The following is a 144179-nucleotide window of genomic DNA, read 5'->3' on the forward strand; positions in this document are numbered from 1 at the left end:
CCCGGCAACAAGCCTTGCCATCCCCTCACTTCATTCACGACCATACTCACGCCCTCGGCGGAGGCAGGGGCGAAGTAGGGTTAGGCCCTTTGTTTGCTTCCTTGTCACCGCAACTGCAACCAAGTTCCGGCCCAGGGAATAGTTCTTGGGCACAGGAAAGTGGGAGCATGGTGGCCCAGGAATAAAGAAGGCTTCATATGTCCCAATTCCACACAGAAATGCATAACAGGGATAAAGGACTTATCTGGATCTGCAGCCCCCAGCAACCTTGGCTTGCCGTGGTCGGGTGCTTGAATCTGCAGCCTCCCGGCAATGGCTTGCCGGTGTCGGGGATGTCGACCCGTCTCCCTGCCCTTAAATGGCTTAACAGAAACGCATGTGCAGCCTGTGAACCAAAGAAAATACTAGAAAGGACGGAAAGACACACACCGACCTCTATGCTAGGGGTTAGTTGCCGCCGGGCACTATCAACCCTACCAAAGAGAGACTTAACCTAGCATGCATGCTAAAACTTAGGGCGCCAGCGCTTCATTTATTTATGCTCAAGGTCTACGCCTGGCTTTGTACAGAGGGTAACATGCCTTGCCGGCAAGGCTTGTACAAAAAGGTGGCCTGCCGGGGGGCCCGGCAACTGCGCCTTACGGGTAAAACTTGCGAAGATCTTCGATGTTCCAGGAATTGCTTACTGGAATACCATCTTCGGTCTCCAGGCGGACTGCACCGGGCCTGGCGACTCGTATTACCCGATAAGGGCCTTCCCACTTCGGCGTCAACTTGTTGGAATTCTTGGCCGACTAAACGCACCGAAGAACAAGGTCGCCTTCCTCAAAGCTTCGGGCATGAACCTTGCGGCTATGGTAGTGGCACAAGGCTTGCTGGTAGCGCGCTGCTCGCAAAGCCGCCCGAAGACGATCTTCCTCAAGGAGCATTGCGTCATCTTGCCGCAATTGCTCTTGCTCAAGCTCATCATAAGCGAGCACTCGGGGGTGACCCGTATGTGAGTTCCGTGGGGAGAACTGCTTCTGCCCCGTAAACAAGGGAGAAAGGTGTCTGGCCGGTGGCTCGATTTGGTGTTGTTCTGATCGATCAAAGAACCGTCGGCAACTCATCAATCCAGTGCCTTCCACACTTGTGCAGCCTGTCAAAAGTCTTTGTACTCAGGCCTCGCAGTACTTTAGCATTTGCCCTCTCCGCCTGGCCGTTGCTCCGTGGGTGCGCCACCGAAGCGAAACATACCTTGCCACCAAGGTCCTGGATGTATTGCATGAAGGTGCGGCTTGTGAACTGTGTGCTGTTGTCGGTGATGACCCTATTCGGCACACCAAAACGGCAAACTAGCCCCTTGAAGAACTTGACGGCTGACTGTGCTGTCACCTTCCTCACTGCCTCCACTTCGGGGCACTTTGTGAACTTGTCGATTGCGACGTACAAGTACTCAAAGCCCCCGACGGCACGGGGGAAGGGGCCCAGTATGTCGAGCCCCCAGACTAAAAATGGCCAGGAGAGAGGGATTGTTTGAAGGGCTTGAGCTGGTTGATGAAGCTTCTTCAAATGGAACTGACATGCTTCACACTTGGTTACTAGCGTATCTGCATCCTGGAGGGCTATGGGCTAGAAGAAACCTTGCCAGAATTCCTTGCTGGCAAGGGCCCTTGACCCTATGTGGGAGCCACACATACCTCCATGTATCTCTGCCAACAGCCCTAGTCCGTCCTCTCGAGGAATGCACTTCAGCCTGACTCCGTTTGGCCTCCTTCTGCATAGGGTATCATCCACAAACTGGTACATGTTGGACCGATGGGCTACTTTCTCTGCTTCTTACTGCTCCTCGGGGAGTTCTCCTGTTTGGAGGAAACGGACGGTGGGCTGCACCCATGCTGGAGCCTGGGGCTCGATGGCAAGGACCAAAGGCACATCTTCGGCCGCAGGGGCAGCTGCCTCTACGGTCAGGGCCTGGAGCCCCATCGGAGGTAGTTGCCCCTCGGCAAGCTTGGGGTGAGCTCGATGGGAAGGTACTTGCCGGGGCTTGTCTTCCTTCGCTTGTTCTGCCCTGCTGATGGCTCTACGGATGGTTGTATTAACTGAAGTACAAAGGTACCTGGTTCCACAGGCAACTTGAGGGCAGCGCGTTTTGACAGGTCGTCGGCAATGCTGTTCTCTGCTTGGGGAACATGTTCTGCCTGTAGGCCGTCAAAACGTTCTTCCAACTGCCTCACATTCATGTAGGCCTCCGTCAATGGGCTCTGGTAATCCTTGTTGACTTGCTTGACGACGAGCTGCGAATCACCCCTGATGATGAGCTTCTTGATTCCGAGGTCTGCCACGATCCTGAGACCGGCGAGCAACCCCTCGTACTCTGCCGTATTTTTCGTTAATTTTTCCCGGGGAAGTGCATCTGGATTACGTACTTGAGGTGCTCTCCGGTGGGCGTGACGAGTAGCACGCCAGCACCAGCACCTTGGAGTGGGAAAACTCCATCAAAATACATAATCCACTCACTGTTCGTCTCCTTGCCGGGAAGGGCGGTCTCTTGAATCTCCTCGTCGAGCGTTGTGGTCCACTCTGCTATGAACTCTGCCAAAGCTCGGCTCTTGATCATTGAAGTACTTTCAAACCTGAGGCCAAAGCTCGACAGCTCCAATGCCCACTCCACAATCCTCCCTGTCGCATCTAGGTTGTGCAAAATCCGTTGCAAAGGGAGGCTGGTGACGACGGTGATCTCGTGCGCTTGGAAATAGTGGCGCAGCTTTCTCGAGGCCATGAGAAGGCCGAAAAGCAGCTTCTGCATTCCAGAATATCTTGACCTAGCCCCCCTACAAGAGGGAAGTGACAAAATACATTGGGTGCTGCACCATCTTCTTCTTCTGTCCCACTCTGCCTATCTGCCCAGGCTCTGCCACGCCGGGTTCGGGCCTTGCCGGGGGTTCTGGTTCGCCGACGTCAGGCCTTGCCGGGGAAGACCCCGGCCCGCCATCCCACGACTCTGCTGCAACTGCTGCTTCTCCCTCAGGTTCCCTCTGCGCCACCAACGCAGCACTGACCACTTGATTCGTTGCTGCTAAGTACAACAGCAACGGCTCTCGTGGTTTAGGCGCGACTAGTATTGGCGTGGAGGAGAGGTACCTCTTCAAATCTTGCAGTGCTGCCTCTGCCTCCGGAGTCCATTTTATAGGACCCACCTTTTTCAAAACTTTTAAAAAGGGGAGGGCGCGCTCAGCAGATTTGGAGATGAACCTACACAGGGCAGCAACGCAGCCGGCGAGCCTACGGACGTCTTTGACCCGTTTCGATGCCTCAATCTGGTCAATCGCTTTGATCTTGTCGGGATTTGCTTCGATTCCGCGTTGAGACACAAAGAACCCGAGAAGTTTTCCGGAGGGGACACCAAACACGCACTTCTCTGGGTTGAGCTTGAGGTTGATCTTGCGCAGGTTTGCGAATGATTATTCTAAATCTTGCACGAGCGTGGCCCTATCCTTGGTTTTGACCACTATGTCATCCATATAAGCTTCCATATTTCTATGTAGCTGGGGCTCAAAACCAATCTGGACTGCTCGGGCAAACGTCGAACCAGCGCTCTTCAACCCGAAAGGCATTCGTACAAAACAGTACGTACCACATGGGGTGATGAACGCGGTCTTATCTTCATCTTCCTTCATCAAGAAGATCTGGTGGTACCCTGAATAGGCATCGAGGAATGACAACAGGTCACACCTGGCAGTGGAGTCTACAATCTGGTCGATGCGTGGCAGAGGGAAAGGATCCTTTGGACATGCTTTATTGATGTCTGTTTAGTCAATATCTGCCGCCTCTTTCTTTACCATCTGTAATACTACAAGTATAGAACCCTGGTTCATCATTCTTTATTTGGTGCTTATGTAATTCTTAAACATATGTACATGTGAATCGAATAATGCATTGGTTGTTTGAACCTGATGCATATGAATAATGCTAAAGGCTACTTTCAAGTTTAAATTAGGTACAATTTTAAATAGTAGCAATTAAATTAGGGCGAAATTAGGGTGTGCAGGTCATTACGGTGCACACGGTTAATAAAGCACAGCGTATGCGATATACATTATAATCCGGTACGGTTCACGGAGAGGAAACGTGTGTAACAATGCACACAGTTTCCGTTTCCAAAGCGTGTGTGATGCAGACACTATCGCATATGGTGCGGGAAAACTAAATGTGTGTGATTGTCTACCTATCGTACACGGTTTATAATCAAGAACTGTTTGTGATGTGCCAGGCATCATAAAACTCCCGTGCCTAGAATCTTCCTGGAAAACTCCCGTGCCTGGAATCTGCCTGGATTTAGGTAAAAACACAAAACTCCGACTGCGATGGCAATGCGAGCACAAACGAGTAGCAATGATGAAGCGTTTGGGATATTCGAGATATCAGAAACAATTATAGAGGGACAACTATATGCATCAAGGCTCCCTATCCCCGACGGTTTTTGGGTCGTGTAGGAAGGACCCCCCTATCACCGTCACTCACTAGGTGACGGTTCCAAATGCCATCGCGGAAAGGGGTTAAAAACCGTTTGTATAGCACCAGCGCGTACTAGTGGTAGTTAAATGATGGTCTACTACTTCCATTGGTCTCCTTCGTAATTTGTGCCAATTTTTGACCATAATTTCAAGTAACACAATATTTATTCATGTCATAAAAATTAATGTCATCGAAAACTATGTTCAAATGTGATTCCAATGATATAATTTTTTGTGACATGCATGAACATTTTCTTAGTTAAATTTTTGGTCAAAAATTGGCACAAAATAAAAAGGGGGCCAATAAACCAGGACGCAGGCAGGATGATCAATTTTTGCCTGGGTTACTGTTGGTGGCCTTTGTATTTAAATATGGATGGAGTGGAGAAGTACTATCTTTATCTTAGCCTCGCAGGGCTATCCTAGCGCCTACGCTCGCCTCCCCGCCTTGCCCACCTGATCCCGCCATGGATAATCCCTTAGATCCTAGGATCCTGCGGGCTGCCCTCTCACTGGGGCCCGAAGCTCTGCCGCGTTTGAGCAAAACCCACATGTGTTTCAGAGGAGATCCATTGCTCTGGAATCAGAGATCGGTGGCGCCGGAGGACATGCCTGGGTTGCGTTTTAGGTGGTGGGCGGCAAGGGCAAATCGGATCGAGGAAGCATCGCATCGATTGGAGACATGTTCGAAGGAGCTGCACCTGGCGACGCACATGGTGGAGGGGCAAGTTGATCTCAGGGGAGAGATGCTAAGGATGTCAGCATCTGGTAGCGTTGCGTTGATTTCGAGCTGGGGCTAATGGCAGAGATTAGAGTCGACTGCGGAGGAAAGAACGCGCATGCCTACGGAATGGCATGAGCAGCCGGTGCAACTGTTCAAATGGGTGGTAGGAAAAGCCAAATCGTGGGACCAGCTGTGGCGGCGCCGCTAGGCATGCATCGTAGGCGAGGTGAGCTGCCCTCCTTCCTCACTAGCGATGCAGTGACCTACTCGGTTGCTGCAGTGAACATGCAGCGCCATGGCGGTTTGCAACCGTGACAATCACTCTGTCTATTCGTATTGTATTCCTGTGAAAATACTTATTCGTTTGGAAAAAGATGGTAATTGATTTATCACTAGTTTTTGAACGCTTGGTCGTGACAATCAGCCGAAGCCACAACCAGAAGTCTCCATCTTGTAATACTTACGGTCGGTCGCACCAACAGATGGTCGGGCGGACCCGCGTCTCACCGAAGGGACACACATCGTCTTGGTCTGACATGTACGGCCAGTTACATCACTGACTTGTGCGACCGCATTTGAGCAGTAGTACTTGAAATTTGTGTCCCAGGAAACTCATAGGGAGCCGTTTCGGGCCTCGAAACCAAAACCATCAATTAATCTTTAGCTTGTTCCCATCACATTCCAAAGTAGTACTACCATGCTATAATTAAGTGCAAAGCTGCTCCCACCTTGTATGTATCAAACCTGAACGTGTTCCCACTATGCAGGTTTTAGTACTAGTGCTAGTACGAGGTTATAAAAAGGGGAACTACCTAGCCGAAAATCACTCTACCTTCCTCCTCATAATCTTTGTTGTTCGTCCGTCCTTGCCATGGCTAGTGTGTAGAGCTCAGGTCGAGAGCTACTTGTAACAAGGGAGCGGCGACCAAGGCCGCGGGAAAAAAGAGAGGGCTCTCCGCCTCGCAGAGACCTCGAAAGTTCTCTCACGGGTAGGCGAGGGCTCCCAGGAGTGCCCTAGCAGTGGAGGCGAACATGCCGAGCTGGCGGTGCTGGAGTCATTATCCCTCGACGACATGCCTGATCATCTCAATAAGCAAAAGGAGTTCATTGACAGCTTGGTGGAGCTGCTGAAGTAGAGCCTCGACGACATGCCCGCTGAGCTTAATAAGAAGGAGGAGTTTGTTGGGGAACATAGTAATAATTCGAAAAATTTGCTACGTGTCACCAAGATCAATCTAGGAGATACTAGCAACGAGAGAGAGGTAGTGCATCTTCATACCCTTGAAGATCGCGAAACGGAAGCGTTACAAGAACGCGGTTGATGGAGTCGTACTCGCGGTGATTCAAATCGCGGAAGATCCGATCCAAGTGCCGAACGGATGACGCCTCCGCGTTCAACACACGTATAGCCCGAGGACGTCTCCTCCTTCTTGATCCAGCAATGGGAGAGGAGAAGTTGAGGGAGAGCTCCGGCAGCACGACGGCGTGGTGGTGGAGCTTGTGGTTCTCCGGCAGGGCTTCGCCAAGCTCTACGGAGGAGGAGGAGGAGTTGGGGGGAGGGCTGCGCAAGGGGCAGAGGTTGTCCGGCTGCCCTCTCTCCCTCACTATATATAGGGGGAAGGGGGGAGGAGGAGGCGCCCTAGGGTTTCCCTAGGGGAGGGGCGGCGGCCACAGGGGAAACCCTAGATGGGTTTGGGCGCCCTCACACCTAGGAAACATGGCCCCCAAGCCGGGAAGGGCGGCTGCCCTAGGGAAGGCGCCGCCACCTCTCTAGGTTACGTGAGATGGGGTGGGAGGGGTGCACAACCCCTTAGTGGGATGATGTGCCCCCTCCCCATGGCCCATAAGCCCCCCCAATGCTTGCCGGGGCCTCCGAAACTCCTTTCGGTCACGCTGGTCGTCACCTGTTACTCCCAGAACAACTCCGGACTCCAATACCCTTCGTCCAATATATCGACCTTCACCTCCGGACCATTCCGAAGTTCCTCGTCACATCCAGGATCTCATCTGGGACTCCAAACAAGCTTCAGTAACCACATACTATTCCCATTACAACTCTAGCGTCACCGAACCTTAAATGTATAGACCCTACGGGTTCGGGAACCATGCAGACATGACCGAGACACATATCCGGCCAATAACCAATAGCAGGATCTGGATACCCATATTGGCTCCCACATGTTCCACGATGATCTCATCGGATGAACCACGATGTCGGGGATTCAATCAATCCGGTATAAGATTCCCTTTGTCCATCGATATGTTACTTGCCAAGATTTGTCGTCGGTATCCCTATACCTTGTTCAATCTCGTTACCGACAAGTCTCTTTACTCGTTCCATAATACATGATCCCATGACTAACTCCTTAGTCACATTGAGCTCATTATGATGATGCATTACTGTGGGCCCAGAGATAACTCTCCGTCATACGGAGTGAAAAATCCCAGTCTCGATTCGTGCCAACCCAACAGACACTTTCGGAGATACCTGTAGCGCACCTTTATAGTCACCCAGTTACGTTGTGACGTTTGATGCACCCAAAGCTTTCCTACGGCATCCGGGAGTTGCAAAATCTCATGATCTAAGGAAAAGATACTTGACATTAGAAAAGCTCTAGCAAACGAACTACTCGATCTTGTGATGTGCTTAGGATTGGGTCTTGCCCATCACATCATTCTCCTAATGATGTGATCCCGTTATCAATGACATCCAATGTCCATGGTCAGGAAACCACAACCATCTATTGTTCAACGAGCTAGTCAACTAGAGGCTCACTAGGGACATGTTGTGGTCTATGTATTCACACATGTATGACGGTTTCCTGTTAATACAATTATAGCATGAACAATAGAATATTATCATGAACAAGGAAATATAATAATAACCATTTTATTATTGCCTCTAGGGCATATTTCCAACAGTCTTACACTTGCACTAGAGTCAATAATCTAGTTACATTGTGATGAATTGAACACCCATAGAGTTCTGGTGCTGATCATGTTTTGCTCATGAAAGAGGTTTACTCAACGGATCTGCGACATTCAGATCCGTATGTACTTTACAAATATCTATGTCTCCATCTTGAATATATTCACAAATGGAGTTGAAGCGGCGCTTGATGTGCTTGGTCTTCTTGTGAAACCTGGGCTCCTTGGCAATTGCAATAGCTCCAGTGTTGTCACAGAAGAGAGTCACCGGGCCCGACGCATTGGGAATCACTCCTAGGTCGGTGATAAACTCCTTCATCCAGACTCCTTCCTGCGCTGCTTCCGAAGCAGCTATGTACTCCGCTTCACATGTAGATCCCGCCATGACGCTTTGCTTGCAACTGCACCTGCTGATTGCCCCACCATTCAAAAATATAAACGTATCTGGTTTGTGACTTGGAGTCATCCAGATCTGTGTCAAAGCTAGCGTTGACGTAATCCTTTATGACGAGCTCTTCGGCACCTCCATAAATGAGAAACATATCCTTAGTCCTTTTAAGGTACTTCAGGATATTCTTGACCGCTATCCAGTGTTCCATACCGGGATCACTTTGGTACCTCCCTACCAAACTTATGGCAAGGTTCACATCAGGTCTGGTACACATCATGGCATACATAATAGAGCCTATGGCTGAGGCATAGGGGATGACACTCATCTTTTCTCTTTCTTCTGCCGAGGTCGGGCGTTGAGCTGCGCTCAATCTCACACCTTGCAATACAGGCAAGAACCCCTTCTTGGACTGATCCATATTGAACTTCTTCCATATCTTGTCAAGGTATGTGCTTTGTGAAAGACCAATGAGGCGTCTCGATCTATCTCTATAGATCTTGATGCCTAATATGTAAGCACCTTCTCTGAGGTCCTTCATTGAAAAACACTTATTCAAGTAGGCCTTTATGCTTTCCAAAAGTTCTATATCATTTCCCATCAATAGTATGTCATCCACATATAATATGAGAAATGCTACAGCTCCCACTCACTTTCTTGTAAATACATGCTTCTCCATAAGTCTGTATAAACCCAAACGCTTTGATCATTTCATCAAAGCGAATGTTCCAACTACGAGAGGCATGCACCAACCCATAGATGGAGCGCCGGAGCTTGCATACCTTGTCAGCATTCTTAGGATCGACAAAACCTTCCGGCTGCATCATATACAATTCTTCCTTAAGGAAACCGTTAAGGAATGCCGTTTTGACGTCCATTTGCCAGATCTCGTAATCATAGAATGAGGAAATTGCTAACATGATTCAGACAGATTTCAGCTTCGCTATGGGTGAGAAAGTCTCATCGTAGTCAACTCCTTGAACTTGTCGATTACCCTTAGCGACAAGCCGAGCCTTATAGACGGTCACATTACCATCCGCGTCAGTCTTCTTCTTAAAGACCCACTTATTCTCTATGGCATGCCGGCAAGTCCACCAAAGTCCATATTTTGTTCTCATACATGGATCCTATCTCGGATTTCATGGCTTCAAGCCATTTGTTCGAATCCGGGCCCGCCATCGCTTCTTCATAGTTCGAAGGTTCACCGTTGTCTAACAACATGATTTCCAGGATAGGGTTGCCGTACCACTTTGGTGCGGAACGTGTCCTCCTGGACCTACGAAGTTCAGTAGCAACTTGATCCGAAGTTTCATGATCATCATCATTAACGTCCTCTCTAGTCGGTGCAGGCACCACAGAAACATTTTCTTGTGCTGCGCTACTCTCCGGTTCAAGAGGGGGTACCTCATCAAGTTCTACTTTCCTCCCACTCACTTCTCTCGAGAGAAACTCTTTCTCCAGAAAGGATTCATTCTTGGCAACGAAGATCTTGCCTTCGGATATGAGGTAGAAGGTATACCCAATAGTTTCCTTAGGGTATCCTATGAAGACGCATTTTTCTGATTTGGGTTTGAGCTTTTCAGGTTGAAGTTTCTTGACATAAGCATCACATCCCCAAATTTTCAGAAACGACAGCTTGAGTTTCTTCCCAAACCATAATTCACACGGTGTCGTCTCAGCGGATTTAGATGGTGCCCTATTTAAAGTGAATGCGGCAGTCTCTAAAGCATAACCCCAAAATGATAGCGGTAGATCGGTAAGAGACATCATAGATCGCACCATATCCAATAGAGTGCGATTATGACGTTCGGACACACCAATATGCTGAGGTGTTCCAGGCGGCGTGAGTTGTGAAACAATTCCACATTTCCTTAAGTGCGTGCCAAACTTGTGAATCAAATATTCTCCTCCATGATATGATCGTAAGAACTTTATTTTCCTGTCAAGTTGATTCTCTACCTCGCTTTGAAATTCCTTGAACTTTTCAAAGGTCTCAGACTTGTGTTTCATTAGGTAGACATACCCATATCTACTGAAGTCATCAGTGAGGGTGAGAACATAATGATAGCCACCGCGAGCCTCAATGCTCATTGGGCATCATACCTCAGTATGTATTATTTCCAGCAAGTTGGTTGCTCGCTCCATTGTTCTGGAGAATGGAGTCTTGGTCATTTTGCCCATGAGGCATGGTTTGCACGTGTCAAATGATTCATAATCAAGAGACTCCAAAAGTCCATCTGCATGGAGTTTCTTCATGCGTTTGACTCCAATGTGACCAAGGCGGCAGTGCCACAGGTATGTGGGACTATCTTTATCAACGTTACATCTTTTGGCATCCACACTATGAATATGTGTAACATCATGTTCGAGATTCAATAAAAATAAACCATAGACCAGCGGGGCATGACCATAAAACATATCTCTCATATAAATAGAACAACCATTATTCATAGATCTAAATGAGTAGCCATCTCGCATTAAACAAGATCCAGATACAATGTTCATGCTCAAAGCTGGCACTAAATAACAATTATTGAGGTTTAAAACTAATCCCGAAGGTAGATGTAGAGGTAGTGTGCCGACGGCAATCACATCGACCTTGGAACCATTCCCGACGCGCATCGTCACCTCGTCCTTCGCCAGTCTCCGCTTATTCCGCAGCTCCTATTTTGAGTTACGAATGTGAGCAACCGCACCAGTATCAAATACCCAGGAGCTACTACGAGCGCTGGTAAGGTACACATCAATAACATGTATATCATATAGACCTTTGGCATTGCCGGCCTTCTTATCCGCTAAGTACTTGGGGCAGTTCCGCTTGCATTGACCATTTCCCTTGCAATAAAAGCACTCAGTCTCAGGCTTGGGTCCATTCTTTGGCTTCTTCCCGGCAACTGATTTACCGGGTGCGGCAACTCCCTTGCCGTCCTTCTTGAAGTTCTTCTTACCCTTGCCTTTCTTGAAACTAGTTGTCTTATTCACCATCAACACTTGATGTTCCTTTTTGGTCTCCACCTCCGCTGATTTCAGCAGCGAATAGAACTCAGGAATGGACTTCTCCATCCCTTGCATATTGTAGTTCAGCACAAAGCTCTTGTAGCTTGGTGGAAGCAACTGGAGGATTCTGTCAATGACCGAGTCATCTGTAAGATTAACTCCCAGCCGAGACAAGCGGTTGGGAAACCCAGACATTTTGAGTATATGCTCGCTGACATAACTATTTTCCTCCATCTTACAACTGTAGAACTTGTCAGAGACTTCATATCTCTTGACCCGGGCATGAGCTTGGAAAACCATTTTCAGCTCTTGGAACATCTCATATGCTCTGTGTTGCTCAAAATGCTTTTGGAGCCCCGATTCTAAGTTGTACGCATGCCGCACTGAACCAGGGAGTAATCATCACTACGTGACTGCCAGGCTTTCATAACGTCCTGAGTTGCTGGGAAAATGGGTGCGTCACCTAGCGGTACTTCAAAGACATATGCTTTCTTGGCAGTTATGAGGATGATCCTCAAGTTACAGACCTAGTCCGTATAGTTGCTTCCATCGTCTTTCAGCTTGGTTTTCTCTAGGAACTCGTTGAAGTTGAGGGCAACATTAGCGTGGGCCATTGGATATACATGATAGATTGTAAAGACAATTTTAGACTAAGTTCATGATAATTAAGTTCATCTAATCAAATTATTTAATGAACTCCCACTCAGATAGACATCCCTCTAGTCATCTAAGTGACACATGATCCGAATCGACTAGGTCGTGTCAGATCATCACGTGAGACGGACTAGTCTTCAACGGTGAACATCTCCATGTTGATCGCATCTACCATACGACTCATATTCGACCTTTTGGTCTCTCGTGTTCCAAGGCCATGTATGTACATGCTAGGCTCCTCAAGTCAACCTAAGTGTTTCGCATGTGTAAATCTGGCTTACACCCGTTGTATGCGAACGTTAGAATCTATCACACCCGATCATCACATGGTGCTTCGAAACAATGAACCTTCGCAATGGTGCACAGTTAGGGGGAACACATTTCTTGAAATTTTAGTGAGGGATCATCTTATTTATGCTACCGTCGTTCTAACCAAATAAGATGTAAACATAATAAACATCACATGCAAATCATAAAGTGACATGATATGGCCAATACCATCTTGCGCTTTTGATCTCCATCTTCGAGGCGAGGCATGATCACCATCGTCACCGGCAGGACACCATGATCTCCATCATCGTGTCTTCATGAAGTTGTCTCGCCAACTATTACTTCTACCACTATGGCTAACGGTTAGCAATAAAGTAAAATAATTACATGGCGCTTATATTGACTCGCAGGTCATACAATAAATTAAGACAACTCCTATGGCTCCTGCTAGTTGTCATACTCATTGACATGCAAGTTGTGATTCCTATTAAAAGAACATGATCAATCTCATACATCACATATATAATTCATCACATCCTTTTGGCCATATCACATCACATAGCACACCCTGCAAAAACAAGTTAGACGTCCTCTAATTGTTGTTGCATGTTTTACTTGGCTGCTATGGGTTTCTAGCAAGAACGTTTCTTACCTACACAAAAGCCACAATGGTGATATGCCAATTGCTATTTACCCTTCAGAAGGACCCTCTTCATCGAATCCGATCCGACTAAAGTGGGAGAGATAGACACCCGCTAGCCACCTTATGCAACAAGTGCATGTCAGTCGGTGGAACCTGTCTCACATAAGCGTACGTGTAAGGTCGGTCCGGGCCGCTTCACCCCACAATGCCGCCGAATCAAGATAAGACTAGTAACGGTAAGCAAATTGACCAAATCATCACCCACAAATACTTATATTCTACTCGTGCATAGAATGTACGCATAGACCTAGCTCTGATACCACTGTTGGGGAACGTAGTAATAATTCAAAAAAATTCCTACATGTCACCAAGATTAATCTAGGATATACTAGCAACGAGAAAGAGGGAGTGCATCTTCATACCCTTGAAGATCGCTAAGCGGAAGCGTTACAAGAACGCGGTTGGTGGAGTCGTACTCGCGGCGATTCAAATCACAGAAGATCCGATCCAAGCGCCGAATGGACGGCGCCCCCGCGTTCAACACACATACAACTCGGGGATGTCTCCTCCTTCTTGATACAGCAAGGGGAGAGCAAGTTGAGGGAGAGCACCGACAGCACGACGGTGTGGTGATGGAGCGTGTGGTTATCCGGCAGGGCTTCGCCAAGCACTACGGAGGAGGAGGAGTTGGGGGGAGGGCTGCGCCAGGGGCTGAGGTTGTCCGGCTGCCCTCTCACTCCCTCACTATATGTAGGGGGAAGGGGGGAGGAGGAGGCGCCTTAGGGTTTCCCTAGGGGAGGGGCGGCGGCCACAGGGGAAACCATAGATGGGTTTGGGCGCCCCCACCCCTAGGAAACTTGGCCCCCAAGCCAGGAGGGGCGGCTGCCCTAGGGGAGGCGCCCCCACCTCTCCAGGTTACGTGAGATGGGGTGCGAGGGGTGCACAACTCCTTAGTGGGCTGATGTGCCCCTCCCCTTGGCCCATAAGGCCCCCAACGCTTGCCGGGGCCTCCGAAACTCCTTTCGGTCACGCTGGTCATCACCCGTTACTCCTAGAACAATTCCGGACTCCAATACCCTTCGTCCAATATATCGATCTTCACCTCCGGACTATTCCGGAGTTCCTCGTCATGCCCGGGACCTCATCCGGACTCCGAACAACCTTCGGTAACCACATACTATTACCAACACAACTCTAGCGTCACCGAACCTTATGTGTGCAGACCCTACGGGTTCGGGAACCATGCAGACATGACCGAGGCACATCTATGGCCAATAACCAAGAGCGGGATCTAGATACCCATATTGGCTCCCACATGTTCCACGATAATCTCATCGGATGAACCATGATGTCGGGGATTCAATCAATCGCGTATACAATTCCATTTGTCCATCAGTACGTTACTTGCCCGAGATTCGATCGTCGGTATCCCTATACCTTGTTCAATCTCATTACGAGCAAGTCTCTTTACTCGTTCCGTAATACATGATCCCGTGACTAAATCCTTAGTCACATTGAGCTCATTATGATGATGCATTATCGAGTGGGCCCAAAGATACCTCTCTGTCATACGGAGTGACAAATCCCAGTCTCGATTAATGCCAACCCAACAGACACTTTCGAAGATACCTGTAGTGCACCTTTATAGTTTACCCAGTTACGTTCTGACGTTTGATACACCCAAAGCGTTCCTACGACATCCAGGAGTTGCACAATCCCATGGTCTAAGGAAAAGATACTTGACATTTGAAAAGCTCTAGCAAAGGAACTACTCGATCTTGTGCTGTGCTTAGGATTGGGTCTTGTCCATCACATCATTCTCCTAATGATGTGATCCCGTTATCAATGACATCCAATGTCCATGGTCAGGAAACCAGAACCATCTATTGATCAACGAGCTAGTCAACTAGAGGCTCACTAGGGACATGTTCTGGTCTATGTATTCACACATGAATTACGGTTTCCTGTTAATACAATTATAGCATGAACAATAGACAACTATCAAGAACAAGTAAATATAATAATAACCATTTTATTATTGCCTCTAGGGCATATTTCCAACAGACTTGACCGCCGGCTTGGTGATGCTGCTGAAGGAGAGCAGTGCCTCGGGTAAGAAGGCGACCGACGAAATCCTGCAACTTCAGGAGGACAAGGCAAAGCTCCGCCATGAGCTCAACCTGCTGAGGGAGGAGAACGCCGGCTGGAGGAAGCTGCATGAGAAGAGTAGTTCCTTGGTGAAGATGCTGCACGCCCTCATCATGGAACAGAAGGAGGAGTTGGGGAAGCTCCGCATCGAGCACCCAGCTGCTGTCAAGGTACGTAATGCAGCCATGGAACAGATGATGAAGGCTCGCGTCGAGAAATCCCGCGTCATGGACAGAATGAAGAAGATGGCAGAGGAGATGCGCGAGGAGATGGAGGTTGTGGATGCGATGAAGAAGCAGTTACGACTCCGCAGCCAGCAACCCTTCATGAAGTAGAGAGCAGCACGCCAGACATGTGTCTGTGTCTTCCTTGTTTTTTTGGGGGGGGGGATAATGTCGCGGGAATCCACAGCCACCTATGGGACCAGAGGGCCCCTTGCTGGTCTGGCAGGGGGGACATCGCGTTGCACAAAGAGCAGACGAGCGTGGGGCAGCACGACAGGGATCACACAAGCAATTTTACCGAGGTTTGGGCCGCCGTGAGGCGTAAAACCCTACTCCTCTTTGGTGGATTGATGGTGTAAGAATGATGGTGAGGCGTAGTACACTTCCCGGCAGGGGTTGCCTCGGGGCGACAGTGGCTATGCACGTATGGGTGTGTGCGTTTTCTAACTTTCCAACCCTTTCTACAGTCGCCATGGGCCTCCTTTTATAGATCAAGGGGTTACCACAATGGCAAAGTAGTCATTATGCATTGATAAAATAGCAAATAGTGCTATCATACCTAACTCTGCAGGCTGACAAGGTGCATTAAATGCACCACTTAACGTCACGTCACTAGTTGCCTGGCAAGCCTTGGCGGGCTGTCTCGCTAGCTCCACGCCTGCTCGCTTGACACGTCACAGGATGGGTGTCACCTATAGGCATTTCTTGTAGAAAGAGGCCGCCATGTGGCTAATGGCTGCCACTCGGTCACTTCGCGGCTTGACACCACACTGATAGACCACGTGGGTCGTGGCAAAGTGGTTGGGTGAGGTGGTGTTGCCTCCGTGAGCCCCGTCAGACCCAGCCGGGACGCCTTGGATGTCTTCTCCAGGGGTGACCCCGTCCTCGTCGAGCTCGCCTGCCCGGCAAGGGAGGCTTCTCTGCTGGTGGTGTTTTGTTCTTCTGGCTTGGTCTTGGTCTTCTTGATCCGCATGTTGGTCCTTCGATGATCTTGGTCTCTTGTACTCTAGCATGTCTTGGTGCTGTAATCTTGCTCCCGTTCTTGTGCACAGTCTGGGCAACAGACCCAGGGTTTGTTGCACCGACAGAAGCCCCCGGGCCTGCCCCGAACGCGCTGCTGAGTGTCGTCGGGGTAGGGCCTAATAAGTGCACAGTTGGGGGTGCTGAAGAGGCTGGTCTTTCGATGTCTTCTTTGCTTCTTCATTAATCGTGAGCTTGGGTCAGTTTCTGATTTCTCCGCGCGTCGTGTAAAGCCAATGGTGGTGGGACCGCCCTTGTAATGGCCCGTGAATGACTTTAACGCACGGGGTAGAAACTGCCAATTCACTCTTCCCACAACACCCTTATCCTTAGCCACGTATGCTGCATGCATCGTGTGGGGCAGGTAACGGAGGAGCGTGGCGTGGGACAGCATCAAGGGGGAGGGCCCGACCTTCTTGAATTGGTTGAGGAGGACAGTGGCCCCTTGTTGAGGGAGAGGCTCCCCTCCCTGGCCTGCCTATAAAAGGAGGGGCGAAGGGAGGTCGGAGCCACCCATCCTTGTACCCCCTCCTCTGTTTTCTGCTTCTTGCTGGTTATGTTGAAGAGAAGAGCCTAGGTCCAGCCCCCGGGCTCTTAGTTGAGGGTGGTGTTGCCAGATGTTGGTGCTGGTGCCCGGGGAGTGAGCCTGGTCCTTGCTGTGGTGAATCTCTTGGCGTCTTCAGGGCTTGCCCGGGATGCAGGGCTGGAGATCATTGTTAATCCCAGCACTGCCCCTCCCGGAGGGCTTAGGGATGATGTCGACGAGATGCACGCCTTCGCGCCCGCCGACGTGGGGAGTGGTGCGCTTCGAGCCCCTGGTCGTTTTGGTCGCTCTCCGTTCCCCCGGAGAAGGTGCCGGACTGGAGTCTTAGCGCTTCTCGGGAGCAACGGTGGTGAGGAGAAGATGAGGGAAGACGGAGAAGGTGGGTGGCAGGGGGCCAGGTGAGAGTACGATGGCGTGGATGCCTTCGCCTCCGACCAGCGACCTGCCGCTCGGCTTTCCATCATTCCCCTCCCTCCCTGGCATTATCATCACTAGCCTCCTAGGGTGATAGCCGGGGAGGGATGTTCCCTTGGTGCCTTTGCCTCCCCTCCAGCAGTCTTCCGGCTGAGCTTTGGTGCATGACTTCACCGGGGCTCAATCTGGGGCTTCTTGCTGGTCCTGGAGGTGGCGACCAGGGGAACGCCGCTCTGCCCCCGCACTCCTCCTTCGCAGCCTCGCCACTCCCGGTCTTGTCAGGCCGCGCCGAGTGGGTCGCGACGGGACCGGGACAGGCTCCTGCTTGGGTGCCCTTTTCTCGTCTTTTCCTCCTTCCACCGCTGTGCCTGATGGAGGGAAACGAAAAGAGGGGATTACAGGGCACTTATCTTTTTTGAATCTTAAATCTCTAGGTGAGGGAGTCCTGGACTAAGGGGTCCTCGGGCGTCTGGCCTGTTAGCCATGGGCCAGACTGATGGGCTGTGAAGATACGAAAACCGAAGACTACACCTGTGTTCGGATGGGACTCTCCTTGGCTTGGAAGGCAAGCTTGGCGACCGAATATGTAAATTCCTTTCTTTGTAACCGACCTTGTGTAACCCTAGTTCATCCCGGTGTCTATATAAACCGGAGGACTTAGTCCGGAGGGAGATATACTCATTACCATAGTCATACAGGCTAGGCTTTTAGGTTTGGCCATCTCGATCTCGTGGTAGATCAACTCTTGTAATACTCATATTCATCAAGATCAATCAAGCAGGAAGTAGGGTATTACCTCCATAGAGAGGGCCCGAACCTGGGTAAACATCGTGTCCCCCGTCTCCTGTTACCATCGACCTTAGACGCACAGTTCGGGACCCCTTACCCGAGATCCGCCGGTTTTGACACCAACATTGGTGCTTTCATTGAGAGTTCCACTGTGCTGTCGACGATAGGATCGACGACTCGCCTCGTCCTTAAAGACAATATCACCGCCGGAGGAGAACTGGCCCCAGGCCAAACCCTCCGGCTGGGCGGCTTTACCATGACCGCCCGTTCGGCCGTTAAGCCGACGATGACCTCTCGGGCCATCGAAAATCCCCTTTGTATCGACTCCAAACACTCCGAGCAGATGGATCCGGCGGAGTTTTCATCTTTAAACGAGCTCCTTGATCGCATCGCCGCCCTGGGAATCGCCACAGATTACGATCGGATCGGGCTTAAACCCGACCAAAGAGAAATCAAATCTCCACCGGTCACCCACCAGATAGCGGTAGTCGAGGAGCAAGACGGCGACTCTTCCCCTATACTGAAGATGGACTATGTCCGGATCGCCGACCCTGCAGAGCCGGATACCAACCAGCAAAAGGAGGTGACCGGCCTTCCGAACATAGAATCGGACGGCGGGCATAAGCAACCAGAAGATACTCTAGAGCCCGGACTGTTAAGTCTGGAAAACCTCCAGACTCCGGATCATTGATCGGGTCAGGGTCCGGATCCAACTCCACCCACCCACCCAGACATAAGCGCTCTCATTAGCATACAAAACAATAGTCTCAGGAAATGGTCCACCACTTCTGGGCCAGATTCCTCCTTGTCAAGGACAAGGTTAAAATTGCCGCGACGAGGACGCAATATCAGCGTTCTGCAACAATTGCACGAATGAAGGAATCCTCAACGCCATTAATCGCCGCCACATAGTACACTTCGCTGACTTCGCAACTATTGTACAGAAGTACAGCGCAATGGAAAGCACCTAGAAAGATGAGGCAGCTTGTTGGGAGCCATCGGTCCCAACTCAACCACTGGTGCAGGCGAAAAGGGCGCATCCCCATGACACGCCCAGTCCAATAGCCAAGAAATATAAACCCATTACGTGGCACGGAACCGTTCTGGAGGGATGGCTAGATGGCCCATGCAAAATACACACAACACCGGACACCATACCAACCCACAGCCTTAGAGCATGTTGGATACTACCGCAGGTAGCCAAGAGCGGCGAGGACATCCTTACCAAAAACACCCCAGAGCAACACCCTCCAGAAGACGACGACCCTAGAGTATTGACGGTCTTCGAGACATTTGCTTCAAACAATAAGCGCAAAAGGGCACTCCACAACCTCGCCAAAGTCTGTCAAATCGCCGCGATAAACCCTTGGAATGACACGGCTATAACCTTTAATGCTGGTGACGAACCAAAATACAGGACAGTCCGAGCACTAGCCGCATTAGTCCTCAGTCCCATCGTAGACGGCTTTCGACTCACCAAGGTCCTCATGGATGGTGACAGCGGACTAAACCTCATCTATGAGGATGCACTCCACAAGATGGAAATAGACAGAAGCCGCATCGAGCAAAGCAGCACAACCTTCCGAGGAATCATTCCCAGTCGGGAGGCGCGCTGTGCGGGAAAAATCAGACTTGATGTGGTATTCGGCACGCCGGAGAATTATCGGTCCGAAGAAATAACCTTCCAAGTGGCTCCTTTCAGCAGCGGATACCACGCCCTGTTGGGGCGAGATGCTTTTACACGCTTCCAAGCTGTACCTCATTACGGGTACATGAAGCTCAAAATGCCCGGACCAAATGGCATAATCACTCTTGTCAGTGATCCGGACATAGCACTCCGCGCCGAAAACAAAACAGCATCCCTGGCCCTCGAGGCATTATCTGAAGCCCTCGCGGCCGAAGAATTAACCCCACTGCGCTCCACGGTGGATAGGGACGATGTGATCTTAGACAAACGACCCAAATGCACCTCCTTCAAACCGGCAGAAGAAATAGTCAAATTCCAGGTCCACCCAACAGACCCCAAGAAGACAGCATCTATTGGAGCACAACTAGACCCAACGGTCGACGCAGAACTACGAGATTTCCTTCGCGAAAACTGGGATATATTTGCCTGGCACCCTTCTGATATGCCTGGAATTCCACGCAAGCTGGCCGAACATAGTCTCAATATATTAAAGGGATATAAACCAGTCAAACAAGCACTGCGGCACTTTTCCGAAACCAAACGCCAAGCTATGGGGGAGGAGTTAGCCAAACTAATTGAGGCCGGATTCATTAGAGAAATAAAACATCCGGACTGGCTGGCAAACTTGGTGATGGTACCAAAGAAGGACTGGCGCCTGTGCGTCGATTTCAAAGACCTCAATAAGGCTTGCCCTAAGGATCCCTCCCCCCTTCCCCGCATTGATCAAATCATTGATGCTACCGCAGGACACGACTCACTGTGTTTCCTTGATGCATGTTCCGGATGCCATCAAATCAAAATGAAGGAGTCCGATCATGCTGCAACAACATTCATTACCCCATATGGGCCATTTTGCTTCAACACCATGCCCTTCGGGCTCAAGAACGCCGGTGCCACATACCAAGGCATGATTCAAACATGCCTGGAGAAACAGATCGGCAAGACAGTTGAAGCTTATGCATCGTCGTCAAAACTAGGCACGTCGAAACACTAACAGACGATTTACGTCTCACATTTGACAACCTCCACGCGTATGCCATTAAGCTCAATCCGAAAAGTGCGTTTTCGGCGTCCCCACTGGAAAACTGCCGGGCTTCATCGGTTCCAATAGAGGAACTGAAGCAAATCCAGCCAAAATCCAAGCTCTGTCACAATTGGCTACGCCAACATACCTTAAACAAGTCCAAAAGCTCGCGGGTTGCGTGGCAGCTCTAAGTCGCTTCATCTCTAGATTGGGAGAAAAGGCACTGCCACTCTATCGCCTTCTGCGGCGAACCGATCACTTCGAGTGGACGGACGCGACAACAGCCGGACTGGAAGAAATAAAAACCCTTCTAGCGATCAACCCAATCCTGGCCGCACCACACGTTGGCGAACCCATGTTACTATATATATCAGCAACACATCAGGTGGTGAGCGCCGTGCTCATCGTTGAACGAGAACAGGACGGACACAAATTCCCGCTTCAGAAGCCAGTATACTACATATCCACTGTCCTTACACCATGCAAATCCCGATATCCCCATTATCAAAAGATAGCATACGCGGTGTTCATGGCATCCCGAAAGCTACGACACTACTTCCAGGAGTGTTGGACCACGGTGGCTTCCGAAGTACCACTCAACGACATAATAAACAATCACGATGCCACGGGCCGGATGGCCAAATGGGCCATTGAGCTCCTTCCATTTGATATTACATACAAACCACGTCGAGCTATTAAATCCCAAGTACTGGCTGACTTCGTCGCCGAATGGACAGAGGCCGAACTCCCTAAAGAGTACGACACATACTCCAATTGGTTATGTATTTCGATGGCTCCAAAATGCTGGCATGACTAGGAGCGGGCATCGTGTTAATGTCTCCTACTGGAGACGTCGTTCAGTACGTACTCCAAATACTATACACAATTCCAACAACGCAGCCGAATACGAGGCCTTGTTGCACGGTCTCCGGATGGCTGTCTCCATGGGCATACAATGCCTAGAGGTGCACGGGGACTCAAACCTTGCAATATCTCAAATAAATGGAGATTTCGATGCCAAGGACCCAAAGATGGCGGCTTATCGTAATGCCGTCCTAAAAATGTCCGCTCGGTTCGAGGGGCTCGAGTTCCATCATGTGGCTCGTGAAAGTAATAAAGCGGCGGACGTTCTTGCTCGTATCGGCGCCAAGCGCGACCCCGTCCCACCTAATATATTTCTGGAAAGGCTTTTTAAGCCATCCGTGGTATGGCAGGGGGAAAGCGGCAACACTAGTCTGGATCCGAGCACAACCCCAGATGCCGAACACACAGATATCATCGGCGGCTGAGCCACCGAAATAACACCGTCAGCCCATCTCATTATGGCAGTCATTGCCCCATGGACCGAACCTTTACTGGCCTAACTTAATAGGAAAGAACTTCCCGAGGATCAAAATGAGGCCCGCCGCATCGTCCGGCGTTCGAAGGCCTACAAGGTTCACGATGGAGAGCTCTATAAGAAAAGCGCTACTGGGGTCCTTCAAAGGTGTATCTCCGAGGAGGAGGGGCGGCAGCTCCTGGCTGAGATTCATGCCGGTCTTGGCGGGCACCACGCTGCAGCTCGGGCCCTTGTTAGAAAGGTCTTCTGTACAGGATTCTATTGGCCGACGGCCCGAGCAGATGCACGGGACCTTCTCCAACATTGCGTCGGATGCCAGCTCTTCGCCAACCAAAGCCACATGCCCCCACTGCCCTATAAACAATCCCCATCACTTGGCCTTTCGCGGTCTGGGGACTGGATATGGTTGGACCCCTTAAAGGAGGGAGCCATAAGAAAAAATATCTGCTGGTCATGGTGGATAAATTCACCAAGTGGACAGAAGCCAAACCAGTTAAAACGGCCGAGTCTGGGCTGGTGATAGAATTCATATCTAGCATCGTACACCGTTATGGTGTTCCGCACAGTATCATCATCGATAACGGCTCCAACTTCACAGCCGACGTAGTAAAAACCTGGTGTGCTAATCTAGGCATTAAGCTTGATTACGCCTCTGTCTGTCATCCACAGACAAATGGTCAAGTCGAAAGAGCCAATGGTCTTATTATGAGTGGCATTAAGCCTAGACTAGTGTGATCTTTGAAAGAATCAGACAAGCACTGGGTTGAGGAGCTCGACTCCGTACTCTGGGGGCTGTGGACCACGCCCAATCGAACTACCGGATACACACCTTTCTTCATGGTGTACGGCATAGAGGCAGTGCTACCCTGCGACATTATTCATGACTCACCTCGAGTGCGCATGTACGAAGAGAGAGATGCCGAGCTCGATCGATAGGACAGCCTAGATGCCCTGGAGGAGGAGCGTGATGTCGCAAAAGCCCGTTCCACATTTTATCAACAGCAGGCTCGAAGGTATCAGAGCAGAGAAGTGCGAGCCAAAACTTATAACATCGGCGAACTAGTTCTGCGCCTGCCAGAGAAGAAAAAGGACAAACTCAAGCCCAAGTGGGAGGGTCCCTTCATCATCGACGAAGTTCTCACCGAAGGGGCGTACCGTTTGCGCGATTCGACAGACAACCGACTAGAGCCGAACCCCTGGAACGCGGCCAGACTCCAAAGATTCTATGCCTAGCACCGAACCCTTTGTTCATTTCCTCCCCCCCTATTGTTTCAATCATTTTTTCTCTCTTTTCATTTTTTCTCTTCAGCCTTAAAAGCTTTCGTGCGGTTAGACCGTACACCCCCGACGCATACATCTTCAAGTATGTACGTCTATTATACCTGGGGGCTTCTTGGACAGAAGCTTGCTATTATTATTTTCTGAGCATCAAGCTCAGCACATATGTGTTTTCTCCCATATGTACCTTTTCTTCACCATTATATGTATCGATATGACTTAAGTTTTGGCCAAGCTGGGTTGCCTGGCTCCTGTGCTTGTGCCCTACGTTCCCGTTAGTTCGGCTAGGGCATAAAGGGAGCACCTCTGCGATTGTTACTGCCGGGTCATCCGGATGTGTACCTCAGACTGGGTGAAGCCGAAAGCTAGCGTTCTTAAGGGAATATTTGGTCAGTGAACTAAAGGTGTTCTCGAATTCGTTACATCGTGAACCCCCAGAAGCTATACATTGTGATTTCTTCATCACAGTCCGGACATGCACATCGATGCATGCACACCCAGGGAAAGGAACCCTTAACGGAATTATTATCCTTGGAAGATGTTTCTTACAATTTTAATGTAATATAACATAACTAGCCAGATATTGTCTGTTCAAGCAACTATGACCCCTACGCCTGGTTTCCACGCATACCCCGGTTTATTTTGCCGCTCAGGTATTCGGAAAACACTCCGCACCTTCGGGTCGAGAGGTCGAAGCGAAAAGGTCAGCCATGACAATCGTTTTACAATCCAGCTAGAAGGAAAGTACATAGTCACTTAGGACTTAAAAACTTCCTCCTCTATACCGTCCAACAGGCGGTCTAACTTACAATCCTGTTGGGAATATCTAGCAGCCACCTCTACTTGGTCATATACTAAACTAATGGGAATTTCTTCCCCATTTGACCCTAGCGGTCCGACCCGAGCCATGTGATTTGGATCCAGCTTGGTATACCGCATTTTTACCATGGCCCAGGCCTCTCGCGCACCCTCTTGGCAGGCCGATATCTTCCATAGTCGGATACGTCGCCGCGCTCCCTTGAACAGCTCTACAAGCTTCTCTATACTCCTTGGAGGGGAGGCGGATGGCCATAAGGCCTTGGCTACACTCCGCATTGCCTGTCGAGCTTGCTCGTGCAACTGCGACAGCCCTTGCAGAAGATCATTTGATGATCCGGACACCTCCTCTTTGGGACGGCCCGTCAACATACCTGCAATCATAGCTATATCAGCTAATTTTACCTCCAAACTGTTATAAGATAAATTCGGCCAAAATCCTCAACCATGAAGATAAAAAATTAAATAGAGATGAGCTATGTCCACTGACAGCTCTCTTTTTTTTTTCCTTTTTGGCAAAACGTTATGTCAAGTCTCATCATTATTAATTTGAATCGTTTTTCGGGCCTCCCGCCTCACGTATCGAGGCGTGGCCTCTATTGACACATCTTGTCAAGGCAGAGATTGTGTCCCCTTATTTGCGGGATCCTTATCAATACGGGTTTGAGTAACCCAACCGTGCTGTTTGCATGACCCCTTGGGAATAGGCAAGTTTTAAGGCTTATGAGGGGGCGCTTGATATTCACTGCCTTTATAAGAGGATAAGTTTCCGTCTTTTTACCCCCACGCCTTCTTCCTCAGCACTCCCATCATCAAGCTCCAGCACCTAAGTCTCAATCTTTCCCCTCGCTCCCAACCTCTTTGGCCATGGCCGGATCCGGCTCCCAAGGCAAATGGATGGCTTCCTCCGTTACGGAGGAGAACGTTAAGGAGGTCCGGGAGGCAGGGTACTTGACTGCGGAGATCGCACACAGGCTTCCCGCCCAAGAGCAGGTCACCCCCTCTCCAGGACCAGGCGAAAGAGTGGTATTTATTCCCCACTTCCTCCGCGGATTGGGTTTTCCCCTCCACCACTTCGTCCGTGGTCTTATGTTCTACTACGGGTTGGATTTCCATGATCTAGCCCCGAACTCTTTCCTTCACATCTCGGCGTTTATCGTCATGTGCGAAGCACTCCTCCGCATCCCTCCACACTTCGGCCTCTGTCTCAAGGTTTTCAATGTAAAGCCGAAGGTGGTCAACAAGCAACATGCGGAGTGCGGCGGCGCAATGATAAGCAAGCTCCCCAATACCACATGGCCAAAGGGAGCCTTCATGGAGACTATAAAGGCATGTCAACAAGAGTGGTTTTATATCACCGAAACTCGTGGCACCAAGTGGGCAGCCGCTCTCGAATTTAGATCCGGCCCATCTATGCGGCTCGCGTCGTGGATCAACAAGGTCCTAGACTGGGAGTCCACCGATGAGGTACTGGTGCTGCAACAACGTATCAAGAACATAATGGACAAGGGCACCAATCTCTCCAACGTGATCCAGGTGATGCACTGCCGTTGATGCCTCCCCTGCCAACGCCGGAAGACCCGCATGTGGGAATTCAATTTGGAGGGCCCTCTAACTCTACAACATTTCTTCGGCACAACGCACGAAGGGATCTGGAAGTTACTCTTCAAGGCCTGGGAAAAGAAGTGGCCTAGGAAGACCGAAGACATCAGGCTCGACACCGCGCATCCTGCTTCTCCGGTAAGCATTCTGCTTTCGAACATAGCAGATAAGGGGCATACTAAGTTTGAATTCCTTATTCAGGGCTGGACAGCCAAGGCAGAGCAGATAAGGTGTTCGGATCCTCTACCCAAAAACCCAGCCAACCCTGTATTAACGAGAATGCTGGTCCCGGCACCATACCAGGTACCGGTAAAGAAGGACAAGAAGAAGAAGAGAGAGGAGGGCACTTCGGATGCAGTGTCCGGAGAGGCTGAAGCCCAGTCCTCTCATGAGGGCGATGATGACGACGAGGACGAGGAGGAAGTAGAAGATCCTCCCCGCAAGGGCAAGAAAAGGGCGGCCTCCGAAGACCTGGAGGCCAAAGCATCCAAGAGGGACAAGATCATCCTGTCCGATGACTCGGAGCCAGACGCCGAGGCCATCCCGAAGCATCATCGCCGGACCAAGCCCAAAGCCGACTCGTAAGTAGCTCGAGATTTTTCACATATATCCAATTCTCTATGAACTGTGATGATAACTCTAGGTTCTATATTTTTTAGTCCGGCCCGCGTTCTCCCACAGCATCCTCGTCCTCGGGGGATCTGCCGCCGGAGATGATGGAGAGCGAGTCGCCACAAGCTTCCCTGCCGCCTAGGATGGATGACGCCGAGGTGTCATCCCGTAGGCCCTCCCCGGGCCTTGAAGTGACGCGGGGGGGGGGGGGGGGGGCAATTTAACGGTGCCAGAGGGCAATACCTCGGCTGTCGAAGGACTGGGGGGTACGGCTCCCCCGAAGACCGACAACGGGGGCCCTGGTCAATCCGTCCCCCAGCCGCATACTACTCCGGAGACCCACAAGGCTCCGGAGTCTGGTGAGCGGCCCCCTGCAGGAGAAGGGAGAATGGCGACCTCCGATAATCCGGAGGCGCCGAATACCATGGTGGATATACTTCAAAGTGCATCCGTCCTGGACGAGCATGGTATCTTGATGGGTGCGGTGGCTGAGAAGATTCAGTCCGCCAAGAGTGGGCTGAGCGAAGCCTTCTCCAGCCTGCTAGCAGGCTTCGAGGTACGCAATGTAATATTTTTGATCATTTCTATGAGAAATATGCCTGTATATAGATAGTAGCCCCTGAGACTCTGTTTGGTTTTTTGAAAGAAAAATGAGCAGAGGATCAATAATCAGTTGTCAGGTGGTAACATGCCAATTTATTTGGACTCAAAATAGGCCTCTCTATTAGCAGCGACTGCCGAGTCAGCGGAAATTTTCAAACTCAAACGGAAACCGGAGCGAGCCGGTGAGGATCTAGTCCTTGTTAACACGCGGCTTGACCAGGCGCAAGGTATACGATATATCTTGCTTTTGTGCCTGTTTATGTCCATGCTCTCTGGAAATTCAAGAGCTGTAATTTGCGTGTTTGTACAGATGGTGCCGCTGCGGTTGAGACCCTTAGTGTCGGCGTTCTGGGAACGGGGGTCCCCAGACTTGCCTGCCTGCGGGCCATAGCGTGGCTAGGCCAGCAGGCCGTACGGCCCACCTTCATCAGCAAGGCATCCAAGATCCTCGCGAGGGGCCATGCCTCGCGAGGCGGACGACGCAAGACCTCCTTAGGAGTGGCCTAGTCAGGCAGGCTCATGAGGAGCAGAGATATCAAGGCGGGGCAAACCTCACGAGGCTCTCGTGACGTGAGCCATGACGATCGTAACCAGGCGGGCGCTAGGCGGGCGCCAGCGCGCGCAGCGTCCTTGTTTCCTCTTTGGTGCTAAGGAAGCAGGCGCAGGCGAGGAGTACCGATGCATCAGGCAAAGGTTGCCTGTAACGCCCACGATGCGGTTATATCTCCCACGTGTCGAGGCACGACTTAGAGGCATAACCGCATTGTGGTTTTGTCGCAAGAAGGGTCATCTTCACACAATCCCATGTAGTGAACAAGAATGGGATAAAGAGTTGGCTTACAATCGCCACTTCACACAATACATAAGTAACTCATACATCAATCAGAATACACACATAGGTCCGACTACGGAATCAAAATAAAAGAAGACAACCCAACTGCTAGATCCCTGATCGTACCAACTGGGCACCACTACTGATCAATATGAAAAGAAACAACACAACGAACAAGATCTTCATCGAGCTCCCACTTGAGCTCAGTTGCGTCACCTGCACTGGTATCATCGGCACCTGCAACTGTTTGGAAGTATCTGTGAGTCACGAGGACTCAGCAATCTCACACCCGCGAGATCAAGACTATTTAAGCTTGAAGGAAAGGATTTGGTAATGAGGTGAAGCTGCAGCAAGCACTAAGCATATATGGTGGCTAACATACGCAAATGAGAGCGAGAAGAGAAGCAACGGAACGGTCGTGAACTAGCAATGATCAAGAAGTGATCCCGAACTCCTACTTACGTCAAACATAACCCAGAAACCGTGTTCACTTCCCGGACTCCGCCGAGAAGAGACCATCACGGCTACACACGCGGTTGATGCGTTTTAATTAAGGTCAAGTGTCAAGTTCTCTACAACCGGATATTAACAAATTCCCATCTGCCACAAAACCGCGGGCACGACTTTCGAAAGATAATACCCTGCAGGGGTGTCCCAACTTAGCCCATCATAAGCTCTCACGGTCAACGAAGGATAAACCTTCTCCCAGGAAGACCCGATCAGTCTCGGAATCCCGGTTTACAAGACATTTCGACAATGGTAAAACAAGACCAGCAAAGCCGCCCGAATGTGCCGACAAATCCCGATAGGAGCTGCACATATCTCGTTCTCAGGGCACACCGGATTGTCCAAGCTTCCGGTAGGCCAGCCCAGAGTTGCCCCTGCTGGCCACCGGCGACTGACGGTTGGACCAACACTCAGAGGAGCGCTGGCCCGGGGGTTTAAATAAAGATGACCCTTGAGTCTGCAGAACCCAAGGGAAAAAGGCTTAGGTAGTCAAATGGTAAAACCAAGGTTGGGCCTTGCTGGAGGAGTTTTATTCAAAGCGAACTGTCAAGGGGGTCCCATAAATCACCCAACCGCGTAAGGAACGCAAAAGCAAGGAACATAACACCGGTATGACGGAAACTAGGGCGGCAAGAGTGGAACAAAACACCAGGCATAAGGCCGAGCCTTCCACCCTTTACCAAATATATAGATGCATTAATAATATAAGAGATATTGTGATATCCCAACATAAACATAATCCAACATGGAGCAATCTTCATCTTCACCTGCAACTAACACGCTATAAGAGGGGCTGAGCAAAAGCGGTAACATAGCCAAACAATGGTTTGCTAGGAAGGGTGACAAAGGTTAGAGGTTCATGACAACTTGGGAGGCTTGAAAAGCAAGTGGTAGGTAGCGCGGCATAGCAATAGACCGAACAGCTAGCAAGCAAAGATAGAAGTGATTTCGAGGGTATGGTCATCTTGCCTGAGATCCCGCAAGGAAGAAGAACGAGTCCATGAAGAAGACAAGCGGACGTAGTCGAACGAATCCTCACAACTCCGGAAAGAAACCGAAGCTAACGAGAGAAGCAACCCGGAAAGAAACAAACAACATAGTAAACAACCACCACATACACATGGCATGATGCAAAAACAAACATGATGCATGTCCGGTTTAAATATGCATGGCATGGCAAAGTGCAACAAACAATACTACAAGTTAAGTGGAGCTCAATATGCAACGAGTTGCATATTGACGAAACACCACATTTAATTATTTAGTTCTTCCTCGTTTATGGACCCAACAATATTAAATGTTATTAACCATGGCAAGGGGTGAATCATAAGTAAACTAACTATTTAAGCAAGTTAAATGAGGCCGGAAACAAACAACAACAATTCCGGAAAATCCTCATGTCCATATATTGGGATTGGTGCTGTTCTGCCATAAACGCAATTTTAATATTTTTAAACAGCAAAATGAAGTGCACCATGTTAAACTAGGCATTTTTCTACCCCATTTACATATATAATTTATTAAAATCCGAGTTACGGTTATTTAGTTATGAAATAAATCATTTTAACATATTATTCGAGCAAATTTAATCAAACAACATTTTAAACAATTTTAACATGGGTGAAAATGGCATATTATTAAACTACACAAAATTCTAAGCATTTTACATGTTTAAATCATGTTAATCCGATGCACGGTTTATTAGTTATTAATGCATGAACGTGAGGGGGTTTTCTGTAAACTATAAACTCCTGGTTAATGCTAAAATCGCAGCGCAGGAAAGAGAGAAAAAATAACACGGGCCGCATCTTGCTGGTCCGATAGAGTACAGGAGGGGGTACTGGAGGGGCTTCTCACCCATGGGCTTGGCCCGATGAGGCAGAGGCGAACTGGGCCGGATCTGGAGAAAGCAAGGGGAGGCTGCTGGCCCAGGCGCGGAGGCCACGCGCGACTGCGGTCAACGGGGTGAGCGGGCGAGCTGTTCGCTTCTGAAGAACAGAAGCAGCAGCAGGCGGGACGAGGCGCTGGCTCAGGCGAGCGAAGCAGAGGCGCTAGACTTGACGGGCGGCGCAGATGGTCCCCGGCGAGGGCACCGGTGGCCGGGGACGGGGCCCAGGCGGCGGGATCCGGCCAGAATGGGCAAGGGCGGCGGAGGTGGCTCCTTGCTGGAGAGGAGGTCGGCGACGCGATGCAGAGGACGCAGGGGAGTCGGGGCGAGAGGAGCAGGGGCGGCCACCGACGAGCACGCAACGGCGGATCCGGCCATGGGGCGCCGGACTTGGCCGGAGAAGGGGCGGAGGCGCGCCGGGACAACAACGGCGGCGGGGACTTGGGCGCAGTCAACGTGAGGCACGGGGCAGCGGCACCTCGTCCTCTGCTCGTTGCTGCTCGATGCAGCCGGCGGCGACGGAGATGGAAGCAGGGGCAACAGAACTTGGCGACGGCGGAAGGAAGTCCGGCGGGGCGCGGGTCTCGAGGGCGTCGGATCCGGCCGGCGCCGAGGAGCTCCGGGCGGCTGGACTCGCCGGGGTCGGGGACGAGGCGCAGGAGAGCAGAGGGTGAAGGCGGACTTGGCGCGACGGCGGCGAGCAAGCAAGGCCTGGCGAGTGGCGGAGCTCGAGGCCGGAGGGCTCGGGCGCAGGAGGGAGTCGCGCTGGCGTGGGGAGGCTCGCGGTTGGGCTGTTGTTGCAGGCTTGAGGAGAAGCAGAGGAGGCCGCGGCGGAGGTTGATCGAGGGGGGGCTGCTGGTTGGGTTCGCTGCAGAGACGAGGAGGAGAAGGCAGGATCGATTGGGTGGATCGGGCAAGATCCCGAGGAAGGGGGGGGAGACCAGGTGGAGCTAGTGGCGGCGGATGGGATGGATGGAATGGATCCCTAGGAAAATAGGGTTGGACTAGATTATATATAGCCTGCGGATTAGGTTAGGGACTAAACCGGTCCGTCCGATCGAAGTCGAGCGGTCGAGAATAAAATAGGTTAGGGCGTCCAATTAAGAAAACGGAGATGTTTTGTAGATGTTAGGGGATGTTCCGGACCCAACGGTAACGAAAATCCGGTTCGGGTTCGGGACAAATTTCGGACGCGCGCGAGGGGGCGAAGCACTGTGCAAAGAGGGACTCCGGTTTAAGCAAGAGGGAAAACGAAGAACGAGGTTGGTCTCGAAAGGGTCAACGGAAGCAAGGGGGGCGCGGCAACTACGATCGGATGCATGTTTGAAAAACAATGACGGATGCAAGGTACTGATGCAATGAGGAATGCAACACACAAATAAAACACACGGCGCACACGAAAACATGGAAGGCGTCTGGAGCGTCGGTCTCGGGGCGTCACACCACTCCACCACTACAAGAGGATCTCGTCCCAAGATTTAGGATTGCACCGGAGAGAAACGGAAAAGGAAGAGGTAAAACAAATTGCTTCTTGACAAACGAGTGAAACCAAAGAACCTTGAGAGGTCGCAAGGCTTGAAGAAATGACACGACAGAGGTGAACAAAATTTAAAACACTCTGTTATCAAAGAGGAACAAGGAACATTGCGAGAGCCTTTGTAGGTTGAAGAATATGAAACGAGAGTTTAACGGATCCAAAGGAATATGAAAGCACACCGGTAGAAAAGAGAAACAAGGAACTCCATGTGAACCTTGGAGTTTGCAAAGCTATGAATGACGAGAACAATGGACGAGAAATACATGCAAGCACTCCGGTTGAAACGAGATGTACAAGGAACGATAATGATCAATTACGATAACGCTCCGGTTGGAAAATGGAAGGGGTACAATATGGACTTGGCAGAATGAAAGCACTTGGATGAGACTCCGGTTAGAAGAGGAATGATAGACACCAACACTCCGATTAAAATAAGATAAAGAAGGAATGAGAATGATATAATTTGGGCAGCACTCCGACTGTAAATGGAAGGAATTGAACATGATCTTGACAAGATGAGAGGATACTCGATGAATTACCAACACATTGCTTCCGGAACTAACAAAAGAATGGCACAAGGGGTAAGAAAGACTTCAGACAGCACTCCGGTTGAGAAGGGAGGCAAAACTTGACAGAATGGGAAGAACTTAAAAAGAAGGCACGACACTCTGGTTAAACGGATAAGAAAGGAAAAATTACATGATCTTGACAAAACAAGATGATTGGTCGAAGAGAGCAACATCACAATGCCTCCGGGGCGAACGAATAGGAAATGGATCGTCGGAATAAGAGAACGGAGGAGGAAATGATAACTTCCACCACAATTGAATTTGGGAAGCATCCTTCCAAGAAGGTTAGAACGGAGTTGTTGGAAAAAAACCAACAACTAAAAGAACAAGCTTGTTGAGGGCTTATGGAAAACTTCTCAAAATTATGAGGTGACAACCCGCCACTAACGGAAACAATTGCTTGCTTGAGATCAACAAAGAGATGAAATCTTCTCTTGCCGAGAGGATAGGAGAAAACTTGGATCATTGATAGACACCATAATAGCAACAATCCTTAGGGAAGGCTATAGGTGAAATATACCCAATACAGCTCCAACAAAAAGATTGATTGGATGAAAAGACCTCTTGAACGAATATAAAATGATGGATTTAAATATGTCACTCTTGAAAACTTTGTGAATCATGAATCCCGAAGGAAAATTATTGAGAATGAAATCACACCACCTCAAAAGATATTGATAGAGAGAATTGCACTTCGGAATGTAAGATGAAGAATGCTTGAACTTCTCAAAACAAACATGTGTTGAGCACCATGTTTATTTTAGAGTATAGCTTGGCGGATCTTACCTCCGTGAGAAATCTTGAAGAGCAATTGAAGAATTAAAAGAATTCTTGACGAACCACCATGTTGATCCTCCATGAAGAACTCCGGTAATGAAAGAATGACCAAACGAAAGGGAAAATTGAGAAGAACTCCGGGAGAAGCCTTGCAATGATTAGATGAAGCTTTGAAATGATATAATTGAAATAACTTGGAGCTCCGGAAAGAAAAGATGAACAACTTGGAACCGAGAATTTGATATCATGAACGAACTCGAAAAGAAAGGATTAAACACTTGGATGAAATAAGAATTACGTTATGCGTATCCTTCACCAATTTAAATTGATGACAAGCAACGGATCTTGCATACTACTTATTCTCGTAGAAAGGATTAACATAGATATTGCGCAAACTTGAGAAAAGTCTTGATGGGACCACCGGTGGGATTTGGAAACAACGAATGAATTAATATGATAACCAAGAAAGAGAACTCTTGAACGAACCACCGCGAGAATTGAAAACAATTGAAGTAAAGAGGACGAAACACCGGAAGAATTAAAGAACGCGCGAAAATACTCGAGGGAATTTGATCCACGAGAACGAAGAGATCACGAGCTGATTAGAGAATACTTTGAACGATGCACCGGAAGAATAAGGAGATGAACGAGGAGACATCAATTTAGAATAATTGGAGAACGAGGCTGAAAACTTAGAACGAAGAAATCTTCTGAAATGATGGCCTTTGGAAGATCAAGAAGCGAAAACAACTCATGAATGCTCCGGATGGGTGAAAAGAATTCTCACAATCGAAAACAATTATGAGAGGGTGGCATCAAGCTAGAACCATGAATCTTCAAGAGAACGGACCCAGATTTAGGAGAAATCCTTCTTCGGTCTTCAAATGTTGAGAATGATGATGAGAAACACCACCATGAATTGTTGAGATACTCCGGGATGAAAATTAGAAAGGTTGAATCAACGATGAAAAGAATTTGAAAGATCTTGGAGAAAGACAATTGACTGATGATAATTCATTTTTACGTCAAACTTTGCAACGAATTTGAGAATAACTCCAGAAAAATTAGAAGAGTCAGGTAAGATCCTGGGAAAAGACCTGTGGGTTAGGCCCACTCAAGAGAAACACCATTGAAATGATTACTTGAAAATGAGATTGCACCGGTTGAATTAAATGGCTTGAATAAGGTAGGACCTCGAAATAGCTTGAAAGGATTTCGAATAGAAACTTGAATCTTCTGGGATAACTTCAGCACTCCGGAACAATTGAATAGCAAGCGGGGAATGATTAAGAGTTGCACCGGCATGAGAAAACATTTGAAACGAGGAAAGGACATGATCGACAAAGCTTGAATTGAATCCACCGGAGAAGAAAAAGAATGAAGAATATAAACTTGAAGAACATCTTCATGAGAACCACCGGGTAAGAACATTGATTGAAAAGAATGAAGGGACTTCACGTGAATAAAATGGATACTTGGTTAAGAAATCTGAGTCCTTGAAGAAAGAGGGTGGGAGGGCGGAAAAACAAAGGCAACTTGGGGCAGATGGAATAAACACCGTTGAGAAACACTTATAATTGATCTTACGGATGGGGAGAATGATGGGATCATCTCGAAGAGAAATGCACCGGTTGGAAAGAATTGGAATGACAATCTCGATGATCGAAAGGATTAGTATTCACATAGAAATATGAGAACACCGTTTAGGGAAAGTCTGGAATCAACACTTGACTTCGAAGCAACTTGAATACCACAAATAAAAACAAAACAAAGGATTGGCTTGCGGAATAAGCCGGAACAAACATATGATAGAGATTTCGTCCGAAGTTTTCATGGTGGGGCCCACACGGGCTCAATCGTACAGCACCATCATGTACAAGGCTGTGCACATGACATACGAAGCGTCCCCGAGTCGGCATAGCCATGGACTCTTTAAGACACAACGAGACCACTGTAAAATCAACCGTGGAAAGGCGGACCACTAGACGTCGAACCCCAATCTCATATCATGCATCTGTCGGAAAGATATTCTAAGAGCTACTTGAATTCCCACTTATAAACTCCCGAAACTTTCTGGTTATGCAATCTGGTGTGGGGATACAGGGGACACAAAATATATCACCCAAACTAACAATACCTAGATCCAGCTGTATCCATCCGTCAAGACATAACCAAGAAACCTTCGGAAATCGTTTACCTCAACCTTTGAAAAACATCCGTTATACAAGTTATGGCAATACTCCCGAACTCCCGCCCCAGTACTGGGTGGCGTCGAGGTGATCTCACCAACAACTGCATAAAAGAGATTTCGATGTCGGCGAAACTCAGGTATTCCAGAACTGCAACGATAAAATTGTGACGACAACACCTCGGAGCTCAACTCCCCGGGACACTGCCACAACCCCTAAATGTCAGGAGGCACCAAGAACAATGTCCTCGTCACAAAACCATCGGAACGATTCCAAGATACCCGCGTGATCCTAAATTTTTTTTTAGTGAAATTTGAGGAGAGAAGAGCCAAAACTTCTACGTCGGGAGACCTCACCAGAGCGACGAAGGGACTGAGGAGTAAAAAGGATCCTACTCTCCGATATATATAATCCTAAGACTCAAAACATTTTTGTTCTAGACTCAACAACGCCAGCGATTCGATTAAGTAGGGGGCTCCTAAGTCGGGGATGGCTCTGATTACCAACTTGTAACGCCCACGATGCGGTTATATCTCCCACGTGTCGAGGCACGACTTAGAGGCATAACCGCATTGTGGTTTTGTCGCAAGAAGGGTCATCTTCACACAATCCCATGTAGTGAACAAGAATGGGATAAAGAGTTAGCTTACAATCGCCACTTCACACAATACATAAGTAACTCATACATCAATCAGAGTACACACATAGGTCCGACTACGGAACCAAAATAAAAGAAGACAACCCAACTGCTAGATCCCTGATCGTCCCAACTGGGCACCACTACTGATCAATATGAAAAGAAACAACACAACGAACAAGATCTTCATCGAGCTCCCACTTGAGCTCAGTTGCGTCACTTGCACTGGTATCATCGGCACCTGCAACTGTTTGGAAGTATCTGTGAGTCACGAGGACTCAGCAATGTCACACCCGCGAGATCAAGACTATTTAAGCTTGAAGGAAAGGATGGGGTAATGAGGTGAAGCTGCAGCAAGCACTAAGCATATATGGTGGCTAACATACGCAAATGAGAGCGAGAAGAGAAGCAACGGAACGGTCGTGAACTAGCAATGATCAAGAAGTGATCCCGAACTCCTACTTACGTCAAACATAACCCAGAAACCGTGTTCACTTCCCGGACTCCGCCGAGAAGAGACCATCACGGCTACACACGCGGTTGATGCGTTTTAATTAAGGTCAAGTGTCAAGTTCTCTACAACCGGATATTAACAAATTCCCATCTGCCACAAAACCGCGGGCACGGCTTTCGAAAGATAATACCCTGCAGGGGTGTCCCAACTTAGCCCATCATAAGCTCTCACAGTCAACGAAGGATAAACCTTCTCCCAGGAAGACCCGATCAGTCTCGGAATCCCGGTTTACAAGACATTTCGACAATGGTAAAACAAGACCAGCAAAGCCGCCCGAATGTGCCGACAAATCCCGATAGGAGCTGCACATATCTCGTTCTCAGGGCACACCGGATTGTCCAAGCTTCCGGTAGGCTAGCCCAGAGTTGCCCCTGGTGGCCACCGGCGACTGACGGTTGGACCAACACTCAGAGGAGCGCTGGCCCGGGGGTTTAAATAAAGATGACCCTTGAGTCTGCAGAACCCAAGGGAAAAAGGCTTAGGTAGTCAAATGGTAAAACCAAGGTTGTGCCTTGTTGGAGGAGTTTTATTCAAAGCGAACTGTCAAGGGGGTCCCATAAATCACCCAACCGCGTAAGGAACGCAAAAGCAAGGAACATAACACCGGTATGAAGGAAACTAGGGCGGCAAGAGTGGAACAAAACACCAGGCATAAGGCCGAGCCTTCCACCCTTTACCAAATATATAGATGCATTAATAATATAAGAGATATTGTGATATCCCAACATAAACATAATCCAACATGGAGCAATCTTCATCTTCACCTGCAACTAACACGCTATAAGAGGGGCTGAGCAAAAGCGGTAACATAGCCAAACAATGGTTTGCTAGGAAGGGTGACAAAGGTTAGAGGTTCATGACAACTTGGGAGGCTTGAAAAGCAAGTGGTAGGTAGCGCGGCATAGCAATAGACCGAACAGCTAGCAAGCAAAGATAGAAGTGATTTCGAGGGTATGGTCATCTTGCCTGAGATCCCGCAAGGAAGAAGAACGAGTCCATGAAGAAGACAAGCGGACGTAGTCGAACGAATCCTCACAACTCCGGAAAGAAACCGAAGCTAACGAGAGAAGCAACCCGGAAAGAAACAAACAACATAGTAAACAACCACCACATACACATGGCATGATGCAAAAACAAACATGATGCATGTCCGGTTTAAATATGCATGGCATGGCAAAGTGCAACAAACAATACTACAAGTTAAGTGGAGCTCAATATGCAACGAGTTGCATATTGATGAAACACTACATTTAATTATTTAGTTCTCCCTCGTTTATGGACCCAACAATATTAAATGTTATTAACCATGGCAAGGGGTGAAGCATAAGTAAACTAACTATTTAAGCAAGTTAAATGAGGCCGGAAACAAACAATAACAATTCCGGAAAATCCTCATGTCCATATATTGGGATTGGTGCTGTTCTGCCATAAACGCAATTTTAATATTTTTAAACAGCAAAATGAAGTGCACCATGTTAAACTAGGCATTTTTCTACCCCATTTACATATATAATTTATTAAAATCCGAGTTACGGTTATTTTGTTATGAAATAAATCATTTTAACATATTATTCGAGAAAATTTAATCAAACAACATTTTAAACAATTTTAACATGGGTGAAAATGGCATATTATTAAACTACACAAAATTCTAAGCATTTTACATGTTTAAATCATGTTAATCCGATGCACGGTTTATTAGTTATTAATGCATGAACGTGAGGGGGTTTTCTGTAAACTATAAACTCCTGGTTAATGCTAAAATCGCAGCGCAGGAAAGAGAAAAAAAATAACACGGGCCGCATCTTGCTGGTCCGATAGAGTACAGGAGGGGGTACTGGAGGGGCTTCTCACCCATGGGCTTGGCCCGGTGAGGCAGAGGCGAATGGGGCCGGATCTGGAGAAAGCAAGGGGAGGCTGCTGGCCCAGGCGCGGAGGCCACGCGCGACTGCGGTCAACGGGGTGAGCGGGCGAGCTGTTCGCTTCTGAAGAACAGAAGCAGCAGCAGGCGGGACGAGGCGCTGGCTCAGGCGAGCGAAGCAGAGGCGCTAGACTTGACGGGCGGCGCAGATGGTCCCCGGCGAGGGCACCGGTGGCCGGGGACGGGGCCCAGGCGGCGGGATCCGGCCAGAACGGGCAAGGGCGGCGGAGGTGGCTCCTTGCTGGAGAGGAGGTCGGCGACGCGATGCAGAGGACGCAGGGGAGTCGGGGCGAGAGGAGCAGGGGCGGCCACCGAGGAGCACGCAACGGCGGATCCGGCCATGGGGCGCCGGACTTGGCCGGAGAAGGGGCGGAGGTGCGCCGGGACAACAACGGCGGCGGGGACTTGGGCGCAGTCAACGTGAGGCACGGGGCAGCGGCACCTCGTCCTCTGCTCGTTGCTGCTCGATGCAGCCGGCGTCGACGGAGATGGAAGCAGGGGCAGCAGAACTTGGCGACGGCGGAAGGAAGTCCGGCGGGGCGCGGGTCTCCAGGGCGTCGGATCCGGCCGGCGCCGAGGAGCTCCGGGCGGCTGGACTCGCCGGGGTCGGGGACGAGTTGCAGGAGAGCAGAGGGTGAAGGCGGACTTGGCGCGACGGCGGCGAGCAAGCAAGGCCTGGCGAGTGGCGGAGCTCGAGGCCGGAGGGCTCGGGCGCAGGAGGGAGTCGCGCTGGCGTGGGGAGGCTCGCGGTTGGGCTGTTGTTGCAGGCTCGAGGAGAAGCAGAGGAGGCCGCGGCGGAGGTCGATCGAGGGGGGCTGCTGGTTGGGTTCGCTGCAGAGACGAGGAGGAGAAGGCAGGATCGATTGGGTGGATCGGGCAAGATCCCGAGGAAGGGGGGAGACCAGGTGGAGCTAGTGGCGGCGGATGGGATGGATGGAATGGGTCCCTAGGAAAATAGGGTTGGACTAGATTATATATAGCCTGCGGATTAGGTTAGGGACTAAACCGGTCCGTCCGATCGAAGTCGAGCGGTCGAGAATAAAATAGGTTAGAGCGTCCAATTAAGAAAACGGAGATGTTTTGTAGATGTTAGGGGATGTTCCGGACCCAACGGTAACGAAAATCCGGTTCGGGTTCGGGACAAATTTCGGACGCGCGCGAGGGGGCGAAGCACTGTGCAAAGAGGGACTCCGGTTTAAGCAAGAGGGAAAACGAAGAACGAGGTTGGTCTCGGAAGGGTCAACGGAAGCAAGGGGGGCGCGGCAACTACGATCGGATGCATGTTTGAAAAACAATGACGGATGCAAGGCGGTGATGCAATGATGAATGCAACACACAATAAAACACACGGCGCACACGAAAACATGGAAGGCGTCTGGAGCGTCGGTCTCGGGGCGTCACATTGCCATATCGGTGCAACGAGACCAAGACCAGGAGGACGGCAAGACAGAGGTCATCATGGAGCCCAAGACGGCGTTACCACTAGAGCCTTTGCAGGCGAAGACCGCTTTTGTCAGGACAGCTTGTACTAGCTGTCCCCCTTCAAATTTGCCCGCCGTTGTTGGCTCCCTTCCCGCTCAATATTTGGGAAGAGGACCAGGGCCTATATAAGTAGAGCTAGCCACCACAGTAGGGGTATCTCATCTTAGCTTGATCCAATCTGATCGAGAGCCTACCCTAGCCAGAAGAACACCTCAACCTCAGGAGGCTGTTCTTCCCTTTGTACTGTTCATCATCAGCCTAAGAGGCAATCCACCACCACCACACAGGAGTAGGGTATTACACCACAACGGTGGCCCGAACCTGTATAAATCCCGTGTCTTTCTGTGTTGTGAGTTCGTCGAGTTCGTCCGCGAGATCTTAGCTTGCTAGGGCGTAGATCAGTAGGAGGGAAAGACTTCGCGCGCACCCCAGTGTTCGAACCTTAAGGGTTTGCCGGAACCCCACATCTGACATTTGGCGCGCCAGGTAGGGGTGCGCCGTAGCTTCCCTCTCGTCGATCAGATGATCCGTCGCTCCGTTATCTCCATGGCGGACACTCGCCGTGCTCGAGCTGAGCGCCGGGCTGCCCTCACCGCCCGTGTCGCTCAGACGGCTCCCGTCGGCGGGCCACCTCGTCGCTCTCCGTCTCCTGCCGCCAACGCTGCCACCGGCCCAGCGGGGAACGAGCAGCAGGCGTGCTCGCTGCATCCTTCGGTACGGCAGGACGGCCGCACCGCCACTCCATCGCTGACCCCGGCCGGTTCTTCGTCTCACGCACGCCGCGCTCCCATGGAGGCGCGGGCCGCACTCCTCGCCGCAAACGAACTCCTGCGCTACCGCCCAGTCAATGACCTCTACGAGGAGTGGCTCGACCGCGCCGCCGGGGCTCCCTGGCGCTGTCCCTCTCTCTACCTCACCCTCAGCCGGCCACGGGCGACGAGGCTCATGGCGCGCCTCCACCACCTCTGCCCCAAGACAGTGCCTTGGCACCAAGGTGCGTGGCCCCGCGGCGCGATCCGCCATGCCCAGCGCCCGCGCGCGAAGAGAGGAGCTTCCAAGATATCCCTCGGCCGCGATAAGCTGCACCCGCGCTTCCCGCGCTGCCTCGTCAAGACCGCGCACCGCCCGCAGCGGCGCCGCACGGACCTCATCAAGACCAAGCTCCACCTGTGAAGCAGGCCCCAGCAACCATGGCTGGCTGCCGCGCCTTCACCCCCGAGCTGCGTAGCGTCGCCTGGCTAGGCAAGCTCAAGCCGGATCTACCTCCTCGCTACGACGACACCGCCGACCCCACAGAGTTCCTGCAGCTCTACGAGCTGAGCATCAAAGCAGCCAACGGCGATGAGAAAGTCATGGCGAACTGGTTTCCCATGGCTCTCAAGGATGGTGCCCGCTCCTGGCTCCTGAACCTGCAGCACGGCTCGATCTCCTCCTGAGACGAGATGCGCGACCGCTTCGTCGCCAACTTCCAGGGCACTCGCGACCGCCCGCCGGCCGCGGGCGACCTGCGCCGCATCAAGCAACAACCAGGAGAGACCCTCCAGAAGTACATCCAGCGCTTCAACAACACTTGCCTCAAGACCCCCAAGGTCATGGACAAGGCCATCATCTCCGCGTTCTCCGACGGCGCCCGTGACGTCAAGATGAAGGAAGAGCTCGCTATCCACGAGGAGCTCTGCACATCTCAGGAGCTGTTCAACCTGGTGACCAAGTGCGCAAGAGCTGAGGAGGGACGCCTCTCCCTCCTCGAGCTGCCAACTGCGGGAGTGGAGGAGAAGAAAGCCAAGGCCAAGGACGTGAAGCGCAAGGAAGCGGCAGTGCTCCTAGCGGAGCCCGACACCAAGCGGGGCAGAGATCAGCCCGAGTCATCCGAGAACATCCGACTGTTCCGCGCCTTCCACAACCTGAGCACCCACAACACCAGTGACTGTCAAGAGCTCAGAGCCATACGAGAAGGACGCTTCGGTCGACGCCCCAAGCGCAACGACCGGGGCTACGGCCGTGGAGGAGGAAGCAGAGGCGGACGCTGGGACGACCGTGGCCCGCGCCAGGAGTGGCGCGACATGCCTCGTGAGGACCGCTGGCAGGACCATCCTCGCGAGGGGGCCTAGAGGGACTAGCCTCGTGAGGATCGCCCCCAAAGCAACGCCGGTCTTCCCCTGCTTCCGCCACCAAGAAGGAACGACGACCACCATCAGGATGAGGGGGCTGGGGGCTTCCAGGAGCCGCGCGCAATCGCCTGCATCTTGGGCGGCGCCCAAGTCCCCGCCTCTCAGCACATCTTCAAATAGTTCGCTCGCGAAGTGAACGCGGTGCTCCCCAAGCTCGAGGCCACGCGCCCACTCAAGTGGTCCCAATGCGCCATCACTTTCAACTCAAAAGATCAACTCAAGTGCGCGGCCACCGCTGGCGCCCTCCCGATGCTGTTCTCCCCAGTCATCAGCAACGTGCAGGTTACCAAAACCCTCATCGACGGCGGCGCAGGGCTCAACGTCTTGTCTGTTGACACGTTCGACAACCTCCAAGTGCCATATGATCAGCTCCAGCCTACCAAGCCTTTCTCAGGAGTGACCGACCGTTCCACCACACTGATAGGGTAGGTCCGCCTGCCTGTCACCTTCGGAGAGCGCAAGAACTACCGCATCGAGCTCATCGACTTCGACGTCGCGCACATTCGCCTGCCGTACAATGCCATCCTTGGGTATCCAGCCCTGGCCAAGTTCATGGCAGTCACCCATCACGGCTACAATGTCCTCAAGATGCCGGGAAGCGGCGGAATCATCACGGTCCCATGTGAATAAAGAGATGCGGTGTGCTCCCTTGAGCACGCTTTCCAAGCTGCAGCAATCAACGACCCCGATAGCAGAAGTGAGGGCCCTCCGGAGGCCATCCTCAAGAAGAAGCAGTCGTGCCGTGCAGGACCTCAGGAGGATGGCTCCGCATCTGGAGCCTCGTCAGGGCCAGCGCCCGCTCCAGGGGCGCCTCCCTCCATCGCATAGGAAGGCGCGCCCGGTGCCCTCCTCGGGTAGGGCTCGGGGGCTCTCTTCTGGAGGGCCACAGACCTTGCCAACCTCACGAGGGAGGCGCTTGGGCACCACTTGGAGGCGTGTTTCGCGGCACGTTTCCCTCAGGAGAACACAGGGCAAGAAGTGCGCACCACTCAGGAGTTCATCGCCAAGACCACTCAGGAACTGCAAGACGCAAGAGCCAGCGCGGGACTCACGAGGCGCAGCTCCCCATCCAGGCGAGGATGTTGGGCTACGTGTCTGCATCGACGTCCCAGGGCTCAACAGGACCGCATCTCAGTAGCGCTTCTGGCCTTCGCGTGTGGGCTGCTGTGAGGGCCCGCCACACAGCTACATTCGCATGCCCTTCGGCCCGCTGAGCGTGGCGTCAGCCTATCAGCGCAACATGCGGCGTGTCCCGGCGGCTCAGGAAGCTGGGCACCACGCCGTCCTGGAAGAGATGGAGATGGTCTTCAGGGAACCTCCCGAGCCCCCAGAGCCTCCCGAGGCTCAGGGCCCTGGTGGTTTGTGAGGAGCCACTCCTTCAACGCACGCCTTCAGCTGCACCGACTCTACTTCGTCTACAGAACCAGGTGACACCTTCCATGCTCGTTTAGCTGGTAGCGCCCCTTGGGCTACATTATTCCCAGGCCGCGTGGGTCCGTCCCTGCGGCATGTATCCCTTTTGCTCATGTCTTTAGCTTACCTTGCTGGGGGCGACCCTCGGGCTGCATTATCCCCAAGCCGCTCGGGCCGGACCTAGTGGCATGTATCTTCCTGCATTTACCCAAGCTGATCTGCTTTCCATGCTTAACCTGCCTACGGCTATCGCCTGCTCGATCGCCGCCTGCCACGGGTCCGTTCATCCTGTACAATTCGCTTGCGCGTTAAAAGGGGGGCTCCTGAGCATCACAACTCAGGAGCTCTTACTGGCTCTCCGGCCCTCACCCCCTGGCCTTGACCACGGCATCGTGACCTGGCATACCAGCGGCGGCTGAGCTCGCTCAAAGGCCGGGACCTGAGGACGTAGAGTGCTTGCACCTAACCGCCTTGCAGGAACATACAGTCACCAAAACTCAAGACCAGGCGCAACCCGCCTTGAGGTAGGGCCTCGTGAGTCCCGCGCTGGCTCACGAGTGCCCAGATACACCTCACAGCCCTGCCGTGCAAGCCACATGTCAGGGCGGGGCTGTACACACCCCGGGGGCTCCTCCCGGAGGGGCCCCCCATCCCACGCACAAGTGGAAGCACCATGCTCCACGCTGGCCGTCAACACTACCGAGGAGCGGCTATGCCCGTGCACAAGCGGAAGCACTATGCTCCGCGCTGGTGATAAACAACTAAGGGCGTCCCCACGGTCGTACCAACTTCAGGGAGCCCAGAGCTCAGCGGCCAGCCTCACCGCAATGCCTCCCCTCGGGAGAGCTGCGCGAGGGGGCTGGGCACGGGGGCTGCGCTCGGGTCACACCCAAGCGCACGCCACCCAACCAGGTCTCCTGGACCTGGGCGTCGCGCACCCCTCCCGAGGCCTCGGCGAGGGCAGGTATGGAAATTGTTTGCACGTCAAGGGGGACTCCTGAGCATCGCGGCTCAGGAGCCTAACTGGTCACATAGCCCCTCACTCCTTTGTCCGTCCTGGTCTCCGGTCGGCCCAATGGCGGTTGAGGAATGTGCGGGGCCGGGCTCTGTCGACGTAGAACATTAATCTATCCTCGCGAACTCTCCCTATAAGCTGTTTGCGTGTCAAGGGGGACTCCTGAGCATCGCGACTCTGGAGCCTAACTATTCACGTAGCCCCTCACTCCTTGGTCCGTCCTAGTCTCCGGTCGGCCCAATGGCGGTTGAGGTATGCGCGGGGCCGGGCTCTGCCGACGCAGAACGCAAAGCAAATAGGAAGGAAATCGCAAAATCTCGAAGCAAATATTACAAACACATTGTCCTCACGATATCAAATGAAAAGTCTAAACACCTCCACGAGGCCTAATGCATGTTGCAGGAACGAAACGGGAGAATAGCCGCAGGTCACCCCCGGGCGCCGCCATCACCTGCGGAAGGTGCTACTTCATGAGCAACGTTGTCTTCACCTTCACCACCAGCTGCAGGATCGGCGACATCGCCGGATAGAGGAGCGGAGACAAAGCCACGGAACTTCTTCAGCAAGGCCTCCACTTGAGCTTGTATGGCTGCGGCGGCGGCCTCGCATTGATCTTCAGCCACAAGCTCCAGCAGCTCGTCAAGGCAAGCGTTGGGGTCGCGAAGGTGCAAGTGGCTGAAAACGCGGGTCAATGCAGCTGAAGATAGGACGTGAGCCTCTGCCTCCGCCATAGGACCCATGCCGTCAACGACTTCCTCGAGCGCCTTCACCAAGAGAGGAAGCAACTGGGCGGGGCCGTCCTCATCGGTGGCCAGCGACTTCTCTAGGCCGTGCTCGTAGAGCGTCTTCAGCGCCTTGCAAGATCTCTTCTCGAGATCGGCAAAGGCCACGCGGTCTTCGGCCAGGACTCGCGCCTTCGCATCAAGATCGGCTTCCCTCGCCCCCATCTTCCGCTCCAACTCTTCCAACCGGTTGCGCTCGGCGGCCTGCGCCTTCCCCAACTCCGCCAGCTCAGCATCATGGTTCTTGACGGCGTCCTCCCGGGCCTTCATCTCCTCCTCCTTCGCTTGGCGGCAGCGTGCTTCTTCGGCGTGCTTGCCGCGCAGGCTCTGCAACTCCTCCTCCAGCACTTGGCAGCGGCCACGGGCGGCCTTGGCGTCCTTCAGCGCCACCTCACAATCGGCTGCGGCGTTGGCGGCACTCTGCTTCTCCTTCTCGGAAGCCACAGCGGCCTGGCCCAGCGCCGCGCGAACCGCCAGGTCGGAGTGAAGCCAGCCAGAGGCCAGCTCCAGGCGCTCTGCCACCAGGCCTGGGTCCGCGCCCAAGAGATCTGCCTGCAACTGGGTCATCTCCGAAAGAGCGCGATCCAGGATAGCAGCAGGAGCGGAAGAACCAGGGAGCGGAGGTGCAGCAGTAGGAGGAGGCGACGTCGTCACCAGGGCCTGGGAGATCGCGGGTTCTGGAGCAGCTGGGACATCATCAGCCACACCAGGCGTCGGCACTTTCGGAGCCAGCGGGGCCTTGGGGGCTGATTCCACGCGGCGATGTTCCTCTTGGCCCCGCGAGGACGACCGGGCTGGGGAGATGCGGGCGCTGCTGCCTCCTTTCTCTGCAGAGGGAGGCATGGCCGCCGCATCCTCCTTCCTTTTCTTCGCCGAAGATGTCGGCCTGATCAACCAAGGGCGAGCATCAGGAAATGACGAGTACAAACAGGGACAAGGCGAAGCTTGAGACACTTACTGATCCACCACAACATACTTCCGCTTGGGGAGCTTGAAGCCTGACAGCATCGGGACCTGGGGAGCAGGCGTTCGGGTTCCAGCGGCGCCAGGCGGTGCGGAGGTAGAGCCGGAGCCAGCCCCAGGAGGTGTCAGGACGGAGGCGGCATCGCGAGCCACCAACGATGAGCTACCCCTCATCGGTATGAGGTGCTGCTCCCTCTCCCCTTGGCGGGCATCGGCCTCGGCATCGTAAGGAAGGGCGCGGAGGATCTCGGCCTTGCTTAGAGGGGAAGTCTCCCCCACCTCTTCCAGAGTCTTCTCCAAGTCCACCTCCTCTTCCCTCTCCCCGCGTGACTCGTCAGAGGACACCTCCACCGGTTTCTGTGCCACAGGGACTCCCGGGAGCGTCGGCGGCACCAGCCCACACACGTCAAAGGTCGGCCTGGAGGCAACGAATTCCTCCCGGTCCCTGCGTAGGAACAGGGGGCGAAGGCGCTTGGTGGGTACTCCTGGTTGTCCCCAACTATGAGGCGCAGAACAGCGGCCAATTCATCCTCAGGCAGGCCCCGGCCTCAGGCGGGTCTTGTTTCTCTCTTCTTCAAGCTCCCACAGGGGGCGTGCGCGCGCGCCTGGAGCGGGGCAACTCGCAGCGTCAAGAACTCCCTCAGGAGCATGACCCCCGTCACCTTGGCCGCCCTCGCGTTGCCCGGCTTCAAGTCGGTCATCATCTGCCCCAACACTAGCGATGCCCGCTCATCGGCAAGCTCCGCCTTGGGCCGCCCCCCATTGGAAGAGGGCGCCGCCGTTGGCAACACCAGACACAGATCGGCACACTTGGCGTCCATCATGACCCACTTGGATCGAATGCTGTTGGCCCCTTTCCCGGTGCTCGAGATCGAGTTGGCCTTGCCGCATGCGACGAAATTAGCGCATCTGGAGACGTGCACCTCGCTGACACGGAGGAAGAAGAAATGGCGCATGAGCGCCACAGATGGCATCACGCCCAGGTACGCCTCACAGTAGTAGGCGAAGATGGATAGGAGGAGGACAGAGTTGGGATGGAGATGCAACGCCTGCAGCCCGTAGTGGTCGAGGACTTCATAAAAGAAATCGGAGAAGGGAGGAACCATCCCGACGGCAACACTTCTCAAGAAGAAGGGGAAGAAGGTGCTTTCCTCAGGCTCCGGCACGTCGGAGGCAAGCCGGAGCTCGGTTTCCCCCCACTCATTGCTCTCACCCGCCGTCAGCAGGCGCACGGAGGTGAGGCTCTTCTCCGTGATGGTGGGCGCCTCAAGGGCCGACTCATACCAAGCCGGTGCTACGGAAGTCTTGACCTTGCGCGGCGCCATGGATCGCGGATGCAGGATGAGATTGCAGCGGATCTGGAGGTAGCGGTGGCGAGGAGCAAGAAAGGGGATCTGGAGCGAGGCGAGGAAGAAGCAATGAAGGCCAATACTGCCTACGCCAGCCTTTTGTCAGGTCGAGCAGTTGCCGAGGCAGCATGGGAAGCGGAGGCGCCCACGTCAAATCAACCGCCACGCATCAACCGAGGCCGTAGGCTTTTGGGGCCCGTGGCGCTCCGAACTTGACCCTTGGCTTCGCCGCGAAGCCAAGCCCGAGCGCACCTTGGGCCCGGGGGCTAGTGTCGGCGTTCTGGGAACGGGGGTCCCCAGACTTGCCTGCCTGCGGCCCACAGCGTGGCTTGGCCAGCAGGCTGTACGGCCCATCTTCATCAGCAAGGCATCCAAGACCCTCGCGAGGGGCCAAGCCTCGCGAGGCGGACGACGCAAGACCTCCTCAGGAGTGGCCTAGTCAGGCAGGCTCACGAGGAGCGGAGATATCAAGGCGGGGCAAACCTCACGAGTCTCTCGTGACGTGAGCCATGACGATCGACACCAGGCGGGCGCCAGCGCACACAGCGTCCTTGTTTCCTCTTTGGTGCTAAGGAAGTAGGCGCAGGCGAGGAGTACCGAGGCATCAGGCAAAGGTTGCCATATCGGTGCAACGAACCCAAGACCAGGAGGACGGCAAGACGGAGGTCATCGTGGAGCCCAAGACGGCGTCACCACCAGAGCCTTTGCAGGCGAAGACCACTTTTGTCAGGATAGCTTGTACTAGCTGCCCCCCTTCAAATTTTCGCGCCATTGTTGGCTCCCTTGCCTCTCAATATTTGGGAAGAGGACCAGGGCCAATATAAGTACAACTAGCCACCACAGTAGGGGTATCTCATCTTAGCTTGATCCAATCTGATCGAGAGCCTACCGTAGCCACAAGAACACCTCAACCTCAGGAGGCTGTTCTTCCCTTTGTACTGTTCATCATCAGCCCAAGAGGCAATCCACCACCACCACACTGGAGTAGGGGATTACACCACAACGGTGGCCCGAACCAGTATAAATCCCGTGTCTTTCTGTGTTGTGAGTTCTTCGAGTTCGTCCGCGAGATTTGAGCGAGCTAGGGCTTAGATCGGTAGGAGGGAAAGACTTCACGCGCACCCCAGTGTTCGAACCTTAAGGGTTTGATGGAACCCCACATCCGACACTCAGTGGTGAGCTTGCCCCGGCCAAGGAGGAAGCGACGGTAAGCAAGGCGGCCGCTGATAAAGCGGTTGCGGACTTAACGGCCGAACAGGCCGCTTGGCGTCGTATTGAGGAACAGGTGACCAAGGTGGAGCAGAAGCTCAAGGACGCCACCCGCAAGTGTGAGTCCTTAGAAGAGGAAAATAAGGCAAAGGGGACCGAACTCGCCAAGGTCCTTCAAGATGCCAAGGAGGCACGGTACGAATCCCGCACAGCGTGCGAGGTAATCCGTCAAGCCGGACAAATAGCGGCTGGCAAGCCATTTCTTTTACAGGCTAAATTTGGGGATCAGAAGTATGCCTTGCTTAATCGACTGTGGAGTTCTCCAGACGCATATGTAGATCTTCCGAAGACTGCTGCGGGTGCCGCCCAGTTCTTCCGGGCTCAGGAGGGGTGCGCAACGGAGAAGCTCTTCTGGTCGCAGTTTGCGGGGCAGGAGCGTTCCGCACTGCTAAATGACCAGATGGCACAGTGGGCGGAGCTGCATAAGATGTCCAGCATGATCATGGAGAACATCATAGTCCGGTTGTGGCCGACTGAGGCCATTCTGACCAGCTACTTCGGCCTTGTGCAGCGTCTCATCGATGCGCTGCCCCGAATCGACGCCATCAAGAGGTGGTCCTACATAGTAGGAGTGTGAATGGCCTTTTTTTAAAGCTTGGGACAGTGAGGGAAACCCCCCACTGACTTTTGTATTACATCTCAAGACACAAGATTACATGGGAAATAAATTACATAGGGATAGGAGGAGTTAGAGTATCCCTATACATCAAAGGTATAAGGTTGTAAAGCTAGATCAGATTAACTATCTGATCAACAAATGGCACTAAGGCCTCTTTGATCCTGTGTCTCATCATGCCAAAGTCCCATTTGAATCTCTGGCTCCACCCATCGACGGTCGGCGCCACACTTCTAAACAGCTTATTGTTATGTTCCTTCCATATGCTCCAGGAGGCTACGATAAAGACATCCATGAACATTGGCCCGACCCACGTATTTTTTAGCTGCATGCAAAAATTGCACCCGGTTGCCATGCATTGGCCACGCGATCCCCAGCTTCCCCCAACATGTTTTACCGAATTCACAGTGAAAGAACAGATGTTCCACCGTTTCCTCGGGTGGATGGTGACACAACAGGCATGCATAGTTATCATCCCTCAGCTTCATGTGTTTCCTCTTGAGCAGCCCCCGAGTGTTCAGCCTATCCGCAAGAAGCAGCCACGCAAAAACCTTCCATTTGTTGGTGCACTTTGCTTTCCAGATCCATTTAAACACATCATCCGCTTCCATGCCCCGAAAACAGTGCAGATAGAACTTACTGGAGGAGAGCTCCTCCAATCCCCAGACCGTGTGCCAGGCATCATTCACCTCCGTGAGCTCCAGCGAAGCCAAGGAGGTTTGTAGATCATCGAGCTCATCTCTAGCCTGAACCAAAAGCGGCAAGTAGAAGTTTTGTCCGAGCATAGGCGACGTCAGGAGCACTCTGACAGATATGTCTTCGTGTTTAGCGAAGGAGAAAAGACGGGGGTGACTATCAGCCAGTATATCACCACGCCAGGCATCTTTCCAAAACAAGTTTGAGCTCCCATCTCCCACCTCAACCGAAGTGACTGCTCTGTAGGTAGGCGCCAGGTTCATGACATCCTTCCACCAGAACGACCCACACGGACCCGAGGCATGCGGGACCAAGCCGTCATAGTATGTGTTCCAAACAAGATCAACCCACGGAATGTCCATGCGGTTATAAAATTTGTGCGGTTGTTTAAGCAGCAGGCCCTGGTTTTGGATCTTCAGGTCAAGCACCCCGAGTCCTCCCTTGTGCTTGGGCCTGCAAACTAAATCCCAAGCTGCCATGGAGACTGCTTTCAAGCCATCATTCGTGTTCTTTGCCCAGAGACAATATCGCCGCAATTTATCAAGATGATCTAGTATTTTCGGCGGGAGTCTGATGGAACACATCGCATAGATCGCAAGGGAGGTAATCACCGAGTTCACCAGAGTAAGCTTCGAACCAAGGTCAAGCAGAGAGGCTGCCGTAGAGAGTTTGCGCTCAACAGACGACACCAGTGGCATGAGGTCTGCGACCGTCGGCCTGGCCATTCCCATGGGCAACCCTACATATGTAAACGGCATGGACCCAATGGAGCATCCAAAAACCTGCGCCATATGCGAAGTGGTGTCCGCAGCTGTGTTGTCTGTAATAAGAGTTGATTTCTGGAAGTTAATGCGCAGCCCCACTGACGACGCATAGTCTTGCAGGATGGACTTGATGGTTTCAGCTTGGATCTCATCAGCGGGCATCACAAGGATTGTGTCGTCGGCGTACTGGATCATAGGGTAATCACCCTCTCGTGCGGGCATGGGCAGCTGGAGATCCCCCGCTCTGTAAGCGTCATTGATGGCAGCTTGCAACAGATTGGCTGCGAGCACAAAAATAAGAGGAGACAGTGGGTCTCCTTGTCGCACGCCACGCAAGCAGAAGAATTGTCTGCCTGGGGTACCATTGAGTAGAACCGAGGACTTGGCCGTCGAAAACAAGCATTTGATCCACCCAAGCCACCGATCATCAAATCCCATGCACTTCATAATCTCCATCATCGGGGCATGTTCGATCGTGTCAAAGGCTTTAGCGAAATCCAGCTTCAAGATCGCGATCTCACGCCCCGAGGCTTGACACTGATGAATGAATTCGTACACCCAAGCAACACAGTCTTGAATCGATCGGCCTTTCAGAAACCCATATTGATTTCGATGGATAATCTTGAGGATGACTCGTTCTAAACGGTTAGCGAGGAGCTTGGTCAGGATCTTGAGGCAACAGTTCAACAGAGTAATTGGTCGATAGTCATTAGTTGTTTCCGGCGATTGGATATTAGGGATAAGAGTGATAAATCCCATGTTCAGGCTCTCAAGGTCCAGAGTACCTGCATGAAACTCAAAGCAAAGCCGATAGAAATCATCCTTAATGATATGCCAGCATGACTTGATGAAACGACCACTGAAACCATCCGGGCCTGGAGCACGGTCGGCCGGCATCTCTTTGATCACCTTGTCAATTTCCTCGTGGGTGAAAGGAGCAGACAGAGCTTGAAGCCCTTCTACCTTTTTGATGATCCGAGCCAAGTCAAATTTCATGTCGGTCTGGTTGGAACACCCTAGTCGTTCCTTAAACGCCTGAAAGAGCACAGCCTCCTTGCCCACATGATCATGTATGACCGAGTTGTCGGGTAATCTGAGAGATGCGATACTGTTTCTACGGTACCGTTCAGTGGCCACTCTGTGAAAGAATTTCGTGTTGCCGTCTCCAAATTTGAAGTATCTGACCGTGCAACGCTTCTTCCAATAAGCTTTCTTGCAGTCCAACAAATAAAGAAGATGTTGTTTCAGGATCAATCTGAAGTTGGTCTCAGGAGCAGACAATCTTCTCCTCTCCTCTAGGCCGTCAATCTCCAAGAGGGTCTTGCTGCAATTGTCGATGAGCATCGAAAGCTTGGAGATTTTCCTGCTCCACTGCTTGAGATCATAGCACAGAGTTTTAAGCTTCTTGCATAGCACCGCGGCTGCGTTTGGGGCATAGCAGCGTTTGGCCCACGATCGTTGAACCACATCAAAAAACCCAGGTTGTTTGATCCAGTAATCTTCAAAGCGAAAGATTTTGGACTTGGGTATTTTGGATTGTATGCTGACATAACAAGGGGCGTGATCGGACGTGGGTTTACCCAGAGGCATAACAACAGTGTTGGGATACTTCGCGGCCCAATTAATGGAAGTAAAATGCCAATCGAGTTGCTCAAGCAACGGATCCGATTGCATGTTACTCCAGGTGAACGAACGCCCCTTGATCGGTAACTCAACCAGGGACTGCCTTCTGATGATCTCATTAAAGAGTAACATATCGTTAACGTCTCCCCCTCCCCTATTATGGTTGTCCGGCGCACGAATAAAATTAAAATCATCGAGAATGAGCCAATCTTCACTGTTAGGGATATCAAGGTCAAACAACCAAGTGGTAAAGATCGTCCGATTAGGATCGACACATGGTCCATAAATATTAACTAACATCCACGAATCGTTAGACTGCGCCGAAGTGAGCCCGACGCCGAGCGCAAAGGATTCAGGGAAAATTGGAACACCAGTGAAAACCGAGCTCATCCACACAGTAATAAGACCACCGGAATTCCCAACAGAGGGCACAAATTCGAACATATCAATTTTGTTGGACATAACTGCTTAACAAACGAAGCATCAAAAGAGTCGCGCTTAGTCTCTTGTAAACAAACCACTGAACACCCACTAATATCGGTAGCATTACGAATCGCCAACTGCTTCTTTTCAGAGTTGATCCCGCGCACGTTCCAGCAGAGAACGTTCCACTGCTTATTCTGCGACATCCCAGCTAGTGCAGCTGCTGGTCGGCCGCCCCTTGATCGCCCTCTAGGAGCTTCTGGGAACTTAGATCCTTAGGTGGAATCCCACAAAGAGTAGTGCCAACAAACTGAAGCTGATGGATAGGAGTCGGGGGAGGCACCTGGTCATCTGTCGCGGAAGGGACGTTGATCAGCAGGTTGGTGCATGGAGCCGTCGCCTTGGAAGAACAGACAACAGAGGGTGCGCCCCGCTGCTTGACCCTGGACTGTCCCTTCTTCATGTCAGTGACCTGGGGGATTCTGAAGCGGTCGTATTTCGTGGAACGAGAACTGCGGCGCAGAAATGCAGTGTCAATAGGGGCCTTTTCCGCCGCGACCATCTTCCGAAGATACTGATTGGTTGGCTTGGCAGCAGATAACACAGGCACTAAAGTATCAGGAGTTTCAACAGATGCTACAGACACCGAACCGTCACTAGCAGTTGCAGGAGAGAGCTGTGTCACGTACCTTTCGCAGATATCCAACGGGATGATGACTGGCATGTCGAAACAGACCGTCATGCGGCAGCCAAGGCCACTGCTCACAACACATCTCCCTCTGTTGACCGCCTGAGTTACAGCAATACAGAAAGTGAGAGGGTTTACTGGAAGGCACCCATGGCACAGTGTTGAAGCAGAGTAATCTTCCGGCCCCTCAATGCAACGAGTGAATCTGCCCAGAGAAATCACCCAGAGAAATTGCAGAAAAGAAAGATCTTCCTCAGCTCTCACCCTCATCGTGTGAGAGGTGCCCATAGCATGAACGAAGTGGGCTCCAGGAACTTGCCTGCCATTGATCAGAGCATCTGCAGCTTCCTCAATCTCAGAATAGACAGACCATTCATCCTGTGGATCATCAGAGATGTTACTTTCCTGCTCCACTCCATCCATTAGTGAGGGGCCACTGTATTGAAACAAGGTTCTAAAGCTAAATCCTCTGTATGGCGGGGGTACCACAGGCCAAACTCCCCAGCCATCATTTTGCATTTGCTATTGAAGAGGAGCTTGCTGTTCCCACGCTGCATCGATCTGCTGTTGCATCATCTGCTGGTGATCAAGCAGCCATTGCTGCGCTGCTGTCAGATAGGGCAATTCATATGGATGGGGGGATGCATTCATTGGAGGAGCCTCATCCTCATTGCCAACCAGCTCAGGGAGAACATTTCTACCATTGAGGACATACACCGGAACTGACCAGGATCTGCCCATGCCCGGCAAGGTGCCGATACGCTTGACAACCAGACTGTGCGGCACTTGTGCAATGTTACTAATAAGAACTCTGACTAGAATCCGCTCTTTATTCTGCCCCGGCCTGTGCCAAAGATCTAATTTGCCAAAGCAAGAAACAGCCTTGTTGATGTAATGATCCGTCTGATAGTCCATTGGGAAAGCTAGAAACAGAACCCAGGCAACATACTGAAAGGGGCACTGACGCATATTTTCTCCTTCATCATGTGGCACAAAAGAAAAGGTCATCTCATCATCCAGAGGATCTAACTGGTGCGGGCTTTCCTGAATAAACTGATCCCTGAGCGCTACATCCGCAAAAGCAACCATGCCAACCCTAATGGGATACACAAAAGCATCAGGCACCTCTAGGTGAAAATCCTCAGTCATGGTGTGGACTACTTCATTCAGCACCATCTGCTTCTGATGATCAGGAACCGGAGGGGTAGCAGTGACCAAGGCGTACCTTTCATGGCTGAGTGGCGGATCATCAACAAGAATCATATTGCGCGCTAGGCGGTTGTCCGGCCCACGCTCGATCTGGGCTCCCATCGACACGAACTGGAAGGGACGGGCCAGGAAGTTGGCCATGGCGGTGGAGAGCTCGACCGCGCTCGCTGCTGCAGTCGTCGGAGGTGACGAGCAGGGAAGAAGATTTCCTTGCTCCTCGTTGGTCGACTGGGGTGGCAGAATAGGGAAGTGGCGAGGGGCCGGAAGCGGAGTCGTCAAGCCAATGTCATTCGGGGGAAGGGCCCCAGATTCTGGTTTCTTTTTCGGTCGCCAAATCTGTTTAACTTTTGGGAGGTGTGGATTCCGCTTACGTGTCCTGCACCTAGGATTTGTGGTGGGGATATGCTGCCGCTCCATCTTCTTCTTGCGCCAAAATAAACGGAGGCAATATTGATCTGAGCAGTAATGTGGGTCATGGCCCAGGAACGAGCACCGTGTGCAGCATATGAGTCCTGGGCAAGTTGCTCGACGGTGGGCCGGGTTGTTGCATATGGTGCAGGCCATGGTCGGCTGGTCAGGGGGTAGTCTCAGGCAGAAACGCGGCCGCTCAAAATTATGGCAAGAGTCACAAAACTTGGCATTCCATTGAACCACCTTATGGTTCGGAGACCAGCACCTAGAGCAACGCACCAGAAGATTGTGGATGACCTCCGAAGATGGCAAGTCAGATAATTCGCAGATTTGCTGGATGTGTGTCTCCTCATAATGAGCCTGCCGCAGATCCAAGATACGCTCCAAAACAGCACAAGGAATGTCCCTCCAATTACTCTCTCTGCGGTCCTTTCCAATAAAACTTTTGGAAAGGAAATTATTGCCCACCGCGGAGAAAGGATTTTCCAAACTACCAAACTGCACCGTTGCATTGGCCGGAAGTTCATCGGAACAAGGATCATGGCAATCATCCGAAATTTGGCCAGCAGCATCATCAAAAGAACTCATCAAGTTTGTAGAAATCTGTTTAGAGAAACCAAATTTCGCCAATTCACTGCTAGAAGAAAAATCCTTAGAAGCACTTTTCTCAAGGAAACCCAGGTTGGAGCAAATGGCTTTAGGATCACGAGACCATAACTCATTGATTTCATGTGACGTGCTCCATCTATCAGACCCATCATATGGAGCATTCCATGGCTGTTTAAATAACCCAAAATGGCAGACAAAGTCTAGCCAAATTCTATCCCTTAGGGCATAGATAAAATGTCCCACTTTGTTCGAGGCCACTGAGAAACGAAAATTCTTGGCACCAATATGGGTCACATTGAAACCAGAAGCAAGACCCCCAATACAACATTGCAAAGCCAATCCAACCGAAGCACAAGAGAGGGGGAAGGAAGCTGAGGAAAAGGTGACCACCAAGAAGAATTCCTTGGAGGTAGAGGATGGAGAGAAGTGCACTATGGATCTGAAGCGCCTACGAACCTGGTCCTCGACCTTGAGGCCGGGGTTAAAATCCCAATGGAGTAGACCATCCATGATACCAGCACATAGATCATGATCGCCGTGGGAGAGGTAGATCGCCGACGATGTTGGTGGTGGTGGTGGTGGAGAGGGGGGTGGGAGGAGCCATGGCCAATCCTCCCACTCCACGTCTCGAGATGCGGTTTCCTTTGGCACCAGACGCACGACGTTGGTGATGCAGGGGGTGAAAAGGCTGAAAGGCAATGCAATCTACGGGAAGGTGTGAATGGCCTTCGCCCGTGTCAAGATGCACTGGGCGAAGATGAAGGCCGAAAAGGTGGCAGTTGAAGGTCCGCCCGAAAGCAAGGACCATCGCACATTGGAACGCTATTTTGAGGACGTACTAAAAGGTGCCTGCCTTGTAGAAGGCCAATGCTCGAAGGACGTAGTGTTCAAGTGAGCGAGTCCGAACTATTCGGGAGTGTGTATTATGAATTTAGACTTTTTGTAATATATTCGTGTCTGTTTGAAGAGTTTTATCCTCATGTGCGGCCGTTTTTATATCTGAGAGTTCCCAGTCATCGGCTTCAACCCCCATGCAGATACTGCTGGGGTGTTCAGAATTGCACATGACTACACTTAATCCAACGTCTTGGTCCGTGAAGGAGGTGTTAGTGCGGTGAACCAGGGAATCAGACTATGCGGTTTTATTGCTCTCACTTAGCCACAGGAGTTTGACGACGGGTCTACAAAGTAGCCCCTGGTATGTGCGCGGCTGTCCCAATGTGGATGCGTTGCATATGTGACCGGAAAACAGTCCTTCGTGTAATACGGAAAAAATCGCTAAAGATTTTGATAAGTCGCCGAGTGGCTGACCAGCTCTCGCCACATCATGATAGTCAGTTTTCGGCTTTCTCTACCGAGGTGCTTAACCGGACGAACCAGAAACACAGTCGCAGTAGTTCTCCCTTTACTACCCTAGCCGATTAGATGGAACGTAAGGTAGCAAACACAGGAGCCGGACAACCCAACTATTGACCCAAGACATGATTCGGAGCCGATGCATATAGTGCCGAGCTCAGGACGTCGAGTTGTGCTATATAGTTGTTCGAACTTTTGTTTGGGAACACATATGTTGCCCTATAGAGCCCCCGGCAATTTTCTGCCGAGGTGTGTGCGTGAGACAACTGAATAGACGGAATAGAGTGTATAAGTAAAGATGATACCGCATAAGAATTTGGTTCACTGGAATCTGATTGATACGTCAAAACGTAATCTTACAGAAGGTACCATAATCACCAAGGCTATTTTACATGCCGGGGGTCCAGGGCTAAGGGGAAAAGCTCTATACAGGTTCTTGAGTGAATTTGTGGTCTGCAAAATCCTTTGCACCTTCCTGCCGCACGTCTACGCCACTTTCGCCCAAGTAAGAAAGATTCCTTGAGAGGAATGGTCTTCGGCTGTTTAGACAGAACCGGGCTCGGAGAGAGTCCTTGTGAGTCCGTAAGATGAGTAGGTTTTGATTCACCTGTGGTAAAAAAAATATAATTTAAAGAAAGGGGAAGGCCGTATAAGGTGGAACCGTGCTATAGGCCTGTCCGTGTATTGCCTATGCTGATGCCCAAGGTATTTTGAGTGCGTAATTGTGCATGCGCAGTATGGATTTCGCTGATGTACGTGGCGACCGATGGAGGCGAAACTACTAATCCAGCCCTGGAATTGCCGCGTTGCCGGCATGGAGGACTGAACGACCTTGCGCAATCAAGTCCGATGGCTTAGTTGCCGATGAGGTGTGCGGCTTGACAGGGAAGCTTTGTACTTCGGCCGCAATGGCCACGGTATGCTCCTCAGTACGGAGGGAGCGCTCCATGTTTCCATTGATTGTAATGACGCCCCGTGGACCGGGCATCTTGAGCTTTAAATAGGCGTAGTGCGGGACCGCATTAAAGCGGACGAAAGTGGTTCGTCCGAGCAGTGCGTGATAGCCGCTGCGGAAGGGGATGATATCGAATATCAAGTCTTCGCTTTGGAAGTTGTCCGACGAACCAAAGACGACTTCCAGCATGATTGAGCCCGTGCAGCGGGCCTCTACACTAGGTATTACTCCTTTGAAGGTAGTTTTAGTGGGCTTGATTCTTGATGGATCGACGCCCATTTTGCGGACAGTGTCTTGGTAAAGTAGATTGAGACTACTGCCGCCGTCCATGAGGACTCGCATGAGGTGGAATCCATCGATGATTGGATCGAGGACCAGAGCCGCCGAACCTCTGTGACGGATACTGGTTGGGTGGTCCTTTCGATCGAAGGTGATCGGACAAGCCGACCATGGGTTGAATTTTGGGGCGACCGGCTCTATGGCGTAGACGTCCTATAGTGCGCGCTTGCGCTCCCTCTTAGGGATATGTGTGCCATATATCATATTCACTGTTTTAACCTCGGGGGGAAATTGCTTCTGTCCCCCTGTGTTCGGTTGACGAGGCTCTCGATCATCGTCGTCGCTTGGCGACCCTTTTCCCTTTTGTTCTGCATTAAGTTTGCTGGCCTGTTTAAAGACCCAACAATTTCTGTTGGTATGATTGGCGGGTTTATCGAGTGTGCCGTGAATCTGGCAAGGCCGATCAAGTATTCTGTCTAAACTGGATGGGCCATCTCTCCTTGCCTTGAATGGCTTCTTCCGTTGCCGGGTTTGGAGCCGCTGAATCTGGCGTTGACCGCCTTGTCATGGGTTCCTTCATTATTGTTTTGACGCTTGTGCTTGTTGCGTCGTGGCTTAACGTTGTCGTCCCTGGCTTCGGAGGTTCCAGGGTCGCTGGTGCTATTGCTTCTGCGAGCAAGCCAGCTATCCTCTCCCGTGCAGAAGCGGGTCATGAGTGCGGTAAGGGCTGCCATGGACTTCGGCTTTTCTTGGCCGAGGTGTTGTGCGAGCCACTCGTCTCGGACGCTATGCTTGAAGGCCGCAAGGGCTTCGACGTCCGGACAATCCACAATCTGATTCTTTTTGATTAAGAACCTGGTCCAGAGCTGCCGGGCCGATTCTCCGGGTTGCTGGATGATGCGACTAAGATCATCGGCATCTGGGGGCCGAACATAGGTACCTTCGAAGTTGTCTCTAAATGCTTCCTCCAAGTCTTCCCAACTACCGATAGAATTTTCCGGTAGGCTGTTCAGCCAGTGCCATGCTGGCCCCTTGAGTTTTAGGGGGAGGTATTTGATGGCATGTAGATCATCACCGCGTGCCATGTGAATGTGGTGGAGAAAATCTTCAATCCATACTACGGGATCTGTTGTGCCATCGTACGATTCGATGTTCACGGGTTTAAACACCTCTGGGAACTGGTGCTCCATTACCTCATCGGTAAAGCATATGGGGTGTGCGGTGCCTCTATATCGGGCCATGTGACGACGCAGTTCGGATGAAGTCTGTATGCGGTTTTCGGCCCGGGCGTGGTTGTGCTTGTCGCGCCAGGATTGATAACAGACCTCTAGCGCCGGAGCACGCCCCCGCGATCCATAGATTGATCTGGTCTGACCTGCTCTATTTTCCAGGTCTTGTCGTAGGTCATATGTGTATCCCCGAGCTGTTGTTTCCCTACTTCTACGGCGAGGTGGTGCGGGCTGGTGTTCGGCATGAGTTGTCGTTCTGTCACGGGCACGTGGTGGTCGTTCGGGCCCGTCAGCCGTGTTACGCGCGGTGGTATGGGCCCAGCGCCTCGTCATCGAATTGGGGTGTCCTAACTTAGCCCATTATAAACTCTCACGGTCAACGAAGGATATTCCTTCTGCCGGGAAGACCCGATCAGTCTCGGAATCCCGGTTTACAAGACATTTCAACAATGGTAAAACAAGACCAGCACAGCCGCCCGATGTGTCGACAATCCCGATAGGAGTCGCACGTACTTCATTCTCAGGACACACCGGATGAACACTACGTACAACTAAAACCAGTCCTCAAGTTTCCCCGAGGTGGCGCTGCAAGTGGCTCTAGCTTGGACCAACACTCCGAGGAGCACTGGCCCGGGGGGGTAAAATAAGATGACCCTTTGAAGCGCGACTCCCAAGGGAAAAAGGCTAGGTGAGGCAAATGTAAAACCAAGGTTGGGCCTTGCTGGAGGAGTTCTATTCAACGCGAACTGTCAAGGGGGTCCCATAAATCACCCAACCGCGCAAGGAACGCAAAATGAAGGAACATAACACCGGTATGACGGAAACTAGGGCGGCAAGAGTGGAACAAAAACACCAGGCATAAGGCCGAGCCTTCCACCCTTTACCAAGTATATAGATGCATTAATTAAAATAAGATATATTGTGATATCCCAACATATCCATGTTCCAGCATGGAACAAACTTCATCTTCACCTGCAACTAGCAACGCTATAAGAGGGGCTGAGCAAAAGCGGTAACATAGCCAAACAACGGTTTGCTAGGAAAGGTGGTTAGAGGCTTGACATGGCAATAGGGGAGGCATGATATAGCAAGTGGTAGGTAGCGCGGCATAGCAATAGAGCGAACAACTAGCAAGCAAAGATAGAAGTGATTTCGAGGGATGGTCATCTTGCCTGAGATCCCGCAAGGAAGAAGAACGAGTCCATGAAGTAGACAAACGGACGTAGTCGAACGGATCCTCACAATCGCAACGTAACCGGATCTATCAAGGAGAAGCGCAACCGGAAAGAAGCAAGCAACATAGTAAACAATCATCACATAAACATGTCATGATGCACAATCAAGTATGATGCATGTCCGGTTTAAAGAGGCATGGCATGGCAAAGTGCACAAACAAAACTACTAGTTAAGTGGAGCTCAATATGCAACGAGTTGCATATTGACGAAACACCACAGCAATTGTTTAGTTCTCTCGGTTATGTACCCAACAATATTAAATGTTGATTAACATGGCAAGAGGTGAGGCATAAGAAAACTACCTATCTAGGCAAGTTTAAATGAGGCCGGAACAACAAACAACAATTCCGGAAAATCCCCACATGCATATTTTAGATTTGGTACTGTTCTGTCATAAACACAATTTTTATGTTGTTAAACAGCAAAATAAAGTGCACCAAGTTAAACTAGGCATTTTTCTACCCCATTTACATATAAAGTGTATTTAATTCGGAGCTACGGTTAATTAGATATGAAATAAAACATTTTAGCATGGCAATTATGCAAATTAATGCGAACAAGAATTTCAAAATTTTAAACAGGGATGAAAATAGCAGATAGTGAAACTATACAAAATTCTAAGCATTTTGCATACATTGTTTGTTTAATTTGGATGCATGCATACTTAGTTATTAAAAATACAAAACAGGGGCATTTTCTGTAAATAAGAATGCATTGGAAAATGCTAAAATACACAGACTGGGAAAAAGTAACCACGGGCCCAAAGCTTTACGGCGCAGCGGCCCAGATGAGGATTCGGCCCATGTGACTGTGGTGTGTGCAAAAGAAATAAAAGAACAGAGCAAAACGAGGGGTGCGCGCCTGGGACTCGAACACACGACCTCCTGGATAGACGAGCAGAGCGCTGACCAGTGCGATACTGCTACTTGTTGGTGCAAAACAAGGGCATGTATGAACTTGAACCGAATCAAAGGCCAGGTCTTCTTCTTCGTGGATCACAGAGGAACTGGGTGATGATGCCGGCGAGCAAGACGGCGACCGTCGGAGCAGAGGAGCACCGGCGGAGGTGCGGGATACTTGCGAGGGTGCGGGGTGCCTGAACGTGTGCGTGCAAAGGCTAGGTGATGCAGGATCTCGAGGACGAGCCTGTGCTTGCCTCTGGCATGGCGTGCGGCAGAAGCTAGGAGGCGACGACCCGTGATGCAGAGCAGCAGCGGGCCTGCGGGAATGTAGTGTGGGTGCGCTCGTGCATGTGGAGAAGCTACGGGAGGTGTGCGCGTGGGGTTACTCGAGCTCGAGCTCGCACTCGACCCGTGCACGGCACGGCTCAGCAAGCGACGGCAACAGCTTGGCGGCACGGGGTCAGAAGTAGGGCAAGCCGTGGGCGTGCGAGAACAGGCGGGTAGATGCTACAGGGGCGTGTGGTGCAAGTGCGCGAGCTGCAGGTGGCGCGGTACGTGGGTGCGTGTGTGGATCCACGAGCAGAGCAACTGCATAAACACGAGCACGAACTCGAGGCCGTCCATGGCGGACGAACTTGGGCAGCATGGATCGAGTACTACAGTGATGGTAACAACAAGGAAAGAAGACGGGGAGGCGTGGCTGCTCACAGAGGGCTCGAGGGAGACGACGAGGGGGCTCGCTGAACTTGGCGTTTCCCTGATCCGAGCAGAACACGAAGTAGAGGAAGCAGAGGACGCCGTGGAAGAAGACGATCGCGTCGCCCTTGTCCCCATCTAGCTCCTGGACTGCTTGTAGTCGAAGAAGACGTCGTCGGCGAGCCGACCAGGAGCGAAGACAACGACGAAGGAGGGCTATGGCTGCGGCGGAGCCATGGGAGTGCTGCAAAAGTTCTCCCGTGGAAGGGGGCGACGGCTATGGTGGTGTGGCTAGGACCTACTGGGTGGCGGCAGCGAGGAGAGGGGAGAGGGAAACCCTAGGGCGCTCGGCTGGGGCTTATATAGAGGGGGCGCGTGGCGAGCGGCTCGGCCACGGTGGCCGTGGCGTGCGTGTAAAGGAGAGGGGAGAGGTAGGAGAAAAGGTGGGTGAGAGCTATAGACCAGCTACTAACGCGTGGGTCCAGATGGGCCATGTGGGACGGGTGAGAGAGAGGGGTACGTGGGTTTCAGGTGGAAAAAGGATCTGGAGGGCTAGGTGGGCTGCTGCGGGCTGCTCTTCCTTCTCCAAATTCTGTTTTTCGAATTTCTTGAGGCAGAAAAACAAAGAGAAAAATCACAGGGACTTTGGAGAGGGAGTAGGCTGGAATACGAATATCTCAGGAATGCTTGAATTATGCGCCATTTTAATAAATTGGCTTGGAAATTTTATAGATAGAAAAATAATTCAAGTTTGAATTAAATTCAAACTTGAGTCATTTTTGAACCCAACCAAATCAAACCCAAAAGAGATGAAAATTGACAGAAGGGTTGTTAACATGGTGTAGGATTTACAGCAAATAAGTGAACATTTTACTGGGACAGGAAAATGCCACTTGCAATAAATGTGTGAGAATTGAAAGAAGAAGCTAGTGATTGGGTGTTGCGCTTGATGATGGTTTAGCTGGAAGGGCAAGATGGAACAACAAGGAAGATGAGGAGAAGGAGTTCAAAAATATGACAAACATACAACAAATAAGTACATGATAAATTTGCACACTACAAAGATGATCATGATGCAAATGCAACAACAATGACAAATGCAATATCACAGCATATAGCATATAACAAAGTGATATGAACATGGCAAACAAACAAAGGTGGCACAAAACAATATAATAAAATATGAACATGATGCAAGAAGCAAAATATGGCAATGACACTCATCGTGATCATGGCATCAACATAGAGGAATGAAATATGCAAAACAATTGTGATAATGCAACAAACATAATAAACACACGGCAACAACTAAAATAAATAGAAGGCATCTGGAGCATCGGTCTCGGGGTGTTACAACTCTCCTCCACTAACAAGAGATCTCGTCCCGAAATCTTAGGAACGAGACGAAAGAAAAGAGGATGAAGTAATCAAGAGTGCAAGAAAGAAGATTAAGAAAGTCGAGAACACTCGAGTAGATAAGAGGAACGGCGAATATGATGAGAATCACAAGCTGAATGACAAGATAGACTCTGAAACCACTGCGATTGGAAGAAGATAGAAAAGGAATAAGAACGACAGAATTGTGATAGCATCCCTGTTGAACATGGAATGGAATAAAGCATGAGCTTGACAAGATGGAACGATACTTGACGAGAGGGACAACACAACACCTCCGGAAGAATTGAAAGAGTGGAATTAAAAGAACGGAGAAGAAAATGACAACTTCTACCATGAATGAAATAGAGAGCATCCTTAGAAGGAAACATTGAACGGAGTTGTTGGAAATTCAACAACAAAAGAATAAGCTTGTTGTGGACTTATGGGTAACATCTCAAAATTATGAGGTGGTAACCTACCACAAGCGGAAAAGATTGAAAAGCTGATAAGAATGAGGAAATGCAAAAATCCACTTCAGAAGAATATGGAGAATTAATTGCACTTTGAGAAGAAAGAAGAAGATACTTGAGCTACGCCTACAAGAATCTTGATGAACACTTGAAGAGTGAATTAAATCATGATGAGCCACCGTGATGAACTCCGGTAACAAACGAATGACGAGATAAAATTAAAGGATGAAAGGGATAAGATTAAATCCTTGCGATGATTTGGACGGAGGTTCGCAACGAAATCAGCGAGAAGCTTAGAACTCCGGAAAAGAAAAGATGAAAACACTTTGAACCGAGAATGTGATAAGATGAACAAACTCCAAAAAGAAGAGATAACCACTTGAAGAAAGAAGAATAAGGATTACGTTATGCTTATCCTCCACCAATTAAATTGATGAGAAAAAATGGATTTGCATACTACTTATTCTCGTTGGAAAGATTAAGGGGGGATATAGCGCAAAACTTGAGAAAGTCTTCGTGAACCACCGGTAGGGCTGGAAAGAACGAATGAATTGATATGATAACAACAGAAAGAATCTTGAACGAGCCACCGTAGGAATTGAAACGAATGACGAAAAGAGAATGAATCACCGGAAAGAATTAGAAAAGCACGAAGATACTTGAGGGAATCTAGAGACAAGAGAACGAAGAGATCGCAAACTGATTAAAGAGCAAAGCACCGGAAGAATATGGAGACGAACGAAAAGGCACGAATATAGAATAATTGAAGAACGAATCTGAAAACTTAGGACGAAGAAATCTTCTGAAATGACGGCCTTTGGATGATAAAGAAGCGAAAACAACTCATGGAATGCTCCGGATGGGTATGAAAAGAATTCTCACAATCGAAAAACAATTATGAGAGGATGGCATAAGCTAGAACTATGAATCTTTGGAAATACGGGTAAGGATTTGGAGGAAAAATTCTTCTTCGGTATTCAAATGTTGAGAATGATGATGAGAAACACCACCATGAATTATTGAGGCACTCCGGAACCATGAAGAATAGAAAGGTTGAATCAACAATGAAAAGAATTTGAAAGATCTTGGAGAAAGACATATGACTGATGATAATTCATTCTTACGTCAAACTTTGCAATGAATTTGAGAATAACTCCGAAAAGAATTAGAAGAGTCAGACAAGATCCTGGAAAAATACCTGTGGTGTAGGGTCCACTCAAAAGAAACACTGTTGAAATGATTACTTGAAAAGGAGACAGCACCGGTTGAATTAAATGGCTTGAATGAGGTAACAACCTCAAAATAGTTAGAATTGATGCAGAGTGGAAACACGAATCTTCAGAGATATCTTCAGCACTCCGGAACAATTGAATAGCAAGTGGGGAATGATTAAGAGATATACCGGCATGAGAAAGCATTTGTAAGGAGGAAAGGGCTATAATCAACACTGAAAGCTTCAATTGAATCCACCGAAAAAGAATACGAGAATGAAGAATGATAACCTTGAAGCTTCCTGAGCATCTTCCTGAGAATCACCAGATAAGAACATTGATGGAAAAGAATGGAGAAACTTCACATCCACAAGATGGATACATGATTAAGAAATCTGAGTCCTTGAAGAAAGAGGGTGGGGGGGCGGGAAAACAAAGGCAACTTGGGGCAGATGGAATAAACACCGTTGCAAAGAACTGAGAATTGATCTCGCGGATGTTGAAATGATCAGATCCACTTGAAGAGAAGCACATCGGTTGGAAAAGAATTGGCATGACAATCTCGATGATCAAGAAGGCTTAGTATCCACATAGAAATAGGGGAACGCCGCTTAGGGAAGGTATGGAATCAACACTTGGCATTGAAGCAACTCGAATACCACAAATTAAAACAAAACAAAGGATTGGCTCGCGGAATAAGCCGGAAACAAACATATGATAGATCCCATATCGTATCATGTGTGTGTTGGAAAGATATCCTATGAGATAATTGAAATCCCACTTATAAACTCCCGAAAATTTCTAGTTATGCAATCTGGTGTTGGGGATACAGGGGACGCAATATATCTCACCCAAACTAACAATACCTAGATCCAGCTGTATCCATCCTTCAAGACATAACCAAGAAACCTTCGGAAATCGTGTACCTCAACCTTCGAAAAGCATCCGTTATACGAGTTATGGCAATACTCCCGAACTCCTGCCCCAGTACTGGGTGGCGTCGAGGTGATCTCACCAACAACTGCATAAAAGAGATTTTCGATGTCGGCGAAACTCAGGTATTCCAGAACTGCAATGATAAAATTGTGACGACAACACCTCGGAGCTCAACTCCCCGGGACACTGCCACAACCCCTAAATGTCAGGAGGCACCAAGAACAATGTTCTCGTCACAAAACCATCGGAACGATTCTAAGATACCCGCGTGATCCTAAATTTTTTTTAGTGAAATTTGAGGAGAGGAAGGTCAAAACATCTACGTCAGGAGACCTCACCAGAGCGATGAAGGGGCTGAGGAGTAAAAAGAATCCTACTCTCCGATATATATAATCCTAAGACTCAAAACATTTTGTTCTAGACTCAACAACGCCAGCGATTCGATCAAGCAGGGGGCTCCTAAGTCAGGGATGGCTGCGATTACCAACTTGTAACGCCCACGATGCGGCTATATCTCCCACGTGTCGAGGCACGACTTAGAGGCATAACTGCATTGTGGTTTTGTCGCAAGAAGGGTCATCTTCACACAATCCCATGTAATGAACAAGAATGGGATAAAGAGTTGGCTTACAATCGCCACTTCACACAATACATAAATAAATCATACATCAATCAGAGTACACACATAGGTCCGACTACGGAACCAAAATAAAAGAAGACAACCACAAATACTAGATCCCCGATCGTCCCAACTGGGCTCCACTACTGATCATCAGGAAACGAAACATAGTAACGACCAAGGTCCTCGTCGAACTCCCACTTGAGTTCGGTAGCATCACCTGCACTGGTATCGTCGGCACCTGCAACTGTTTTGGTAGAATCTGTGAGTCACGAGGACTCAGCAATCTCACACCTGCGAGATCAAGACTATTTAAGCTTATGGGTAGGAAAGGGGTAAGGTGATGAGATTGCAGCAGCGACTAAGCATATATGGTGGCTAACATACGCAAATAAGAGCGAGAAGAGAAGCAACGGAACGGTCGTGAAGCTAGCAATGATCAAGAAGTGATCATGAAACTACTTACGTTCATACATAACCCAAACCGTGTTCACTTCCCGGACTCTGCCGAAAAAAGACCATCACGGCTACACACGCGGTTGATGCGTTTTAGTTAAGTCAAGTGTCAAGTTCTCTACAACCAGATATTAACAAATTCCCATCTGCCACATAACCGCGGGCACGGCTCTCGAAAGTTTATACCCTGCAGGGGTGTCCCAACTTAGCCCATTATAAGCTCTCACGGTCAACAAAGGATATTCCTTCTCCCGGGAAGACCCAATCATTCTCGGAATCCCGGTTTACAAGACATTTCGACAATGGTAAAACAAGACCAGCAAAGCCGCCCGATGTGTCGACAATCCCGATAGGAGTCGCACGTATCTCGTTCTCAGGACACACCAGATGAACACTGCGTACAACTAAAACCAGCCCTCAAGTTTCCCCGAGGTGGCGCTGCAAGTGGCTCTAGCTTGGGCCAACACTCCAAGGAGCACTGGCCCGGGCGGGGGGGGGGGGTAAAATAAGATGACCCTCGGGAGCGCGACTCCCAAGGGAAAAAGGCTAGGTGAGGCAAATGTAAAACCAAGGTTGCGCCTTGCTGGAGGAGTTTTATTCAAAGTGAACTGTCGAGGGGGTCCCATAAATCACCCAACCGCATAAGGAACGCAAAATCAAGGAACATAACACCGGTATGACGGAAACTAGGGCGGCAAGAGTGGAACAAAAACACCAGGCATAAGGCCGAGCCTTCCACCCTTTACCAAGTATATAGATGCATTAATTAAAATAAGATATATTGTGATATCCCAACATATCCATGTTCCAACATGGAACAAACTTCATCTTCACCTGCAACTAGCAGCGCTATAAGAGGGGCTGAGCAAAAGCGGTAACATAGCCAAACAACGGTTTGCAAGGAAAGGTGGTTAGAGGCTTGACATGGCAATAGGGGAGGCATGATATAGCAAGTGGTAGGTAGCGCGGCATCGCAATAGAGCAAACAACTAGCAAGCAAAGATAGAAGTGATTTCGAGGGTATGGTCATCTTGCCTGAGATCCCGCAAGGAAGAAGAACGAGTCCATGAAGTAGACAAACGGACGTAGTCGAACGGATCCTCACAATCGCAACGTAACCGGAACTATCAAGGAGAAGCGCAACCGGAAAGAAGCGAGCAACATAGTAAACAATCATCACATAAACATGGCATGATGCACAATCAAGTATGATGCATGTCCGGTTTAAAGAGGCATGGCATGGCGAAGTGCACAAACAAAACTACAAGTTAAGTGGAGCTCAATATGCAATGAGTTGCATATTGACGAAACACCACATCAATTGTTTAGTTCTCTCGGTTATGTACCCAACAATATTAAATGTTGATTAACATGGCAAGAGGTGAGGCATAAGAAAACTACCTATCTAGGCAAGTTTAAATGAGGCCGGAACAACAAACAACAATTCCGGAAAATCCCCACATGCATATTTTAGATTTGGTACTGTTCTTCCATAAACACAATTTTTATGTTGTTAAACAGCAAAATAAAGTGCACCAAGTTAAACTAGGCATTTTTCTACCCCATTTACATATAAAGTTTATTTAATTCGGAGCTACGGTTAATTAGATATGAAATAATACATTTTAGCATGGCAATTATGCAAATTAATGCGAACAACAATGTCAAAATTTTAAACAGGGATGAAAATAGCATATAGTGAAAATATACAAAATTCTAAGCATTTTGCATACATTGTTTGTTTAATTTGGATGCATGCATACTTAGTTATTAAAAATACAAAACAGGGGCATTTTCTGTAAATAAGAATGCATTGGAAAATGCTAAAATACACAGACTGGGAAAAAGTAAGCACGGGCCCAAAGCTTTATGGCGCAGCGGCCCAGATGAGGATTCGGCCCATGTGACTGTGGTGTGCGCAAAAGAAATAAAAGAACAGAGCAAAACGAGGGGCGCGCGCCTGGGACTCGAACACACGACCTCCTGGATAGAGGAGCAGAGCGCTGACCAGTGCGATACTCCTACTTGTTGGTGCAAAACAAGGGCGTGTATGAACTTGAACCGAATCAAAGGCCGGGCCTTCTTCTTCGTGGATCACAGAGGAACTGGGTGATGATGTCGGCGAGCAAGACGGCGACCGTCGGAGCAGAGGAGCACCGGCGGAGGTGCGGGATACTTGCGAGGGTGCGGGGTGCCTGAACGTGTGCGTGCAAAGGCTAGGTGATGCGGGACCTCGAGGACGAGCCTGTGCTTGCCTCTGGCATGGCGTGCAACAGAAGCTAGGAGGCGACGACCCGTGATGCAGAGCAGCAGCGGGCCTGCGGGAATGTAGTGTGGGTGCGCTCGTGCATGTGGAGCAGCTACGGGAGGTGTGCGCGTGGGGTTACTCGAGCTCGAGCTCGCACTCGACCCGGGCACGGCACGGCTCGGCAAGCGATGACAACAGCTTGGCGGCACGGGGTGAGAAGCAGGGCAAGCCGTGGGCGTGCGAGAACAGGCGGGTAGATGCTACAAGGGCGTGTGGTGCAAGTGCGCGAGCTGCAGGTGGCGCGGTACGTGGGTGCGTGTGTGGATCCACGAGCAGAGCAACTGCATAAACACGAGCACGAACTCGAGGCCGTCCATGGCGGACAAACTTGGGCAGCATGGATCGAGTACTATAGCGATGGTAACAACGAGGAAAGAAGACGGGGAGGCGCGGCTGCTCACAGAGGGCTCGAGGGAGATGACGAGGGGGCTCGCTGAACTTGGCATTTCCCTGATCCGAGCAGAAGACGAAGTAGTGGAAGCAGAGGACGTCGTGGAAGAAGACGATCGCGTCGCCCTTGTCCCCATCTAGCTCCTGGACTGCTTGTAGTCGAAGAAGACGCCGTCGGCGAGCCGACCAGGAGCGAAGACAACGACGAAGGAGGGCTATGGCTGGGGCGGAGCCATGGGAGTGCTTCAGAAGCTCTCCCGTGGAAGGGGCGACGGCTATGGTGGTGTGGCTAGGACGTACTTGGTGGCGGCAGCGAGGATAGAGGAGAGGGAAACCCTAGGGCGCTCGGCTGGGGCTTATATAGAGGGGGCGCGGGCAAGCGGCTCGGCCACGGTGGCCATGGCGTGCGTGTAAAGGAGAGGGGAGAGGTAGGAGAAAAGGTGGGTGAGAGCTATTGACCAGCTACTAACGCGTGGGTCCAGATGGGCCACGTGGGACGGGTGAGAGAGAGGGGTACGTGGGTTTCAGGTGGAAAAAGGATCTGGAGGGCTAGGTGGGCTGCTGCGGGCTGCTCTTCCTTCTCCAAATTCTGTTTTTCGAATTTCTTGAGGCAGAAAAACAAAGAGAAAAATCACAGGGACTTTGGAGAGGGAGTAGGCTGGAATACGAATATCTCAGGAATGCTTGAATTATGCGCCATTTTAATAAATTGGCTTGGAAATTTTATAGATAGAAAAATAATTCAAGTTTGAATTAAATTCAAACTTGAGTCATTTTTGAACCCAACCAAATCAAACCCAAAAGAGATGAAAACTGACAGAAGGGTTGTTAACATGGTGTAGGATTTACAGCAAATAAGTGAACAATTTACTGGGACAGGAAAATGCCACTTGCAATAAATGTGTGAGAATTGAAAGGAAGAAGCTAGTGATTGGGTGTTGCGCTTGATGATGGTTTAGCTGGAAGGGCAAGATGGAACATCAAGGAAGATGAGGAGAAGGAGTTCAAAAAGATGACAAACATACAACAAATAAGTACATGATAAATTTGCACACTACAAAGATGATCATGATGCAAATGCAACAACAATGACAAATGCAATATCACAGCATATAGCATATAACAAAGTGATATGAACATGGCAAACAAACAAAGGTGGCACAAAACAATATAATAAAATATGAACATGATGCAAGAAGCAAAATATGGCAATGACACTCATCGTGATCATGGCATCAACATAGAGGAATGAAATATGCAAAACAATTGTGATAATGCAACAAACATAATAAACACACGGCAACAAGTAAAATAAATAGAAGGCATCTGGAGCATCGGTCTCGGGGCGTTACACCCATCTTGCTCGTCAGGGTTAACTTGCCCGTCCTCCCGATCATCCTGTTCGGATGTTGGTTCAATGGGGCCTTCTTGGTCTTCGGTGTTATCCGGAGTATCATTGTCTCCGGTGCCGGTATTGCTGTCTTTTCCGCGACGCGATTTAGAGCGGCGCCGCTGACATCGACGCTTTGGTGGTATCTCAGGAGGTTCGTCCTCAACTGGATCCTTCACATCATCGTCGTCGCCTTCTTTAGGTGTGTCCAACATGTATACGTCATATGAGGAAGTGGCCGTCCAGCGTCCGGTGAACGGCGGGTTTCAGGCCTGCTCCTCTCCGGCATCGTCGTCCATACCGTCGATGTCTTCGGAGGCATAATCAAGCATGTCGGTTAGATCCTCGACAGTGGCTATGAAGTGGGTGGTGGGAAGTAAAAATCCCTATTTTCAGCCCCTAGTCCGGGCTGGGCGTAATTCAAAAGCGGTTCCTCTGGGATGGCGAGGGATCGCATTAAGTCCAAAGACTCGTTTAAGAGCGAGCTTTGGACAGGCACAGAAGTTTCTGGGCCGAGCTCGCATGACGCGGACTTCAAGGGTTCGAAGCTAGTGTCCGGAGAAGAGTCCGGCTTTGTGACGACTCCCGGAGACGCTATTCTCTCCGGTTTTCCAGTGTTGAGCTCTATAGCCGCAGAGAGTCCGGCAGGCTTTAGACTCCCGTCTTCGGACCTAGTGACGCGCTCCAGATCTAAGGCCGGAGCGGTGGTTGGGGTCGCGAACCCTTGGAAGACCAAGTCTCCTCGGATATCAGCGACATGGTTCAGATTTCCAAAGCTGATCTAGTGACCAGGGGCGTAGCTGTCGATCTGCTCTAGGTGGCCAACCGAGTTGGCACGCAGTGCGAAGCCACCAAATACAAAGATCTGGCCAGGGAGAAAAATCTCCTTCGCGGAAGCATTGTTGTAGATGATTGATGGAGCCATCGAGCCTTTCGACGACGGCACAGTGGAACTCTCAATGAAAGCACCAATGTCGGTGTCAAAAACGGCAGATCTCGGGTAGGGGGTCCCGAACTATGCGTCTAAGGATCGAGGGTAAGAGGAGGCAGGGGACACAATGTTTACCCAGGTTCGGGACCTCTTAACAGAGGTAATACCCTACTTCCTGCTTGATTGACTTTGATGAGTATAGGGGTTACAAGAGTTGATCTACCTCGAGATCGTAATGGCTAAACCCTAGATGTCTAGCCTGTATGATTATGATTGCCTCTACGGACTAAACCTCCGGTTTATATAGACACCGGAGGGGGCTAGGGATGTACAAAGTCGGTTTACAGAGAAAGGAATCTTCATATCCGAACGCCAAGCTTGCCATCCATGCAAAGGAGAGTCCCATCCGGACACGGGCGAAGGCCTTCTCTCTTGTATCTTCACGACCCATCTGTCCGGCCCGTGTCACATAGCCCAGACGCCCGAGGACCCCATAATCCAGGACTCCCTCAATGGGAACTGCACCGTGGGGGTGGCCCCTTCCGTACGGCCAGCAACACGGGCTGTCGTCGTCGCTTGGGGAGGCCGTGGCGGGCCAGCTCGCTGCAAGCCCCCAGCCTCGGCGAAACCGAGCAGACTTTGGATGGTGGCACGCCATTCATGTCGGCGTTCTGGGAATGGGGGTACCCAGACTTGCTTGCCTGCGGCCCACTGTATGGGCCCATCGACGGCCTGGTACGACCCAGCTTCAGCGTCAACAACTCAAGACCCTCGCGAGGGGCCAAGCCTTGCGAGGCAGATGACACCAAGACCTCCACCAGGAGTGGTCTCCTCAGGCTGGCTCCGGAGGAGCGGAGATTTCTATGGAAGCCCCACCTCACGAGGTTTGGGTGATGTGAGCCATGACAACCATGGCCAGGCGGGCGCCAGCGGGCGCAGTGCAGCAGTTTCCTCTTTGGTGATAAAGAGGCAAGCGCATGCGTGGAGTCCCGAGGAATCAGCCAAAGGTTTCCATGCTCATGCAACAAGACCAAGATCGCCAGGACGGCAGGACGGAGGTCATTGCCGAGCCCACCGCGGCATCAAGACTAGAGGCTTTTGCAGGCGAACATTACTTTTGTCAGGATAACATGTACTAGTTGTCTCCCTTCGAATTTGGCTATTGTGGGATCCCTTCCCGCCTTCATTTGGGAAGAGTACCAAGGCCATTATAAGTAGAGCAGCACCACCACCGTAGAGAAGGGCACCCCGGATCGGATCCATTCCATCCTCACACCCACCAACTCACTCGAGAACAAGAACACACCTCCTCCCGAGGTTGTTCCCGCACTGTACTAGTTCATCCTCAGCCCATCGAGGCCAATCCACCAAAAAGTAGGTGCAGGGTTTTACACCGCAAGGTGGCCCGAACCTGGGTAAACTGTTGTGTCCCTTTTCCTTACAGTTCGTTGAGCTAGGCTGTGTGATTAGAAAGTAGGCAAACTGGGGAGGACAAGTTCTTCGTACGCACCCCAGAGTTCGAACCTCTCAAGGGTCTGCGGAACCCAAAATCCGACATTTGGCGCGCCAGGTAGGGGTGTGTCAGAGACTCTCTTCTGCCAGCGAATCCGTCACCACCCCGCAGTTCTCATGGCTGACGCCCCGAGGGCTCATGTTGAGCACCGGGTTTTTCGGCCTGCCCGAGCAGTGCCGTCGGCCCAGGAGGATCTCCACATCGCGCTCCTCGCAGCTCGCACGCCGCCCGGTGCCATCGGTCACGGGCGGCGAGGGCCACCATCGCCCGCCCTCGCGCCACGCCGCAACCGCCGTCTTCGAGCGACGCCACAGCGACGGTGCCACACTCTCGCCGGGAGCAGGCGAACATGCGAGCCGCGCTCATCGTGGCACGGGAGCTGCTGCGATGTAGGTTTATCGGAAGGCGGCCGTGATGCCCTGCTAGAGCGGGTCGCTGAGCTGCTTGACGCTGCCTGTAGGGGCGCGGCACCTTTCTGCACCCTGCCTACGTCGCAGGTTGTGGCAGGGGCGAGTGGGGGCCCCCTCCACACCCGCGCGCCCCTCCCTGGAGCACCTGAGGGACCTAGCGGTGCCAACCCGGCCCGCGGCACCGACCGTCCTTTCCCGACTATGCTACCACCGAGCGAGGCGAGCTTGGGCGGTCCCTCCTGGGGCCGCACCGGGACGCCACCCTGCAGCCATCAGAGCCTAGCGCCGAGCCTGGTGGCCAACAACGCGGGACACCCAGACAACGACCCTGGCGCGGCAACTCCAGACGCCTATGTACCTCCCATGATGGACCTGCAGTACACGTCAAGAGAAGGCCCTGACCAGTTCTCCTCACCAGGTAGGGTGTTTGGGGCATGTGGAGCCGAGGCTCCCTGCGAGCCACCCCGGAGCTTCACCAACACCTTCAACAACAATAGCCACTGGGTACAGCCGATATCTTAGGAGCACGATTACGCTAAGCATGGACCGCAGGTGAACCAAGCCGTAGCGGTGATGCGGCTTGAAGCTACGTCGGTATTTCCAAAAAGAGGAAGGGATGATGGAGCACAGCGGCGGTAGGTATTTCCCTCAGATGTGAAACCAAGGTTATCGAACAAGTAGGAGAAGCAAGCAACACAACGTAAACAGCACCTGCACACAAATAACATCTTCTTGCAACCCGACGTGTAAAAGGGGTTGTCCATCCCTTTCGGGTAGCGGTGCCTCAAGATAGGCAAACAGACGTGATATAAAATTGTAGTAGATTGATAGATCGAACGCCAAATACAATAAATAAGAATAAATTGCAGGAAGGTATTTTTGTATTTTTGGTTTAGTTAATCTGAAAATAAAAGCAAAGGAAAATAGATAGCAAAGGCAAATAATATGAGAAAGAGACCCGGGGGCCATAGGTTTCACTAGTGGCTTCTCTCGAGAAAATAGCAAATGGTGGGTAAACAAATTACTGTTGGGAATTGATAGAACTTCAAAGAATCATGACGATATCCATGCAATGATCATTACATAGGCATCACATCCAAGATTAGTAGACCGACTCCTGCCTGCATCTACTACTATTACTCCACACATCGACCGCTATTGTCGGCGTTCTAGGAACGGGGGTCCCCAGACTTGCCTGCCTGCAGCCCACAGCGTGGCTAAGCAGTAGGCCGTACGACCCGTCTTCATCAGCAAGACATCCAAGACCCTCGCGAGGGTCCAAGCCTCGCAAGGCGGACGACGCAAGACCTCCTCTGGAGTGGCCTAGCCAGGCAGGCTCACGAGGAGCGGAGATATCAAGGCGAGGCAAACCTCACGAGGCTCTCATGACGTGAGCCATGACGAACGGTACCAGGCGGGTGCCAGGCGGGCACCGGTGCGCGCAGCGTCCTTTTTTCCTCTTTGGTGCTAAGGAGGCCAGCGCAGGCGAAGAGTACCGAGGCATCAGGCAAAGGTTTCCATATTGGTGCAACAAGACCAAGACCAGGAGGACGGCCAGGCGGAGGTCATCGTGGAGCCCAAGACGGCGTCACCCCAGGGCTTTTCGCAGGCGGAGACCGCTTTTGTCAGGATAGCTTGTACTAGCTGTCCCCCTTCAAATTTGTCCGCCATTGTTGGCTCCCTTCCCGCTTGATATTTGGGAAGAGGACCAGGGCCTATATAAGTAGAGCTAGCCACCACAGTAGAGGCAAGTTGAACTGGACGAATCCTCATGCCACAAGTTCACAAGCACAAGAACACCTCAACCTCAGGAGGCTGTTCTTCCCTTGTACTGTTCATCATCAGCCCAAGAGGCAATCCACCACCACCACACTGCAGTAGGGTATTACACCACAACGGTGGCCCGAACCAGTATAAACCTCATGTCTTTCTGTGTTGTGAGTTCGACGAGTTCATCCGCAAGATCTTAGCGAGCTAGAGCGTAGATCGGTAGGAGGGAGAGACTTCGCGCGCACCCCAGTGTTCGAACCTTAAGGGTTTGCCGGAACCCCACATTTGACATTTGGCGCGCCAGGTAGGGGTGCGCCGTAGTTTCCCTTCCATCAGTGCGTTGCTCCGTCGCTCCATCGTTTCCATGGCGGACGCTCGCCGTGCTCGAGCTAAGCGTCGTACTACCCTCTCCGCCCGTGTCGCTCAGACGGCTCCCGTAGGCGGGCCACCTCGTCGTTCTCCGTCTCCCGCCGCCAACGCTGCCACCGGCCCGGCGGGGAACGAGCAGCAAGCGTCCTCGCTGCAGCCTTCGGTTCGGCAAGACGGCCGCACCGCTACTCCATCGCTTACCCCTGTCGGTTCCTCGTCACATGTGCACCGCGCTCCCATGGAGGCACGGGCCGCACTCATCGCGGCGAACGAGCTCCTGCGTTACCGCTCCGTCGGCGACCTCTATGAGGAGTGGCTCGACTGCGTCGCCGAGCTCGTCCGCGCCGCAGGGGGCACTCCGGCGCCGTCCCACTCTCTGCCTCCCCCTCAACCAGCCGCGGGCGACGGGGCTCATGGCATGCCTCCACCACCTCAACCCCAAGACGGTGCCTTGACACTAAGGCGCGCGCCTCCGCGGCGTGATCCACCGCGCCCGGCGCCCGCGCGTGAAGAAAGAAGCTGCCAAGAAATCCCGCGGCCGCGAGAAGCTGCGCCGGTGCTCCCCACGCCACCTCGTCAAGACCGCGTGCCGCCTGCAGTGGCGCAGCGCGGACCTCGCCAAGACCAAGATCCTCCTCAGAAACGGGCCCCGGCGACCACGGCCGGTTGCCGCGCCTTCACCCCCGAGTTGCGTAGCGTCGCCTGGCCAGGCAAGTTCAAACCAGATCTGTCTCCTCGCTACGACGGCACCGCCGACCCCGTGGAGTTCCTGCAGCTCTATGAGCTGAGCATCGAAGCGGCCAACGGCGACGAAAAAGTCATGGCAAACTGGTTTCCCATGGCTCTCAAGGATGTGCCCACTCCTGGCTCCTGAACCTGCAGCACGGCTCGATCTCCTCCTGGGACGAGATGCGTGACCGCTTTGTCGCCAACTCCAGGGCACTCGCGACCGCCCACCGGCCGCGGGTGATCTACGCCGCATCAAGCAACAACCAGGAGAGACCCTTCAGAAGTACATCCAGCGCTTCAACAACACCCGCCTCAAGATCCCCAAGGTCACGGACGAAGCCATCATCTCCGCGTTCTCAGACTGCGTCCGCGACGTCAAGATGAAGGAAGAGCTCGCTATCCACGAGGAGCTCTGCACGTCTCAGGAGCTGTTCAACCTGGCGACCAAGTGTGCAAGAGCTGAGGAGGGGCGTCTCTCTCTCCTTGAGCTACCAACTGCAGGAGCGGAGGAGAAGAAGGCCAAGGCCAAGGACGTGAAGCGCAGAGAGGCAGCGGTGCTCGCAACGGAGCCCGACACCAAGCGAGGCAGAGATCACCCCGAGTCATCCAAGAACGGCCGACCATTCTGCGCCTTCCACAACCTGAACACCCACAACACCAGCAACTGCCAAGAGCTCAGAGCCATACGGGAAGGGTGCTATGGTCGATGCCCCGAGCGCAACGACCGGGGCTACGACCGCGGAGGAGGACGCGGAGGCGGGCGCTGGGACGATCGTGGCCCGCGCCAGGAGTGGCGCGACCGGCCTCATGAGGACCGCTGGTAGGACCAACCTCGCGAGGGCACCTGGAGGGACCAGCCTCGTGAGGATTGCCCCCAGGGCAACGCCGGTCTTCCTCCGCTGCCGCCGCCAAGGAGGAACGACGACCACCACCAGGACGAAGGGGCTGGGGGCTTCCAGGAGCCGCGTGCGATCGCCTGCATCTTGGGGCAGTGCCCAGGCCCCAGCCTCTCAGCGCATCTTCAAACAGTTCACTCGCGAGGTGAATGCGGTGCTCCCCAAGCTCGAGTTCACGCGCCCGCTCAGGTGGTCCCAATGTGCCATCACCTTCAACTCGGCAGACCAGCTCAAGTGCGCAGCCACCGCTGGCGCCCTCCCTATGATGTGCTCCCCAGTCATCAGCAATGTGCAAGTCACCAAGACCCTCATCGACGGTGGCGCAGGGCTCAACATCCTGTCCGTCGACACTTTCGACAACCTCCAAGTAACATATGAGCAGCTCCAGCCAACCAAGCCTTTCTCAGGAGTGACCGACGGTTCCACCACACCGATAGGGCAGGTCCGCCTGCCTGTCACCTTCGGGGAGCGCAAGAACTATCGCACCGAGCTCATTGACTTTGATGTCGCGCACATCTGCCTGCCGTATAATGCCATCCTCGGGTATCCAGCCCTGGCCAAGTTCATGGCAGTCACTCATCATGGCTACAACGTCCTCAAGATGCCAGGAAGCGGAGGAATCATCATGGTCCCGTGTGAAGAGAGGGATGCGGTGTGCTCCCTTGAGCACGCCTTTCAAGCCGCAGCAGTCGATGACCCCGACAGCAGGAGTGAAGGCCCTCCGAAGGCCATCCCCAAGAAGAAGCAGCTGCACCGAGCAGGATCCCAGGAGGGTGGCGACGCAGCTGGAGCCTCGTCAGGATCAGCGCCCGCTCCAGGGGCGCCTCCCTCTGTCGCATAAGAAGGCGCGCCCGGAGCCCTCCTCGGGCAGGGCTCGGGGGCTCTCTTCTGGAGGGCCACAGACCTTGCCAACCTCATGAGGGAGGCGCTTGGGCACCACTTGGAGGCGTGCTTCACGGCACGTTTCCCTCAGGAGATCACAGGGCAAGGAGTGCCCACCACCCAGGAGTTCGTCACCAAGACCACCCAGGAACCGCAAGAAGCAAGAGCCATGCGCGGCCACAACCGCTCACATGGCGCGGCTCCTCATCCAGGCGAGGATGCCGGGCTGCGTGTCTGCGTCGACATCCCAGGGCTCAACAGGGAAGCATCTCAGGAGCACTTCTGGCCATCGCGTGCGGGCCGCTACGAGGGCCCGCCACACAGCTACGTTCGCATGCCCTTCGGCTTGCCAGGCGTGGCGTCAGCCTATCAGTGCAATGTGCAACAAGTCCTGGCGGCTCAGGAGGCCAGGTTCCACGCCATCCTGGAGGAGATGGAGGCGGGCTTCAGGTAACCTCCTGAACCCCCAGAGCCTCCTGAGGCTCAGGGCCCCGGTGGCTCATGAGGAGCCATTCCTTCAACACGCGGCTTCAGCTGCACCAACTCTACTTCATCTACAGAACCAGGTGACATCTTCCAAGTTCGTTTAAGCTGGGAGCGCCCCTCGGGCTGCATTATTCCCAGGCCGCATGGGTCCGTCCCTATGGCATGTATCCCTTTTGCTTAAGTCTTTAGCTTACCTTGCTGGGGGCGCCCCTCGGGCTGCATCATCCCCAAGCCGCTCGGGCCAGACCCGGTGGCGTGTATCTTCCTGCATTTATCCAAGTTGATCTGCTCTTCATGCTTAACCTGCCAACGGCAACCACCTGCTCGATCATCGCCTCCCCCGGGGCCTTCACACAGGCATGGCGCTGGTGCATGGGTCCGTCCCTGCCACGCCGACAAATCTGAGTGGTCGAGTTCTGGCTCGTGGCACGCGCCGCGCACGTCACCTCACCAGGCCCTCAGTGCCTTCACCTCATCCAGAACAACTAGCGGCAGGCTAACGGCTGTAACGGCAAACCATGTTCCTTCTTGTGCCTGCTCACAGGGATCCCGAAGGAAGGATAGCAGGCGGCACCGCGAGTCTCTTTTTCTCTCGTGCAATTCGCTTGCGTGTTAAAAGGGGGGCTCCTGAGCATCGCGACTCAGGAGCTCTTACTGGCTCTCCAGCCCTCACCCCCTGGCCTTGACCACGACATCACGACCTGGCATACCAGCGGCGGCTGAGCTCGCTCGGGGGCCGGGACCTAAGGACATAGAGCACTAAGGAGAGCATGAGGGGAGGGGAACTCGTATGGGCCTACTTGGCTATGCCGCACGAGTTGGCGCACAGCCCTAGCGCGACATCAGGAATTGCCGCGAAGTCAGCAAGATAAGTTTCGCCCTAGGATCGGCTAAATATCTAGGCCTAATGGTCACTCACGCCATACCGTAGCCCCGTTGCGGCCAAGTCATTTTCCTTTCTTGCCTTACCATGGCTGCTTGAGCGCTAAGGGGGACCTCCTGAGCATCGCGCCTCAAGGGCTCTTACTGGACCTCGGGCCGCACACCTCCTGGCCTTGACCACGGCACACGACCTGGCATACCAGCGACGGCTGTAGCCTGCCTGGGGACCGGGTCCTGTCAGCGTAGAGCAACAAGCCATCGCGAGGAAAGAAAGGGCGGACCGAGCCTAAACGGGCCATGCGCTCATCAAGTTTTCATAACAAGAAAGATAAGCACCAAAGATATTACAGACCCTTACATGCCCCCATGGGGTGATTCATGATCCTTCACAGGAAACAAAAGCTGATACTAAGGGGAATCCTATCTACACCCTCCCGTGGCAGACGCCATCATCAACAGTGGGCCACGGGAGGCCGGCGCCAACCCCATCCAGATCAGCGGCGGCGACGGCCGGACGCCGCAGCCCTGCTCCGAGCGCGACGAGAGATCGGGGGCACGTAGCTGTGGTCGCTCCTCTCCAGAGTCTCGTAAAGCTCAGGAGAGCTGCCGGACTCCCAGGGGCTACTGCTGTTGGAGTAGCTGCGGGCGGAGCGCACGTCGGTCTAGCGCTCCTCTCCAGGGCAGCACTCCAGGCGGTGGCCCTCGGCGTCGAAGACCTTGAAGAGGAGCATGGAGGCGCCGTCGTACTCGAAGTGGATCGCGAGGGCTCCCCTCGCACGGCAGACCCGCGCGATCTTGCCCCAGCTGCGAGTCATGAAGATCTTGCGGTGGGGACCGCTTCGATCACCGCTCCGGTCGCCGGAGCGCTGCAGTTGGCGTGCTGCAGCCAGAGCTCGAGAGGTCCCCTCGGTGGCATCACGTCAGAGAAGAACCGCGGGAAGCGGATCCAGGAGCTTGGAGGCATCGGCGCCCACAACACCAACTCGCGCGAGGAGTCAGTGGCGTAGACCCCAGGGGCAACGGCACACGTCGCCGTGGCGCGGCAACCCCGTACACGGCTTGGGCGGCGTTGCTCATCGCTCCGACCTTCCGAGCCCTCGGCTCGGGCGTACAAGGGTAGTGGGTACCCCGGAGGAGGCCGCTCGCACCAAGGCCTTGTCACCACCTGCATCGACGCTTCGCCGCGGTGATGGATCGACCTCTTCTTCGGTGGAAGTGGCCCCGGGTCATCACGGAGAGCTTTTCCTTTCTCTTCGGCGGAAAACCTTCTGATGGGCACCATTGTTGTCAGCAGTGGAGCAAGGAGGAATAAGCAATGAAGGAAAGAACTGCCCGCGCCAGCCTTTGTCAGGGCAAGCAGTTGCTGAGGCAACGTGGGGAAGCGGAGACGCCCGCGTCCAATCAACCGCCACGCGTCGACCGAGGCCGCAGGCTTTTGGGCCCGCGGTGCTCTGAACTTGACCCTTGGCTTCGCCGCGAAGCTAAGCCCGAGCGCACCTTGGGCCCGGGGGCTACTGTTGGCGTTCTGGGAACGAGGGTCCCCAGACTTGCCTTCCTGCGGCCCACATTGTGGCTAAGCAGCAGGCCGTACGGCCCGTCTTCATCAGCGAGACACCCAAGACCCTCGCGAGGGTCCAAGCCTCGCGAGGCGGATGATGCAAGACCTCCTCTAGAGTGGCCTAGCCAGGCAGGCTCACGAGGAGCGGAGATATCAAGGCGAGGCAAACCTCACGAGGCTCTCGTGACGTCAGCCATGACAAACGGTACCAGGCGGGTGCCAGGCGGGCGCCGGTGCGCGCATCGTCCTTACTTCCTCTTTGGTGCTAAGGAGGCAAGCGCAGGCGAAGAGTATCGAGGCATCAGGCAAAGGTTGCCATATTGGTGCAACAAGACCAAGACCAGGAGGACGGCCAGGCGGAGGTCATCGTGGAGCCCAATACGGCATCACCCCAGGGCTTTTCGCAGGCGGAGACCGCTTTTGTCAGGATAGCTTGTACTAGCTGTCCCCCTTCAAATTTGCCCGCTGTTGTTGGCTCCCTTCCCGCTCGATATTTGGGAAGAGGGCCAGGGCCTATATAAGTAGAGCTAGCCACCACAGTAGAGGCAAGTTGAACTAGACGAATCCTCATGCCACAAGTTCACAAGCACAAGAACACCTCAACCTCAGGAGGCTGTTCTTCCCTTATACTGTTCATCATCAGCCCAAGAGGCAAACCACCACCACCACACTGGAGTAGGGTATTGCACCACAATTGTGGCCCGAACTAGTATAAACCTCGTGTCTTTATGTGTTGTGAGTTCGACAAGTTCATCCGCAAGATCTTAGCGAGCTAGAGCGTAGATCGGTAGGAGGGAGAGACTTCGCGCGCACCCCAGTGTTCGAACCTTAAGGGTTTGCCAGAACCCCACATCCGACAGCAATAAGAACGATGACATGATGTAGACAAGATCTATCTATGTAGAGATAGACTCCATCGTTTTATCCTTAGTAGCAACGATACATACGTGTCGGTTCCCCTTCTGTCAATGGGATCAAGCACCGTAAGATCGAACCCACTACAAAGCACCTCTTCCCATTGCAAGATAAATAGATCAAGTTGCCAAACAAAACCCAAATATCGGAGAAGAAATACGAGGCTATAAGCAATCATGCATAAAAGAGATCAAACAAACTCAAATACTTTCATGGGTATAAAAAGATAGATCTGATCATAAACTCAAAGTTCATACGATCCCAACAAACACATTGCAAAAAGAATTACATCATATGGATATCCAGGAGACCATTGTATTGAGAATTCAGTGAGAGAGAGGAAGCCATCTAGCTACTAACTACGAACCCGAGATGGTGTCTAGATTGGATCTGGTGGTTCTGGAATCTGCGGCTGCTGGAATTGATTTTCGTCGACTCCCCTAGGGTTACTGGAATATTGGGGTATTTATAGAGCAAAGAGGCGGTCCGGGGGGCACCCGAGGTGGGCACAACCCACCTGGGTGTGCCTGGGCCTCCCGGTGCACCCTGGTGGGTTGTGCTCTCCTCGGAGCACCCCCAGGCGTAGCCTTGGCCCATTAGGTGTCTTTTGGTCCAAAAAAGTCTCCGTAAAGTTTCGTTGCATTTGGACTCCGTTTGGTATTGATTTCCTACGATGTAAAAAACTTGCAGAAAACAGCAACTGGCACTTCGCACTATGTCAATAGGTTAGTACCAAAAAAGGATATAAAATGATTATGAAACATCCAAGATTGACAATATAACAACATGGAACAATAAAAAATTATAGATACGTTGGAGACGTATCAAGCGGCAGCCAGGGACCCTAGGGCTCAAAGCGAAAAACTTAGAGATAAAAACATTTTGGGAGGTGTATCCTTCCCACCAACGAAAACGACTTAGAGTTCCCAACACTTTCCATGCTAGATATATAATAGGCGGTACCCAAATAGAAAATAAAGTTTATTCCTTTTTCAACCATACTTTCACTTTCCATGGCTAGCCGTATCCATAGTTGCCTTCCATACCAACACTTTCCAAGGAATTTATTATTTGATAACATAAAGTAAATTCATTTTTCATTTCGGGACTGGGCATCCCTAATACCTTTGCCTTACTCTCGTGCAATGACAAGTGAATAAACACTCATCGGGAGAATAACACATCTAGCATGGAAATATTAGCCACCCCTCACTGCTCCGCGAGCGAAATGAACACACAAAAGATAAGTTTATTTTGAAAATTAGAGATGGCACATACAAATTTGCTTAGAACGGCAAAAGAATACCGCATATAGGTAGATATAGTGGACTCATGTGGCAAAACTGGTTTAAAGGTTTTTAGATGCACAAGTAGTGATTGTACTTAGTGCAAAATGAAGGCTAGCAAAAGATTGAGAAGCGATCAACCAAGTAATGAATAATCCCATAAGTGAGCATTAAGCATAATTAACACCGAATAATGCACCACAAGTAGGATATAATTTCATTGCATAATTATTGACTTTTATGCTTGCATAGGGAATCACAAACCTTAACACTAATATTCTTACTAAAGCATAATTACTCATCAACATAACTCACATATCACATCATCATATCTCAAAACTATTACTAAGAATCAAGTTTATTTTGTCCAATGATCTTCATGAAAGTTTTTATTATATCCTTCTTGGATATCTATCACTTTGGAACTAATTTTCATATGTTGCTTTTGACAAGCTCAAACAAATATAAGTGAAGATCATGAGCATAATTTTTTCTTTCTCTCAAACTAATTTAAGTGAAGAAAGAGATAATTTCTTGAAAATTATACTAACTCTCAAATAAATCTAAGTGAATCAAGAGAGCATTTCTTCAAAAATACTAAAGCACACCATGCTAAAAAAAGATATAAGTGAAGCACTAGAGCAAGTCCATAGCTCATAAAAATTGAAGTGAAGCATAGAGAGCTATTCTAACAAATCATGACATAATTTTGGCTCTCTCAAATAGGTGTGTCCAGCAAGGAATCAAGACTTAAAACACAAAATAAAACAAGCAAAGACTCATATAATACAAGACGCTCCAAGCAAAACACATAGTATGTAACGAATAAAAATATAGCTTCGAGTAAAATACCGATGGTCGTTAGAAGAAAGAGGGGATGCCTCTCGGGGCATCCCCAAGCTTAGTTGCTTGCTCTCTTTTGGATAATAGCTTGGGATGCCGTGGCATCCCCAAGCTTAGGCTCTTCTTACTCCTTGTTCCTTCATCCATCGTAAGGTAACCCAAAACTTGAAAATTTCAATCACACAAAACTCAACAAAACCTTCGTGAGATCCGTTAGTAAAAGAAAATAATTCACTACTATAAGTATTGTAAAACCAATTCATATTTTGTTATTGCATTATATCTACTGTATTCCAACTTTTCTATGGAAAAAATCATCAAAGAAAACCATAGAGCCATCAAAACAAGCACACAACGCAAAGAAAACAGAATCTGTCAAAACAGAACAGTCTGTAGCAATCTGACTATTTCGAAAACTTCTGGAACTCCAAAAATTCTGAAAATTAGGAAGACCTGAGAATTTTGTATATTAATCTACTTCAAAAAGAATTGACATTTTAGCACACTCTCGTAAAAAAATGAGAATTGTTTTCGTGAGAGAAAAAGCTTATGTTTTCAGCAAGATCAAACAACTATCACCCAAGAAGATCATAAAGGCTTTACTTGGCACAAACACTAACTAAAACACAAAAAATACAATCATAACAGTAGCATAATTGTGCAAACACTCAAGAACAGAAATAAAAAAGCAAAAATAAATTTTGTTCATTGGGTTGCCTCCCAACAAGCGCTATAGTTTCACGCCCTTAGCTAGGCATAAAGCAAGGATCTAAGTTTTGTCATCTTTGTTTCGAGATCCATAAGATGCCCTCATGGTTGATTCATATGGTGGACTAATTCTTGTTCTAGGGAAGTGTTCCATACCCTTCCTCAAAGGAAATTGGAACTTAATATTGCCTTCTTTCATATCAATCATGGCACCGATAGTGCGTAAAAACGGTCTACCAAGAATAATTGGACAAGACGGATTGCAATAAATATCAAGAACAATAAAATCTATGGGCTCATAATTCTTATTTTCAAGAATAAGAACATCATTAATTCTTCCCATAGGCTTTTTAATAGTAGAAACCGCCAAGTGCAAATTTAGAGAACATTCTTCAAGATCGGTAAGACCAAGCACATCACATAAAGATTTCGGAATTGTAGAAACACTAGCACCCAAGTCACACAAAGCAAAACACTCATAATTTTTAATCTTCACTTTGATAGTAGGTTCCCATTCATCATGCAATTTTCTAGGAATGGAAACTTCTAATTCCATTTTTCTTCAAAAGCTTTCATCATAGCATCAAAAATATGTTGAGCAAAAGCTTTATTTTTTTCATAAGCATGGGGTGAATTTATCATGGATTGAAAGAAAGAAATACAATCAATCAAAGAGCAACTATCATAGTTGAAGTCTTTGTAATCCAAAAGAGTGGGCACATCACTAGTTAAAGTTTTGACCTCTTCAAACCCACTTTCATCAATTTTCTCAACAAGATTTTCACCCTCCGAATTATCGGGATGCTTTCTAGCTAAAGTTGAATCTTCTCCAGTCCCTTTTTCATCAATCTTAACTTGACTAAATACGGAGTCAATAGAAGAAACACCAATCATTTTAAGATCTTCATCACTTTTGCGAAAGAAATGAGTAGAAAACGCCTTTTCTCTTTTAGCTCTAAGCATAGCGATTCTTTTCTTACTTTCATCCATAGAAACAGAAAGAGCTTTAATTGATTCATCAAACTTAGGCACAAAAGTTTTGATCTTGAGATTTTCCACATCATGAGAAATTCTATCAACGCTTCTAGACGAGTCATCAATCTTATTCAACTTTTCTTCTATGGAAGTGTTGAAAACTTTTTGCGTGTTGATAAATTCTTTAATATTATTCTCAAGATCAGAGGTGTTCCTATTATTATTATAAGAAGGATTTCCATAGGAATTAACATAATTATTTGAGGAATTACTAGGAAAAGGCCTAGGATTAAAATTACCTCTATAAGCATTGTTATTGAAAATTTATTTCGAGAGATAAAATTCACATCTATGGCATCACTATTTTGCTCAATCAAAGTAGAAAAAAGCATATCATTAAAATTAATAGGAGAACTCTTACTAGGTACCAATTTCGTAAGAGCATCAACTTTTTCACTCAATGAAGAAATTTCTTCAACTGAATTAACTTTTTTTACTAGTAGGCGCTCTTTCGGCATGCCATTGCGAACAATTTGCCATAATATTATCATATAATTTGGTGGCTTCACCCAAAGTAATTTCCATAAAAGTACCACCCATGGCGGAATCTAAAAGATTATGAGAAACAAAATTCAACCCACATAAAGTTTTTGTATGATCATCCAAAGATTTAACCCACGAGTTGGGCAATTCCTTAGCATCATTTTCATCCTTTCCCAAGATTGTGCAACGTGCTCATGTTCAAGTTGCTTGAAATTCATGATCTGGGTTCTAAGGGAAATAATTTTTGCGGGTGGAAAATACTTAGTGATAAAAGCATCTTTGCACTTATTCCAAGAATCGATACTATTGCAAGGCAAAGAAGAAAACCAAATTTTTGCAGAATCACGCAAAGAAAACGGAAATAATTTCATCTTCACAACATCATTTTTCACATCTTTTTTCTTTTGCATATCGCATAATTCCATGAAGGTATTAAGATGGGACGCGGCATCCTCATTAGGAGTACCGGGAAATTGATCTTTCATAACAAGATTCAGTAAAGCGGTATTAATATCACAAGACTCTGCACTAGTGGCGGGAGAAGCAATCGGAGTGCCGATAAAATCATTGTTGTTGGTATCTGAGAAATCACATAACTTGGTGTTGTCTTGAGTCATGATGACTTCACAACAAGATTGCACTCAAAAACAGATCCGGCAAGAAAACCGCGAACGAAAAAGAGGGGCGAATAAAACGGCAAATTTTTGTGAAGTGGGGGAGAGGAAAACAAGAGGCAAATGGCAAATAATGTAAATTGCGAGGAGATGGGATTTGTGATTAGGAACCTGGTATAAGTTGAAGATCCTCCCCGGCAACGGTGCCAGAAATTCCTTTTGATGCGGTTTGAAGCTACGTCGGTATTTCCCCAAAGAGGAAGGTATGATGCAGCACAGCGGCGGTAGGTATTTTCCCCAGATGTGAAACCAAGGTTATCGAACCAGTAGGAGAACCAAGCAACACAACATAAACAACACCTGCACACAAATAATAACTTCTCGAAACCCGGCGTGTAAAAGGGGTTGTCAATCCCTTTCGGGTAGTGGCGCCTCAAGATAGGCGAACGGACATGAGATAAAATTGTAGTAGATTGATAGATCGAATGCCAAATAAAATAAATAAGTATAAATTGCAGGAAGGTATTTTTGTATTTTTTGGTTTAGTAGATCTGAAAATAAAAGAAAAGTAAAATAGATCGCAAAGGCAAATAATTTGAGAAAGAGACCCGAGGGACATAGGTTTCACTAGTGGCTTCTCTCGAGAAAAATAGCAAACATTGGGTAAAAAAATTACTGTTGGGTAATTGATAGAACTTCAAATTATCACGACGATATCTAGGCAATGATCATTACATAGGCATCACGTCCAAGATTAGTAGACCGACTCCTGCCTGCATCTACTACTATTACTCCACACATCGACCGCTATCCAACATGCATCTAGTGTATTAAGTTCATGGAGAAACAGAGTAATGCAATAAGAACAATGACATGATGTAGACAAGATCTATCTATGTAGAGATAGACCCCATCGTTTTATCCTTAGTAGCAACGATACATACGTGTCGGTTCCCCTTCTGTCACTGGGATCAAGCACCGTAAGATCGAACCCACTACAAAGCACCACTTCCCATTGCAACATAAATAGATCAATTTGGCCAAACAAAACGAGAAGAAATACGAGGCTATAAGCAATCATGCATAAAAGAGATCAAAGAAACTCAAATACTTTCATTGATATAAAAAGATAGATCTGGTCATAAACTCAAATTTCATCCGATCCCAACAAACACACCACAAAAAGAGTTACATCATATGGATCTCCAAGAGACCATTGTATTGAGAATTCAGCGAGAGAGAGCAAGCCATCTAGCTACTAACTACGGACCCGAAGGTCTACAAAGAACTACTCACGCATCATCGGAGAGGCACAATTGGAGGTGGTGAACCCCATCTGAGATGGTGTCTAGATTGGATCTGGTGGTTCTGGACTCTGCGGCAGCTGGAATTGATTTTCGTTCACTCCCCTAGGGTTTCTGGAATATTGGGGTATTAATAGAGCAAAGAGGCGGTCCGGGGGGCACCCGAGGTGGGCACAACCCACCAGGGCGTGCCTGGGCCTCCTGGTGCACCCTGGCGGGTTGTGCTCTCCTCGGAGCACCCCCAGGCGCAGCCTTGGCCCATTAGGTGTCTTTTGGTCCAAAAAAATTCTCCATAAAGTTTCGTTGCATTTGGACTCCGTTTGGTATTCATTTCCTGTGACGTAAAAAACATGCAGAAAACAGCAACTGGCACTTCGCACTATGTCAATAGGTTAGTACCAAAAAATGATATAAAATGACTATAAAATTATTATAAAACATCCAAGATTGATAATATAACAACATGAAACAATAAAAAATTATAGATACATTGGAGATGTATCAGGCGGTAGCCAGGGACCCTAGGGCGATGGCCCCGCTGCAGGCGGGCGAAGTGCGCTGGGGGCTGCATGAGGGGAGCCCAGAGCCAGGGCCTCCCCCGCGCCTCCTCGAGAAAGGTGCTACACGGAGGTAGGTCCTCTCCCGGGGAAGGCGCCGGCGAGCCCTTCCCCCTGGCGGAGGGCCTGCGGTCGCCGAGGGCACCGCCAGCGTCCCCCTTGCCCCTTGGTCTCGTCCTGGTTTTTGGACGCCCCAACGGTGGTTGGGGGAGGCGCAGGGCGGGACCCTCATGAGTCGCCATGAAGCAAGGCCCCGTGCCTATGAAGGTCTCCGCTCGTGACACTCTCACGTAATAATGAGTGGGGCTGTACACACCCCAGAGTCTTTTGAGTGCCGCCCTCGGGCATCACAGGGGCTCCCACCCACGTCCAAGTGGAAGGACCATGCTTCGCGCTGGCCGTCGACACTGTCCCCCAATGACTATGCCCACGCCCAGTGGAAGCACTTAGCTTCGCGCTGGTGAGAAGACAAGAAGACTAGCTTGGTGCCGGACACGGCCAGTTGATCTCGCCCTTCTTTCTGTAACCCAACTTGCCGCCTTTTCAAATGAGATTTGGAATTTTGAGTATTTATTAAAAGAAAAACGGTGGGAATCTTTCTTGACTCATGCCAATTTCTTGCTTTCTGGCTTTGTGTTTAAGAGTAAGGCATACGCCTGCTACCCCCCTGCGAGCGCCCCGCGAGCGGGGGCTGGGCGTGGTATGCGCGTGCCGAGCGCGCTCGGGCCAGCCCCAGAGACGCCAAGGCCCCCCCGGGGTCAGGAGTACAATCACCGCGCGCACACCTTGCCGTAATCCGACAATCGGCTCCTCGCGATGCCCTCTTGTGCGGGCCAGCATGTAACACCCCGGATGTAACTTTCCATATTTGTAACTCCAACACTTGCCATTTTCGGCTATGTATTATGATATTTCCTTTGTGGTCGGGTTTTGTCTCTCGTTTTGCATTTTGTTCATGTCATGCATTTCATATCATGTCGTCATGTGCATTTCATTTGCATACGTGTTCGTCTCATGCATCCGAGCATTTTCCCCTTTGTCCGTTTTGCAATCCGACACTCCCACATGCACCGGCGCACCCCTCTTGTCTCTTTTCGTGAGCAGGTGTTAAACATTCTCGGAATGGACCGAGGTTTGCCAAGTGTCCTTGGTACACCACCGGTAGACCACCTGTCCAGTTTCGTTCCATTTGGAGGTCGTTTGATGCTCCAACGGTTAACCGGGTTACCGCAAGGCCTTTTGTGTGTTGCAGCCCAACACCCCTCCAAAACAGCCCAATAACCCATCTAAGTCACTTCCATGCTCTCCGTCGTTGGATCACGATCGTGTGGGCGAAAACCGCACCTCATTTGGAGTCTCCTAGCTCCCTCTACCTATAAATATGTGCACCGCTCCAAAATTCCGGGTCCCGAAACCCTAGCCCCGCTCCCTCTCCGCCGCCGGACGCGTCCGGTCCACGCCGGACAGGATCCGCCGCCGCCCGCGGCCAATCAGGGGGCGACACGTGGCCGCCGCCGCCTCCCACCGCCGCCGGCCCGCCAGGCCCGCGCGGGGCCCCCCGAGCCCATCCCGCCGCCGACCGAACCCGCGCCCTGCGCCCACTTCCCCGACCACCCGCGCCGCCCCATTCCTCTGCCCTGCCGCCGGCGCCGCCCGAGCTCGCCGCCGCGCCGGTGCGCCGCTCCGCCCTCGCTGCCCGCGCGCCCCGGCCTCCCCTCGCCGGATCCGGCCGGCCCCGACCCCGGCGACCTTCCCCGAGATCCTCTCCGGCCGCCGCGTGCTCTACCTCCGGCGAGAGCTCCGGCCCCGCCTCGGCTCGCGTGCCCACGAAGAACCCTAGATCGAGGTTGACTCCCCGCCCCTCGTTTTTTTGCTAAGTCCCGAATTGCTCATATTATGTGGCTCCCTTCATCACATCATATCTACTTGCATAGTGCTCCGTTTCATGCGTGTGATATATCGGAATGTTCATCAGGAGATGCTCTTCATTTTGTTTCATTGTGCCATGCTCATTTGAGTTTATCTGGGTGCTCAAATCTCTGATGCAAGAGTGCTATATGATGTTTACTACTGTTACTTATCAGAACTTGATGTTTTATTATTTTTGTTGAATTTGATGTGTGCAATCAAAATGTTCCTGGCAGAATGTTAACATGCTATTCAATTTTGCCAAGGTTGTTGTAGTTGATCTATAAATGCTAAGAACCTGCTCTTGCCATGGATAGCTTCATGAACATGTCTTCTTTCTGTTGGTATGCTTGTTTTTTCATGCATGTCCTTGTGATGAGTGATTCGAGCTCACAAAGATGCCTTCATAATTCTGTTAATGCCATGCTCTGTTTTCTGCTAAGTCTGAAACCTGTTAACGAAACTTGCTATGTTTACATGGGTGCCATCATATCTTCTGTGCCTTTTTGGCTCATGATCAGTAAGGGACTTTTGTTCTAAGAATTTAGTAGATTCATTTCATGCCTTGTTTTTCTATGACAAGTTCCTGTAGCATGTTGATTGCTTGCTCTGAACAATTCTACCTGATGCTGTTTATGCCATGTTCAGTATTTTCACCAAGTCTGTGAAGCTGATATCTTTTGCACTTTTGCCATGCTTGTTTGAACCTGTTATTGTGTGATTTAGCCGTAGCTCAGTGTTCATCTTTTGTCAAGCATCTCTTGTAGATCACTGCCATATGCTTTGTTGCTATGTTGGGTGCTGTAGCATACTTTCTTTATGTATTCGAAGTGTCATCATGCTGTTAATCACAGAATTGTGTCATTCTTGTTTTGCTTGCCATTTGCAAACCGTGGATCCGTTTCCGGTGATCTTTATATCGATTTCGACCGAAATCATCTAATCTTTCCAGCGGCATACTTGGCTTTCCAAGTTGATGCCTTGTTCATCCTTTTTATTCCGGAGCACGCATATGCATCGCATATCACATCTCGCATATCATGCATGTATTGCATCATGTTGCTTGTGCATTGCACCGTGATTGATTGTGGTTCCATTGGTTGTGTTTTTAATGTGGGTAGAGCCGGGAGACAAGTACGCTTACGAGGAACCTGTTGAGAACGCTTACGAGGATCAAGCTTTCGACAACTCTGAGAACCTTGCAGGCAAGATGACCATACCCTCGAAATCACTTCTATCTTTGCTTTGCTAGTTGTTCGCTCTATTGCTATGCTGCGCTACCTACCACTTGTTATGTCATGCCTCCCATATTGCCATGTCAAGCCTCTAATCATCCATTCCTAGCAAACCGTTGTTTGGCTAAGTTACCGCTTTTGCTCAGCCCTTCTTATAGCGTTGCTAGTTGCAGGTGAAGTTGAAGTTGGTTCCATGTTGGAACATGGATATTTTGGCATATCACAATATCTCTTATTTAATTAATGCATCTATATATTTGGTAAAGGGTGGAAGGCTCGGCCTTATGCCTGGTGTTTTGTTCCACTCTTGCCGCCCTAGTTTCCATCATACCGGTGTTATGTTCCTTGATTTTGCGTTCCTTACGCGGTTGGGTGATTTATGGGACCCCCTTGACAGTTCGCCTTGAATAAAACTCCTCCAGCAAGGCCCAACCTTGGTTTTACATTTGCCTACCTAAGCCTTTTTCCCTTGGGTTTTCGCGAGCCCGAGGGTCATCTTTATTTAAACCCCCGGGCCAGTGCTCCTTCGAGTGCTAGTCCAAACTGGGCGATGTCCGGCGCCCCCTGAGCAACCAGGGTCTATGCCAACCCGACGTCTTGCCCATCCGGTGTGCCCTGAGAACGAGATATGTGCAACTCCTATCGGGATTTGTCGGCACATTCGGGCGGCTTTGCTGGTCTTGTTTTACCATTGTCGAAATGTCTTGTAAACCGGGATTCCGAGACTGATCGGGTCTTCCCGGGAGAAGGAATATCCTTCGTTGACCGTGAGAGCTTATAATGGGCCATGTTGGGACACCCCTGCAGGGTATTATCTTTCGAAAGCCATGCCCGCGGTTATGAGGCAGATGGGAATTTGTTAATGTCCGGTTGTAGAGAACTTGGCACTTGACTTAATTAAAATACATCAACCGTGTGTGTAGCCGTGATGGTCTCTTTTCGGCGGAGACCGGGAAGTGAACACGGTTCGGGTTATGTATGAACGTAAGTAGTTTCAGGATCACTTCTTGATCATTTCTAGCTTCGCGACCGTTGTGTTGCTCCTCTTCTCGCTCTTATTTGCATATGTTAGCCACCATATGCTTAGTGCTTGCTGCAGCTCCACCTCATTACCCCATCCTTTTCCTATAAGCTTAAATAGTCTTGATCTCGCGGGTGTGAGATTGCTGAGTCCTCGTGACTCACAGGTTCTACCAAAACAGTTGCAGGCGCCGACGATACCAGTGCAGGCGAAGCAACCGATCTCAAGTGGGAGTTCGACGAGGAACGTGGTCGTTACTATGTTTCGTTTCCTGATGATCAGTAGTGGAGCCCAGTTGGGACGATCGGGGATCTAGCATTTGGGGTTATCTCCTTTTCATTTGGATTTGACCATAGTCGGTCTATGTGTGTAGTTTGGATGATGTATGAATTTATTTATGTATTGTGTGAAGTGGCGATTGTAAGCCAACTCTCTTTATCCCATTCTTGTTCATTACATGGGATTGTGTGAAGATGACCCTTCTTGCGACAATACCTACAATGCGGTTATGCCTCTAAGTCGTGCCTCGACACGTGGGAGATACAGCCGCATCGTGGGCGTTACACAGTAGGCTCCTCGGGAGGCTTAAAACCTCGTGAGCCCTTAGGGGAACGTCTCAGCAGAAGGGCGCTTCCGTGACCTCAGGACCCGCTCAAGACCTACGGAACCAAAGATAAGGCGCAACAACTACTCCGCTCAGGAGCCCGCAGGCTCGCAACGGCACATTCCAAACCCTATTTTACAGGCATATCATCATTTCATACATTATAAGGCCCCCCCTTCAAAAAATGCTTTCACGCCCCGCGGGGCCATGCTCAAAGGTTTTTGCATACATGTCAAGGCATGGGGAAATGCAGGCCTAGTCGGAGGTGCTGCCTTCAACGCCGTCCTCGTCGCCTTCATCTGTGCTACCCGCGCTATCGCTGGCGTCGTCTTCATCATCATCCGCACCACCTTCTTCAGCTGCGATCACGACCACGTCATCCTCGGGAGCAAACTCTACGACCAGGGTGTCCACATGGTCGTCCACCCAGTTCTCTAGGTTGTCCTGGATGACCTTGGGCACGGGGGCTATGGCGGTGTCCAAGTCAAAATGAGGGTCAAGGTTGAGGAGGTGACTGAAGATGCGCGAGAACACGCGACCAAGAAGGCCCCGACTTCTCTCCTCGATGAGCTGACGGGCCCTCGCGGCCCGGTCCTCCAAGCAAGTCGCGATTTGGGTGAAGAAGCAAAGATGGCTGGCGTCATCATCCTCGCGCGGATGAGTGATGCTCTCCTCACAGATGATTTCCAAGGCCCGGTTGGCCCCGACCCGGAGGCCCTGGAGCATCGAGGAACACATGCGATCCATCATCCGACGGCGCCACACTTCGTTCGTGTTCTTCTTCACGAGAAACGTGGCGCTCGCAATCTACTGCTGAAGGCCAGGTCGGCCTAAGTGGAAGCCTAGGCCTCCTTGGCAGCCTTCTCGTGCTGCTCTGCTGCGTCTAGCTTCGTCCTGAGGGCGGCGGTCCTATGATGACCCACAAGTATAGGGGATCTATCGTAGTCCTTTAGATAAGTAAGAGTGTCGAACCCAACGAGGAGCAGAAGGAAATGACAAGCGGTTTTCAGTAAGGTATTCTCTGCAAACACTGAAATTATAGGTAACAGATAGTTTTGTGATAAGGTAATTTGTAACGGGTAACAAGTAACAAAAGTAAAAAAGGTGCAGCAAGGTGGCCTAATCCTTTTTTGTAGCAAAGGACAAGCCTGGACAAACTCTTATATAAAGGAAAACGCTCCCGAGGACACATGGGAATTATCGTCAAGCTAGTTTTCATCATGCTCATATGATTCGCGTTCGTTACTTTGATAATTTGATATGTGGGTGTACCGGTGCTTGGGTACTGCCCTTCCTTGGACAAGCATCCCACTTATGATTAACCCCCTCTTGCAAGCATCCGCAACTACAAAAGAAGTATTAAGGTAAACCTAACCATATCATGAAACATATGGATCCAAATCAGCCCCTTACGAAGCAACGCATAAACTAGGGTTTAAGCTTCTGTCACTCTAGCAACCCATCATCTATTTATTACTTCCCAATGCCTGACCCTAGGCCCAAATAGTGGTGAAGTGGCATGTAGTCGACATTCACATAACACCGCTGGAGGAAAGACAACATACATCTCATCAAAATATAGAACGAATACAAAATTCACATGACTACTTATAGCAAGACTTCTCCCATGTCCCCAGGAACAAACATAACTACTCACAAATCATATTCATGTTCATAATCAGAAGAGTATTAATATGCATAAAGGATATGAACATATGATCTTCCACCAAATAAACCAACTATCATCAACTACAAGGAGCAATCAACACTACTAGCAACCCACAGGTACCAATCTGAGGTTTTGAGACAAAGATTGGATACAAGAGATGAACTAGGGTTTGAGATGAGATGGTGCTGGTGAAGATGTTGACGGAGATTGACCCCCTCCCGATGAGAGGATCGATGGTGATGATTTCCCCCTCCTGGAGGGATGTTTCCCCGGCAGAACAGCACCGCCGGAGCCCTAGATTGGTTTCGAAAGCTTCCGCCTCGAGATGGCGGCGCTTCGTCCCGAAAGCATCCTTCTTATTTTTTCCAGGGCGAAAGACTTCATATAGCAAAAGATGGGCACCGGAGGCCTGCCAGGGGGCCCATGAGGTAGGGGCGCGCCCAGGGGGTAGGGCGCGCCCCCACCCTTGTGGATAGTGTGTGGCCCCCCTCTGGTGCTTTCTTCGCCCAATATTTTTAATATATTCCAAAACTGACTTCCGTGGACTTTCAGGACTTTTGGAGTTGTGTAGAATAGGTCTCTAATATTTGCTCCTTTTCTGCCCAGAATTCCAGCTGCCGGCATTCTCCCTCTTCATGTAAACCTTGTAAAATAAGAGAGAATAGGCATAAGTATTGTGACATAATGTGTAATAACAGCCCATAATGTAATAAATATCGATATAAAAGCATGATGCAAAATGGACGTATCATCCTGCCCCCAAGCTCGCCCTCCTGAAGCTCAAACTTCAGGCGGTACTCGTTGGCAAGAGCCGCGTGAAGCTTCGCCACCCTTTGTTCGACCTCCTACCGAATTCTGGCCTCCCAAGCCGCGACGGCGTCCTCAACCGCGGCTACCTGGCGCTCCCTCACCTCCGGCCATTCAAGCTCCAGGCTGCGGTCCAAGACCTCTAGCGCCAGCGCCTCCTCGCGTTCCTGGACCTCCTTCTCATCAGAGGGGGCCCTGCTCGGCGGTGCCGCCAGGGTAGCCCTGCGTGCCCGGATCTGCTACTCAAGGATGGCGTTTGAAGCTCGAAGCTCCCGCTCTCACTCCTTGGCTGCGTCACGACGGCAGTCGGTGGCCCTGGCTTCCTCCAAAGCGTAGGCGCAAGCCTCACAAGAGGCCTCAAGGGACACCGCGGCACTTGCGCCAGCGCGCTCGTGCTGAAGATGCCCGAGGTTGATGGCGACCTTCAACTAGTGCCACTCGCGTGCCAAGCGGAGGTCCTCTGTCTCAAGGTGGGCGTCGACGTCTGCAAGCTCTCCTCCAAGCCAGCTCAGCGCGCCCATCGCCTCCCGGAAAAGCTCATGGCGGACAGTGCTGCGCCCGCACGCGAGCTCCAGCGCGCGACCAAGCCCACCGTCCGCGCCGAGGGCTAACGGAGAGGCACGGAGCGGCTCGCCTGCCCCTGGCAGGGGGCTGGAGGCCGGTGCCTTCCCGGCCGCCCTGGGCCTCAACGAAGGCGCTGGGCAGCAGGGTCTCGCTGCTCGAAGATGAAACCAACGCTGGAATCGCCCAGCCACCGGAGATGACCAGTGGACGAGCCCTCGACATGCCTCCTACACCACAGGCCAGACCGCGAAGGAAGGATGCTTGAGGCACAGGCTCACGCCCCCCAGTGGCGCATCCGCCTCCCGGACCAGCCCGGTAGCTCGTGCAGGAGTCGGGCGCGGAGGGCTCGGAATCAACACCGGGGCAAGGACTTCCGGGGGACGCTTTCCAGGAGGTTTTGCCTCCTTAGCCGAAGGGATCCTGAGGAGCCATTGTCAGGAAAGGACGCGACACATGGGAAATCACGAAGACAAGGTACTTACTCGTCTACCGCTATGTACTTGCTCTTCTTCAGTGGCCAGTAGGCGTCAACACTGCAGCTTGGAGGCCCTTTCCTCTTGCGGAGTGCTTCAAGGTTCAGGCGAAGCTAGCCGAGGTTCGGGGCGTGACTCTTAGCGGCTGAGAGACTTGTCGGGGCCTCTTGGGTGGCAGCCTCAGGGACGCCGGGCCGCACCTGCCCACCAGCCGCCACCTCAGGACCACTCGCCCAAGCTGTGGGGGCAACCGCCTCAGGAGCATCGGGTCGCGCCAGCTCGTCAGCAACCCGCTCAGGAGCGCCCGCCAGGGCCTCAGGAGCGACAACCTCGGGAGCACCTGCGAACACCCGCTCCCCAGCGGTCGCCCCAACGGTACCTGGTGGCGTTCACCCCCTGCATCCTCATCCGGGGTGCACGCCACAGGGTCGACGAGAAAAGGAGCCACAGAGATGGGATTCTCGCGAGGCCCTTCAAGGCCCTCCGGGCACAGCCCCCACTCATCAAAAGGGGCATCTGCCGATGAAGTCCTCCTTGTTCGAGCATTGGTACAGGAGGCAGCCCTCCTCCAGAAGCGCAGCAGGCGTTGGGTCGCCCGTCAGAATCTCAAGCACGGCGCGCAGCGTCTTGGAAGGAAGCGCAGGCACCTAGAGCCTCATGGGGTCCTTGCTGCCGGTAAAGGCTGACATTGGGCGAGAATGGCGCTGGAGCGGAGCGATGCGCCACCAAACAAATTCCTTCACCACCATTGGCGTTGTCACCCTGACCTTCTTCAACTTGGTCAACTTGGACCAGACAAGGGCAAGCCGACAGTCGACAAGCTTCACGTGCCCCTAGCCGGAGCTGGGTGCCGCCGGCACTTGCGGAAGCAGGAGCAAGGGGTTGTGCACGCCAACATCCACATACACCCACTGCTTCCGGATCCCCCTCACATCTGGGTGGAACGTGAAGTCGATGCCCGAGCCAACCGTCGCCGCCACGGCCTAGAAGGCCGCGCACCCTGAGCGCTGGCGGGTGTCAACCAGGTGAAACAAGAAGAAATGGAGGAATAGAGCAACGGAAGGGGTGAAGCCTACCATAGCCTCGCAAAGGAAGGCAAAGACAGCGAGGAGGATGATGGATTGGGGGTCCAGATGCAGCACCTGGATCTGGTAATGCGAGAATTTGGCATTGAATAAATCAGAGAAAGGAGAGATCAGGCCAGCCAAGAGAGCATGAAGATGGATGGGGATTTTGGTGGCTTCCATGTCGAGCATAGCCCGGGAGGCGGGCCAAGCCGTCGTCGCCTTCCTCTCGTTGGAGTCGGCGGCAAGGGTCGGATGGATCTTGGCCAACCCCTCTCAATTGACCACCATCGACCGCTCAACAGCAGGCTCCAATGCTGACTGGGATTCGGCGGGAGCGCAGGCCTTTCCCTTCTTCTTCGACCTCGGGGCCATGGCGGAAGGGAAGGATAGGCACCAGCGCCGAATCTGGGAGAAGAGCCGTGGCTTCACAGAGAAGAGGAGGAGCCAAGGGCGAGCACGACAAGCGATGAATGCAGAGCTGCGCTAGCAGCGGGCGGCCGCCAAGCCTACCGGATATCAAGGCTGCGTGGGGAAGTGGGGGTGCCCACATCCCATCAATCGCCAAGTGTCAACCAAGGCCACGGGCGGTTAGGGCCCGCGGCTCTCTAAACTTGACCTTTGGCTTTGCCTCGAAGCCAAGTCCGAGCATGCCTTGGGCCTGAGGGCTACTGTCGGTGTTCTGGGAACGGGGGTACCCAGACTTGCCTGTGTGCAGCCCACGGCATGGCTCCATCGACGCCCTGGTATGCCCCAGCTTCAGCGTCAACAACTCAACACCCTCGCGAGGGGCCAAGCCTCGCGAGGTGGACGACACTAAGACCTCCAGCAGGAGCGGTCTCCTCAGGCTGGCTCCTGAGGAACGGAGATTTCTATGCAAGCCCCACCTCATGAGGTTCGGGTGACGTGAGCCATGACAACCAAGGCCAGGCAGGCGTAGTGCTGCAGTTTCCTCTTTGGTGCTAAGAGGCAAGCACAGGCGTTGAGTCCCGAGGAATCAGCCGAAGGTTTCCATTCTCATGCAACAAGACCAAGACTGCTAGGACGACAGGACGGAGATCATACCGAGCCCACCGCAGCGTCACGACCAGAGGCTTTTGCAGGAGAAGACTACTTTTGTCAGGATAACATGTACTAGTTGTCTCCCTTCGAATTTGGGTGTTGTGGGATCCCTTCCTGCCTTCATTTGGGAAGAGGACCAAGGCCACTGTCGGATTTCGGGTTCCGGCAAAACCCTTGAGGTTCGAACACTGGGGTGCGCACGAAGATCTCCCCCTACCTAATCACACCCTCAGCCTCACAGCAATCTCAAAGCCTAGCTCGACGAACTCGCAACACAAGAGACACGAGATTTATACTGGTTCGGGCCATCGTTGTGGTGTAATACCCTACTCCAGTGTGGTGTGGTGGATTGCCTCTTGGACTGAGGATGAACATTACAAAGGGAAGAACAGCCTCCTGAGGTGAGATGTTCTTGTGCTTGGTGAACTTGTGTGGGCGAGGATGATCTGAATCTGTTCTCTCCTACTATGGTGGCTAGTCCTATTTATAGAGGCCTGGTCCTCTCCCCAAATATTGAGCGGGAAGGGATGCCACAACGGCCAATTCGAAGGGGGACACCTAGTACAAGCTATCTTGATTAAAGGTGGTCTTCGCCTGCCAACGGCTTTGGTGGTCACGCCGTCTTGGGCTCCACGGTGACCTCCGTCCTGTCGTCCTGCTGGTCTTGGTCTTGTTGCACCGATATGGAAACCTTTGCCTGATGCCTCCGTACTCCTCGCCTGCGCTTGCCTCCTTAGCACCAAAGAGGTAACGAGGACACTGTGCGTGCTGGCGCCCGCCAGGTCTTGGTCCTCATGGCTTACGTCATTGGAACCTCGCGAGGTTCGCCTTGCCTTGATCTCTCCGCCCCTCGCGAGCCAGCCTGGTGAAACTACCCCCGATGAGGTCTTGTGTCGTCCGCCTTGCGAGGCTTGGCCCCTTGCGAGGGTCTTGAGTGTTTGTTGGTGAAGACGGGCCGCACTGGGCCGCAAGGGGAGCCATGCCGTGGGCCGCAGGCAGGCAAGTCTGGGGACCCCCGTTCCCAGAACGCCGACAGTAGCCCATGGGCCCAAGGCGCGCTCGGACTTGGCTTCGAGGCGAAGCCAAACGGCAAGTGCAGAGTGCCGCGGGCCCCAACAGCCTGCGGCCTTGGTCGACGCGTGGCGATTGATTGGACGTGGGCGTCTCCGCTTCCCCACGCTGCCTCGGCAACCGCCCGACTTGACGAGTCCCTGCTGCATGCAAGGAAAAACCATCATTACCTATGATCAAGGAGGTCGACGGTTGGCCTTCTCCTGCTATAAATGGGGAGGGGGCAGAGCCCCCGTCGCCCATCTTCTCATCCCGCTCGCTTCTCCTCCCTTGCTCCATTGCCGGTAGTGACTCCCATGACGCCTGCGAAGAGGTTTTCGGCCACGGAGAAGGGGAAGGCTCACCAGGAGGGGCCTGGCTCTTCGCCGCCCAAGCGTGGACGCGGTCGTCCTTGCAAGCACTCCGCGACCCCCGCTGTGGCCCCTCACGGCCGCGGCGGTGCCCCTTCGCAAGGTGGGAGCCGCCCATGTCGAGGCAGCCCCATCGATGAAGGGAGGCGCGCCATGGTCGCGCGGCCTCCCCGTCCGTGCTTCCACTTGGCGGAGGTGCTGCCGGAGTTCGTGGTGTGGTCGGAGAACCCTGCCGGCAACTGGCATCAGCTCCCGCGCTTCTTTGCCGACGAGCTGCCGGCCGCAGGTCCAGGTGGGCTCTGGCTGCAGGCGGACGGCCTCCGCGCCGTAGACGAGTAAGAATGGTGTCTCGCCCGTTGGCTTGGTGGCGGTGGTGCAGATGGATCACAACACGGAGTGGAGCTCGTCGTGCCAGCCCCTGGCGCAGGCCTCGAGCTTCTTCTTGAAGGTCCTGGTCTTGAGGACTCTCAGGACCTCTGCGTTGGCGCATTCGGCCTGGCCACTGCTCCGGGGGTGCGCCACCGAAGCGTATTAGATCTGGGTTCCAAGGTTAGCACAATATGTCTTGAAGAGATTGCTAGTGAACCGCGAGCCGTTGTCAGTGATGATGCGGTTGGGGACCCCAAACCAGCTCACGAGACCTTTGATGAACTTGACCGCGAAGCCGGCCGGGATGGTGCGGACGGCTTCTACCTCCGCCCACTTGGTGAACTTGTCGATGGCGACGTAGAGGTAGCTGTATCCCCCAGGCGCTCGAGGGAACGGGCCCAAGATATCCAGCCCCCAGACCGCGAATGGCCACGAGAGTGGGATAGTCTGGAGGCCCTGAGCCGGCTGATGGATCTGCTTGGCGTGGAACTGGCAGGCCTCGCAGGACTTCACCAGCTCAGTCGCGTCGTTGAGTGCCGTAGGCCAGTAGAATCCGCTGGGAAACACCTTGCTGACGAGGGTCCGTGATGACGAGTGGTCCCCGCAGTCCCCGCCGTGTATGTCGGCCAACAACTCTTTCCCCTGCTCCCTGGAGATGCAACGCAGGGAAACGTCATTTGGTCGTTTCCTGTATAACTCACCGTCCTGGACGCAGTATGCCGTGGCCTGTCGGGTCACACGCTCCGCGTCCTCCTCCTTCTCGGGCAGCGTCCGTTGCATCAGGTATTCCTTGAATTCCCTGGTCCATCACCCCTCCTGAGGCTCGAGCGCCAAGAGTAAGCGTGCTCCCGAGGTCGGGCCGCTGGTTGGGGCTCCCGAGGCAGGTGGTTGAGGGAGCTCCTCCCGAGGCAGCGCTGTTCTGGAAAGTGGCGGTATTGCCGATGTCTTGAAGAGCCGCTCCTCGAAGACGCCAGGCTCTTGGGGCAGCCGCTTGGATGCTCTCCTGGCGATGTTGTCGGCTTCCTTGTTTGTGCCACGAGGCACATGCTGCAATTCCAGGCCCAAGAACTGCTTCTCCACCTTGCGCACCTCCACGAGCTACGCCTCCATGTGTTCGTCCTTCGGCTCGTACACCTTGTTGGAGAAGTTGACGAGGAGCTGCGAGTCACCCTTGATGGTGAGGCGCTTCACCCCCAGGGCCACCACAACCTTGAGGCCAGCTATGAGGCCCTCATACTCCGCTCTGTTGTTGGAGACCTTCTCGCCCTGCTGGAAGCATTGCTGCACGGCGTAGTAAAGCTTGTCCTGAGTTGGTGAGATGGGCACGGCGTATATGCGCCATCGAAATACATAGCCCAGCCGTCTGGCGCTTCACTCCCCGGCGAGAGGGAACGATCCTCGCCTTCTTCAAGCCCTGGGGCGTCCGTCCCTTGATGACCCTGAAGGAAATATGCCCTAGAGGCAATAATAAAGTTATTATTTATTTCTTTATATCATGATAAATGTTTATTATTCATGCTAGAATTGTATTAACCGGAAACATGATATATGTGTGAATACATAGACAAACAGAGTGTCACTAGTATGCCTCTACTTGACTAGCTCGTTAATCAAAGATGGTTATGTTTCCTAGCCATAGACAAATAGTTGTCATTTGATTAACGGGATCACATCATTAGGAGAATGATGTGATTGACTTGACCCATTCCGTTAGCTTAGCACTTGATCGTTTAGTATGTTGTTATTGCTCTCTTCATGACTTATACATGTTCCTATGACTATGAGATTATGCAACTCCCGTTTACCGGAGGAACACTTTGTGTGCTAACAAACGTCACAACGTAACTGGGTGATTATAAAGGTGCTCTACAGGTGTCTCCAAAGGTACTTGTTGGGTTGGCGTATTTCGAGATTAGGATTTGTCACTCCGATTGTCGGAGAGGTATCTCTGGGCCCACTCGGCAATACACATCACTTAAGCCTTGCAAGCATTGCAACTAATGATTTAGTTGCGGGATGATGTATTACGGAACGAGTAAAGAGACTTGCCGGTAACGAGATTGAACTAGGTATTGAGATACCGACGATCGAATCTCGGGCAAGTAACATACCGATGACAAAGGGAACAACGTATGTTGTTATGCGGTTTGACCGATAAAGATCTTCGTAGAATATGTGGGAGCCAATATGAGCATCCAGGTTCCGCTATTGGTTATTGACCGGAGTCATGTCTCGGTCATGCCTACATAGTTCTCGAACCCGTAGGGTCCGCACGCTTAAAGTTCGATGATGGTTATATTATGAGTTTATGTGTTTTGATGTACCGAAGGTAGTTCGGAGTGCCGGATGTGATCACGGACATGACGAGGAGTCTCGAAATGGTCGAGACATGAAGATTAATATATTGGACGACTATATTCGGACACCGGAATAGTTCCGGGGGTTATCGGATATATACCGGAGTACGGGGGGTTACTGGAACCCCCCGGAGGTTATTGGGCCTCATGGGCCCAAGTGGTGAAAGAGGAGAGGCGGCCAAGGGGCAGCCGCGCGCCCCTCCCCGCCAAGTCCGAATTGGACAAGGAGGGGGGCGGCGCCCCCCCTTTCCTTTCCCCCTCTCTCTCCTTCCCTCTCCTCTCCTACTCCAACATGGAAGGGGGGAGTCCTACTCCCGGTGGGAGTAGGACTCCTCATGGGGCGCGCCAAGGGTGGCCGGTCCCCTCCCCCTCCTCCACTCCTTTATATACGGGGAGGGAGGCACCCCCTAGAGACACAACAATTGATCCCTTGGATCTCTTAGCCGTGTGCGGTGCCCCCCTCCACCATAATCCACCTCGGTCATATCGTAGCGGTGCTTAGGCGAAGCTCTGCATCGGTAGAACATCATCATCGTCACCACGTCGTCGCGCTGACGAAACTCTCCCTCAAAGCTCAGCTGGATCGGAGTTCAGGGGACGTCATCGAGTTGAACGTGTGCTGAACTCGGAGGTGCCGTGGTTTCGGTACTTGATCGGTCAGATCGTGAAGACGTACGACTACATCAACCGTGTTGTGCTAACGCTTCCGCTTTCGGTCTACGACGGTATGTGGACACACTCTCCCCTCTCGTTGCTATGCATCACCATGATCTTGCGTGTGCGTAGGAAAATTTTGAAATTACTACGTTCCCCAACAGACCCTGGTTGTGCTGAACTCCAACTAGAATGCTTGCAGCTCAATGTTCCACTCAGCGACTCTCCCGGCGGAGTTGGGGCTCCTGAGCACCCTCTCCAATGGTTAGGCTGAGACGACCTTGATGGGGTGACCTTGAAAGTAGTGCCGCAGCTTGCGTGAGGCCACCAAGAGCGTGAGCAGGAGCTTTTGAGTCATGGGGTACCGCGCCCTCACGTCCCGCAACACCGTGCTGACAAAATACACGGGCTGCTCGACGAGGGCGGGTGCATTGGCGAGGCCTGCGGCTTCCGAAGGTTGGGGCGTCTCCTGAGATGACGAAGCCCCTAAAGCCTGGCCGCTCGTTGGGGCTTCCGCATGCCCAAGTGCGCCGTCTTGTTGAGCCTCGTCTTTGCTGACATCGCTGCAGCCCTCTCGGAGCCCTCTGGGTCTTGCGCTGCCCTAGCTAAGGGAGCGGCTTGGCGCGACGCGTCCCTGACTCGGCGCTCCTCCCGGACTGCCACCAGAGCTGCGCTGGCGGAGTAAGGGGTGGCGGCAAGGTACAGCGCCAGGGGCTCGAGAGGTCGGGGCGCCACCATCACTGGAGGGTTGGTCAGGTATCTCTTGAGGTCTTGAAACGCTTGGTCGGCCTCCAGAGTCCACTCGAATGGGCCCTTCTTCTTCATCAGCTTGAAGAACTATAGGGCGCGCTCTCCCAGCTTGGAGATGAATCGCCCCAACGCAGTCACGCGACCAGCGAGCTTCTACATCTCCTTGAGGGTTTGTGGTGGGATCATGTCTTCGATTGCCTTGACCTTCTCTGGGTTTGCCTCGATCCCTCTGTGGGACATGAGGAAACCCAGCAGCTTGCCGGAAGGGACGCCGAACACACATTTCTCTGGGTTAAGCCGCAAGTCCACCCGGCGCAGGCTCTCGAAGGTCTCCTCCAGGTCCTCAATTAAAGTTCTCGCCTCCCAAGACTTCACCACTATGTCGTCGACGTAGGCCTCAACATTCCTCCCGAGCTGCCGACCCAGGGCGATGTGCATCAGCCGTTGAAATGTCGCGCCCGTGTTGCGCAGCTCAAACGGCATGCAAGCGTAGCAGTATACCCCGCACGGGGTCAGGAAGGTTGTCTTCTCGACGTCTTCTACCGCCATCTTGATCTGGTGGTAGCCTGAGAACGCATCTAGGAAGCACAGTAGGTCACACTCGGCGGTGGAGTCGATGTTCTGGTCGATGCATTGAAGTGGGAACGGATCTTGGGGGCAGGCCTTGTTGAGGTTGGTGAAGTCGACACACATGCGCTCCTTTCCGCCTTTCTTTGGCACAACGACGGGGTTTGCCAACCATTCAGGGTACCGAACCTCGTGAATGACGCCTGCTGCCTCCAGCTTGCGGGTTTCTTGGATGATGATGGACTGCTTCTCCGTGGAGTGCCGCCGCGCCCTCTGCTTCACAGTGCGTACATTGGGACACACCTTCAAGTGATGCTCAATCACTCCTCTTGGGACCCCTACCAGCTGATCGGGTTCCCAGGCGAATACTTCCTTGTTTGCGCGCAAGAACTTCACTAGTGCCTCCTCTTGGTCGGGGTCGAGGTTGGTGCCTATGGTGAAGGTGGCCCCTGAGGACCCGTCTTCCCCGACCGGCACCTGCTTGGTTTCTGCCCGGTCTTGGGTGAACAACTACTTCTTCTTGGTTGGCGCAGCTGCCTTAGCTCCGGAGGCGCCCGCGTTGGCCGGTTGTGCTGCCGCGGTGGTCTTGAGGGCAAGCTTGAGTGCCGCCAGAGCCTCCTTGGTATCTCCCACTATAGTGAGGACATCCTTGCTCCCAGGCATCTTCATGAGGTTGTAGGCCGGATGGGTCGCCGCCATGAACTGAGATAGAGCTGGGTACCCGAGAATAGCATTGTACGGGAGGCCAATGTGGGCGATGTCGAAGTCGATCAGCTCAGTGTGGTAGTTGTCGCGAGTGCCGAAGGTCACGGGAAGACGGATCTGCCCCAGGGGGCTGGAGGAGCCGCCTCTGGCGCCGGAGAAGGGCTTGCTGGGGCGGAGCCGCTCGAGTGGTACATGAAGGAGGCTGAAGGCCTCCACCGAGAGCACGTTGAGGCCTGCGCCGCCGTCGATGAGGGTCTTGGTGACAGCTACATGGCAGATGGTGGGCGTACAAAGCATTGGGAGCACGCCCGAGCCGACGGTGGTGACGGGGTGATCCTCCGAGTTGAAGGTCAGGTCGGCCTCGGGGGCCACCCAACCCGGGGGAGCCCCCTGCCGCGCGGAAGCGGCGCTGATCTGGTGAAAGAACGGCTTGGCATGGCGGTCCGAGGGCGGTGCTTGCGATCTGCCGAGGAGGGCTGCGACCGCATGGGGTGCCGGTGCCGCGAAGCACACGGCAAAGAGGCCGCGCAACTCCTCCCAAGATGCCATCGTGGATCCGGGGAGGTTGAGCAGCCAGGCACGCGGCACACCAGCGAGGGCCATGGGAAGCCAGTTGGCCATGACCTTGTCGTCGCCCCTGGCCTTAAGGACGGCCTCCTCGTACGCCAGCAGGAAAGCCACCGGGTCCGCCGCGCTGTCGTAGCACGGTGGCATCTCCGGCTTGAACTTGGGCGGCCACTGCACCTGCCGTAAGGCGGGGGCCAAGGCTCGGAGCACCCCGGCCCACCCCCCTGGCACCAGTCGTCGGAGCCGGAAGCGCGGCGCCCGCCATGGGGGCGAAGCGTGGTGATGGCGGAGCGCGGATCGACGGAAGGAAACTCCGGCGCACCCCTACCTGGTGCGCCAAATGTCGGATTTCGGGTTTCGGCAAAACCCTTGAGTTTCGAACACTAGGGTGCGCACGAAGATCTCCCCCTACCTAAACACACCCTCAGCCTCACCATGATCTCAAAGCCTAGCTCGACGAACTCGCAACACAAGAGACACGAGATTTATACTGGTTCGGGCCACCGTTGTGGTGTAATACCCTACTCCAATGTGGTGTGGTGGATTGCCTCTTGGGCTGAGGATGAACAATACAAAGGGAAGAAGAGCCTCCTGAGGTGAGTTGTTCTTGCGCTTGGTGAACTTGTGTGGGTGAGGATGATCTGAATCTGTGCTCTCCTACTACGGTGGCTAGTCCTATTTATAGAGGCCTGGTCCTCTCCCCAAATATTGAGCGGGAAGGGATGCCACAACGGCCAATTCGAAGGGGGACAGCTAGTACAAGCTATCTTGACTAAAGGTGGTCTTCACCTGCCAAAGACTCTGGTGGTGACGCTGTCTTGGGCTCCACGGTGACCTCCGTCCTGCCGTCCTGCTGGTCTTGGTCTTGTTGCACCGATATGGAAACCTTTGCCTGATGCCTCGGTACTCCTCGCCTGCGCTTGCCTCCTTAGCACCAAAGAGGAAACAAGGACACTGTGCACGCTGGGGCCCGCCTGGTCTTGGTCATTATGGCTTACGTCATTGGAACCTCGCGAGGTTCGCCTTGCCTTGATCTCTCCGCCCCTCGCGAGCCAGCCTGGTGAAACTACACCTGAGGAGGTCTTGTGTCGTCCGCCTCGCGAGGCTTGGCCCCTCGCAAGGGTCTTGAGTGTTTGTTGGTGAAGACGGGCTGCACTGGGCCGCGAGTGGAGCCACGCTGTGGGCCGCAGGCAGGCAAGTCTGGGGACCCCCATTCCCAAAACGCCGACAGCCACTATAAGTAGAGCAGCACCACCGCCGAAGAGAAGGGCACCCCAGATCGGATCCATTCCATCCTTACACCCACCAGCTCACTCGAGCACAAGAACACACCTCCTCCCGAGGTTGTTCCCGCACTATACTAGTTCATCCTCAGCCCCTCGAGGCCAATCCACCACAAAGGAGGAGTAGGGTTTTACACCGCAAGGTGGCCCGAACCTGGGTAAACTGTTGTGTCCTTTTTCCTTACAGTTCGTCGAGCTAGGCTGTGAGCTTAGCGAGTAGGCAGACTGGGGAGGACGAGTTCTTCGCACGCACCCCAGAGTTCGAACCTCTCAAGGGTCTACGGAACCCGAAATCTGACAATTCGTCCGTATGCTCGGCCGCTAGTGGAAACCTCACCAGCAGCTGAGCCCGCGCCATGGCCTCCGTAGATGTACTTGGCATGGCTGATGATGAAGTAGATCACGCCGTCGCTCGGCTCCTGACGGTGCCCGCGGTGGTAGCACCGCGCCCCTGCTGTTGCGGGGTGGCCACTTGGATGGCAGGGGGATGCGGCGAAGGCACTCGAGGGCCAGTGGCTCCGTCGGGCGCAGCAATTTTGTTGACCCGTCCCGGGGGAGGCGCACGCGCTGCGGTCGCTCCCTTGGTGGGGACGTTTGGAGGGCGGTGGTTCGCCCCGGACCAAGCACCATCGCTACGGCTGTGCCCATCGGCGGGAGGAAGGGGCGCAGATGCAATAACCCCTTCATCCTTACCTTGCGGAGCGTGACCCCTGGGGCATCGTTGATGTTGTTCCCCTCCGGTGTCTCCCGCTCCTGTGTCGGCCACGGGGGAAGTGGTGATGGCGCCGCCCACGCTGACCACATCCCCAGCAGCGTCCACGTCCCCGCGTGCCTTTGCACCCCCCGCAACATTAGAGGCCACGGGCAGCGGAGCCTTCGAGGTGGATGGATGAGCCGAGGCACCGGGTCTCTTCTTGGGCGCCATGGTCGGTGGCACCGTCGAAGGTGAATATGGTGATGAAGATCACGCGCTACGCACGCTTTCAGTTTCGCGCAAGCGATCACCCTATCTGGCGCACCAAAGATTTCACGAGAAACCACAGCCACCTATGGGAACAGAGGGCCCCTTGCTGGTTTGGCAGGGGGACATCGCGTTGCACAAAGAGTAGACAAGCGTGGGGCAGCGCGGAAGGGATCACACAAGCAATTTTACCCTGGTTCGTGCCGCCGTGAGGCGTAAAACCCTACTCCTGCTTTGGTGGATTGATGGTGGAAGAATGATGGTGAGGCGTAGTATGCTGCCCGTCAGGGGTTGCCTCGGGGCGACAGTGGCTACGCGCGTATGGGTGTGTGCGTAGTCTAACTTTCCAACCCTTTATATAGTTGCCATGGGCCTCCTTTTATAGATCAAGGGGTTACCACAATGGCAAAGTAGTCATTATGCACTGATAAGATAGCAAATAGTGCTATCATACCTAACTCTGCAGGCTGATAGGGTGCATTAAATGCACCGCTTAATAGCACGTCATTGGTTGCCCGGCAAGCCTTGCCGGGCTGTCTCGCCAGCTCCACGCCTGCTCGCTTGACACGTCGCAGGACGGGTGTCATCTGTAGGCATTTCTTGTAGAAAGAGGCCGCGAAATGTGGCTAATGGCTGCCACTCGGGCACGTCGCGGCTTGACACTGTACTGATAGACAACGTGGATCGTGGTGGAGTGGTTGGGTGAGGTGTTGTTGCCTCCTTGAGCCCCGGCAGGCCCTACCGGGACGCCTTTGATGCCTTCTCTAGAGGTGACCCATCCTTGTCGAGCTTGCCTACCCGGCAAGTGAGGCTTCTCTCATGGTGGTGTTTTCTTCTTCTAGCTTGGTCTTCGTCTTCTTGATCCACATGTTGGTCCTTCGATGATCTTAGTCTCTTCTACTATGGCATGGCTTGGTGTTGTAATCTTGCTCCCGTGCCTATGCATAGTCTGGCAATAGACCCAGGGTTTGTTGCACCGACAGATAATCTTCCTCTTCTTTTGCTCCTGTGTTTCTTCTTTTGCTCGGGTCTTTCGCTGCATGTGTCACGTTCTCTGCGAGGCACGAATAGAACAATGCTAACGATGATCGGGCGCCGTGGGATCGATGACTAGCAAATTAGATCATTTTTATCGCCATATCGCACTGGGCTGCCGTGTTTCGCGCTCCTCCATCGTACTAGTAATCCAGTGGCAAACTTGAGTATATACCGCGCGGTTCTTTGCTACTCCTCCAGTCGTCAGCAACATTTATACGAGCAGTCAAATCACAAGGCCCCACTTTCCAGCAGTAATGAGCCGTCTGTAGGATCGAAAGTATGTCTAGAGGGGGTGATTAGACTACTTGACCAAATAAAAATCTAGCCTTTTCCCAATTTTAAGTCTTGGCAGATTTTAACAACCTAGCACAAATCAAGTAATCAACGTACACATGCAATTATAAGAGTATAGCAGCGGAATGTAATACAATTGCATATGAAGGTAAAGGGAGGAGTTTGGAGGGAGCAAACGCAATGTAGACACGGAGATTTTTTATCCGTGGTTCCGATAGGTGGTGCTATCGTACATCCACATTGATAGAGACTTCAACCCACGAAGGGTAACGGTTGCGCGAGTCCACGGAGGGCTCCACCCACGAAGGGTCCACGAAGAAGCAACCTTGTCTATCCCACCATGGCCATCACCCACGAAGGACTTGCCTCACTAGGGTAGATCTTCACGAAGTAGGCGATGTCCTTGCCTGTACAAACTCCTTGGTTCAACTCCACAATCTTGACGGAGTCTCCCAAGTGACACCTAGCCAATCTAGGAGACACCACTCTCCAAAATGTAATAGATGGTGTGTTGATGATGAACTCGTTGCTCTTGTTCTTCAAATGATAGTCTCTCCAACACTCAACTCTCTATCATAGGATTGGATTTGGTAAAAAGAAGATTTGAGTGGAAAGCAACTTGGGGAAGGCTAGAGATCAAGATTTATGTGGTTGGAATGGAATATCTTGACCTCAACACAAGTGTAGGTGGTTCTCTCTCAGAAAATATATGTTGGAAGTGTTGGCATGTTCTGATGGCTCTCTCCACGAATGAAGAGTGGGTGGAGAGGTATATATAGCCTCCACACAAAATCTTACCGTCACACACAAATCACCAAACTCGGTGGGACCGAATTAGAAAACTCGGTCAGACCGACTTGGTTCATAATGTGACCGTTAGGCATTTCGGTGGGACCGATATGTCAACTCGGTGTGACCAATTTCATTTAGGTTAGGGCATAACGTAATCTCGGTGAGACCGATTACACAAACTCGGTGGGACCAGTTTTGGTAATAGCCAAACAGAGAGTTGGTCAGGCAAACTCGATGGGACCGATTCGCTCATCTCGGTAGGACCGAAGCGTTACGAAAAGGAAACAGAGAGTTTGCATTCCAGACTCGGTGGGACCGATCGCTCATCTTGGTTAGGCCAAAACGTTGCGAAGGGAAATAGAGAGTTCGCAATCCCATCTCGGTGAGACCGAGATCCCTATCGGTGAGACCGAAGTGACTAGGGTTTGTGGCAGTGGCTATGTAAGGAGAACTCGGTGGCGCCATATACAAAGTTTTGGTGGGGCCAAGTTTGACTTTTGGTTTGGGACATATGTGGATATGAGAAAGTAGTTGAGGGTTTTTGGAGCATATCACTAAACATTTTGAGCAAGAAACTCATTAAGCAACACCTCACCCCTTTTGATAGTATTGGGTTTTCCTATGGACTCAATGTGATCTTGGATCACTAAAAATAAAATGTAGAGTCCTGTGCTTTGAGCTTGAGCCAATCTTTTGTCCTTAGCATTTTTAGGGGTCCACTTTCTAATCCATGCCATGCCAATCATTGAGCTTTCCTGAAATATTTATCTTGAAATAGTGTTAGCTCAATGAGCTATATGTTGTTAATCATTACCAAAACCAACCAGGGATAGTTGCACTTTCAATCTCCCCCTTTTTGGTACTTGATGACAACTTATAGATCAAAGCTTCGACAAATGATAATAAGATTGAAATACATTGTCGCTTTGAGAAGTATGTGATAAGCAAGAGCTCCCCCTAAATTTGTGCATTATTTAAAATTTGCTTTGGACTGCAAATGCACAATGTGTTAGGATCATGGGTCACTCTTCCATGTCACATACATCTTGGTGGAGCGCTCAAAATGATAGAAATTAAAAGCATGCACTCATCACCAAGCAAGTGAATGATCATATATAAGATATAAAAGATAGTATCATCCAAACAAGCATTTAAGGTAGCAAATGATCAATCACATGATCATCCAAGTATCTCACAAAAGACATAATGTAGCAAGCAAACACACAATAAAGTTGAAGCAAGTAAAATGCAAAGAGAAACAAAACAACACACACACACTCTCTCTCGAAGGCTATGATCTATACATATTTCTCCCCCTTTGGCAACAAGTTACCAAAACGTTCAAATATGCATAGTGCTATGCGTCTCTCAAGCTTGGCCTTCATGAGGTGGTGTAGAGATGACTTCAAGGACGAAAGCTTCTGTCGATGTAGCTAGAGCTGGTGGAGTGGCTGCTGGAGCTGGTGGCACTGAGGCTGTGGCTGCTGGTGCAGATGTAGTAGCTCTAGTGTCTGGGATAGGCACTGCAGCAGACCTCTGGCTTCTGGGCACTCTAGCAAAGGTATCTGTAGTAGACTTGCCCTTCTTCTCCTCCACTTCCTCCTGAAGTTTCTCAACCACTGACTGAATCTCAGTTACTTTGACATCAAGATCATAGAATTTCTTCTCAATGATCCTCTCCAAGCTCTCCTGGTTTTGAGTCAGGGTGGCCACGCCCTTCTCAATCCTCAAAGTGGATTGGATCAGATATCCAAGCTGATCTTGCTTGCTCTTCAAGAAAACTTGAGATGCCTTTTCAATAGTTGGCATCCTTGTAGCCTTCTCTGCCCTTGCCTTCTCTCTCTTCTCATGTGCTTGCACAGATGTGGGGTCTTCCTCATTCATCACAACAGTATTGTCTTCAAAATCAGGATGCAGAGGAAGGTGCTCCTTGTCCAACAAGTATGTACCTGTGCCCGTCTTGGAGTTGATGAGCTCCTGAATGTGTGGAGAATTCCCACAGCTTCTCTTCTGGTTAGCAGCCGCCCTTTTGATTGTCTCTACAATCAAACTCATGAGCTTGAACTTCTGAGGCACATCAAACAAATGTAGCAAATTGATAGCATGTCCCCTGATCATCTTCTGATCTCGTGACTTGGGTAGCAATGTGTGCCTAAGGATCCAGTTGATGGTAGGCAGACCAGACAACAGGTAATGTACTGATCCAAGCTTATGAGTCTCCAAAGCCTTATCTGAGATCTCCTTGTACATGTTTGCCATTGAGTTGTGATCCTTTTCTTGTCGGCATATACATCCAAGTCATCCTCATGTTCTTCAGGGGCATTTATCAGATTAGCCCATTCCTCAACTGTGGACTGGTACCTTGTACTCTCAGACATCCATACTATCCTCCCATCTGGATAGAAATGAGCAGTGGAGTAAAACTGCATGATCAGTTCATCATTCCATTTGGTGAGCTTCTGTCCAACAAATGTATCTACTCCACAAGCCTTGAAGCTGTCATAGACTCCTCGATAGTGATCTTCATTTTCCTTGATGTACTCCCAGTCCACCCATCTCATGTCACACACTATGGGCTTCTTGTCAAGCAGGATAGTCTCATAGAAATCTTGTTGTTCCTTTGTATGGAACCTATAGTCAACTATTGTTCTCCTCCTCGCAGCATAAGGATCTGATTGTCTCCACAATCTCAGTCCTGCATCCTTTCTGATCCTCATATCTTCTGCAACAGGATGTGCATCATTATGATCAAGGATCTTTGGCTTTAGCTTCCTTAGCACTTGGGCTTCAGCTTCCTCTTCTTCAGGCTCAGGCACTGGGGCCTTGTTCTTCTCCTCTGCTGGAATACTTCTGGTGTTCCTCTTGGGTTTTGGGGGCTTCTGAGTTTGAGCTTTGGGAGTTGTTTTGGGCTTTGATGGAGCAGCCCCTGCCTTCATAGCATCCCCCATGAGCTTCTGTGCTTTGGGTGCTAGTGCAACATCCTCTTCCTCTTCTTCTTCTCCTTCAGAATCTCTCTTCATTCAGGGCTTGCCAAGAATTCTGGCAGTAGTGGTTCTTGCCCTCTTCTTCTTCTTGTCCTCACCAGCTGCTTCTTCTTCACATTCAATGGTGAACTTTATAGTTTCACCTGTGGCAACTTTCCTTGGCTTTGACATTGGCATCCTCCTTGCAGGTGCCTTCTTGTTCAGTCCTGGCTTACTTGCAGCAGCTGTGCCATACTCCTTCTTTAGCACCTTCTTCTTGGAGCTTACTTCCTCCTCAGTGGCCACATAGTCCTCATCCTATGATTCTGAGGTTCTCTTCTTCCTAGACCTGGTGGTTGCCTTTGGCAAGTTGCTTGGGGTGCTCCTGCTTCCATCATCAGAAGTGCTAGAGGGATCTGAGCCATCACTCATCTGCACATGTTCCTCTGACCTGTTCTGGTTGTCACTTTGATCAGACATCTTGCAGGCAAACTGTCAGCAGACCCCTAGAACGGCGAGTGTTCGCTACAGTAGCGATGGCGAAGCAGATTCCGTCGACGGCGGCAGAATCCAACGGCGGGAGGCCGTTGGCGGCGAGGAGATGATCCAGAGACTCGGGGAGGCAGAGCAGGACACGCGCGGGTTGAGAGAATTCGAAGAAATTTTCAAAGTCTCACCCGTGGGTATTTATATCCCGACCCTGTCGGTGTGACCGAGTGGAACAACTCGGTGGCACCGAGATTGCAGAATCGCAAGCGGTTGCTGCAACTCGGTGTGACCAAAGTGTTCAAATCGGTTGCACCGAGATGAAAACCTAGATCAGCTTAGTGAACTCGGTTGGACCGAAATGGATTTCTCGGTCAGATCGAAGTGCACAAAGAGGTTTTGGAAGTTTAAGTCTATGACGAATCGCGGACTCCGAGTGCTCCTCACACAGAGTGGTTCGAATCTGACTTGGTCAAACTTTGTGATGTAGCTTGAATAGAGTTTGAGACGAGAAAAGCATAGATAGCTAGAGGGAGTTCTTAGGCAATCATGTCCATCCATTTGGCAAAAGAAACCAAACAAACAAAACAACAAATGGATGTCCTCGAATGAGCAAAATATGCATCCAACATGCTCACACAATAAAATGACAAATGAAATATGTGACAAAGCATGCACAATCACTCTAGCATCTATCAAGCAATTTGGCGATGACTAGGTCATCTATATATGAGTATATTGACTTAGGAGTCAAATGAGAACATTTGATCATAGGGCATACTCATTGTTTAAGCACAAGTGGGGTTGCCACTTTTACATAAAGCATTGTTGTGTTCACATCATTAGAGTTGCTTTAGCTCAATTGATTAGAGTAAAGCTCCCCCTAGATGTGATAACCCTCCTAAGAGGGGTCAACTAACCTTGGGTTTTGTCGACGATGACTTCATGTAGGTGTTGAAGATGTGGATGCTCAATGTTGATGTAGATCATTTGGAGCAATCCTTCGGAATGAGTTGCACTTTCAATACCAACACGGGTTAGTCCCACAAGGAACAAACAAGGATATCCACAGACATAGAGTGATGTTCACATGAGATGATGTCCATGAATGCATTTGGTTACCTTGTCCCTTGTCTTACCAACAAGAGGGTTTGTGACTCCTTGAACTAGTGCAAGATATGGAAGTTGTTTGCACTCGTCCTTGCTAAAATGATAAGAGTGAAGTATGTTGGCGGAGTCACCCTCAAGAACTCTCTAGTTCTTCTTCTTAGGGATCCCCACCATATTGATGGGAATCCTTGGAGTTGTAGTCGTACTTGATGAAGTGGAACTTGATGTAGTCTGGGGAACCCACTTGACCAAGGCTTTAGGAGCTTCTTCAAATGCATCAATTTCCTCTTGAAGCTTGTCCTTGCCTTTTAGCTTGTGGTCTTGTGGTGGAAGATCATCTCGAGCTTGTGTTTGGAAAGAAGTAGGATCATACTTATCTTGTTGAGGAACAAACTTCGTCTTGGGGTATTGATCTTCTTCCCACTCAACTCCATTGGCATTGAACTTCCGTTGAAAACCAACACCTTGATTCTTCTGGTGTCTTCCTTGCTTGCGTACAGTTTCCTCAAATTGCTTGCTTCCGGCAAGACTCTTGTAAACACCTTTCTCTATGATTCCCTTCAATAAGCTATTTTCTTGCTCAAGTGTAACTTGGCTAAGAGAATCATTAGTGGAATCAAGAGAACTACTAGAAAAAACAACATTGGATTTAGCATGATTTTTGTTACTACTAGAGGAAGAATCTTTCTTGTTCTTACTGCCAGATTTAACTTGTGGCATGTAAGTAGACAAGAGTAAACGCTTGGCAATGTAAGAGGAACTTTTCTTGCGAAGATCATCATTGATTGCTTTTAAGAACTCATGCTCTTGCTCAAGGTTGAGCTTTTCAAAGCGTAGCTTCTCATGAGTCTTTAAAAGTTCTAGATGATCTTCCAAGGTAGTTTCATGAGCTAACTTAAGAGTGTTTAGTTCCTTAGTTAGACGCTCAATCTTCTCCTTATCATTGTCATTCGTTTATATTGATTATCATGATTAATAGCAAGTTCATCATAGTTCTCATAACTAGAGTTGTCAACAAGTACATCATCATCTCCTAGCAAATCATCTTCATCACTATTGAAATCAACATACTCGGGGTGTGTTACCTTTGGACCTTGAGCCATGAAGCATCTTCCAATTCCTTCATTTGGTGAGTCAAATATGTCATAGGAGTTGGTTGTTACAAAAGCTAGACCGGCAACACCTTCATCTTGAGTATATTCGGAGTCGGATTGATAACTTCTTTCGGAGTGATGGTCGGAGTCGGAGCCGGATACCCATTCACCAACATGAGCTTGATGTCTTCGTTTTGTGTAGCTCTTTGATGATTTGTCCTTCCTCTCCGAATCCTTGCTTCTCCGAGAGGGTCTTCGTTCATAACGATCATCTCTACTCCTTCTCTCTTTTGGTGGTGATTCTTCTCTTCTACTTCTTCTCTTGGGAGAATCTTCTCTTCTTTTGTAGGGAGCCGTACACTCATTGGAGTAGTGTACGGGTCTTCCACAATTGTAGCAATTCCGTTCACGACTTGAAGATCTCTTGTCATTGTAGGACCTTGACTTGGAGCTTCTTTCCTTGCTTCTACTCTTGTAGAATTTGTTGAAGTTCTTCACCATTAGGCTCAATTCTTCATTGAAGGTTTGTTTCTCACTTGATGATGTGGGAGCATCACATGAGGCTTTGTAAGCACCGCTTGACTTGTTGTGAAGCTCTTCCTTATTCTTGAGTGACATCTCATGAGCAACAATTCTTCCAATGACTTCCGTTGGCTTGAGGTCTTTGTAATTGGGCATCATTTGGATCAATGTGCACACGGTATCATATTTTCCATCCAAGGCTCTTAGGATCTTCTTGATGATGAATTTATCGGTCATCTCTTCACTTCCTAAGACGGCAATCTCATTTGTGATGAGAGCAAGCTTAGAGTACATTTCAGCGACACCTTCACCATCCTTCATTTTGAACTTGTCAAGTTGACTTTGAAGCACATCCAATTTGGATTCCTTGACAGAGTCGGTACCTTCGTGCATATCAATCAAAGTATCCCAAATTTCCTTTGCATTCTCAAGACGGCTGATTTTGCTGAATTCTTTGGGGCACAATCCGTTGAAGAGAATATCACAAGCTTGAGTGTTGTATTGTAGCATCTTCAACTCTTCAGCGGTAGCTTCACGGTTCGGTTCTCTCCCATCAAAGAATTCACCTTGCAAGCCAATACACACAATATCCCAAACGGCGGGGTTATGTCCAAGAATATGCATTTTCATCTTATGCTTCCAACTAGCAAAATTAGTACCATCAAAGTAAGGACCTCTACGGTGGTAATTTCCCTCGCTAGACGCCATACTCTCCTAGGTTGTGAAACCAAGGCAATGATCACCAAAAGCTATGGAAATCAAAGCAAATGGAGACCAAAGCTCTGATACCAATTGTAGGATCGAAAGTATGTCTAGAGGGGGGGTGATTAGACTACTTGACCAAATAAAAATCTAGCCTTTTCCCAATTTTAAGTCTTGGTAGATTTTAACAACTTAGCACAAATCAATAATCAACCTACACATGCAATTCTAAGTGTATAGCAGAGGAATGTAAAACAATTGCATATGAAGGTAAAGGGAGGAGTTTGGAGGGAGCAAACGCAATGTAGACACGGAGATTTTTTATCCGTGGTTCCGATAGGTGGTGCTATCATACATCCACGTTGATGGAGACTTCAACCCACGAACGGTAACGGTTGCGCGAGTCCACGGAGGGCTCCACCCACAAAGGGTCCATGAAGAAGCAACCTTGTCTATCCCACCATGGCCATCGCCCACGAAGGACTTGCCTCACTAGGGTAGATCTTCACGAAGTAGGCGATCTCCTTGCCCGTACAAACTCCTTGGTTCAACTCCACAATCTTGACGGAGGCTCACAAGTGACACCTAGCCAATCTAGGAGACACCACTCTCCAAAAGGTAATAGATGGTGTGTTGATGATGAACTCCTTGCTCTTGTGCTTCAAACGATAGTCTCCCCAACACTCAGCTCTCTCTCGTAGGATTGGATTTGGTAGAAAGAAGATTTGAGTGGAAATCAACTTGGGGAAGGCTAGAGATCAAGATTTATGTGGTTGGAATGGAATATCTTGACCTCAACACAAGTGTAGGTGGTTCTCTCTCAGAAAATATATGTTGGAAGTGTTGGCACGTTCTGATGGCTCTCTCCATGAATGAAGAGTGGGTGGAGGGGTATATATAGCCTCCACACAAAATCTAACTGTTACACACAAATCACCAAACTCGGTGGGACCGAATTAGAAAACTCGGTCAGACCGACTTGGTTCATAATGTGACCGTTAGGCATTTCGGTGGGACCGATATGTCAACTCGGTGTGACCGATTTCATTAGGGTTAGGGCATAACGTAATCTCGGTGAGACCGATTACACAAACTCGGTGGGACCGATTTTGGTAATAGCCAAACAGAGAGTTGGCAGGAAAACTCAGTGGGACCAATTCGCTCGTCTCTGTAGGATCAAAGCGTTATGAAAAGGAAACAGAGAGTTTGCATTGCAGACTCAGTGGTACCGATCGCTCATCCCGGTTAGACCGAAACGTTACGAAGGGAAACAGAGAGTTTGCAATCCCATCTCGGTGAGACCGAGATCCCTATAGGTGAGACCGAAGTGACTAGGGTTTGTGGCAGTGGCTATGTCAAGAGAACTCGGTGGTGCCGGATACAAAGTTTTGGTGGGGCCGAGTTTCACTTTTGGTTTGGGACATATGTGGATATGAGAAAGTAGTTGAGGGTTTTTGGAGCATATCACTAAACATTTTGAGCAAGAAACTCATTAAGCAACACCTCACCCCCTTTTGATAGTATTGGCTTTTCCTATGGACTCAATGTGATCTTGGATCACTAAAAATAAAATGTAGAGTCTTGTGCTTTGAGCTTGAGCCAATCTTTTGTCCTTAGCATCTTGAGGGGTCCACTTTGTAATCCATGCCATGCCAATCATTGAGCTTTCCTGAAATATTTATCTTGAAATAGTGTTAGCTCAATGAGCTATATGTTGTTAATCATTACCAAAACCACCCAGGGATAGTTGCACTTTCACCGTCAAATCACAAAGGCCCTCGCCTCTCGTGAAACCGACCAAGCGAGACCGCCCCGCCCTCTAGCCTTTTAAATGTACATATGTATAGTAGTACTAGTATGAATGGATTGCGCCATGGAGCAAAACTAACAAGATGAAATTAAATAAAAATATAGAGAGCACTCGTCGCCAAATTATGCATATAGTACTATTAAAAAAACTAGTACGTGCTTAGATGGGGTGCTAAAGTCTATTAAAGAAATTAGCATACGTATTTAATTCTTTGACAACTAAACTCCTTCATGCTTTGGGTAAACTCTCTCATTTTTTCAGTTACTTATCTCAATTAAGTGTTTTGCGTATGTGCCATGCTTAGAGCGTGGTTATAGTATAGCCAATATGATGTTGGTCATATCATATAGTACGTATATAATGTGAACAAACGAGTGGTAGTACTACAAACTACAGGATGAACTGTAAGAAATACTAGTATGTACGTACTGAAGAGTTAAAGTAATGATAAGGAGCATAACATAGTTCTGGTGGGGGCTCAGCACAACACATCCCTCAAATAAAACTAAGCACCCTAAAATTATACTAAGCAACTAATCTGGTAGACACTTCAATAGAACCACCATGAGCAACAACACTGCCACCTTGCTCGGACTCCTCATCCACGTGCTCGACTTCGTCCTTGTCCCTCTTCCTCTTGGTCGATACTTCTTTGCTCTAACCGCACAATTGGCTCTCGCTCTTCATCCAACCCTGGTAGATATTGAAACAAAGGTAGACATCCATTGCAGCGTACTGGATGTGGTCTCTATCTAGTTCATTCCACTACCATGCAACATGAAACTTGGGCGGAGATTTCGTCAGTTTACAATACGAAGGATCAACCATGGATGCTGCCAGGGTCAACATTGAAGGCTGACAGGAGGACACCAGCCCATTCCTCTCGAGGTCGAAGGGCTAGCCTAAAATGAGGCCTATCCGATCCAGGACTTTTATGTTGTTCGTAAAGTCTATAGAAATGAATTTGAATTTGCCGCTCGTGAGGAAGTTCTTAATATCCTCGCACTCAACGTCGGCATGGCATATGTGGTAGACCAAGCACAACTTATGCATGCAAACCTGGATCATGGCGGGCTTCTTCCTCTCTTCCTCCTTTAGATTCTTCCCTTTTCCCAGGACTGTGGCGTACTCAACATCTAGCCCAGGGATCCACTCATCACTATTTGAGTTTTCGAACATGCGTCTGAAGCGAGCAAGGCATCCTTTCACCATCGTGAAAGAACGGGTGTAGATGTCGGTGTACAAAAGTAGGGGTCCTTTTTGTACCCCTTTACTTGTGCGCGGGCAGTCGCAGCCACACGCCCGCGGCCACGCTTGGCGAGGCAGAGGAAGCAAAGACACAAGACTACCAGAGCAGCGCCAAGCCAAAGGCACGAGGAGCAGAGGGACAAGGTGGGCTTTCCCTGGCAAGAGCCTTGCCGGGGCAGCTTACGTAGCCCCGGCAAGAGCCTTGCCGGGGAAACTTGCCCAACACCAGCAGAGCCGCCACCCTTGAGCCTAAGAGTTCCGACACCGTCGACAACATTGGAACCAAGGCTCGGGAGGCGCCTGCATGGTGGCATGCAGATCTCTATGAAGACCAAGAACATACATGACTAGATGAGAACCAGAAGACGGAAACCCCCGGCAAGATCCTTGCCGGGGACTCTCACAAGACCCCTGGCAAGGCCCTTGCCAGGGACATCTGCGGGGCGCATCCAGGCCCCCACCTGCCAAAGCTCCATCGCCGTTCCAACACAGCAGTCAACCCGCCGACAAGGCAGGCACCTATGTGGTGACGTGCAACTTCCAGGCCAACTCAGCAAGCACCTGCGTGGTGGCATGCAGATCTTCGTGAAGACTGCCACCGCACCAACTCAGCAGCCAGCCAGCCAGCGTGGCGCTGCACGCCTAATCAACTTGGACACGCGTTAGTACGAGACGAGGTGGCGACGAATGAGACGAGCTTCCTTGCCGTCCCCGATAAAGTGAGCGGGCACGTCGGCAGCACATTAAATGTGTTTGTCCTACGGTGCCAGGCGATAGACTTGTATACAATACAAACTTTCCACCTCCTGTGTGCCACTGTGGCGACCCCTTTGGCTATAAAAGGAGGCCCGAGGCATACTGGAGGAGGATTCGGACTTTTTGGACCCTGCATGCTCTGTAGCTAGTCCAAGAACACCAGATAAACACAAACCAGCAGGAGTAGGGTATTACGCATCACTTGTGGCCCGAACCTGGATAAATTCCCCCGTGTTGATCTTCTAAACCCGCTCTTTCCACAGCCCCGCGCCCGCTAACCATAGAAGGGATTCCCTGTGATCCCATAGGTGTCGTTTCCCCCGATAGTAGATGACGTCGAACTCATCGCCGGTGATGGTTCTAACCTTGTACTCACCGCCGATCATGGAGATTTGGGTCGCTTGGATTTGGGAGGAGGGTTAGGATTCGTGGAACTGTTGTAATGTGAAAGGATAGGACGAATAGGAGCGAACTGCCATAATGTTAAAGGACGGTCGGGGACAAGTAGGAGCGAACTGCTAGCGGTTTTTCGATTGTAAAAATGCTGAGTGGGGCATGCGAACGACAGGGTAGTGGCTTTCCTGGTGGATAAATGGAGTCATGCATAGTACTATGGGGGCCCAATTAGATGTCATGTCTACTAGACGCCCAATTAAATGGCTTCATGCATCTACGTGTTCGCACGTCAAGCGTCGGGAAAATTACAGGTGATATGAAGCTTTCCATGCTCCCATGATACAGGCTTCCGTGAGCCCTTGGATCTGAGATCGAACGGTTGCATGGCGTGATTCTAGACCAATGGGTGAATATCCTCTCCTTTGGGTTATTCTGCAAATTTTCAGCAACTTAGCATGCGATCGTTCGATCTCAGATCCAAAGGGCTGTCAGCAACCTGTATCATGGTCGCACCTACCTCGACCGTCGCCTCGCTCGCGCGGTCGCGCCCTTGGAGATTTCAAACGGCTATAAATGAGCTTTTTTTGCCTACTTTGCATGCTTGAAACTACTTCCTCCGTCCAGGTGCGTTAGGCTATCTGATGTTGGCATGTCATACATAGTCATTACTTAGTCACTCATACAACAAGGTTAGCTATGAGGTTGGCTATATGAGTATTTTTTTACTTCTGTCTGTCTCTTTCTTCGTAGTATTTATTGCATTTGCCAAGGAGTAAGGAGTATAGTACTTGGGACCTGTATACCATGGAGGTGGTTAGGAATCGGGAGACTCACGCCGATCGTAGCGCCGCAGTAACAATGATAATGGCAAGTCAAATCACAGGGCCCCACATGTCCAGCAGTAACGAGCCATCAAACCACACAACCCTACGTTTGCAGCAGCCTACTCCCTCATCTTCTCATCTCTTTGTTGAACCGACTAGGCGGAACTACCCCGCCTACCGCGTGAGAAAATTCCTCTCCCTCGACTTCTAAATATAATTTTGTATCCATGGATTGCGTCATGGAGCAAAGCCTCAAGAAAACGGTGGTACACATGTATACAGCACGCCCATCACATTCACATCGCACCCCAGACGGTCGGTCGGTCTGGCACGCTGCTCTGTGAATGGAACAGTCGTCATATTGCATTTGTACACACATATGGGACGGCAACAGAGAACCGACCATAGGCACACTCCCCGTCCCTGCAAGTCGGCTGAGTTAATAGAAGAGAGAGACGAGCGATAGTACTGGAGCAATGTTGTAAACACGTTGGTGCCTGGACGATCCTTGCATGACACGGGAGATCAGTTCATCCATGCATGTGACCAGACTCCAGCAGACGGCTAGATTGGCTATCGTCTACATATCGTGCAGGCTGTGTTGTACAGGGATGTAGTTCTGATGAGAAATCTAAAAAAAGGTTTCTTCTCATCTCGCAATATTAGGTGTCATGTGCTTCGGATCACTACGAGGGTTAAACAGCGACAACTGCATTCCTCCATGGCGCTGGTCATTGGGGGCATATGCACGAAGATACTCTGCTGCCATCTAGGTCAAGCCAGCTATGTTAATTAGGACATCTATCGATTGAACCCTTTTCAATGAGTTTTTCTTTAATTTGAGCTTTGATCCTCGTGTAGTTTGTCCGTCTGGATTCATGTTGTCTCCTTGGGGCTGTGAGGTTATGGTTTCTTGTCATGTGGCATTTTTCCGTGTTATATGTTAATCCAGTGCTTCAGATCAAAATGCGACAACTGCGCCTCCGGGGCACGCGCATGAAGACTTCTCGACAGTCATTGACGAGGTCAAGACGACTCCGGTAGATAAAAGAAATCTACTCCACTATATAGGGAGGAGCCTCCATGCTTGCTTGCTAGTGTTGCTCTCTTCACACTCTCTCATCCTCTCCAGATCTAAACACGACAGCGGTGGCTGATACGTCTCCAACGTATCTATAGTTTTTGATTGCTCCATGCTATATTATCTTCTGTTTTGGACATTATTGGGCTTTATTATTCACTTTTATATTATTTTTGCAACTAACCTATTAACCGGAGGCCCAGCCCAAAATTGATGTTTTTTGCCTATTTCAGAGTTTCGCAGAAAAAGAATATCAAACGGAGTCCAAACGGAATGAAACATTCGGGAACGTGATTTTTGGAACGAACAAGATCCAGGAGACTTGGACCCTACGTCAAGAAACAAAGGAGGAGGCCACGAGGTAGGGGGCGCGCCGTCCACCCTCGTGGGCCCCCTGTTGCTCCACCGACATACTCCTTCCTCCTATATATACCTACGTACCCCCAAACGATCACATACGGAGCCAAAAACCTAATTCCACCGCCGCAACCTTCTGTACCCACGAGATCCCATCTTGGGGCCTGTTCCAGAGCTCCGCCGGAAGGGGCATCGATCACGGACGGCTTCTACATCATCACCATAGCCCCTCCGATGAAGTGTGAGTAGTTTACCTCAGACCTTCGGGTCCATAGTTATTAGCTAGATGGCTTCTTCTCTCTTTTTGGATCTCAATACAATGTTCTCCCCCTCTCTCGTGGAGATCTATTCGATGTAATCTTATTTTGCGGTGTGTTTGTTGAGACTGAGGAATTGTGGGTTCATGATCAAGTTTATCTATGAACAATATTTGAATCTTCTTTGAATTATTTTTGAACGAAATATGCCCTAGAGGCAATAATAAAGTATTATTTATTTCCTTATATCATGATAAATGTTTATTATTCATGCTAGAATTGTATTAACCGGAAACATAATACATGTGTGAATACATAGACAAACAGTGTGTCACTAGTAGGCCTCTACTTGACTAGCTCGTTAATCAAAGATGGTTATGTTTCCTAGCCATAGACATGAGTTGTCATTTGATTAACGGGATCACCTCATTAGGAGAATGACGTGATTGACTTGACCCATTCCGTTAGCTTAGCACCCGATCGTTTAGTATGTTGCTATTGCTTTCTTCATGACTTATACATGTTCCTATGACTATGAGATTATGCAACTCCCGTTTATCGGAGGAACACTTTGTGTGCTACCAAACGTCACAACGTAAATGGGTGATTATAAAGGTGCTCTACAGGTGTCTCCAAAGGTACTTGTTGGGTTGGCGTATTTCGAGATTAGGATTTGTCACTCCGATTGTCGGAGAGGTATCTCTGGGCCCACTCAGTAATGCACATCACTATAAGCCTTGCAAGCATTGTGACTAATGAGTTAGTTGCGGGATGATGTATTACGGAACGAGTAAAGAGACTTGCCGGTAATGAGATTGAACTAGGTATCGAGATACCGACGATCGAATCTCGGGCAAGTAACATACAGATGACAAAGGGAACAACGTATGTTGTTATGCGGTTTGACCGATAAAGATCTTCGTAGAATATGTGGGAACCAATATGAGCATCCAGGTTCCTTTATTGGTTATTGACCGGAGAGGTGTCTCGGTCATGTCTACATAGTTCTCGAACCTGAAGGGTCCGCACGCTTAACGTTACGATGACAGTTATATTATGAGTTTATATCTTTTGATGTACCGAAGGTTGTTCAAAGTCCCGGATGTGATCACGGACATGACGAGGAGTCTCGAAATGGTCGAGACATAAAGATTGATATATTGGACGACTATATTCGGACACCGGAAGTGTTCCGGAGAAGTTTCGGATAAAACCGGAGTGCTGGAGGGGTTACCGGAACCCCACGGGGAAGTATTGGGCCTTAGTGGGCCTTGAGGGGAGAGAGAGGGCAGCAGCCAGGAGGTGGCGCGCCCCCTCCCATGAGGAGTCCTAATTGAACTAGGGGAGGGGGGCGCAGCCCCTCTTTCCCTCTCCCTCTCCCTCTCTTTCCTGCCCCCCCCGTCTCTTCCTAGTTGGACTAGGAAAGGGGAGTCCTACTCATACTAGGAGGAGGACTCCCCCCCTCTCCTTGGCGCGCCCAAGGCAGCCGGCCTCCCCCTTGCTCCTTTATATACAGGGGCAGGGGGCACCTCTACACACAAGTTGATATACGATATTTTAGCCGTGTGCGGTGCCCCCCTCCACCATATTACACCTCGATAATACCGTTGCGGAGCTTAGGCGAAGCCCTGCGTCGGTGGAACATCATCATCGTCACGACGCCGTCGTGCTGACAAAACTCTCCCTCAACACTCGGCTGGATCGGAGTTCGAGGGACGTCATCGAGCTGAACGTGTGCTGAACTCGGAGGTGCCGTGCGTTCGGTACTTGATCGGTCGGATCATGAAGACGTACGACTACATCAACCGCGTTGTGATAATGCTTCCGCTGTCGGTCTACGAGAGTACGTGGACAACACTCTCCCCTCTCGTTGCTATGCATCACCATGATCTTGCGTGTGCGTAGGAATTTTTCTGAAATTACTACGTTCCCCAACAGTGGTATCAGAGCCTGGTTTTATGCGTTGATGCTATGCACGAGTAGAACACAAGTGAGTTGTGGGCGATATAAGTCATACTGCTTACCAGCATGTCATACTTTGGTTCAGCGGTATTGTGAGATGAAGTGGCCCGGACCGACATTACGCGTACGCTTACGCGAGACTGGTTTCACCATTGCGAGCGCTGGTTGCTTAAAGGTGACTGGCGGGTGTTTGTCTCTCTCACTTTAGTTGAACCGAGTGTGGCTACGCCCAGTCCTTGCGAAGGTTAAAACAGCACCAACTTGACAAACTATCGTTGTGGTTTTGATGCGTAGGTAAGAACGGTTCTTGCTAAGCCCGTAGCAGCCACGTAAAACTTGCAACAACAAAGTAGAGGACGTCTAACTTGTTTTTGCAGGGCATGATGTGATGTGATATGGTCAAGACATGATGCTATATTTTATTGTATGAGATGATCATGTTTTGTAACCGAGTTATCGGCAACTGGCAGGAGTCATATGGTTGTCGCTTTATTGTATGCAATGCAATCGCCATGTAACTGTTTACTTTATCACTAAGCGGTAGCGATAGTCGTAAAAGCAATAAGTTGGTGACACGACAACGATACTACGATGGAGATCAAGGTGTCGCCCCGGTGACGATGGTGATCATGACGGTGCTTCGGAGATGGAGATCACGAGCACGGTGCTTTGGAGATGGAGATCACAAGCACAAGATGATGATGGCCATATCATATCACATATATTGATTGCATGTGATGTTAATCTTTTATGCATCTTATCTTGCTTTGATTGACGGTAGCATTATAAGATGATCTCTCACTAAAATTTCAAGATAAAAGTGTTCTCCCTGAGTATGCACCGTTGCGAAAGTTCTTTGTGCTGAGACACCACGTGATGATCGGGTGTGATAGGCTCTACGTTCAAATACAACGGGTGCAAAACAATTGCACACGCAGAATACTCAGGTTAAACTTGACGAGCTTAGCATATGCAGATATGGCCTCGGAACACGGAGACCGAAAGGTTGAGCGTGAATCATATAGTATATATGATCAACATAGTGATGTTCACCATTGAAACTACTCCATCTCACGTGATGATCGGACATGGTTTAGTTGATTTGGATCACGTAATCACTTAGATGATTAGAGGGATGTCTATCTAAGTGGGAGTTCTTAAGTAATATGATTAATTGAACCTAAATTTATCATGAACTTAGTACCTGATAGTATCTTGCTTGTCTATGTTAATTGTAGATTAATGGCCCGTGCTGTTGTTCCGTTGAATTTTAATGCGTCCCTTGAGAAAGCTAAGTTGAAAGATGATGGTAGCAATTACACAGACTGGGTCCGTAACTTGAGGATTATCCTCATTGCTGCACAGAAGAATTACGTCCTGGAAGCACCGCTAGGTGCCAGGCCTCCTGCAAGAGCAACGCCAGAAGTTATGAACGTCTGGCAGAGCAAAGCTGATGACTACTCAATAGTTCAGTGTGCCATGCTTTACGGCTTAGAACCGGGTCTTCAACGATGTTTTGAACGTCATGGAGCATATGAGATGTTCTAGGAGTTGAAGTTAATATTTCAAGCAAATGCCCGGATTGAGAGATATGAAGTCTCCAATAAGTTCTACAGCTGCAAGATGGAAGAGAATAGTTCTGTCAGTGAGCATATACTCAAAATGTCTGGGTATAATAATCACTTGATTCAACTGGGAGTTAATCTTCGGATGATAGCGTCATTGATAGAATTCTTCAATCACTGCCACCAAGCTACAAGAGCTTCGTGATGAACTATAACATGCAAGGGATGAATAAGACAATTCCCGAGCTGTTCGCAATGCTAAAGGCAGCGGAGGTAGAAATCAAAAAGGAGCATCAAGTGTTGATGGTCAGTAAAACCACTAGTTTCAAGAAAATGGGCAAAGGGAAGAAGAAGGGGAACTTCAAGAAGAACAGCAAGCAAGTTTTTGTTCAGGAGAAGAAATCCAAGTCTGGACCTAAGCCTGAAACTGAGTGCTTCTACGGTAAGCAGACTGGTCACTGGAAGCGGAACTGCCCCAAGTATTTGGCGGAAAAGAAGGATGGCAAGGTTAACAAAGGTATATGTGATATAGATGTTAATTGATGTGTACCTTACTAATACTCGCAGTAGCACCTGGGTATTTGATACTGGTTCTGTTGCTAATATTTGCAACTCGAAACAGGGGCTACGGATTAAGTGAAGATTGGCTAAGGACGAGGTGATGATGCGCGTGGGAAATGGTTCCAAAGTCGATGTGATCGTCGTCGTCACGCTACCTCTACATCTACCTTCGGGATTAGTTTTAGACCTAAATAATTGTTATTTGGTGCCAGCGTTGAGCATGAACATTATATCTGGATCTTGTTTAATGCGAGACGGTTATTCATTTAAATCAGAGAATAATGGTTGTTCTATTTATATGAATAATATCTTTTATGGTCATGCACCCTTGAAGAGTGGTCTATTTTTAATGAATCTCGATAGTAGTGATACACATATTCATAATGTCGAAGCCAAAAGATGCAGAGTTGATAATGACAGTGCAACTTATTTGTGGCACTGCCGTTTGGGTCATATCGGTGTAAAGCGCATGAAGAAACTCCATACTGATGGACTTTTGGAATCACTTGATTATGAATCACTTGGTACTTGCGAACCGTGCCTCATGGGCAAGATGACCAAAACACCGTTCTCCGGAACTATGGAGAGAGCAACAGATTTGTTGGAAATCATACATACAGATGTATGTGGTCCGATGAATATTGAGGCTCGTGGCGAATATCGTTATTTTCTCACCTTCACAGATGATTTGAGCAGATATGGGTATATCTACTTAATGAAACATAAGTCTGAAACATTTGAAAAGTTCAAAGAATTTCAGAGTGAAGTTGAAAATCATCGTAACAAGAAAATAAAATTCCTACGATCTGATCGTGGAGGAGAATATTTGAGTTACGAGTTTGGCCTACATTTGAAACAATGCGGAATAGTTTCGCAACTCACGCCACCCGGAACACCACAGCGTAATGGTGTGTCCGAACGTCGTAATCGTACTTTATTAGATATGTGCGATCCATGATGTCTCTTACTGATTTACCGCTATCGTTTTGGGGTTATGCTTTAGAGACGGCTGCATTCACTCTAAATAGGACACCATCGAAATCCGTTGAGACGACGCCTTATGAACTATGGTTTGGCAAGAAACCAAAGTTGTCGTATCTTAAAGTTTGGGGTTGCGATGCTTATGTGAAGAAACTTCAACCTGATAAGCTCGAACCTAAATCGGAGAAATGTGTCTTCGTAGGATACCCAAAGGAGACTGTTGGGTACACCTTCTATCACAGATCCGAAGGCAAGATATTCGTTGCTAAGAATGGATCCTTTCTAGAGAAGGAGTTTCTCTCGAAAGAAGTGAGTGGGAGGAAAGTAGAACTTGATGAGGTAACTGTACCTGCTCCCTTATTGGAAAGTAGATCATCACAGAAATCAGTTTCTGCGACACCTACACCAATTAGTGAGGAAGTTAATGATAATGATCATGAAACTTCAGATCAAGTTATTACTGAACCTCGTAGGTCAACTAGATCAAGATCCGCACCAGAGTGGTACGGTAATCCTGTTCTGGAGGTTATGTTACTAGACCATGACGAACCTATGAACTATGAAGAAGCAATGGTGAGCCCAGATTCCGCAAAATGGCTTGAAGCCATGAAATCCGAGATGGGATCCATGTATGAGAACAAAGTATGGACTTTGGTTGACTTGCCCGATGGTCGGCAAGCCATTGAAAATAAATGGATCTTCAAGAAGAAGACTGACGCTGATGGTAATGTTACTGTCTATAAAGCTCGACTTGTTGCGAAAGGTTTTCGACAAGTTCAAGGGATTGACTACGATGAGACCTTCTCACCCGTAGCGATGCTTAAGTCTGTCCGAATCATGTTAGCAATAGCCGCATTTTATGATTATGAAATTTGGCAAATGGATGTCAAAACTGCATTCCTGAATGGATTTCTGGAAGAAGAGTTGTATATGATGCAACCGGAAGGTTTTGTCGATCCAAAGGGAGCTAACAAAGTGTGCAAGCTCCAGCGATCCATTTATGGACTGGTGCAAGCCTCTCGGAGTTGGAATAAACGCTTTGATAGTGTGATCAAAGCATTTGGTTTTATACAGAATTTTGGAGAAGCCTGTATTTACAAGAAAGTGAGTGGGAGCTCAGTAGCATTTCTGATATTATATGTGGATGACATATTGGTGATTGGAAATGATATAGAATTTCTGGATAGCATAAAGGGATACTTGAATAAGAGTTTTTCAATGAAAGACCTCGGTGAAGCTGCATATATATTAGGCATTAAGATCTATAGAGATAGATCAAGACGCTTAATTGGACTTTCACAAAGCACATACCTTGACAAAGTTTTGAAGAAGTTCAAAATGGATCAAGCAAAGAAAGGGTTCTTGCCTGTACTACAAGGTGTGAGATTGAGTAAGACTCAATGCCCGACCACTGCAGAAGATAGAGAGAAGATGAAAGATGTTCCCTATGCTTCAGCCATAGGCTCTATCATGTATGCAATGCTGTGTACCAGACCTGATGTGTGCCTTGCTATAAGTTTAGCAGGGAGGTACCAAAGTAATCCAGGAGTGGATCACTGGACAGCGGTCAAGAACATCCTGAAATACCTGAAAAGGACTAAGGATATGTTTCTCGTTTATGGAGGTGACAAAGAGCTCATCGTAAGTGGTTACGTTGATGCAAGCTTTGACACTGATCCGGACGATTCTAAATCGCAAACCGGATACGTATTTACATTGAACGGTGGAGCTGTCAGTTGGTGCAGTTCTAAGCAAAGTGTCGTGGCGGGATCTACGTGTGAAGCGGAGTACATAGCTGCTTCGGAAGCAACAAATGAAGGAGTCTGGATGAAGGAGTTCATATCCGATCTAGGAGTCATACCTAGTGCATCGGGACCAATGAAAATCTTTTGTGACAATACTGGTGCAATTGCCTTAGCAAAGGAATCCAGATTTCACAAGAGAACCAAGCACATCAAAAGACGCTTCAATTCCATCCGGGATTTAGTCCAGGTGGGAGACATAGAAATTTGCAAGATACATACGGATCTGAATGTTGCAGACCCGTTCACTAAGCCTCTTCCACGAGCAAAACATGATCAGCACCAAGACTCCATGGGTGTAAGAATCATTACTGTGTAATCCAGATTATTGACTCTAGTGCAAGTGGGAGACTGAAGGAAATATGCCCTAGAGGCAATAATAAAGTATTATTTATTTCCTTATATCATGATAAATGTTTATTATTCATGCTAGAATTGTATTAACCGGAAACATAATACATGTGTGAATACATAGACAAACAGTGTGTCACTAGTATGCCTCTACTTGACTAGCTCGTTAATCAAAGATGGTTATGTTTCCTAGCCATAGACATGAGTTGTCATTTGATTAACGGGATCACCTCATTAGGAGAATGACGTGATGGACTTGACCCATTCCGTTAGCTTAGCACCCGATCGTTTAGTATGTTGCTATTGCTTTCTTCATGACTTATACATGTTCCTATGACTATGAGATTATGAAACTCCCGTTTACCGGAGGAACACTTTGTGTGCTACCAAATGTCACAACGTAAATGTGTGATTATAAAGGTGCTCTACAGGTGTCTCCAAAGGTACTTGTTGGGTTGGCGTATTTCAAGATTAGGATTTGTCACTCCGATTGTCGGAGAGGTATCTCTGGCCCACTCGGTAATGCACATCACTATAAGCCTTGCAAGCATTGTGACTAATGAGTTAGTTGCGGGATGATGTATTACGGAACGAGTAAAGAGACTTGCCGGTAACGAGATTGAACTAGGTATCGAGATACCGACGATCGAATCTTGGGCAAGTAACATACCGATGACAAAGGGAACAACGTATGTTGTTATGCGGTTTGACCGATAAAGATCTTCGTAGAATATGTGGGAACCAATATGAGCATCTAGGTTCCGCTATTGGTTATTGACCGGAGAGGTGTCTCGGTCATGTCTACATAGTTCTCGAACCCGAAGGGTCCGCACGCTTAACGTTACGATGACAGTTCTATTATGAGTTTATATGTTTTATTGTACCAAAGGTTGTTCAGAGTCCCGGATGTGATCACGGACATGACGAGGAGTCTCGAAATGGTCGAGACATAAAGATTGATATATTGGACGACTATATTCGGACACCGGAAGTGTTCCGGAGACGTTTCGGATAAAACCAGAGTGCCGGAGGGGTTACCGGAACCCCACGGGGAAGTATTGGGCCTTAGTGGGCCTTGAGGGGAGAGAGAGGGCAGCAGCCAGGAGGTGGCGCACCCCCTCCCATGAGGAGTCCTAATTGGACTAGGGGAGGGGGCGCAGCCCCTCTTTCCCTCTCCCTCTCCCTCTCTTTCCTTCCCCCTCTCTTCCTAGTTGGACTAGGAAAGGGGAGTCCTACTCCTACTAGGAGGAGGACTCCCCCCCTCTCCTTGGCATGCCCAAGGCAGCCGGCCTCCCCCTTGCTCCTTTATATACGGGGGCAGGGGGCACCTCTACACACAAGTTGATATACGATATTTTAGCCGTGTGCGGTGCCCCCCTCCACCATATTACACCTCGATAATACCGTTGCGGAGCTTAGGCGAAGCCCTGCGTCGGTGGAACATCATCATCGTCACCACGCCGTCGTGCTGACAAAACTCTCCCTCAACACTCGGCTGGATCGGAGTTCGAGGGACGTCATCGAGCTGAACGTGTGCTGAACTCGGAGGTGTCGTGCGTTCGGTACTTGATCGGTCGGATCGTGAAGACGTACGACTACATCAACCGCGTTGTGATAATGCTTCCGCTGTCGGTCTACGAGGGTATGTGGACAACACTCTCCCCTCTCGTTGCTATGCATCACCATGATCTTGCGTGTGCGTAGGAATTTTTTTGAAATTACTACGTTCCCCAACACTTTTATGTATGATTGGTTATCTTTGCAAGTCTCTTTGAATTATCAATTTGGTTTGGCCTACTAGATTGATCTTTCTTGCAATGGGAGAAGTGCTTAGCTTTGGGTTCAATCTTGCGGTGTCCTTTCCCAGTGACAGTAGGGGCAGCAAGGCACGTATTGTATTGTTGCCATCGAGGATAACAAGATGGGGTTTTATCATGTTGCATGAATTTATCCCTCTACTTCATGTCATCTTGCTTAAGGCGTTACTCTGTTCTTATGAACTTAATACTCTAGATGCATGCTGGATAGCGGTCGATGTGTATAGTAATAGTAGTAGATGCAGGAAGGAGTCGGTCTACTTGTCTCGGACGTGATGCCTATATACATGATCATACCTAGATATTCTCATAACTATGCTCAATTCTGTCAATAGCTCAACAGTAATTTGTTCACCCACCGTAAAATACTTATGCTCTTGAGAGAAGCCACTAGTGAAACCTATGGCCCCCGGGTCTATCTTCATCATATTAATCTTCCAACACTTCGTTATTTCCTTTGCTTTTTTACTTTGCCTTTTATTTTACTTTGCATCTTTATCAAAAAAATACCAAAAATATTATCCTATCATATCTATCAGATCTCACTCTCGTAAGTAACCGTGTAGGGAGTGACAACCCCTTATCGCGTTGGTTGCGAGGATTTATTTGTTTGTGTAGGTGTGAGGGACTCGCGCGTAGCCTCCTACTGGATTGATACCTTGGTTCTCAAAAACTGAGGGAAATACTTACGCTACTTTGCTGCATCACCCTTTCCTCTTCAAGGGAAAAGCATCGCAGTGCTCAAGAGGTAGCAAGAAGGATTTCTGGCGCCGTTGCCGGGGAGGCCTACGCAAAAGTCAACATACCAAGTACCCATCACAACCCTTATCTCCCGCATTACATTATTTGCCATTTGCCTCTCGTTTTCCTCTCCCCCACTTCACCCTTGCTGTTTTATTCGCCCTCTCTTTTCCGTTCGCCTCTTTTTCGCTTGCTTCTTGTTTGCTCGTGTGTTGGATTGCTTGTTTGTCACGATGGCTCAAGATAATACCAAATTGTGTGACTTTACCAATACCAATAATAATGATTTCCTTAGCACTCCGATTGCTCCTCTTACCGATACTGAATCTTGTGAAATCAATGCTGCTTTGTTGAATCTTGTTATGAAAGATCAATTCGCCGGCCTTCCTAGTGAAGATGCTGCTACTCATCTAAATAGCTTCGTTGATTTGTGTGATATGCAAAATGTAACACCCACGATGCGGCTATATCTCCCACGTGTCGAGGCACGACTTAGAGGCATAACCACATTGTAGGTATTGTCGCAAGAAGGGTCATCTTCACACAATCCCATGTAATGAACAAGAATGGGATAAAGAGAGTTGGCTTATAATCGCCACTTCACACAATACATAAATTAATTCATACATCATCCAAATCCACACATAGGCCGACTACGGTCAAATCCAAAAGAAAAGAAGATAACCCCAAATGCTAGTTCCCCGATCGTCCCAACTGGGCTCCACTACTGATCATCCGGAAATGAAACATAGTAACGACCACGTTCCTCGTCGAACTCCCACTTGAGCTCGGTTGCGTCGCCTGCACTGGTGTCGTCGACACCTGCTGCTGTTTTGGTAGAATCTGTGAGTCACGAGGACTCCGCAATCTCACACCCGCGAGATCAAGACTATTTAAGCTTATAGGAAGGATGGGGTAATGAGGTGGAGCTGCAGCAAGAACTAAGCATATATGGTGGTTAACATACGCAAATAAGAGCGAGAAGAGGAGCAACGCAATGGTCACGAAGCTAGAAATGATCAAGAAGTGATCCTGAAACTACTTACGTTCATACATAACTCGAACCGTGTTCACTTCCCGGACTCCGCCGAAAAGAGACCATCACGGCTACACACACGGTGGATGCATTTTAATTAAGTGAAGTGTCAAGTTCTCTACAACCGGACATTAACAAATTCCCATCTGCCACATAACCGCGGGCACGGCTTTCGAAAAATAATACCCTGCAGGGGTGTCCCAACTTAGCCCATTATAAGCTCTCACGGTCAACGAAGGATATTCCTTCTCCCGGGAAGACCCGATCAGTCTCGGAATCCCGGTTTACAAGACATTTCGACAATGGTAAAACAAGACCAGCAAGACCACCCGACTGTGCCGACAAATCCCGATAGGAGCTGCACATATCTCGTTCTCAGGGCACACCGGATGAGACATCCTACGAGTAAAACCAGGCCTCACGTTTCCCCGAGGTGGCCCCGCAGTCTACTCGGTTCGGACCAACACTCGAAGGAGCACTGGCCCAGGGGGGTTAAAGAAAGATGACCCTCGGGCTCGCGAAAACCCAAGGGAAAAAGGCTTAGGTAGGCAAATGTAAAACCAAGGCTGGGCCTTGCTGGAGGAGTTTTATTCAAAGCGAACTGTCAAGGGGGTCCCATAAATCACCCAACCGCGTAAGGAACGCAAAATCAAGGAACATAACACCGGTATGACAGAAACTAGGGCGGCAAGAGTGGAACAAAGCACCAGGCATAAGGCCGAGCCTTCCACCCGTTACCAAATATATAGATGCATTAATTAAATAAGAGATATTGTGATATGCCAAAATATCCATGTTCCAACATGGAACCAACTTCAACTTCACCTGCAACTAGCAACGCTATAAGAAGGCTGAGCAAAAGCGGTAACTTAGCCAAACAAGGGTTTTCTAGGAAAGGATGGTTAGAGGCTTGACATGGCAATATGAGAGGCATGATATAGCAAGTGGTAGGTAGCGCAACATAGCAATAGAGCGAACAACTAGCAAGCAAAGATAGAAGTGATTTCGAGGGTATGGTCATCTTGCCTGCAAGGTTCTCAGAGTTGTCGAAAGTTTGATCCTCGTAAGCGTTCTCAACAGGCTCCTCGTAAGCGTACTCGTCTCCCGGCTCTACCCAAAGCAAGAACACAAGCAAAGGGCCAACAATCAATCACGGGAAATGCACAAGCAACATGATGCAATACATGGCATGATATGCGAGATGTGATATGCAATGCATATGCGTGCTCCGGTAGGGAAAAGATGAACAAGGCATCAACTTGGCAAACCAAGTATGCCGCTGGAAAGATGAGATGATTTTGGTCGAAATCGATATAAAGATCACCGGAAACGGATGCACGGTTTGCAAATGGCAAACAAAACAAGAATGACACAATTCTGCGATTAACAGCATGATAGCACTTAGAATACATCAAGTAATGATGCTACGGCACCCCAACATAGCAACAAAGCATATGGCAGAGATCTACAAGAGATGCTTGACAAAAGATGAACACTGAGCTACGGCTAGATCACACAATAACAGGTTCAAACAAGCATGGAAAAAGTGCAAAAGATATCAGCTTCACAGACTTGGTGAAAATACTGAACATGGCATAAACAGCATCAGGTAGCAATGTTCAGAGCACGCAATCAACATGCTACAGGAACTTATCATAGCAAAACAAGGCATGACATGAATCTACTAAATTCATAGAACAAAAGTCCCTTACTGATCATGAGCCAAAAGGCACAGAAGATATGATGGCACCCATGTAAACATAGCAAGTTTCGTTAACAGGTTTCAGACTTTGCAGAAAACAGAGCATGGCATTAACAGAACTATGAAGGCATCTTTGTGAGCTCGATTCACTCATCACATATGTCCTATTATTCTTGGTAGACCTTTCCTTAGAACGATTGGTGCAATTATTGATATGAAGGAAGGGAATATTAGATTCCAATTTCCATTAAAGAAAGGAATGGAACACTTCCCTAGGAAGAAAATAAAATTACCTTATGAATCTATTATGAGAGCCACCTATGGATTGCCTACCAAAGATGGCAATACCTAGATCTATCCTTGCTTTTATGCCTAGCTAGGGGCGTTAAACGATAGCGTTTGTTGGGAGGCAACCCAATTTTATTTTTAGTTTTTTGCTTTTTGCTTCTGTTTAGGAATAAATATTTGTTCTAGCCTCTGGTTAGATGTGTTTTTATGTTTTAATTTGTGTTTGTGCCAAGTTAAACCTATAGGATCTTCTTGGATGATAGTTATTTGATCTTGCAGAAATTTCAAGAAACTTTCTGTTCACGAAAATAATTGTTAAAAATCACAAGAACGTGATAAAATATTGATTCCAATTTCTGCTGATCAATAAACAAATTGTCTAGGTCATCCTATTTTGGCTGATTTTTTGGAGTTCCAGAAGTTTGCGTTAGTTACAGATTACTACAGACTATTCTGTTTTTGACAGATTCTGTTTTTCGTGTGTTGTTTGCTTATTTTGATGAATCTATGGCTAGTAAAATAGTTTATAAACTATAGAGAAGTTGGAATATGGTAGGTTTAACACCAATATAAATAAATAATGAGTTCATTAAAGTACCTTGAAGTGGTCTTTTGTTTTCTTTCGCTAACGGAGCTCACGAGATTTTCTGCTAAGTTTTGTGTTGTGAAGTTTTCAAGTTTTGGGTGAAAGATTTGATGGATTATGGAAAAAGGAGTGGCAAGAGCCTAAGCTTGGTGATTCCCATGGCACCCCCAAGATAATATAAAGACACCGTAAAGCCAAAGTTTGGGGATGCCCCGGAAGGCATCCCCTCTTTCGTCTACTTCCATCGGTAACTTTACTTGGAGCTATATTTTTATTCACCACATGATATGTGTTTTGCTTGGAGCGTTTTATATTATTTGAGTCTTTGTTTGTTAGTTTACCACAATCATCTTTGCTGTACACACCTTTTGAGAGAGACACACATGATTCGGAAAATTATTAGAATACTCTATGTGCTTCACTTATATCTTTTGAGTTATATAGTTTTGCTCTAGTGCTTCACTTATATCTTTTAGAGCACGGTGGTGGATTTGTTTTATAGAAACTATTGATCTCTCATGCTTCACTTAGATTATTTTGAGAGTCTTAAAATAGCATGGCAATTTGCTTTAATTAATATCATGAGAAAATTGATTCTTGATAATTGTTTTGAGATATAAAGGTGGTAATATCATAGTTGTGCTAGTTGAGTAATTGTGGAATTGAAAAATACATGTGTTGGAGTTTGTGATTCCCGTAGCATGCACGTATGGTGAACCATTATGTAACGAAGTCGGAGCATGAAGTATTTGTTGATTGTCTTCCTTTGTGTCGCGGTCGGGATCGCGCGATGGTTAACTCCTACCAACCCTTCCCCTAGGAGCATGCGTAGTAGTACTTTGCTTCGAGGGCTAATAAATTTTTGCAATAAGTATATGAGTTCTTTATGACTAATGTGAGTCCATGGATTATACGCACACTTACCTTTCCGCAATTTTCTAGCCTCTTCAGTACCGCGCATTGCCCTTTCTCACCTTGAGAGTTGGTGCAAACTTCGCCGGTGCATCCAAACCCCGTGATATGATACACTATTTCACACATAAACCTCCTTATATCTTCCTCAAAACAGCCACCATACCTACCTATCATGGCATTTCCATAGCCATTCCGAGATATATTGCCATGCAACTTTCCACCGTTTAATTTATCATGACATGCTCCATCATTGTCATATTGCTTTGCATGATCATGTAGTTGACATTGTATTTGTGGCAAAGCCACCGTTCATAATTCTTTCATACATGTCGCTCTTGATTCATTGCATATCCCGGCACACCGCTGGAGGCATTCATATAGAGTCATATTTTGTTCTAAGTATTGAGTTGTAAGTAAATAAAATTGTGATGATCATCATTATTAGAGCATTGTCCCAAGTGAGGAAAGGATGATGGAGACTATGATTCCCCCACAAGTCGGGATGAGACTCCGGACTAAAAAAAGAGGCCATAAAAAAAGAGAAAAGGCCCAAATAAAAAAAATGAGAGAAAAAGAGAGAAGGGACAATGTTACTATCCTTTTACCACACTTGTGCTTCAAAGTAGCACCGTGATCTTCATGATAGAGAGTCTCTCATTTTGTCATTTTCATATACTAGTGGGAAATTTCATTATAGAACTTGGCTTGTATATTCCAATGATGGGCTTCCTCAAAATGCCCGAGGTCTTCATGAGCAAGCAAGTTGGATGCACACCCACTTAGTTTCTTTTTGAGCTTTCATACACTTATAGCTCTAGTGCATCCGTTGCATGGCAATCCCTACTCCTCGCATTAACATCAATTGATGGGCATCTCCATAGCCCGTTGATTAGCTTCGTTGATGTGAGACTTTCTCCTTTTTTTTGTCTTCCCACATAACCCCTACCATTATACCTTATTCCACCATAGTGCTATATCCATGGCTTGCGCTCATGTATTGCGTAAGAGTTGAAAAGGCTGAAGCGCGTTAAAAGTATGAACCAATTGCTTGGCTAAAACCGGGGTCGTACATGATATGAATATTTTGTGTGGGGAAGATGGAGCATAGCCAGACTATATGATTTTGTAGGGATAACTTGCTTTGGCTATGTTATTTTGGTAAGACATAATTGCTTAGTTAGTATGCTTGAAATATTATTGTTTTTATGTCAACATTAAAATTTTATCTTGAATCATATCAAATCTGAACATTCATGCCACAATGAGAAGAATCATATTGAAATTATGCCAAGTAGCACTCCGCATCAAAAATTCTGTTTTTATCATTTACCTACTCGAGGACGAGCAGGAATTAAGCTTGGGGATGCTTGATACGTCTCCAATGTATCTATAATTTTTGATTACTCCATGCTATATTATCTTCTGTTTTGGACATTATTGGGCTTTATTATTCACTTTTATATTATTTTTGGGACTAACCTATTAACCGGAGGCCCAACCCAGAATTGCAGTTTTTTGCCTATTTCAGAGTTTCGCAGAAAAAGAATATCAAATGGATTCCAAACGGAATGAAACCTTCGGAATGTGATTTTTGGAACGAACAAGATCCAGAAGACTTGGACCCTACGTCAAGAAACAAAGGAGGACGCCACGAGGTAGGGGGGCGCGCCTACCCCCCAGGGCGCGCCCTCCACCCTCGTGGGCCCCCTGTTGCTCCACCGACGTACTCCTTTCTCCTATATATACCTACATACCCCCAAACGATCAGATACGGAGCCAAAAACCTAATTCCACCGCCGCAACCTTCTGTACCCATGAGATCCCATCTTGGGGCCTGTTCCGGAGCTCCGCCGGAAGGGGGCATCGATCACGGATGGCTTCTACATCATCACCATAGCCCCTCCGATGAAGTGTGAGTAGTTTACCTCAGACCTTCGGGTCCATAGTTATTAGCTAGATGGCTTCTTCTCTCTTTTTGGATCTCAATACAATGTTCTCCCCCTCTCTCGTGGAGATCTATTCGATGTAACCTTCTTTTGCGGTGTGTTTGTTGAGACCGATGAATTGTGGGTTTATGATCAAGTTTATCTATGAACATTATTTGAATCTTCTCTGAATTCTTTTATGTATGATTGGTTATCTTTGCAAGTCTCTTCGAATTATCAGTTTGGTTTGGCCTACTAGATTGATCTTTCTTGCAATGGGAGAAGTGCTTAGCTTTGGGTTCAATCTTGCGGTGTCCTTTCCCAGTGACAGTAGGGGCACCAAGGCACGTATTGCATGAATTTATCCCTCTACATCATGTCATCTTGCTTAAGGCGTTACTCTATTCTTATGAACTTAATACTCTGGATGCATGCTGGATAGCAGTCGATGTGTGGAGTAATAGTAGTAGATGCAGGCAGGAGTCGGTCTACTTGTCTCGGACGTGATGCCTATATACATGATCATACCTAGATATTCTCATAACTATGCTCAATTCTGTCAATTGCTCAACAGTAATTTGTTCACCCACCGTAAAATACTTATGCTCCTGAGAGAAGCCACTAGTGAAACCTATGGCCCCCGGGTCTATCTTCATCATATTAATCTTCCAACACTTAGTTATTTCCTTTGCTTTTTTACTTTGCATTTTTTTACTTTGCATCTTTATCACAAAAATACCAAAAATATTATCCTATCATATCTATCAGATCTCACTCTCGTAAGTAGCCGTGTAGGGGTTGACAACCCCTTATCGCGTTGGTTGCGAGGATTTATTTGTTTGTGTAGGTGCGAGGGACTCGCGCGTAGCCTCCTACTGGATTGATACCTTGGTTCTAAAAAACTGAGGGAAATACTTACGCTACTTTGCTGCATCACCCTTTCCTCTTCAAGGGAAAACCAACGCAGTGCTCAAGAGGTAGCAGTGGCCGCACTCTCTCTGCTCACCGTTGGTCACAGATCCGGCCAGATCCCCTCCATCGAGGAAGGTGAGAAGGTGCAATGTTCACATGGTCGTTCTCAGCGATGACTCTTACCCACTGGCGACGCATCTTGATCAGCATGCCTTGCTGTTCTCTCTCACGCAGCGCCGGGTAGGGATGGCCTCTGACCCCTTCTTCCTTGTTGCCATAGTGTGGGCAGATCCGGCCTCCCGCGCCCACCTAGCGACATCCGGGTGACCCTCCGGTATAACTTCCTTTGAAACCGGCCTTGCTCTACTGCCCCAGCTCCCGATGTTGCTGCATTGGTATCTTTTACTATTTCTCAGGGGCCCTCGTAGATAGGATCGATCGGCTGGTGGAAAGCCACCTAAATATTTACTATTAAGAAGTAAAACTACTTCATGTAGTCGAATCTAGTACTACTTGATTCAAACTGGGAAGAACCTAGGACTTGGTCAAAAGAGGAAATAATGGGGGCGAAAAGTAGCAGACACTGGCTATTCAACTGGTCTCTTGGTCTAATAGGGAAACAAAGGGAAGCACAGTACAAACTCAATATAAACCAATCTATTGGTTGAAAATGGAAAGAAAGTGGGGACTGGGGGACAAGTCAACAGAGTATGTCCAGCACTAGATTTTCTAGCCTCACACAGTATAAGGTGGCTATACCAAACAAAAATGGGACCAACCCGGATATCCTGTTTTGATGTTTGTTGCCCCGAGCCCCTCTTATGTAATGCCACCGGTAAAATGTAGCAGCCCCACTGTTAAAAGTAAGGACACGTTAAACCAATGTTGTTTTCAATGTAATGCCTCCAGTAATATGAATCAATGGCACTGTTTTTCATGTCCTGCTAAATTTCCCATTAAGATAAGTTGCTTCTTATTATAAATGCAACTGTCCTGGTCCGCCTACTCTCTCGTGCCCAAATGCAACTCTTTAGCAGATGTTAATGTAATGTTGCTGGTAAAATGAAGTAATGGCACCATTGAAGTAATGTCGTATTTAACGGATGTCATAGTTAATCCTAATGCCCACACTAATATCTAGCAATGGCGCCATTAAGTAATGTCGTATCTAACATTGCTATTATCCTTGTAGGATCACCATTCGGATAAGGAACACGCTTCTTTTCATT

The sequence above is a fragment of the Triticum aestivum genome, chromosome 6D, assembly GCF_018294505.1.
Source record: "Triticum aestivum cultivar Chinese Spring chromosome 6D, IWGSC CS RefSeq v2.1, whole genome shotgun sequence".
Taxonomy (NCBI): domain Eukaryota; kingdom Viridiplantae; phylum Streptophyta; class Magnoliopsida; order Poales; family Poaceae; genus Triticum; species Triticum aestivum.